General features: G+C 44.3%; 1 protein-coding gene across 1 annotated transcript; it reads left to right on the forward strand.

Annotated features, from left to right (window-relative positions):
* Positions 1 to 42,145: 42,145 nt before the first annotated feature.
* Positions 42,146 to 111,369, forward strand: PMIS2 (PMIS2 transmembrane protein). The gene is made up of 2 exons (XM_078651036.1): positions 42,146 to 42,505; positions 110,984 to 111,369. Exons 1-2 carry the CDS (start codon positions 42,188 to 42,190, stop codon positions 111,182 to 111,184), a joined length of 519 nt encoding a protein of 172 aa, XP_078507162.1. The 5' UTR covers positions 42,146 to 42,187; the 3' UTR covers positions 111,185 to 111,369.
* The last annotated feature ends 32,810 nt before the right edge of the window (positions 111,370 to 144,179 follow it).

The following is a 144,179-nucleotide window of genomic DNA, read 5'->3' on the forward strand; positions in this document are numbered from 1 at the left end:
ATTCCTCTGCCAGCCCTAGCTGAGTGTGAGGGTAGGGTGTGGCAATTGCTGCAGATTTACAGGAGGGAGGAGTGGTGGCTGGCTAAAGCAGGTTAAAGTGTGCATGTCAATTTGGCCGGCTGTAATGCGACGGACAGCCTGACATGCACAACTTAAACCTCTCAATCCCGAGCTGCCTTAGACAGCCAGGTGGAGAGAAGGCACAGGCACTCAGTGCCTGAAAGAGCCCACTCCAACCAATCCTTGTGCTTCTCTCATGCTGATTAACAGCATGAGAACAGTGCCTGGATTGGTTTGGGGAGTTGGCTCTAGGACCTCGGATGACTTGAGAAGAAGACCAGGAGTGGAGGACGTGCATGAAATGGGTAAGTAATTATTGCATTTGTTCTGACATATTTAAACAATATAAACTGTGACTAAATCACTGACATACATTACATTAACGTTTTAAAGCTAAACATTAAAACTTTAAAACGTTAATGTAATGCATGTTAGAGATTTAGGGCCATATGTAGGTAACTTGGAAATCCCGATTCCTAAATACCGAATTTTAATGATTCGGTATTAAGAATTCGGTATTGCCGATGTACGTAAAAAAATCGGTAATATTTACCGATTCGGTAAAAATCGGATTTTTTTTACAGAATCCTGAATACCGATCGGTATATCCGAATTGGTAAATACCGAATCGGTAAATATTACCGAATCTGTAAATATCGAATCGGAAATTCAAAACACCAGCAATTGAGGAATCAGCCAATCCTGTGCATCCACCACCCCTCCCAACCAGGAATTGGCCACACCCATGCAGGTGCACTCAATCAAACCTTCTGGAGAGGCTGGGAGTGCACAGGAGAACAACTGAAAGAGAAGGAGGTGAAAGGAAGAGGAAGCTTAAATTCAGCGCAAGGGAGCTGCAGGTGCTGGTTGAGGAGGTAGTAAAACAACATACCAAGTTGTTTGGGAAACAGTCCTTGCAAGTGGCTGAATCAGAAAAAAAGAAGATCTGGCTGTGAATTCAGGCACAGGTGAAAGCCATAGGAGTGACCCCCCGGGATATTGAAGTGCTTTAGAAAAGGTGGTATGACATCAGGAGCATCACCAAAAAGAAGATGGCGGAGAACAAAAAACAAGCCAGCCAGACAGGAGGAGGAAGGAACAGGGCACCTGCCCTGACTGAACTTGAGCAGCTTGTGGAGTCCACCATAGAGCCAGAAAGTGTCTGTGGAATTGGAGATGCAGACAGCTCAGCCAGAGCTGCTACTAAACAAGTTAAGAAGCATGCCCAGCATTGTGCACCCCCCCTTCCCTATCCCAAATACACAATTAGGCTGTGTGAATCACCATCCAGAACAGGTTTTTGTAAAGACCAGCAATGCATTATTGGAGATGTAGTCAGTGAAACACCTATCATGACAGTAATCACACTGAACAACAAGGCATGTGACACACATCAGTGATAAGCAAGCAGAGGACATTGAGATAGTGTGCCAGAAATGTGAATGTATTATAGCTATGCAGGGCTGTCGGACTACTGAGCTAATGTACAATTTCTGTCCACAGGCGAGACATCGCGCAGGTCTGCTCAAGACAAGGCAGGAAGGGCACCCCGGAAGGAAAGAGCAGAGGAGGCCAGTGCAAGTGCAGGGTACACCACACCACCACCACCGGCATCAACACCACTGCCAGCCTCACCACCACTGCCAGCGTCACCACCACTGCCAGCGTCACCACTACTGCTAACCTCACTAGCAGCAACACCACCTGCAGTGTTAAGACCCAGGATGCATGCTGTTGCCACGCTCCAGGAGATGGAGTTATCCTCAGAAGACACAAGGGGGGGAACATGAACTGTGCCAGTGGATGACAGTAATGCTGGTTTGCAGTCCACCTCTGAGAGAGCACACACAGGTGCCAGGCGCTGCAGTGCCCGGGAAAGCAGTCCATCTTTACAGGGTGAGGATCATGGTGACTTCGCAGGGCTGGAGGCAAACATGGTGATGGTGCAGCGCCAGCAAGGCAAGGCAATTCAGTCTGTACAGCGGCAAATGAAGCACCTCAACAACAACATGGGGATCATTGAGAAGGGCATCAGCACTATGATCTCCACGCTGGCTGAGGGCATGAAGTAGATGGCTGAGGGCATGCGGGCATGCGGGACATGTCCCAGTCAGTGATGCTGCTGTGCAGCAAACGTGTTGAGGAAAAGGATAGCACGGCGCAGGGAGAGGCAGAGGATGGAACACCATACAAAGACAGTGAACCGCCTAGCAACTGCCACTTCTCTGCTCTGCAGACGCTCCTTGGCCATACAGGAGGGGCTGGCACACTGCAGCCGTGATGTCTCTAGGGGGCTGGTCAAGGTAACAACTGCACTTGAAGTGCTGCTGACAACTCAGTCTGCCAATACTGGTGCTATGGATGTGGAGGACAGTGAGGAGACAACCAGTCGCAGCAGCATTACCCCCCCCCCCCTCCCCGCAACTGACACCCAGAGGAGCAGCAGACGGCCTGGGGCTGGCACTGGATCCACAGCCAGTGAAGACAGTCAGCTGTTGGCATCCAGCAGTGTTGTGCGTGGCGGCAGATACTGATGCAGCCCGCACTTTGTGCACTTAATTGGGTGAAGTAACCCATGACATCCTCTTGGGGTTGTCACAATTTGAACTGGCTGGTTGAGCCCTTTGTGTAGTCGCGTAGTGCCCTATTATTAAAACTACGTCATTTACATATGACAACTGGCTGTGTCTCCTTACTTACTTAAAAATAGTTGCGTGTGATCTCTGCCCGTCTTTGTCTCCCATCTGGTGCTGGCACCACTCCTGCTGCGTTGGGCTCTGGCTGTGCAAATTCATCATCATCGTCCTAAGAGTCTGTTGATTCAACTTCTGTACCTTTCTTAGTGGCAAGGTTGTGAAGCATAGCACAAGTTGCAATGATTTTGCAGCAGATGATGGGTGTGTACTGACGGGTGCCTCCGCTTTTGTGGAGGCTGCGGAACCTGCTTTTCAATAGTCCAAATGTGCGCTCCACAACATTGCGTGTTGATTTGTGTGCCACATTGTATCGTCTCTCACTCAGGGTTGATGGGTTTAGGTAGGGAGTAAGGATAAATGACCGCACGGCATATGCGCTATCGCCTAGCTGAGAAAGAGAGTGCCATTAATTACATACACCAAAACACATTTATCTGCAGTATCTATCAGGGTGTGTCACAGTGATTTACCTAGCAGGTATCCTTCTCCAAATTCTCCTGCAGCCAGGCCTGTGTAGATCCCACTGTTCTGAAAGATGTATGAGTCTTGGATGCTCCCAGGAAATTTGGCCAGGATGTCGGTGATTATGTTGGCTGCATCGCAGATTACCTGCACATTTATGGAGTGGGTAGACTTTCTGTTCCTGTAGATATACTAAGTGGCTGCAGGTGGGCAGATTGGAATGTGTGTGCCATCAATACACTATATGACATGGGGGAACTGTGCCATTTGGTAAAAGTCTGTCTTGGTTTTCAGCAGTTCTGCCTGTGTGTTTGGGAAGCTAATGTAGTGATGTATTTTCTGCATCATGGCATCCAGGAACTTCTTAAAGAAACGGGAGAGGCAACTCTGTGACACCCTGCCTACCGCAGCTATCACCCCCTGGTAACTGTCAGATGCAAGTAGGTGTAGGCTACAGAGCACCTGCACATGTGGTGGTATGGCGTGCGCCCTTGGTGTTGGGTGCTCCAGGAGTGGGTACAGGTCCCTAATCAAGTCCCGGATGGTGTGGGGGTGTAGCCTGTACCTTTCATGGATCTCAGCCTCAGTCAGTTGGAAGAGTGTGATGCGCTGTCTGTCAACGTGCTCCTCCCATCTCCAGATCCTCACTCCTGCTGCCTGTAGCTGTAGCCGCCTTGCAATCACATAGAAAGCGTCCATAGTGATCACACTGTTGCATTTTGGGACTGCTTATATACAAAGCAGCTGATTACCACCTGCTTTCAGTCAGTGTTAATTACAGACTCCTAAATACCGAATTTCATGAAATTCGGTATTACCAATTTTACCTACATCTCTTTTATCGTTTTTACCGTTTCTTATTTACCGATCCGGTAAATTAGGAATCGGTAATTCAGATTCGGTAATTTAGAAATCGGTAATAAGGAATCCGTATTTTCCGATCCCTAATTACCGAATCCTTCCCTACATCGCGCATGCCTATTTATCGGTTGGTAACGGTGAAATTTACCGAATTTTACCGTTTCCGACCGGTATTTGGGCCACCTTCATATGGCCCTTAGTCACTGTTTGTCGCATGCTTTTTGTTTCATTTTGTTCGGGTGGCACCTGTTTGACCCACTGATACCACTGTGAAAAACTCACACTGCCTTCAGCTTCAACTGCAGAGCTCCCAGATGTAGCTGGTTATATCACTGATTGTACCCCCGCAGAATGCTATCCAATAAATGGTTGGCGTAATTTGATTGGTTTTGGGTTACTAACAGTCTATATGAAGGGATCAGGGGCACCATGGTAACAGAAATAAACCTAGTTCATTATTCAAAATATCACACACACACACACACACACTTTAAGTAAAAGCATTTATTCTGAAAGAAATAACCTGCGTTTCAGTACATCTAAAACAACTACACAGGATTTCATAAAACAGCAAGAAGGCACGTTGCAAGCAACGAGAATAAAATGAAAATTTCTATCTTGGTTAAAATTTGATCTAAGATCTAACACCCTAAAACCTATTTCTATGCACTACACTGAGAGCATGTAAAGCAGAGCGACTTGAAGTCAAGAGTTTCTGGAGGAGAAGCGACACACTGCATACCTTGTTGACAGCAAAAGCTGTTGTACTCAGCAGAGGCATGAAGACAGTATAAAGGGCACATGCACACGAAGTGCAACCATCCTCTCGCAAAATCTTGGGCCATAATCTGGATGAAAACCCTCTCAATTAAGTGGTCATATTGTGGTTCTTATATACAAAATCTTATGAGAGATATGAATTTCGGACATATGAAGAAATCAATCCTGACTACACTCTTTTGACTATATGTCTGGCCTTGTTCCTATTTGACTTAGACTTGGTGAAAGGAGAAACTTGACCAGGACTTATGTACTATTAGTTGCTATATCTATGTTCTTAGTTGAATGATCCAACACTTTCAGTTCTTAGAAAGATATGGTCAGATAACAACTGCATCAAGTGGCAGACATAACAATGATGCTGCCTAAAGGTAGAAAGATGGCGACCTCTGGGATCTAAGATGACGACGGGCCTACCTGAAACAAAGTCAGATGAGTCGGACTTTAGGAGCTTTAAGTCACTTCTATGATGCAGTGTATGTGGAGTGAAGCAAAGATGAGTAAGACATGTAATTGGCAATGCTCATAGATAAAATTGCTGTGTTTGTCCCTTGGAAGGAAGCATTTTGGTGGGGGGCCTGTTAAGATCTGGGACTACTTTGCAGTAGCGGTGTCAACTTTTATGGAATGGCCAGGTCTTTACTGTATCCCTGAAACGGGTTTGGATGTTTCTTATCTCTGCTGGGAGTGAGCTTTAAAGTTTTGCTTTGTGATGTGTATCTTTCTGAAGGAAATGACAGAGGGGTGGGATGCCAGTTTTGAGTCTGTGTGCATCACTATATTCTTAGATAACTCCTACGTTGTAGTCTTGCGCGTGCGCACTCGCAAGACATACAAGGTAGGGTTTATCAGTGAAGAAGGACGGCAAGGAGGAGGAAGAAGAGCGACCATGGTGAGGCGGGTGCAGCCACAGCAGGTAAGTGCCTTTTTAATTACTTTATAATTACTTTGGGAGGGTGCAGGGGCCGGCTAACTACGCTCCACCAGGGAGTCGTAGTTTTGCCTAAACTCTGAGTTCGCAACAGAACGCGGAGTAGGCAAAACTACGCTGGTGGAGCGTAGTTACCCGCCCGGCTTACAAATGTGTGTGAAAATGCTTTAGGAAAGTGTGCTGTTTGTTCAGATTTTACAGGCGGGAAACCTCCCCAAACCTCCCCTATGCAAGTTGGACTTGTTTGCTTGTGCCAGTACGGCTACAGTGGAGTAGGTATCAATACACATCTTTCATCCATGGCACTCCCATGGAGTCCACAAAGCACTTGAGAGCCTTGCCAGGGGTAGTAGGAGATATATAATTGCTACTACAATACAGTACAATACAATTCTCTCTGATTCTGATTTCCTATGCCACTGATCGGAAGAAAGCCACTTTAGCCATGTGTGGTTCTATATCACTCAACAATAGCCTCATCCGTCAGATCTGGAATCAGCGATTTTCTCCATAGAGCAGCATAACGTGCAGATAGGAAGATAGTGCTGCTGGAAAGTCACACAATTCCTGTTGCAATGACCTCAATGGTGTGGGTAGGTTTCTGGTCTAACTCGATGTTTAGAAAGCAATTTGACGCAACACCTTGACATAGTGAAAAAGCTTGTCCAGCACCACATGTTCCTTCACGCGTGCTACTACATGTCAATTGGGGTGTTGCTCGCCCTTTTCCATGGTCGAAAGCAATGCCCAGTATCCCCGAGTTCCTCAGGACCTGTAGAACTTGCATTGCATTACTTCTCAAAAAATACTATTAGCTGAAAATTCATCTTCATTTAGTGTAATAACTTATGTACATTCTGTCAGAGCTCAAAACCCTAAACCACCATCACAATGGCTTGGACCTGCAGTGGTGAGGTTCTGTGAATTCTGAACCCGTGGGTTCCATTTTGTGTATGGCAGCCATTTTGTGGTTGCCCTCATATAGGCCGATGATTGTGGCTGAACTAGTCATTTAAGGACATTTACACCTTAGCTCGCGCTCGTGCTGACTCCTGTTTGACCTGAGTGAACTGACCCTGTTGCCTGAAGCTGACCTTGTTAAACCAGTTCCTGCCCTTTAGCTGATCAAAATTAAGGATCAGAGCACAGGACATCATAAAGTTTTACTGCACACAAACATGCCTTATCCTACTTCTATCTGTTCCTGTTCCTTCTTTTATGGTCTGTTTATGATATGGGTTGAGGTCCTTTTATTATGGGTTTGTCCGGCTTGTGTAAGAAGGAATGTTAGGTATTTTGCATGCTTGAAAAAGCTAGGACTGCCCCTTACTTGTATGCTGAAGTTTGTAACCCTAAGCATATAAAAGGCCTCTGTTTTCTGTATTCTTCAGACTGCCTCATTCAGTTGCTACGGCTCCTGTGTGATGTAGCTTCACTTAATAAAGATGTCTTTCCATATTACAGCTTCTGTGCCAAGTTCTTCTTTCTATTAGTAAGTATTCCCTGAGAATGAAGATTTCATTTCTTCAAATGGCGCGGCCAACGTGGGCTTCATCAGAGAAGTGACTTTCGGTGGGAGTGATCTTGTCAGAAGACTGAAATCTACTGAGGAGGACAGGACGGGACTCTACTACTCTGTGCACAGGAATTCTGGAGATTCTCTGTTCCTGCAGCCCAGTATATTTCTGCTCTTCCTGATTTTGATCCTCCACATGATGTCACTCCTAACTGAGAACCTTTTTGGCGTGAGTATTCTAAAAAAGACCGTTAGGTCATGTAGAACTTGACAGTTAGAATTTGGATAACCTTTTGATTAGTAAGAATAAGAAGTACAAGTGGGTCGCTCCCACGACTTTGTTTGGTTTCTTGGTTTTGATTTGGTTATTGCAATTACCAAAGCCGAGGGGTTGGTTTCTTGGTTTTGATTTGGTTATTGCAATTACCAAAGCCGAGGGTCTCGTATATTTGCGAGTATATCGTTTTTGATAACCCCTTGAAGTTTGAAGCTAGATTAGTGAGCTATAAGATGCCTGGTCTTAGCAAATTTAGGACTGTAACTTTGGAACTTTGGAATTTGTGTTGGCCAACTTTTGGATTTGTATAGGTTTGTATATGCGAATTGCAATTTGTGTAGAACAGGTAATGAGGAGAATGTTCTCTATTTTGTTTAGTTGAACGGTGCACGTACGAAAAGTACATTAAGCACTACATTGATTATAATATTGTATATTTTGCAATATTTTTGGCATGCCTGTTTAAAAGCTCACATAAGAAGAATGTGTGGCTTTATTTGGAAGGGACCATAGTGTGATGTGAAGTAAATTAGCCGGCTTCCCTAGAGGGAATATCTAAATAGGTTTAGATTTACAAACATATTTCTTCCTTGGTGATTTTGTATCCCCAGGGAATTAAAATATGACATAATACATATAAGGATCCTTTGTTCTGCGCAATGTTATGAAGGAAGATAAGCAGAGAGATTTTTCGGTGTTCTGCTAGCCAAAGCTAGTGAATTGAGTGTATTTTTGCTTCTTGGACAAACATCAGTCTGTTGGGCTGTTTTTGAAGTCTTTTGGAACACTATTGAGAAGCGTTTCTTGTAAATATGACTTACAACTAGTATTTACAAATGGTTTGGTTTAAGTACAGTCTGTGGGCTGTCCTTTGTTTTTGTTCTGAGTATTGGTTTGTGGGTTAAATGTGTGTTTAAATGTCTATGGGGTTTTCCCATTAGTGCAATTTCTGTAAGTGAATAGCGTTGGCGCTATTTATGAAATGCATGGCTAAAGCGCACCATATTGTGTGTCCTGAGTGTTTCACCCCTTTCTGTTTATGTCTGAAATAAGGGATGCAGCTTGCTTTTATATGTGGTATTATCAAAATTGATTGGGTTTATAAAAAATAATTATTAAATTATGAAAAATAATTATTAAAAATAAGTGCTACAAAATTCGTTTTTTACTATTCATGAAGCTTAATGCTCATACTGTGACCTCCTAGCATTATAATTTAATTTGAGTTGTGTTGCACTGCATAATGAGGGCATTAGCATATGACATCTCACTTAGCGCAGGCGTACAAAACTCATTTTTCTAAGGATTTGCATGAGATATGTCTAATGTCTAATATCTGTAATGTGTAAAGAACATTCTGAGGATGATTAATATGCAATATACTTATAGGATATTTATTTTTAAGTGCCCCAAATATCAAAGTCGAATTTGGGTATTTTTGCCATTTATAACAGCTTTAAAGTGCTTTTAGGCTTCAGTGAATGCATACATTTAGGTATAATACAAATTTGCAGGCTGTCCTCATTTGGGGTTTGCTTTTAAATGGCCCAGTGAGATTCATTTAAGGTTGATGAAATAAGTACCATTGCAACAAGCACTTGTTCTAAAACGGGTATGTGTGTTATTAGGTTCTGTGAATTATTCACAGTAAATGTTGTTTAATAATCTGGAAACAGAGATAATTTTTTAGCGCCTACAAAGGAGACATTATTTTTCAAAATAGAGTGAATTATTGCAGGTTAGGAGGAATTTGGAAGGCCTTTTGCCTTTGTCAGCCTCAGAAGGAGCAGAGGGTGGGGGCTAGTAGAGCTGCAGAAGCTTGCCCAAGTCCCGCTGAGGTGTTATCTTTAGTTTCCCTGTAAACAATGGAAGGAGGCTGTCATGTTGACATTTGTGACCTTTTAAATTAGGGCCTTGTCTCTGTGAAATGCAGAATGACCTTGCTAAACAGGCCTCTAAAAGGAAGGGGTTCTGGTTTCTCCACAAAATTAAAGAACCTAATTCCAAAGGGAAAATATGAAAAAGGTTTCTTTGAAAGTCCCAACACATGCTAAATGCTCTGCAGAAATGATATATTTGTATCTCTGCCTCTAAAAAAATAATGTCTGCTAGTTGCTTTTATTTGACCGAAAGGAAGCATTGCATTAAGTCTTAGACAGAAAATAAGACGAAGCTTTTTATTGAAATTTTGAAGGGTACATGCCTAAGTGAGAACGATTTTCCAATTAAGAATTATTTTTTACAGTGGAAATTGTGGCCCAAAGATAACATGGAGTGTCAGTGAAAGAATTTTACTTTTGGAAAGTTAAAATGGCTTAATGTTGCAAGCTGACTGACAAGATGGTAACAGTTAAGTAATGTAAATTTATTTTTGTGTCTGTTCATGTGTATTATGTTTTGTCTTCTGATTAAAAGTTATAATTGATGTCTGTTTGTTATGAGAAATGTCTCTCTTTTGTGTGTTGTTTTTTTTTGTTTTGCTTCTGCCCACAGATCATTCATGGATTGTTCTGGGTGATTTTAAGGCTGACAAGACACGTGAGTTTGGTTGGTTAAAAAGGGTTGTGTTTTTGCGTAGCCTTTGTGAAGAAATGTTCATGTGTTTTTTTTTTTTTAATGTTTGTGTATTTGGTCCTATCATGAATTGTTCTTGCGGGTCCTGTGTGTCAGAAGAGACATAGTGGGTTGTATTTGACAGCCAAATGTCCACTAAATGGTGATTTGCTGTCAAAAGGAGGGTGAGGATTTTAAACCTGACAAATTAAGCAAGCCCAAATATTGAGTTTTGGGCTGCAGGTTCACAGTGCATAAAGTAAAGGACTTGAAGTGTGTGCGTCGCCGCTCATTTACACATGCTATTGTCTTGTCTATGTTTTTTTGTGCTTGATATACAGCAAGTATATCTGATGGCTTGACATGTGCGTTTTGCGTTTATGTTGTTGCTTTTGATACTATTACAAGTTTACCTGTGTTGTGAAGGGATATACATGACGATGTGTATCCTGCAAACAGTTGGGTAGATTTGCTTTGACACTCAATTTCACAGAAAGACAGACAACACTTCATCAGTGTATGTCAAAGTTGGCTTTAATGGTAATTGAAGGGAAATAAAAAAGAGATATACAGAATCAAAGTGTGTCACATGCTGTTAGTCACGTACTGCCCCTCCCCTTAAGGAACAGGCAGCCCTACATTTATGTATCCTGATTGGACGTAAGGATAAAATTATAGATCTGTGACTCTTGTACATGGTGACCTAATTTCTATATTACATTAGTCAGTTTTGTTCGGTTTCCTAAGTAGTGTATGGCTTCGTACCATAAAGGAAACAAGGTTTCATTTTTCCCTGAAGAAAGGAACTGGAACATTAGCTGAGATTACCGTATATGGTTTAGCGGCCAGCGGTAGAGCTAACATTTCTGAACTATTTTTGATTTTTTGTTTACTCAAGTAATTTCTTGTTCTTCCTATTGATTTTTCTTTTTCTCCCCTTACCGATGTCACATCGTGCCTAGCGTTTGGGGATTTTATCTGTGACCTAGTCCCATTTCTCTTTTCCATATTCCTTTCACTAGTCAGACTTTATTATTGTAGGTGTATTGTTCAGGTTCACACTTCCAGATTGCAGTAATGCACTAGGAACAGTATGTATAATTCCCTTTTATATGACCAGAGTGGTTTTTAAGAATTTTCTTTAGGCCTACCTCGATGTTTTCCAGTCTGACCGTCATGGTAATGATGGACTGCTTAACTGACTCAATGCTAATATAAGACAAGTTTCCACATTTTGATCATTAGCCTGTGTATTGCATAGTGCACTTGATGCACAGTTATTAAAAGGGAGGTATCTACATGTCCCTGATAATCTGTATTATGTGATTTCTCTTTTGAGATGTTCTAGATAAGGAATTTAGGAACACCTAGACTTAATCATTGAGCGAAAAAATGTGTTTACCCCATTAGACGATGTCACTATGTGTGAGGACATCCATTTAGATAAAATTCTCATATAGTTATCTACCCTTAGATGGTAGAGGATATGCTCTCACATGGAAACCCAACTGAAGAAATTAGAGGCACTGTTTTGCTTATTGCCTTTGTCTTTGTATTCTATGAGAATGACAGTGTGTTCTAGACCAGAATTGTCTCATGGCGTATGGCCACTCCCTCGCAGATTGCAGGCCACCTGCTTGCAATCCTCTTGTTAAAAACAAACTGTTTTTGTACTAAATTGAAGGAAAATAACAAATGTGTCCCATTTCCTACGTCACTAGGTTCTGCGGGATTAAGTCATAATAACCTGCGGACCTTTGATGAAAAGCTAATTCCCATCAGTGACAGTCTCAGCACCCAGAAAAGCAGCAAGGCTGGACAGTGATCGCCAGAGCGCCATCCATGGTATCTCCAAAGAATCGTACTTGCTCCATCAGACGGCATTGGACATCACAGAACCAGTTTCAGTGCAAAAGAGCGAAAGAGAAGGATTCCAGTTATTTTAAGGTTTTAGTTTTTCACCTGTCATGTGCTGGTAACCTCTGACAGTAGGCAGTCCATTGAGCCCCTTGGCCTGAGTTTTGGCCACACACCCTTTTTCTTTGCTCCAACGGAAAGGCAGTGCACCGGAGGATCCAAGACCGGCAAAAGGCACTACATTGTGGTACCTATGATTAAATGAAAGAGCAGCCCGAGCATCCTCTGACACTGAAAAGCGAGTGTTGGAGTCTGAAAGTGTTGCTGAGTATGAAAGCCTGTTGCTCTTTCCTGATTAATAGTACTTGGGTCTGCATGAGATGATCTGTGCCCATGATCAATGGAGAGCACACTATCTGTAGTGCCTGCCGCAGAGAAAAGATATTGGTGCACTGCCTTGAGACATTGAGACTTTCAAATAAGCTGCGAGTGTTTGCCAGGAGGGCACTTCAACGGATACTGAGAAGGACCATTTTCATGAAAGGCCTGAATGAAGAGGCCCATGCGGAAGAAAACAACAGAAGAGGATTTGATGAACAATAGAAGCCTGCCGGAGAGGCTTGGACGGACTCTGGGTATTTCCCGTGCGATTGCATAAAATGGGTGTTAGGAGACTGATTTTTGCTGTTTTGCTGGCATTGTTTTAAAGTAGTATTCTGTTTAGTAAAAGCAGAATAAAGTCCATTCCCTGTGGAAGAGTATCCCTTTTCACCTCAGAGCATTGATGAGGATCACCACTGTTTCACCTGAACATAAAATAAGTTACTGAAATGCATAGGAGCCATAAAAATGTTACTAGATAATTTTAGGATTTGCTTTCTGCTTAGAGTTGCGAAAAATGATAATTTTGTTTGTAATAGTGGTCATTACTTTCTCCTGTTGTCCATATGTTCTTAATAACATGTTTTCTAGTATTTTTAAGCATGACGTTGTTTTTTGTGGGTTGGATTGTTTTTGCTACCCAATTGACATCTGTACCCACCTCCCAACCTATGTCTCTTCCTACTACTACTTCTTCGCATTCTTTCCATATTTTACCTGAACATGAACTGGTTAGGAGGTCAGAGTTTACTATTAATTCCTTTGTACAGCTTTTGCATCAACACCAGTTAGTGGTAAACACCACTAATTGTTGGGTGTGTGGTCTTATGCCACATACTACAGATAGAGGTATTCCCTATTTGGTTCTGCCATTTAGTTACAATGGGTCTGTATGGGCATATCAGACGATGTTTTATGCCAACGAAGTCTATCCCTTGGGTTCCATGAAAGATAACTCGAGTAATAGTGCCTTAGTGAAGGGAATAACGGATAATATTAATATCGATTCAGACACAGACTGAGTGATTGCCTATGTAAGGCCAAAAGAAGGGTCTGAGGTTCTGTGAATTCTGAACCCGTGGGTTCCATTTTGTGTATGGCAGCCATTTTGTGGTTGCCCTCACATAGGCCGGTGATTGTGGCTGAACTAGTCTTTTAAGGACATTAACACCTTAGCTCGAGCTCGTGCTGACTCCTGTTTGACCCGAGTGAACTGACCCTGTTGCCTGAAGCTGACCTTGTTAAACCAGTTCCTGCCCTTTAGCTGATCAAGATTAAGGATCAGAGCACAGGACATCATAAAGTTTTACTGCACACAAACATGTCTTATCCTACTTCTATCTGTTCCTGTTCCTTCTTTTATGGTCTGTTTATGATATGGGTTGTGGTCCTTTTATTATGGGTTTGTCCGGCTTGTGTAAGAAGGAATGTTAGGTATTTTGCATGCTTGCAAAAGCTAGGACTCCCCCTTACTTGCATGCTGAAGTTTGTAACCCTAAGCATATAAAAGGCCTCTGTTTTCTGTATTCTTCAGACTCCCTCATTCAGTTGCTACGGCTCCTGTGTGACGTAGTTTCACTTAATAAAGATGTCTTTTCATATTGCAGCTTCTGTGCCAAGTTCTTCTTTCTATTAGTAAGTATTCCCTGAGAATGAAGATTTCATTTCTTCAGTCGTGTAGTCCCTAATGGACTTTGGTGCTCCTCGATGGACCCGTCTCTACTCAATTAAATCTCATGAGGCTGTAAACATTTTCAATAAGAGTGACAGACAAAGACTAAAATGTAGTCAAAGATTATACGTACAGAAATACTTAAGAGGGACAATCAAGCAATTAGGAATAGAAGCATCTAGATAGGAAAATACTAGAAGAGCTCACTAAAGTTCTACTGGAATACTAGCATAGATTTCCCTTCTAAGAAAGAGAAAAAAGTGAGCTTGTCAAATAGAAGAATTACGCCCTTTATTAGTACTTCTGACAAAGGATTTCATGCATTTATTACACAAATATATGGTTCAGAGGGTATGCACCAATGGGGCACAAGCAAGAAGAACCATTTTTATTACAGAATACATTTGAGGATCCTCTCACATTTCTACTACATTAGTCTTGGGCAGTCCAAGACCCTATTCGAATGACATGACTTCTTACATAGTATGTAATTTGGTCTGAGACAGTTAGGTTGTGGTTGGTTAGGTACATCACGTTCAGTGCGGCTGGGAACAGTTGAAATAATTACAGCGACAGTGATTGCGAGAGACACTATGATGTCACATTCAAGACAGAAGATAACCATAAAGTTGTCTTAAGTTAGTATAAGCTCAATCTTTCATATGTTGAACACTACAATGAAAAAAACAGATCCTGTTCCCCATAGCTACCAGTGAAAAAATGACAGCATCTAAGGCTCTAGAGCAGTGAGACGAGGTACCAGTGCCTGTGATTCTGCATTTGAACATGGTGAAATTGGCTGACAGTCCAGGTAAACAATTATTGCGCATTTTAAACGCTTCATGTCACCTAAATAATAGGCAACGTTTCTTTTGCTTTTTTTTACAGTATGCTTCCTAAAGCAGGTAGCCTTACTTAACTTATGGAAGTGCCAGGTGACACTGATATCCATCAAATATGATGGGGCTAAAAGTGAATGATCGCTTGTAAGGTCACAGAAACACAACAGCCTAGAGCCAAAGACACATCCCTCTGTTTTTGAAGGAGTTTTCCACCCTTAGCCAATAGGACTGAACTCAGTGACGTAGGAAGGGGGTTGTGGTGGGTGCGGGCCGCCCTGGGTGTCGTCACTGAGGGGAGTGACAAAATGGCAAAAATATGTGTTTTTAAAATAAAAGAAATTACACTAGTAACTGTAAGTATCTTATTTTTCCAACTTTCTTTAATAATTTCAATGTGGGGGGTGACAATAAATATTCCGCAGCGGGTACCACCAGACCTTGCTACGCCACTGACTGAACTCAGGGGTATATTAAGAAGGAACAGGAAAAATTAACGCTAAGGGTGCTTAGCAGTAAAAAAAATTAACGCCCGATATCGCTGGATAATATCGCCTGGTTATCGCGTTATTAACAACGCTAACCGCCTAGGCGATAAAAAAGTCCAGCAATAGCTGCATGTTGGGAGGTTATCGCTGGTAATGCAGCGATAAAACTACAAGGATAGGGATATCCTCGTTGATAGCCCATGGTGGATTTAGCCATGTAATCCACCTCCTATTGGATTACATGCCTAAATCGGAAAATTAGCAGATGTAAAAAAGCAGCTTTAACCGTGGTTAGCGCTGCTTTTTTGGTCTCTAACAGGGTTAGCGTGCAGCTTGATAATAAGAGAAAGGTCGCTTAGCGACATTTCTCCTATTATTTTGCTCTGGAACGCCCACTTTGCATCTCATTAGAGATGCAAAGGGAAGCGTAGTGGAAAAGGATGCTAATATGCGATTTTGCATGTTAGCACCCTGTTGTTGATAGGGCGATATTTTTATCTCCCCTTGTTTGGCTTTTAAAGCCAAAAAAGCGGAGAAAAGCCCTTGTTAATATGCCCCTCAGTCCGTTACATGTTCTTCGATGTAGTGAAGAAACTTAACACCTCAGTCACAAGACTCTCGCACAGGTAAGATGCCGAGTTTAATTACCTAACGCACTGGGAACAAGAAAGGCGCAGCATCCTGTGGAAATATTCTGTGAGTATGAAGGCAGTGTCTCTGATGTGTCTCACCTGCGTCAGTGTGGAGTGTGGCCCAAGTGCTTAGAGTACAAGGAAACTGGTCTCAGCAGCCAGCACCAGCGACTGCGTGTGAGTAACTTATCCCTGCCCCCTCCCCACCAGTCTGTGATATGTTTCCACTTTAAATTCTGGGGCTATTTGACTTATAGTAAACTTCCAGTCTCATCATTTCTGTGGGCAAGTGTTTGGTAAAATATTTAAACAAATTCAGTAGAATTGAGCTTCAGTTATCTTTTTGCGTGGGAAAGTCATAAATATTCAGTGCCTGGAATTTCTGATGTCTTTTTATTTTTGGGAACTATAAATAATCATAAGCACAAAATGTTTATAGTAACTGACGTACGTGACAAACAAAAATGGAGGTTAGCTGTGTTATCAGGTAAGGTGATCTTACCAGGATTTTTATTTCTGAGGGCCGAAAGTAAGAGAACAAATTCAACGCACGTTTTTAATTCAAAAGATTTTATTTAGAAAGAACTTTATATATACAGTACAAAGACTCCCTAGCTAAGAGTATGGAGCGACTCAGAGAGGCGTCAAATTAAAGTAAAACTGTAAGACAGTCGTTTCAGAACCCTGTGGCTCCGAAGCAGGAAGAAGTCATATTCTGCCCACAGCGCACTCCATGGAAACATTTGACTTCCTGGTGTATATTATTGCAACTTTCGGGAAGTTTTCTAGAAATAGAAATATACACAAAGGCGATAGAACTAAAGCACTGTGTGCAGCTTGAATGCAGTATAGAAGAGCAGCCTTTGAATGCCTGACACCAAACACTAGGCGTCGACCCTGGATGGCATTGTCTAACTGAAACAAGGTCACTGCCTACAAAGAGCTTCTTTTGAATATTTGAAGGGTCTGGGGGAGGGGAAGAGGGTGGGGTGGTAGATTGAGAAGGCTATCTCTTTTACAGCCATGCTCTTGTAAAGCGCTCCAATACCTTCGGGTCGAGTTCGCGCTAAATAAAACTGCAACAAAAAAAAAGTCTTCAGATACAGAGCTTGGAAAAAGCAACAAAGGATACAGGAATAGCCTAGTATCAGGGACGTTATGCATTCTTAGAAAGGTGTAGAAGTCAGGAGTTTTGGGTTTGAGAGTGACAATTCTGTCTAAGGGACTAATTTAGAGTTTAGTGGAGGGGGATTTCGTCACGAACGTGAGGGATACTCCCTCTGACTTGTTACAAGTGCTTTATGAAATAGAGCCCTGCCAAGTACCACGCACCAGTGGTTAGACCAACGCATTTCGATGCTGATGTCTGCATCACCGTACTTAAATGCATTAGTTCAGACATTTTACTGCTCATATCAGGGCCAATGGAATTATGCAATTCTGGAGCTGTGGTGTGTTCCGCATAATTATTGATTTGCTGCATTTGCCACATTATCAATCATTTGCTGCATAATCACCCGATTTTAACAAAAAAAATATCTCTTGCTCAAATGGATCAAATGTTACTAAAATGTCGTGACAGGTCCCCATGCATTGGAAAGCCCCTCACAGAGGTCGTCTGGTCGCTTTTCAATTGTATATTGTTGTATTTGTGTGTTAAACTGGTACTAATACAGTGAAATATTTGCCCAGTGTTATTTTGTGTAAAAACGACAAACTAAATACTATCGTAAAATGTTTGCCATTCCTTGCTGCTATAATTTAGTCAACCCAGTTCTCCCCTGTCACGTAATTCCAGTGGCCCTGCCTATTATAAGTGTTGCCTGCAAGATGGGGCATATTGTGTATTTTGATGCTGACCACTCAAAAAAATGCATTTTCTAATATTTTCAAGACCCTTTCTGGCATTAAATATCAAAAGATTGGGATAAGAAATGTTATCAGAGGGTTGAGGAATTTAGCACACCAAGGGCCTGAATACGAGTTTAGGTGTTACTTGGAAACGATACCACGGGTATGTTATAGGTCAAGTGTGAAAAAACCCATCTATGACGAGCTTGTGGGGGGATAAAATGCAGATTTTGGTTTTTTAACTCTCAAAATCATCATGAAATGGTAAATACCTTATGCTTTCCCCCTGTTAAATTTTGGCAGGTTTCACCTGCCGAAATCTAACGTAAGTTGAGTTATTTGACACATCCAATAATTATAGGATGTGTTAAATACATTAATACTCATAATTCCAACCCATGGGTAAACAGGGGTTTATGCACGGATTGGGATTAACCGACACGCTCGTAATCAGGTTCTGAGTATTTATTTACCAGGTGCAATCAGATCCACAATATCATGTGTATCAGTATTATAAGGGCCATTCATAATAAGTATGAAAGTAAAAAAACTTTACTCAAACAATGTGTATCAATTAACAAAAATATAATGGAACAAACAATTTAATAAGTCTCCCTCCTAATTTTTTTTTAAAACAACGTTAAAATAGCTGTCAGTTTTACGTATCTGTGAGATAGTAAATCAGCTCACAATATTTTACAAACACACCACTTTGCAGATATGACTCGCACCACCCTCCCTTTAATGGTTCCATTACGAATTTCCCAAAGGTAAATATGTCTCTCATTCCTTTTAGTAGTGAGTAAACACTGCAAGGTCGTGTGATGTTGGTTTTCTTTACCGCTGGCTCATGACAGGAAAGCCTCCGCCAATAACCTACCCCAGTGCACATGGTCTCAGGAACACCGGCCTGCTCAGGGCAGGGCCTTCGCATGCCATGGTTCCCATGTGTACCAGCATTTTTCTGCCCGGTTCTTCCATTTGCACCACGGACAAAAAAAGTACAAAAATCAGCAGTCAGTCTTGAGACAACGCATTCCAACTTGTTCCAGGTACTCTGTTTACGGTATAGGAAGTCCTTTAAACATAATAATGCATTGTGGGAATTGTAGTCATTGTTCTCTTCATTTGAGCTAATTGTGCCAATGCCTCACTTCTTAACAGTTTTGCAAAAACAAAGGACAGGGCAGGCATCATGGTGAGGTGGAATCATCCCATTAGCTGCGGGTGGGTGGTAAAACAAAGGTTGATTCTAAACTGTCTGTTCTCTTGAACCTGGCTTCAAAGGCCAGGAGGCGTGTTAAAGAGGTCGAAACGCTAGTCTGGGAGGTGCAGATGAGTTTCACATAAGCAAGAGAGTCTGAGATTAGAGGATACACTGGTGAGTGTCATTTAATGACAGTAAATTACATTGAGATGTGCTCGCCCCTACAAATCACACTCTGCGTCTTATATTTAATCCCGCACCGGTGCCCACCCCAGTGGTGCCTGTTGTCCCGGGGGGAAATGTAGAGTCGATGCCACCTGAATTGGTATCTCAGTTAACGGCCATGATGCCATGGCTCCAAAAAGGGGGAGCCTTCCCGAATTCTGCAGACCATGCAGCAGAGGCGGCTAGATTTGTGGAAAAAATCAGGTCAGCGACGGTCACCGACAGTGTTGCATTGCCAGTATCTTCTCCCCTTGCAGGTCCAAGTGTTCCCCAGCCGGACGGAGTTAAGGGGCAGCCGCCCTCGGTGCCCACACCTGGTAAGGAAGTGGCATTGCCGCTCTTGGGGGACGGTGTGATACCTTCCAGGAGCGAAAATCTAGCTCAGCATGTGTCATTAGCTGTTAAAGAAATGATTTGGGCTGATAAATACGTGTACATTTATTCTTTATTGTTAGATAATAGGGAAATGGAGCAAGCAAAGGCACTAAAAGAGTGGATGCTCCCAAGTGAATGGAGGGCGCAGTGTACTAGATTCAGGGTTAAGGAAAATCTCAATAATTGGATGCAAGCATGGGCTGTTTTCACTGCAATTAAGGCTGAGCGTCCTCCAGATCTACAGGCTGCATTGGCTTGCTACTCGAGCAGGATTGTGGGGTGGAGTCAACAGTATTCTGGGGAAGCATGGAAGGGTTATGATGTCAATTTTAGGAAGGCATTGGAATTCAATAGATCGTTGCCATGGGACTCGGTAGATTCCATGGCTTGGCACAAACAGTTCTCTGACACTGCACCTCCCCCTCAGTTCGGTGCGGTCAAGGTGTTCACTAGACCGCAGCAGCCCTTTCGGCCCCCCCAAACAAGTGAGGTACCTGGGAAATTTAGGGCAGGTGGGCCAGAGAAAAAAGGGGTGTGCTGGGATTTTAATAGGCGCACCTGCACAAGGGCCGCGTGTAAGTTTAGACATGCATGTTCCTCCTGTGGGCACCCCTCTCATCCAGAAACTACCTGTAGGTCCAAGCAAGGTAACACAGGACAGAGGGGTAGGGGAAAGCCACTATAAGTCAGACAGGTTACGCCCCCCCACTCCAGTGGATGTTGTGGCAATGATTCCATTGTTGAACAGATACCCTGACCACAAAGCGGCCACCCTACTCCAGGAAGGTTTTTCTAAAGGTTTTAGGATCCCGGCCGGGGGATACACAGGCAGTGCGCACTGTAGAAATCAATTATCAGTCAAACACAATCCGGCTGTTGTGGCCGCCAAAATTGACAAGGAGCTTTCATTAGGCAGGATAACTGGCCCTTTTCCTGCAGTGCCAGTACCCAATTTTGTGTGTTCCCCACTGGGAGTTGTCCCCAAGAAAGAGAAGGGGCAATTCAGATTGATTCATAACCTGTCAGCGCCAAAGGGGGCGTCACTGAATGATGCCATTGACGAAGGTATCTGTAGTGTTAAGTACGCCTCTTTTGATCAGGCTGTTACCTTATTGCAGGCCGCTGGACCCGGGGCGCTGATGGCGAAATCAGACATAGAATCCGCCTTCCGCCTCCTCCCAGTCCACCCGGCGGACCAGCATCTTTTAGGTTTCACCTTTAGGGATAGGTTCTACATGGACAAATGCATGCCTATGGGTTGTTCTATTTCTTGCGCCTACTTTGAGATGTTTAGTTCCTTTCTTGAATGGGCCATGAGACAAGTGACGGGCCATCAAAGAGTCATGCATTACTTAGATGATTTCCTCTTCCTCGGTACAGCGGGTTCTCAGGAGTGCGCACTGGCATTGCAGGAATTTTGCGTGCTCATGCGGGCTTTTGGGGTCCCGCTTGCGCCTGGGAAGACGGTGGGCCCGACCACCTGCTTGGAATTTCTGGGCATCGAGATTGACTCACTGGAGGGATGTTTTAGACTACCTAAGGACAAGGTGTGCAAATTCAAGACATCGCTACAGTTATGCCTCTGGAAGGAGAAGGTTACTTTGCAGCAATTACAGGAGGTGGTAGGGCAATTGAATTTCGCACTAAGAATCATCCCGATGGCTCGCCCCTTCTCTCGCTCCATCGCGCACGCGATGAGGGGGCTGAGGGAAAAGCACCACCGCACGCGCCTATCGTCTGAAATTCGCCAGGATATGCTTATTTGGATGGCATTCCTGGAGGATTTTAACGGTAGGGTGGTCTGGCCCGGCCCGCTCACGACATCGGCGGAGTTGGGACTATGGACTGATGCGGCCGGTAGTGTGGGCTTTGGTGCCATCCTAGGGAACAGGTGGGTCGCTCAACAATGGCCAGAGGAATGGAACACATGGGGTCTGCTCAGCAACATTGGCTTCCTGGAACTTTTCCCAATATGGGTGGCACTGATGGTTTGGCCCGAACACCTATGTAACCAATCAGTGGTGTTTTGGTCAGATAACATGACAGTGGTGGAATGTATCAATCAGCAGGGGGCGCGGTGTCCTTTCATACTTCGTCTGATCAAGGAAATTGTTCTGCGGTGCCTTAAACTGAATGCTAATTTTAGAGCCAAACATGTCCCTGGTGTTTTAAACAATGCGGCTGACTCCCTTTCTCGCTTCAAAATGCAGGTTTTCAGGGAACATCTCCCCACAGCAGACCCCTCGCCAGCACACTTCCCAGCAGTACTTTGGCAGATTGGTGCCCCAGATTACAGGACCTCGTGGTCGCTAGCCTAGCCCCCAGGACCAAGACGGCTTACGAAGGGGCGTTTCTGTCTTATTGTTCTTTCTTGGGGCCACAGTGGGAAGAGCTTTGGGCGAAGGAGGATGGGTTTGCAGCCTATTTAGAATGGATGCACAAAGAGGGGCGCTCAGTGGCAGCGGCGACCAGACATAGGGCAGCAGTGTCATTCTTCGCTCAAGCTAGGGGCTTCCGGGATCCCACTAATACCTTTATGATACGCAAGGCATTAAGGGGATGGCGCCGTATTCAGGGACACCAGAAGGATAAGAGGAAGCCCATGGGGTTGGCTCGGCTAACAGCCTTACTGGGCATGCTGGAGATTGTTTGTAACTCGGAGTGGGAAGTGCTTCTTTTTAAGGCGGCATTCTCCCTGGCATTTTATGGGGCGCTGAGAATTAGTGAACTCGTGGCAGGGTCCAAGTCTGACCTACTAGGTGGCTTGCAGAAGGCTGGGGTGACGATAAGGGGTGACACCATGTGGGTGATTATCCAGAAATCAAAGACCGATCAAGAAGCTAGGGGTCACACCATAGTTCTGCAACGGGCCCCCGCCAACCCGTGCTGCCCGGTGAGGCACGTAGAATCACTCATGGGACTATTGGTCGGTTCAGCAGGCAGGGCGTTGCTCTGTCACGCCGACGGGAGCCCCTTGACCAGGTATCAATTCAGGAGAGTGTTCGAAATAGGGGTTACAAAAGCGGGTCTTGATCCTAGAGATTTTGGATCTCATTCCTTCAGGATTGGGGCAGCAACTGAGGCGGTGGCGGGGGGCCTCCCGGTGGAAAGAGTGAAGACAATTGGGAGGTGGTCTTCGGACTGCTATAAACGTTATGTTCGGATTGACATGCTATGATTACTTGTCACTCACGCTTGGTCTCTTTTCGCTCTCTTACAGTTTCTCAGACCTGTTACGCAGGGGAGGAATTTGTCGTCGGGCACCGCCAATATTCATCGGCACGGAGCGGCGAACAGGAAACAACAAAGAACAATGTCTGGATTGTCGGTCATTCATATGTAAAGCGAGCGGAATGTGTCTTCCTGTCAGGTGACAAGAAAGAAAGGGCGGCACAACTGGGGTTGAATATCACGTTCTTTGGCAGAGGAGGGTTGTGTCTTCACGAGTTTAGGGGATTCTTCCAAGGGCTGTTAGCACGCCAGCAGTCTCCACCGTCAGTGGTGATACTTCACCTTGGGGAGAACGACTTGGCAGCACTGGGCAGGCGCATCTTGATTGAGGAGATTATCTCAACAGCGGGTTGGTTAGCTAGGACCTGCCCCGGGTGCACACTAGTATGGTCACAACTCATACCTCGACTTCAGTGGCGGGGGGGTCATTCAGTCAGGGCGTTGAATCACTCGGTAAAGAGGATCAACACACGGTTGGATAGGCTGTTTCGAACCCCCGTGTTACAGTCAATACCTCATGGGTGCATCTGGGGTCACAAGTATTACTTGAAGGACGGGGTTCATTTGACAGAAGAGGGTAATGTCCTATGGTCTGACAATATCTGGGCTTGGCTAGAGGGCTTTGAAAGAAGGAGTGTGTCCTTAGGCAGGGGCTAGAGGGGGAGGCCAGATCGTCGGTTAACAATACTGGCCTGTGGCGGTAAGGTCATTATCGGTGAGCACATATTTGAGGTCTGAGGGGGCGGGCATCATCCTATGGAGGTTCCCGCCCGGGGGGAGGGGCCTGCGGGCCACTCCCAGTACTCCAGGGGCAAGGTAATATGCAAAGGAGCGCGGGTAGGAGTAGTTCACGCTTTCCTTAGGCTGGTAGCCACCCCGCGCGCGTGGACTCATGACGCCACCGGCGCAGAGTAAGGGCCCTCCTTTAGTGGGTAAATGGAGTTTAGGGCGTAGACCGGGCAACTCCCGGGGTAACACTGCGCATGCGCACTTCTAGGGGGGAGGCGCAGCTTGTAGGACCTGACACCGGTAGTGACCCTGCCATATGGCCAGAAATGTACAAAAATCAAGTGTAGGATGTTTAGTTTAAGCTAGGAACAACTTGTATTAGAGTTTTGTTAAGGTCAGGCTCTCAAACTTGTTGATAACAATTGTATAACTGAATGTCCTGTTGATTTTTGTATTCATTGTTGATTATGCAATTAAAACCTTTTTTAATTTCATACTTTAATAAATACGGCCGGGCGACTAGCGCCCGCCTTCCAAAAAGTAAAACACGTCTCGTGTCCACGTTCCTGGGTGTTGGGTGCCGGATTGGGGGGGGAGGCGGCAGCTAGTCGCTGACCATGTGAAAAGGGGGGGCCCTCGGCCCCCCCGCACGCATGGCGGCGCGGCGACCGTCTCCCCTCCCTTTCCCCTCGTGTCCTTCGACGGTGGGGGCGTGCCCTGGGGGCGCGGCCCACCGCCGATTGGCCGGCGCCCCTCCTGACCCGGATTCAATGGAATGGTTCCGGGTCGGGGGGGCGGGCGATAGTAGGGGCCACCCGGCCCCTCGGGAATAAGAGGTAGGGAGCGCCCAGGAGACCCCCTTGTCCCTGGACGCTCCCTCGCTGAACGTTGTGCCCCGCGTTCGGGGCTTCTTTGTTTCCCACCCACCATCCCTTGGTACAAAGTTTAAGCAGCGTTTTGTCCGGTTTAATGATAAGTTTCAAAGGTATGGACCGCAGGAGAGAGTAGGCTGTTGTTGTATTTTGTGATCTGTTGTTAGGACTTTTTCCCCTTTGTAGAAAAGTGATGTGTGAAGTGAATTGTATTTGAAGATATGTGTCTTTAGGCCTTTTTTCCCTTTATAGCTATACGTTGATATTGTGATTTTGAGTAACATGTGTGAACCGAATTGTAATTGTATGCCATGTGTCGTTAGGCCTTTTTTCCCTTTTAGTTATGCGTGGATACTGTTATTTATTAGCCAGTGTAGTTGTCCTTTAGAATTTTTCCATAGGTCGTCGTATTTATTAGGTATGGGGCATGCGGTAAGGTCATTATCGGTGAGCACATATTTGAGGTCTGAGGGGGCGGGCATCATCCTATGGAGGTTCCCGCCCGGGGGGAGGGGCCTGCGGGCCACTCCCAGTACTCCAGGGGCAAGGTAATATGCAAAGGAGCGCGGGTAGGAGTAGTTCACGCTTTCCTTAGGCTGGTAGCCACCCCGCGCGCGTGGACTCATGACGCCACCGGCGCAGAGTAAGGGCCCTCCTTTAGTGGGTAAATGGAGTTTAGGGCGTAGACCGGGCAACTCCCGGGGTAACACTGCGCATGCGCACTTCTAGGGGGGAGGCGCAGCTTGTAGGACCTGACACCGGTAGTGACCCTGCCATATGGCCAGAAATGTACAAAAATCAAGTGTAGGATGTTTAGTTTAAGCTAGGAACAACTTGTATTAGAGTTTTGTTAAGGTCAGGCTCTCAAACTTGTTGATAACAATTGTATAACTGAATGTCCTGTTGATTTTTGTATTCATTGTTGATTATGCAATTAAAACCTTTTTTAATTTCATACTTTAATAAATACGGCCGGGCGACTAGCGCCCGCCTTCCAAAAAGTAAAACACGTCTCGTGTCCACGTTCCTGGGTGTTGGGTGCCGGATTGGGGGGGGAGGCGGCAGCTAGTCGCTGACCATGAGCTGCGGGTGGGTGGTAAAACAAAGGTTGATTCTAAACTGTCTGTTCTCTTGAACCTGGCTTCAAAGGCCAGGAGGCGTGTTAAAGAGGTCGAAACGCTAGTCTGGGAGGTGCAGATGAGTTTCACATAAGCAAGAGAGTCTGAGATTAGAGGATACACTGGTGAGTGTCATTTAATGACAGTAAATTACATTGAGATGTGCTCGCCCCTACAAATCACACTCTGCGTCTTATATTTAATCCAGAGACCAGCTGCCCTTGCAGTATGCTATACTTTTCCGTGGTCTGGAACAGTGCTTAAAATGGAAAAACAGTCAGGATACGCTAAGCCCTGGGTACATATGGTTGTGTATGTATGGCGATGTATATGGCGCTGTAATTGCTCACCACAAGCCGTGCCAGGGCCGCCTTCGCCGGAGAGTTGGCTACCACATGGGCCCCCTTTCTGGATAATGAACAGCCACCCCTGACTCACAACACATGTGCAATCCAAGCTTCATGGGGGTCACGCATTTGAGAATTACTCTGGGGGGATGGATATCCCCGTTGCCGTAATCGTTTTCAGCTAATCCCTATGCTGCTTTCATGTTTGTATTAGTGAACAGCCCGACAGCAGCACCTGGATTGGTTGGAGCAGGCAGACACTGCGCTCCTACACAGACCAGGAGGCTGTGTCTGTATTCCCCTGGCTCACTTGCACAACGCAGGTTGGGAAGAGCTGAAGTACACCTATCAGATTGGCCGTAGCAAACAAAACAGCCAGACTGACATGCTCACTTCATTTGACTGCTAGGGGCAGAGTTGCTGCCAATCTTCAAGCTTTGACCAGCCCACATCGACACCATCAGGCAACGTCAGAAAGTAAAGTACGGAGTATGATAAAGAATATTAATATGATGACTTGCATCTCACTGTTGGGTAGTTGGTTATTAGTAGGGGCAAAGGTATGTTTGTCCCTTGCAATAAAGCCGCTACAACAGTATAGTGCTCACTACAGGTCTTAGAAAATTATTCCCATGCTAAATCCTTGGTAGCTTGGCTGCGAGCAGGCAGGCTTAACTTCAAAGACAGATATGTACATCATTTAAAGACACCAAATCAGTAAATAATTAAGACTACACACACAATAAAAATCCAAAACCAACTTATAATAATAGGAAATATTTTTATCTTTAAAATGAAGCAAAATGAAAAAAAATCCAATGAAGGGAACAGGAGATATGATTTTTTATTTTATTTAGCACTATATAGCCATAGAAACCGATAGTGCCTTTTGGGACATCTGCTTATGGTTGACAGGGTCAAAGTCAAAGTTTCAGGCCAACTGCAATGGAGCCCTGCGTGGCTACCCCTTACTGTAGGTCATGGTCAAAGTTTTTACCTTCTGATTTAGGAACTTTTCTCTAGCTTTTTTTCCCGGGGTTTCTCGAAGCTCTAAGCCAGTGCACATTTGAGGAGGGTTTGTCGGCTTGCCTGGCGATTAGCTCCTGGTCAAACTTATGGAAGTCCGACCTCTGGAGCTTTCCAGCAGGACGAAGCAGGGATTTAGGCTGGCTTGCAGTTGAAGGTCTTGTAAACAACAAGGGTTCCCTGTGCGAACAAATGAAAATGAACCCCTAGGTCAGGGAATAACTCAGTGGAAAAAAATTACCTAGGCGGCAATTGTAAATTGCTTACACAATGGTAGCAGGACAAAGACTAAGAATGAACAGTTTCAAAGTAATCACTAGAGTTTATTACAATAACAAAAGAACAACATATATCATGAAGCAATAGTTAAAAATGTACGTTCCATAGGAGATGGACATACATAAGACATAAACAATAAAAATTCCTTGACATTTGAGGAATAAGTTGTGTGTCGACGCGTTTCGGCGACCAGCGCCTTTCTCAAGACAAAATACAACTTTCTGAAAATAAAAACATAGTTTAGTATATAGTATAATCTGTTCTTCTATTGTCAATAATTATACTATATGAAGAGCAATCAAATTACAGTTTTAGTCTCAATTTACATTCAATTTAAATTAAAACCTATATAGACAATATGTTCTTTATTAATAAGGAGAAACTGTACAAACATGCTAAGTCCTGAGTTAATAAGAGCAAAACTGATGATCTAGTAATGGAGACCATAAATAACGTAACCTCTGTTATAGCTCACGTGGTTCTTTCACATTGCTTCATGCCAAACATTTTGATGAAGTAAGACATGATTGATACATTATCTGAATTATTAACTGTTTTTCGATGAACAAGGAGTAACAATGAATTGTTTCTAGGTATGATTATAGAGAAGATAATAACACAATCTGAGAAGCAAAATTAATTATTTAATAATAAATAAACATTTCCAAATACATATCCGAGTAACTACAACAATTATTTGGGATTGGACAGAGCTATAGATCAGCTGTAAAAGGACAGATGAAGGGAAAAATTGAATAAATTGAGCGAGAACAATTCTTATCACAATTGCTATTTAGTTCTTTGAAGGTACTATTTTAAGTTTCTATTTAAATTAATAGTGAAATAGATCACTAAAAATTTATTTTCTATCTGTGAGGAAGATTATTATCCTTTCCCGTGAGTGTATTTATAGAAAAGGTCCTTGCGGTTCCCCTAGTTCTGTAACTCCCTAAAACAGTACTTTATTAGATGTAGATTTGAAATTATAAAAATTATCGATTTGACTTACCTAAAACTAAAAAGGACTAATCATAATGATAAAATATGTCGACGGTGAGGGGTTCCATGTGATTCTTGAAATGCGGATTTCACGTATCTGATTGAAAGTAGTTCTGCAAAGTTATTAATAAAAACAGAACACATTTACTACTGCAAATAAACAAGACTATCACTGAAAAGTTCGACTAAAAAGAAAAAACAAACCTAATGTGGTATGTCTTCAGTTATTTTGTTCGGATAATCTTTTTAGGTACTCCGATTTTTATCGCCAAGGTATGTGGCCTACATGAATAATAGTACAATATAATGTTAAAACAAGGGCTAAGGACATATTAACGAGTGTTCAGAGGTTTGACTTTTTATTTATAGACGGAATATGAGCTCTTAGGTGGAACAATAATTCTGAATGACGCCCCTTACCAATTATTGAGCGTTGGGTTACGTTGCCTCCACAATTTATATATTTTCTCGCTTGGTTACAGATCCCTAAGATATCGGCATCGTCTAAACTGAAAAGAATAAGGTGCAAGATATTCAGTATTCTATTTACAAACAGAAGCGATCAGATATCTATGTAAACCTAGTGCGATTCTTACCAGGCTTCTCGTGAACTTGTGAACACGTATATAAAAAGGTAATGCTTGCGTTGAACTCGATACAAGATTAATAGTCAAGCGCAATACCAGGCCTGAAGAAACAAAACAAAATAAAGGCCTGATTACTAATTAATTCAATATGAGCACAACGATAAGAATATCTGTCTGTATGTCCGGATAATATTTTAAAACACGTACCTAAATATTCGGCTCTTATAGTTTCCGCAGTATAGCGTGTTCAGATATGGACGTGTTTATCAAATTTGACCACTTAGATTAATGCCTGCAGAATGACAAATAACAGTGCAATATTTTAAGGGAATTAGTTTTCTGAGAGCAGGTCGTCTATTGTTGCAGTTGAAGGTCGGCAGCTTGGCTCCCGCGGTTGGTCCTGGTCACCTTTTCTACGTTCTGTCTTAGAAACTTCTACGGAGCTTTTTCTTCAGGGGTCCCTCGCTGCTGTTCACCAGGCCAGATTCGGTGAGGGTTTGCCAGCTTTGGTTTCCACCTACTCTTGCTCATACTCTGGAAGTCGGACCTCCAGAGCTTTTCAGACGGTTGAACTTGGATGGCAGGCCTGCTCGCGGTTGAGGGTCGCTGGTTTGGCTGGCCAGGTCAAGCCGGTCCACTTATGGAGCTTTTTTCCAAAGTTGCTCCAAACTTCTCCAAACTTCGGAAAATTCGACCTGAAATTCCTCAAAGGTTCCCAAAGTGTCCAAAACTCACTCCAATAGATGAGCTGCCCCTGCAAAAATGCCTCACACGCTCATGGTCATCCCTACTTTTACATTCAAATATTTGAATGTTGTATATTGTCAAAATATCATCCTGCACCAAAACTGAATGCAGAGTATTGACTGCCACTATGTCATCGAGGTAGTGTAAAGAGGTAAGTATAAACATATTCATATATATCGTGACACTGTATAGATGTGACATTGATAATAGTAAATGCATACCTACCTATTTGTAGTACAATTGCAATGTGGTGGAAGTCGATATCCTGCACTTGATATTTTTGTGGGTCAGTATTAAAACTCAATATTGTGGTCGACCACAGCGAAGGTGGGAACAACACCTACCATGCCCTTTGGTTGCCAGACACCAATACATTAATTACTTCCTTAATCTTTCCTCAAAAATAGTAGGTTTCAAATATAGCCTTAGAGCCCGACATAGCAGGCTCTACTGGCCATTAAAGGCCCGCTCCAGTGTTAAAGGCCCCTTTGGCTCGGGCCTTTAACAAGGGAACAGATCTTTAATGGCCAGTTGAGCCTACTATGAAGGGCTGCAAGGTTTTTAGAACATTCCGCTCCTAGAGAGCAGAATGTTCTAATTTGTAAAACAAAGGCCTCACGGATCCCAAGGGGGGTTGAAATCACCTCTGGCTCAGTGAGGCCTTTGTTCACAGCAACAGCTGTGAACAAACATTGGGATGTTGATGCTCCGGGCTTCTACCAGCCAATAGAAGCCCGGAGCATGCTATTGTCTTCAATTGAGCGATCAATATTCCAATGTTCTAATATTTCTTCCATACCTAAAATAAAAGCAAGATATGCATAAATCTCTTTGCCGCCTAACCTAAAGTTGGATTATGGTGACAGCCCTTTCAGAGCTGGATCAGGTGGCTCAGTGGATGAATGGATCCACTCCTGGGAACTCTGTATGACCTCAATGTCCCAGGTTCTAATCACAGCAGGTCTGCTCAGCCTATTATCCTTTTGATGTTGATAAAAAGTACCCTTGAGTTGTGTAACAATAAACATCTGTTGTCTGTGAACAGCTCAGGAGCCCTCCATGGGTGTGGCTATCCTCTACAAATGTACTTCTTACTTTGTATGTCCCAATAATGTGTTTGGTCACTACCTGCAAGGGCATGTGGCACCTGCTCTGCATTATTTGGCCTTAGCCACGAGCAGTAGATGCACCTTTATTTATGGAATTGACTTTTGTTTAGCACCTGTGTCTAGGGTGGAAAACCAACCCAAATTCTCTTAGTAATTTGTTATGAAGACCTGTTTTAACTTTCTTGTGGTGAGACTGAAAATTACTGCGCAAAAACATCTTGGCCAAATTGTGGAAATGACAGTAACTACTGCCCACTACCGAAAGGAAGGCAGCATCTGGCAACGTGCCCACCCCCTCCACCGATAGAGGGGTGATACCTTTTACCATTACAATGCCAGTCCCGGGGGAAGCACTGCTGTCCCTATTCTAAGTGATGTTTCTCGCTGGGATACCTCTAAGATGTTGGGGGCCACTGGTGCCAAGGAGTGTGTTTAGGAGACCTCCTCCCAGGGAGGAAACACCACATTGTTCCCCTCCTCTTGCCAGGGACCATTGCGCATGATGGTCCAGCCAATACACCCCATGCCAATACAACCTGGCAGGTGGAAAAATGGCCCACTAAGCCATTTTTACCACTCCCCAGATATTTAAATCTGCAAATCCTTCTTTGATAGGAATTGCCAGCAGGCAGGGACATTTGCAATGGATGGGCAGCAATTTGAACTTTTTTCTGCCCATTAGAGTTCTCCTGTGGGTTAGTATAAGCGGCATTATATTTTGTCAAATCTGTAAAAAAACTCAGTGGTCGTTTCACCTAAATAATAATGGCTTGCTATGTTTACATTTACGTTTTAACAACTTTCAGACCCTCTTGGGTGCCACATGGTACACAGGGCCTACTGGCCCTCAACCATGAAGTTGGGGCCATTTGTCTCTGATGTTCCGGGGTCTGCCCAACTATGGCTGTGCAAACTGGGCCAAGCACAGCCCCTTGAACACTTGACTCTTAGTGGAAGTGATTACGAGCAGTTATAGCCTTCTCATGGTAATAGTGTAAGGGTGCTTATGCAACGAACACAACAATTGCACAGCAGTGTACAACAAGATGGAGGGCAAAGGCTAATGCAATCCGCACCAAGCAAATGAATAGTGTCTCTTAGTTATAATTTGAGGTGCCCGAAACCAGGGAGTACTTCCCTCTTTATTCCCTAAATTATAGAACCTAGTTCCATACAATACATATAACACAAGGCGGTTACAGCACACTCATAACAAGTAAGTCAAACATTTTTGTATAGAAGCAAATTGTGCTCTCAATAAAAGATAGTACTATCTTTTCGTGGGATTGCTGGATGGACGCTTACCATGCCGGTTTAAAGAGCTTATGTGAAGTACCATCTTATGTACAAAACATTTACTGTGACTGTGAAGTATCGACCAGGACACATAGGCCACACCATAGATATGAAGCCCTGAAGAAGTCTCATAGAGAGACGAAACGCGTTGACTAAGTTTGTGATGGAAGAAGTTTTTTGTGAACAATAAAGAGAACCTCTTGTGGAACAAGAAACAAAAGGACTGAATTTCGATACTTTCTCTTCACCCTGTGTGCAAATAATTTGTAAAAAAAAACTTAATTGAGAGCACAATTTGCTTCTATACAATTTTTTTTGACTTACTTGTTATGAGTGTGCTGGAACCGCCTTGTGTTATAAGCAGTGCAATAACTGTTCAAGCCTCAGCACCTGCTCAACTTCCTGCGATTCTGGGCAAATCATTAATCTCCCCATGCCCCTGGACAGTCCCTGGATGCCCTCACGGGTGATAAGCTGCGCTATATAAATGTACAAATTAAAAAGAAAAAAGTATGTATCACATTCTTACTTACTGTCCATTATGCCAACTGACATGTAGTGCAACAATGAAAGAGCTCCAATTCTGTAACTCTTTGGCAAGTTAATGTAGAGGGCTTCAGCTGTGCTGCAGGGTCTTCCATTTCTGTTTACTTTTGCTGACCCACAGGATGTAGGTTGTAGCGCCTCATCTCACAGGTTACTCGAGCCAGCTTTCCTATCTCATACATAGTCTGTGCATTCCAGAATCTGACACTTGGCACTCAGAACTTCTGTCACCCTGTCAGTAGATTCCTTGCGGGCTTTGATAACTGTCAATCATGCATGTTTTATGCAGAGACTTTCTTCGTGCCCAGCAGATTCTGTGGTTCTTGCTGCTGTTTCCATAACAAATGTGTTTTATGGGACAAGGTTGTTTGTCTTGTGCCCTGTCCACAACCTCGAGGACCTGTGGACATGCTTCGTATAGTCTCTACCCTTTGTCCTATTCGGCATGGACCAATCTGGCAGGAGTCTAAGCTCATGCCTATATTTCTCTCCAGACCATGGACACTACTTTAATCTGGCGATTCTCTGAGTTGATTTTGTATATTTTGTTTTCACATAGCAAAACTATATACTGTACCACTTAACCTTAGGAACCCATTAATTTTTTACAGCATCTTGCATCAAATGTGTAAAAATGTGATAAAGTCTTTACAAAAATCAAAAAAGTGTATTTCATTAGCATTTCACCCTAGGACATCAGATTATATCAATGCCTTAAGAAGTATTTTTTAAAAGTCAAAGTTTTCAAAAATGTATGTAGAAACGTTCACGAGTCCTTCCACCCTGACTACAACGGCAATAGTGACGTGAGAGACAAGTCAGTTGTCATGCGGACCCCTCTGCATGACCTCGGTTGGACCCCTCTGGATCACCTCGGTTGTCATTATGCATTATGGTTATTATTTATTAAACCAAACACAGGAGAAGATTTTGTACAACACACATCCCAAACAATTCTATTTCATGGTGTTGTTATAAGCGATAAATTAGGAAAGAGAAGGCAAAGTGAAATAAAACAATTGCCTAGATTCCCACTGTTTAGTCTAGTGGGGAAGCTCTGATTTATCCAACGGTTTCAGATTTTACATTGGTCAAGTCTACTTAATTTCAATTCAATATTCAAGTTACTTCCTTTTTTACACTTGACTTTTCCAAGGAGTGATAGCTAAAAGAGAATGCTTACCCCAAGATGCAGTAAAGGTATAGCGATTCACACATAATATGGCACAGTATTGCCAAACCTATGACACTTGTAGAGACTAGGGGCTTCCTTTAGAGGACAGTATGGAATGAAACCCTCCAAATAATTCCATGACCCACTGCACTGTCCACACCATGTTCGTGCTTCCCTTCCCCTATGCCCACTTTACACCTCCCCACCCCAAAGATCCACTGCCACCCTGCTGGCATCAATGCGGCCCTTCGACACACCATAGACCGTTCATTTTGGCCCCTGGGAAAACGTTAGCGTGTACCCATGTTCTAGATGCTAGGCTTTTGCTCGTAGCTTGCTTTAGGGCTTTACGTCATGGTGTAGCTGCACAAGGTAGCCACACCAGACTATAGATCACAGCGCCACGGAATGATCCACATCACAATTCTTTAGGTCACAGTGGCATGGGATGATCTGAAGTTGCACATCTTTGGGTTCAGAGCTATACAGGATCAGCCAGATTCACAGTTCTTGGCATAGTGGCACTGAGGAGCCATGATTCCATTTCCACATTGAACCTCAGCATGGAGATTTCAATTCCTGCGAACAACTGTGGGACACATATTTGTCTCCTGTGTCCTCCTCCCACTCGCAGACCCCACAACAGTGCTTAATTTGAGCCGGTCCTTTCCGGTGCTGAGCACCGGCTCTTAATTGGTTTACGGTGCTCGGCACCGGCACCTAATTGTTAACACCACACTTAGGGCAGTCTGCTACAAGGTGGCGCTGCTCATGTAATTTAGAGATGAGCAGTATAACAGTTGTTTAGGAAAACAATATACGTCAAAAAAATTGCTAATACCTGCCTCCTCAGCCATTCCTTTAGCGTTGGGGACCTGGAATTATCTGAATTGTCGCATTTACATGCGAGAGAGATGGTTAGTAGTTGTTTTGGCAGCAATGATAAGGGCGATGGGTGGTGCAGGCTACAGTGGCCCCCTGGCCAGAGCCCGGGCACTTAAAATTTTACAAATTAAGCATTGCCCCACGATCAGTGAGATCTTGCTTCTTCTGGCTCTACCTAGACAGTCACACCTCCTCGAAGGTTACGTGGCTCCTTTCTTCTCTAACCAGGAAGGCTGACTTCCAGGTCAAATGAACAGATTCTTCTAGAAGGGCAATGCTTCACGTGATGTCTCTTCACCACTGGGAAGCTGGCTGTCAGGTGAACACCAGCCCTGGTGATATAGCTGTCCGATGAGTACTCTCCAAAGCACTCCCTGCCTTGATTGCACTGAACGTGGAAGTGGAACGACCTGTGAATTAGTGGCCCCGCATTTATACAGTAAAAGCATGCAAGAGTTGTGGAACCACTGCACTTTTAGAACCGGTTTGGGGCATTTATCTATTCAAGTGTCCTTCCTGGCTGCTCCTCAGGCAAAGCTTTTGTTTAGAGTGATGCTCTTTGCAGCAGGTTAGTCTGCACCTTTGAGAACTGACAATGGAAACCCGCAAAGGAGTGAGCTTTTCGCATCTGGCTTTCATCTTCCACACTGAAAAGTGATCAGGTTAAAGACCAAAAACTAGTTTCAGCTAAACGGTCCCTTTCACCTTGTACAACCGAGACTGCATCCTCACCCTTCACCCCCACATCTACAAAATGGCACTGCCAAAGGAAAACTAATCAGCAGTTCCTCTCACCAAAAGGTCTAATTGTAATTCTAAAGGAGCCTTGTCTCCTTTCTCCTCACTTCACTGAATTGGTCTCCTCTCTTGTCCATCAGAAATGTCACCAATACACATTTTTGGAAACCAACGGCACCTCCATCTTGTACACAAGGCCACATCAGGAGCACCCAAAATGTATCACAGAGACCTCCAAGACTCTGCGTCACTCATGCACACAATGCATGTGCCATAGAGGTGACACAGATGTATGACGTTTCAACGCATCCTTTTACCACGCATGCCTTTACAACACAGGTATTACAACGCAAGTCTTTACAACAACTTGCGTTTGGGAGTGCTGGATAGTGGAATAGTTTAATTTTCTATTCCAACTCCAGCCCACGTTGACAGTAGGGAAGGTCTTGGATAGAAAATGAAAATATTCCCTATCCAACAGCGCCCTCCAGCGAAAGTCGTTGTAACGACTTTCGTTGTAATTCCAGCGTTGTAATGGTAGTGCGTGGTAAAAGTTTTGTTGTAAACGATGTTCCCCGCCCACACTCACCAAATCACATAGAACACACATTTGGAATAATAGCATCGTGGTTAGCGCTTAGAAGCGGAACTTTGGATGAGTAGGTCAGTATGCTTCTGCTCTAGTGAGACAGATAAAAAGGCCTGGTCATAACTATGGGCTCACAAAATACGGTGTGCTGCCACCGCGTCTCTATGTGCTGAACCCAATACAGGGAATAATACTAAAGGTGAAGTGGGAGGTCGCACAGCTGAATATTACTTGAAAAGTTCGAATGAAAAAACGTTTCTTTTTTTAGTGAGGTATGCAGCCTGGGTGGCGTCTCCTGTCAACGACGTCAGGAAGTACAGTACAAAGAAAGTGCCTGCAATGGTCATTACAGGCCTCTCCTGGCGCTCCACTTTATGATCCAATTGCACAATTTTCAATAAATGATTCATCCAAAGTTTTATTCAAAATGAAAACTATTATTGTGTTTTCATAAGTTCAATTTCAAAACATCTCATGTTCAGTAATAAAGTTCATAAATTGATCAGTGGATATAACCCAATACATGTCCAATGCATTTCGGGCTGTCCGCCCTTCATACGGGACAAAAGCTAGAAGCAAGACCAAACAAAAATACATTCAATATCAAATAATCGTATGACAAATAAACAAAAAAGCATGGCTAGACATATAAGTATTTGTGACTCTCCCATCAATAAGCGTGAGAGAATCGAAGGAAGAGACAATAATCGATTTCTTTTGCAAAAAGAAAATCACTGGATTTATTTGTTAAACTCCAGCAAACCCAATGGTCTTAATGATCGAATTGAATTTCTTTGTTATATATAACAATTTGTATTTGTATGAATTGAAGACATTGTTCATTTATTGGAAGACTTATGTATGGCCGACCTGCACCCGTTTTTTAACTTTCATTTCAACATTTGCCCACATTCTTTTGTTTGTTTACAATAGCAGCACACACACTTGATCGCTATGACAACAGTATACTTGACACCAATTGGTTCATAACGCACCTAGTAACCGCGAGTAAGTTTCCCTTAATATCAGCACATATATTTGTTCACCACAACACCAGCATACTTGGCACTAGTTGGTTCACAATAAACCATGTGACCGCGTGTTCCACCTATCAGGTTTCGCCTTACATTAACCCCAACATTCACGAGTTCTTTAACTCACCATGTGAATGGTCAGATTGTTCAGACGATTACCCGCGTCACACGCGAGCAACAACACGGCATGGACATTTAGAAACTGCGCTTCATGCGCTAACTAAGTAAGTTTCCGACACTCCTTTAAACGCGTGTCTCGAAATTGCAACCGCTGGTTAGAGCGCACGCTTTTATTTTCTTTTACATGTCCGTTTATGTTTCAGTTTCAAACGTGCATCGATTACAGAAGAATAACACGTGAGAGCATTTACATGTATTTTTCCCTCTTGAGTGTTTCTGAGTTTTTGCATGCACTCACACTAGGGCACATCACACTTTATTGATGGGAGAGTCACAAATACTTATATGTCTAGCCATGCTTTTTTGTTTATTTGGCATACGATTATTTGACATTGAATGTATTTTTGTTTGGTCTTGCTTCTAGCTTTTGTCCCGGATGAAGGGCGGACAGCCCGAAATGCATTGGACATGTATTGGGTTATTTCCACTGATCAGTTTATGAACTTTATTAGTGAACATGAGATGTTTTGAAATTGAACTTATGAAAACACAATAATAGTTTTCATTTCGAATAAAACTTTGGATGAATCATTTATTGAAAATTGTGCAATTGGATCATAAAGTGGAGCGCCAGGGGATGCCTGTAATGACCATTGCAGGCACTTTCTTTGCCCAATACAGGGAAAGCAGTCCACTGTCAGTGAACGAGGACACTCCTGGTGCGCTCCTGGAGGTCCAGCACAGGTCCAGGACTCACTGATGTCAAGAGAAAGCCCCAGGCCTCTGCGCACACACCAGTTTAGTGTGGGGCTAGAGCCAAAGTAAAAAAACTGTATTTCAGATACATGCAGTCGGGCCCTCAGGGCAGGGTAACAGGTGTCATTCGCATCTCAACAACCGCCGTTAAAGAATATTAAAAATGTAATTATGCAATGCAAACCCAGGGAAGAAACCATAAAAACCTACAAAAGGCATTATTAATATTAATAAGCAATTAGTAGTTGGTTTGCCCAATCACAGAGTTTGTAAAGCAGTACAAAGTGACAGCAAACGGGAATAGAAGGTCACCAATTTTAAATGCAAATTTAGAAATGTGGGGGACATGCATGAAGACATTGTTTGTAAAAAAGAAAGAATCAGAAACTTGTAAAACGTCCCGACCCTTGTGAAGTATGTGAATGGAGGAAGTAATGCATGAGAAGTTTGAAGGCACAGGTTGACGACAGCTGTCCTTGTGAATGAAAAAAAATTCCTTTGGAAATTTATGGTTGGAATAAGTTAAGGCTGATTAGATTAGGTTTCTTTGACGTCACAAAAATAGTAAAATATGACCTTTTGTGAAAATGACTTAGCTTCTAAACCTCTTGAACAAAGTTGCTTCGATTTGACTTATTACGAGACAACAACTGGCTGCAAGAGAATACAGCATAGACTTTTAGGTCTGTCCAGCAGGACGTTTTATTATCATAATAAGTAAAATATTCATAATGATAAGAAGGGGCTTTTAGCTGCCTCTTCGCCTGTTGGGTTTTTTGACTATTCAGATTTTGCTTCTGCTCAGCACAGAGCCTGGGACAATATGTCAACTACCTTCAGTCATGGCTCCCTTGCACACCTAGTTAAGGCGTTTTACGTGATTTCATGCACACATCCGCCTAAAAAAGTTAACTTGCCAGTGGATTTTTTCTTTCTCTTCCTTTTTAAACTCGTATTCAGCTATCCATTTTGAATTATGGGCAAGATGTAGGAGGCCAATTACCGGCGCTAACGCTGAAATTCGCAGACTTTCAGCGTTTGAGATCGCTATTTGGCTGCGAGCAATGTAGGTGAGTTTAAAGCTACTCGCAAAACAAGGAATCACAAAATTGCGTTTATTGAAAATCCAATGTAAGTAGCACAAAAGAAAGTGCACTTTAGCCTTAAGGAATCGCTAATTACCACCAACTTCAAGTTTGTGGTAATTAGCAATTTCCTTTAAAAAACGCACTTTTTTTCTTTTTTTAAAGTGCCATGTCGCACACATGTATGCCCTTTGGGCATGTATGTGCGCCACATGTGCACACATGCACATTTCAGGGGTGCAACAGGGTGTCTTTTTGTCACTCCGGCACCCTTGAAATACAGCCCGCTATTTGCAATTCCCTAATAGCGAATCGCAAATAGTGAATACCTTCCCATTCATTCCTATGGGCCTCCTAGCCCATAGGAATGAGTGGGTAGGTATTCCTCATTAGCGAATCTCAATTTGCGATTCGCTATTAAGGAATATTAAGGATTCGCTAATATTTTATCGATTCCTACCTACATCAAATTTTGCAAGTCCTTAATAGCGAATCGGTAAAATTAGCTATTCTGGATTCGCAAATTTGATTTTACCTACATCTGGCTCTATGTGTCTTTATGTATACACTAGCAGCCCGTCCCAACGTTGTCCCGGTATACACACGCCAACAACGGAGTCCTGTGAACGCTTGTTTTGCAGGATTTCCACGCCCCCTTTTTGCCGAACGCCCGTTGAATGCCGCGCCGATTGCTATATGGCAACGCCCCCACATGCCCACAACGGAGCCCTGTAAACGCTTGTTTTACCTGATTTCCGCCCCCAGATTTCCGCCCCAGCACAATGCACACGCTTGCTTTACCTGATTTCCGCCCCCAGATTTCCACCCCCAGCACAACGTACACGGCCACAAGGAAGTACTAACACGTAGCGTTGGCCACGCCCCCACATGCCCACAACGGATCCCTGCAAACGCTTGTTTTACCTGATTTCCGCCCCCAGCTTTTACCTGATTTCCGCCCCCAGCACAACGCACACAGCCACAAGGAAGTACTAACACGTAGCGTTGGCCACGCCCCCACATGCCCGCAATGGATCCCTGCAAACGCTTGTTTTACCTGATTCCCGCCCCCAGCACAACGCACATGGCCACAAGAAAGTACTAACACGTAGCGAATGCCGGGCCCATCGCTGTATGGCCATGCCTCACCACAACGCACACGCCCCCAGCACAACGCCCCGAGCAGAACAGCCACGCCCACAAGGGACTACTTTGCCCCTAAGGTTCTTTTACCCTTCGAATGTATATGGTGGCCTGCTGTATAGCCTATGTCCATCTGCTGCAACTGTCCTTTCCAATGTTGCTTTGGATGTTGTGATTGGTGCTGTGGTTCCTGAGATTACCCGCCTCAAAGGTTTGGGCTCTCTCTTTATTATATTAGTATAGATAAACTAAAAAGGGTCTATATACCTGTTCTGAGGATACCCACTTTCTAGGAAGCTGCCATATTATTCTATTAAAATTAAATACAATAATATTTTACCTTGTTGTTGCACGCATACAATGGTCATACTTTCTTTGCTTTCTTCTTTTTATTTTTGAGGCATTTGCTTGCAATAAGAAATAAAAAATCTAAATGTAACCAATGCATTTACTTGCTAAGGCCAGACCTGTTGGCATTGCCACTTCTTATTTGAGATTTAGATGACATATGACCAAGATCCTTTCAGCACAGAGCCTGGGACAATATGTCAACTCCCTTCAGTCATGGCTCCTTTGCACACCTTGTGAAGGCGTTTTACGTGATTTCATGCACAAATCTGCTGAAAAAGTTACCTTACCAATGGATTTTTTCTTTCCCTTCCTTTTCCTTTTTAAACTCGTATTCAGCTATCCATTTTGAATTATGGGCCAGATGTAGGAGGCCAAATACGGAACGCTAATGCTGGAATTTGCAGAATTTCAGCGTTTGCGATCGCTATTTGGCTGCGAGCAATGTAGGTGAGTTTAAACCTACTAGCAAAATAAGGAATCACAAAATTGCGATTCCTTAAATGCAATGTAAGTAGCACAAAAGAAAGTGCACTTTAGCCTTAAGGAATCGCTAATTACTACCAACTTCAAGTTGGTGGTAATTAGCAATTTCCTTGAAAAAAGCACTTTTTTGCTTTTTTTAAAGTGCCATGTGGCACACATTTATGCCCTTTGGGCATGTTTGTGCGCCACATGTGCCCACATGCACATTTCAGGGGTGCAACTGGGTGTCCTTTTGACAATATGGCACCCTTGAAATACCGCCCGTTATTTGCAATTCCCTAATAGCGAATCGCAAATAGTGAATATCTTCCCATTCATTCCTATGGGCCTCCTAACCCATAGGAATGAGTGGGTAGGTATTCCTTATTAGCGAATCTCAATTTGCAATTCGCTATTAAGGAATATTAAGGATTCGCTAATATTTTATCGATTCCTACCTACATCAAATTTTGCGAGTCCTTGATAGCGAATCGGTAAAATTCGCTATTAAGGATTTGCAAATTTGACTATACCTACATCTGGCCCTATGTCTTTATGTATACTTAAACTAAAAAGGGTCTATATACCTGTTCTGAGGATACCGACTTGATAGGAAGCTGCCATATTATTCTATTAAAATTAAATACAATACTATTTTACCTAGTTATTACACGCATACAATGGCTATACTTTCTTTGCTTTCTTCTTTTTTATTTTTGAGGCATATGCTTGCAATAAGAAATAAAAAATCAAAATGTAAGCAATGCATTTACTTGCTAAGGCCAGACCTGTTGGCATTGCCACTTCTTATTTGAGATTTAGATGACATATGACCAAGATCCTTTCATATGCCCCCTGGGGTTAATAATTCCCCTCTGTGATCCAACCCGAACATCTGCCGCTCCTTCAACTGTATATTATGCTGCTGAAGAATTATACTTGCCTGTTTTGGGTTTTGTTTTTCAGTGTACAAGGTCTGTTTCCATGGTTCTGACTCAACAATATCCCACAAGCTCCCATCACTGGTAGATCCTTTGTCAATGCTGCTGCGGTTACAGTGCAGAGTGGATCCATTCAGCCCTCTGGGCGCGCCACACAGCGCGCGCCACACCTTCCATTGACAACCAGACAAAGGCCTATCGAAGAAAGTCTTCTTCCTCCAGGAACTGGATAGTCCCCAAAGCAGGCCAGAGTCATCGTGTATCTCACTACTTATTCCAGCTCTCAGGCACCCTGGACCCTGAGTCGACTCACGCAGGCGAATAGGACAATAGACGGGGAAGGATCTGCCATCTCTTACAATGTATGGCTATGACATGTCCAAGGACCCTCAGGAACCTTCTGCACCAAGCTTTCCTCCTCCAACATGCGGGCCAGGACCCATGCCTGGCTATGGTGCCCCACCACCCAACCTGCAACCCAATCCACAGAACCCTGGGATCTACCCACAGTACAACATCGGCTACGTCCATGGACAGAACGCGGTAGTGGTGACCCAGCCAACGGTGGTCGTTGCCCCATTGCCGGTCTACGAGAAGGACTACCTGGGCTACTCAATTTTCAACCTGCTCTGCTGCTGCCTGTGCCTCGGCATCGCCGCTCTGGTTTTCTCTATTAAGGTAGGTCCCTCTAAGAATGAGCTTTACAGCGAGAAGGGGCTCTAGACCAGCTCTTTGTGGGGTGCAATACTAAGGAAACGAGGGGCCACTGGCCAGGCCTCTAGAGTGGGCCTGAGCACTGAGGAGCAGGGGTGATGCTGGCCAGGAGTGAGATACACAAGGCAGATATAAGCAATGGACCACCGGGTGTGGCTGGCCAAGACTGCGGAACAATGTGTAGGTATAATCACAGGGGAGCCACAGTGAAGATTAAGGTGCGAGGTGTAGGTATGAGGAAGTAGTAAACGGTCTATCATAGACAAAATACTGATGCAAACAGTGTAGAATGAACTAAAGGGTGCACATCAGACTGAGGTACATATTGAGGGTGTGAGGAATTAAGTAAAGGGTGCTCCACAGACTGAGGTACATAGTGAGGGTGTGAGGAATGGAGAAAGAGTGCTCCACAGACTGAGGCACACAGTGTGGGTAGGATGAATGGAGTAATGGGTAATCCCACAGTCTGAGGTACATGGAGAGGGTGTGAAGAATGAAGTAGAGGGTGTGAGGAAGGAAGTAAAGGGTGCGCCACAGACTGAGGTACATAGTGAGGGTGTGAGGAATGGAGAAAAGAGTGCTCCACAGACTGAGGCACACAGTGTGGGTAGGAGGAATGCAGTAAAGGGTAATCCCACAGACTGAGGTACATAGTGAGGGTGTGTGGGATAAAGTAAAGTATACTCCACAGACTGAGGTACATAGTGTGTGAGGAATGAAGAAAAGGGTAATCCCACAGACTGAGGCACATAGTGTGGGTGTGAGGGATGGAGTAAAGTGTGCTCCACAGACTGAGGCACACAGTGTGGGTGTGAGGGATGGAGTAAAGGGTGCTCCACAGCCTGAGGTACATAGTGTGGGTGTGTGGGATAAAGTAAAGTGTGCTCCACAGACTGAGGTACATAGTGTGTGAGGAATGAAGAAAAGGGGAATCCCACAGACTGAGACAGACGGTGTGGGTGTGAGGGATGGAGTAAAGGGTGCTCCACAGAGTGAGGTACATAGTGTGGATGTAAGGATTGGAGTTTCGGGGGGTGCAACAGGCGGAGGTACATAGTGAGGGTGTGTGGGATGGAGTAAAGTGTGCTTCACAGACTGAGGTACATAGTGTGTGAGGAATGAAGAAAAGGGTAATCCCACAGACTGAGGTACATAGTGAGGGTGTGAGGAAAGAAGAAAAGGGTGCTCCACAGACTGAGGTGCATAATGAGGGTGTGAGGAATGGAGTAAAGCATGCTCCACAGACTGAGGTACATAGTGTGGGTGCAAGGAATAGAGTACAGGGTGTGCAACAGACTGAGGTACATAGTGTAGGCAGGAGGAATGGAGTAAAGAGTGTGCCACACACTTAGACACACAGTGTGGGCAGGAGTAAAGGGTAATTCCACAGACTGTAGTATATAGCGAGTGTGTGAAATTGAGTAAAGTGTGCTTCACAGACAGAGTACATAGTGAGGGTCTGAGGGATGGCGTAAAGGGTGCTACACAGACAGAGGTACATAGTGAGGGTGTGAGGGATGGAGTAAACGGCAATCCCACAGGCTGAAGTACATAGTGAGAGTGTGAGGAATGGAGTAAAGGGTGCTCCACAGACTGATGTGCATAGTGAGGGTGTGAGGAATGGAGTAAAGGGTGCTCCACAGACTGAGGTACATAGGGATGGTGTGAGGAATGGAGTAAAGAGTGCTCACAGACTGAGGTACATACTGAGGGTGTGAGGAATGGAGTACAGGGTGCTCCACAGATGATTGAGGCCCACAGTATGAGTGTTTGATCTCCGCACAGAAATAACAGACAGCGCCACTCAACTTAGAAGTTAAGTACATATACAGTGTGGGCCTTGGCACAGATGTAGCAAGAAGTGCTATGCATTAGTAGTGAGGTACATATAGTGTGAGGGCCTCAGCACAGAGGTAGCTTCAGTGCTGCATATTAGAAGTGAGGTACATATACTGTGTGGGTATTGGCACAGAAGTAGCAGGCGGTGCCACGTGTTAGTAGTGAGGTACATATACAGTGTGGGTCTCGGCACAGAATTAGCAGGCAGTGCCACGCATTAGTAGTGAGGTACATATACTGTGTGGGCCTTGGCACAGAAGCAGCAGGCAGGTAACACGCGTTAGTAGTGATGTAAATATACTGTGTGGGCCTCGCCACAGAAGTAGCAGGCGATGCCACGTGTTAGTAGTGAGGTACATATATTAGGAGGTCCTTAGCACAGAAGTAACAGGCGGTGGCACGCATTAGTAGTGAGTTACATATACAGTGTGGGTCTCGGCACAGAAGTAGCAGGCAATGCCACGCATTAGTAGTGAGGTACATATACTGTGTGGGCCTCGGCACAGAAGTAGCAGGCGGTGATACGCGTTAGAAATGGGGTACATATAGTGTGTGGGTCTCGGCACAGAAGTAGCAGGCTGTGCAACACGTTAGTATTGAGGTACATATACTGTGTGGGTCTCAGCACAGAAGTATCAGGCGGTGCCAGGCATTTTTAGTGAAGTACATATACTGTGTGGTCATCAGCACAGAAGTAGCAGGCGGTGCCACATGTTAGTAGTGCGGTACATATACTGTGTTGGCTACAGCACAAAAGTAGCAGGCGGTGCCACGCGTTAGTAGTGAGGTACATGTACTGTGTGGGCATCGGCACAGAAGTACTAGCCGGTGCCACGCGTTAAAAGTGCGGTACATATACGGTGTGGGCCTCAGCACAAAAGTAACAGGCTGTGCCATGCATTAGAAGTAAGGTAAATATACTGTGTGAGCCTCGGCACAGAAGTAGCATGCAGGTGCCACGCATTAGTAGTGAGGTGCATATACTGTGTGAGCCTCAGCACAGAAGTAGCAGGCGGTGCCATGCGTTAGAAGTGAGGTACGTATACTGTGTGGTACTCAGCAGTGGGACAGCACTGGTTTAAAAGCGAGACTGCAGGTCAGAACTGAGGTACATAATATGAGCAGTTTAATCAGTGGGGTAAGAACAGTTGCAAATAAAGTTAGCCCAGCACACTTTAAAGGTCAAGTAATAAGCAATAAACAGTTTTCAAGATGCAAATGTATTCCAATGAAGAGTGGATGTTATGTGGTTGTATTAAATTTCATCCTTTTTTTTTTTTAAACGTTTTGCAACCGCCAACTCGTTTTGTCCATACACGGACTTCTTCAGGGCTCGCAGTATGTATTTGTAGCGCTGTCATATGATTATTGTGTGCTGGGCTAACTTTGTTTGTTGTTGTTTTGGGAAAGCCGGTTGGGTGACGACTGGCTCCCCAATTATTGTAGGTATAGGGGATTGTGCCTCAAGCCCTTTTTGCACCTTTTGTATCTGACAATCAGGGATGTTAGGACTTGTGTGGGTATCTATGCTTTAATCCCCAAACACCCTTGTAACGGGTAAGAACAGTTGCTCTAGGTAAGGAGTCAGGACTAACATACCAGTGCTGTTGTGGACTGGGGTAGACATTGTGTGGGAGTGTCCGTGCTGAATCAGCAGGGTGGGGTGCTACACTTGGGGGGCATGTATTTTACATGCGGGTGCCCTCTGCCACAACAGACTCAAGGAGCCTTGTAACATTCTTAAAACAAAGTCTTAAAAGTACGCTCTAACACGTTTAAATAGTGCTATTGTGACACATAGACATAAAGTATCAAATACGTTGTATTTAGGAGAGCAGGGTTGACAGTGTTCTTAAACTATAAGATTCATGTTTGTCTCTGCGCTTGTTATGCCACAGCAGAACGCATTTCTTTTATCCATGAATGTAATTATTATAATTGCACTTATATAGCGCTTACTACCCCAACGAATCATTGAAGCGCTTTTCAGCGAGTAGCATGCTACTCTCAAACCCAAAAAGCATTATTGAAGAATTAGTATAGGGAAATATGAAATTAATTTGAGCGGGCACATGTAAGTGTGTTAGTTGGATTGAAAAGGATAGTGGAGTAATAGAAGAGGGAAGGGTCTAGAAAGTGTTTCTTTGGAGACCATAGCAGTGGAGGAGGTTTGGGATGAGTAACGGAGAGATGGAGGAGGGAAGAGTCTCTAGAAGTGCGTTAGGGAACAAGATGAGGTATCTGATGAGTCTTGGAGGGATACATGAGGGAAGGGTTTAGAAAGGCTTCTTTGGGAGATCTGAATAGTATAAGAGGATTGAGATGATGCAAGGAGCAGTAGAGGAGGGAAGAGTCTACAAAGGGTTATTTTGGGGATCATAGTTATAGAGTGGGGTTTGGGATGAGTCAGAGAGTGGAAGTAGCAGATATATTGCGAGAGGTATGGGATGAGAAATAGGGTAGTGCATTGTAGATAGTAATAGAATGAGGTTTGGGATGAGTCAAAGAGTGGAGGTAGAGAATATTTTCAGAGGGGTATAAGGTGAGATATAGGGTACTGCATTGGAGATGCTGAATTATGAGTAGAGTAATAAATATAACGATACATAAGTATATGTACATAAGTACATGGAAAGTATCATTTATAATGAAGGTAATATAACTAGTTTTAAGTTGTATTTAACCCCATGGATGCTCAGCATATTCCCCTGCTGTGCTGAGAAATCGGAAATCCCACACAACATGACGAGCTGGGCTCGTCATGAGCGTGCGAGGAGGCTACTTCATGACGAGCCCAGCTCGTCATGAGCGTGGAAGGGGTTAATAAACTCCGACTTTAAAGTATTGCTGAACTTTCATCAAATTTATTTGGTTTCATAATATATATGTATTTTAAAAAATTCAATTGTGAAGCAATTGTAGATAAATAGTTATAGAAATGTGCTTTTTTATGCAGTGACCTATATACAAGTTAAACATAGCCATAGGTAATATGTACATTGTTAAGCAGACCTAATATCTATATTTAGATATGTGTATTCATACAAAGGAATACACATATCTAGATACATACATATAACCCAAATAAATGCTTATATACACATGGATGTGCTGTACATTTATGCTTGAGTATGGTGGTTATGTGGGGAAGGGCTAACTCTTGAGTAGTCTTCTGAAAATAAGGTAGATATCCATGGATATTATGTTTGGAGTAAAGAGTTCCATAGTTTGGCTGCTTGAACAGAAAAGGATGTGCCACATATTTTTTTTAACTGTACGGTGGGATTTTGGGGTGAAGTGTCCATCTAGTGAGAAAGTACCTTTGATGAATGTATTTGGTGATTGTTTCCCTGATGAAGAGCGGCCCTGTTCAATGCATCGCTTTTTGGGTGATACATCGGTGTGGATCTTCTGACAACCGGTAACTAATGAAGGGCTTCAAGGCAGGTGAGATGTAGGCATATGACTTTACATATAGGAGTAGTCTGGTAGCAGAGTTCAGAATCATTTGTAGTCTTTTCATAGTTGTTAAAGATGATCCATGGTAGAGGCTATTGGCATTATCAAGTTTATTGTAAAATAAAAATTCCCTTGGAAACAATGTCACTAACAATCACCCTTCATGTCATCCATCCAATGTTTCATCCACACAGGTGCCAGAATAAGAGACCCCCATGGTTACCAATATAAACACACTGCGATTGCGGCTAACAATTTCTAACAAAGTATACACATTTATTTTTTAATAAAAGAGTGTTAAAAACATGACAATGAAAATCACATTCATGATCCTAAAATGTTTATAAATTCATAAAAACATATTACAGAAAAAGAGACAAAATTAGGTGAATCATTTCGAAAACATCCCCAAATATTAATTTGCTGGGATCTATTGACAAAATCAGGCTAATATCAAAAGTACTCATCAGAATAGTCCCTCGAATGTAATTAAAAACACTGGCGCCGATGCGTTTCGGTGGGCTGCCTGATATGCACCACCTTTCTGAAGACAAGGATAGTTTGTTGTCTCTCTTATTTCTCTTTTTTCTCCTCACAACATAAACATTTTTTTTAAATTATCTAAATAAGAAATATAAAAAATACAAATATACGTTAGTACATTGTCCTCACAAAACATCATTAAAACATTAAAGCATTGAGGTAGACTTAACAGCCAGTTCAACTGTTTTTTTAGGCACATTTTTCCTAATTTAGCCATGTTAGGCCTACTCAATACAATACTTAAAAACAACAACGATCTACCATGTTTATATTCACATTTACGCGACTTTGAGTTATTGACTTTGCAAATAACAAGGCCTTTTATTTTTGTTTTCGTTTTCAAAACATAAATAAAAGGCATTTTCATTTACAATGCCAATAGCTTAAACTTGCGTAAATGCGAGACCTATTGCATTGCAAATGCTTGTTTCAGAAGGGATATGTTCCCTGCTACAGCTGGGGCATATTATCCTTTGCACTCTGAGCACACAAGGCAGGTGACCCCACGCTAGTCCTTCCCCTTAGCGAGAAATAATTACCTATTTACCCATAGACCCTGAAAACCCTTCCAAAAATAATAAAAAACAAGGATACTGCAGGAGAGAGATCCCCGGCGATACAGAGGAAAAGGCGAGTGAATGCGTGTGTATGGCAAGAGGAAAGGAGATACCGCGTTAGCAGCCAGTGCTGTCATTTCGTCCTCCAAGGCATGTGGCCCTGTTTATTTATCAATTGCAACCCCCGTTGTATTTTAAGATGCCACGTCTTAATGCTTCAAAAACAGTCATGCAAGCCTCGCCACGCAGCAAAACACCCCTGCAAGCAGGACAAATGTATCGTATGCGCCTCAGCCTACTATCTGCAAGCACTCACACCTCCAGGCGGCCAGTGGTTTGTTTTCAGTAAAAAAAAAAAAATGGGATATTAAAATATATTTATATATATATATATATATATATATATATATATATATATAGACTCATAGTAAGCAAACATTAGTACAAGCATTTGCAATGCAATAGGTCTTGCATTTGCGAGAGTGTAAGCTATTAGCATTGTAGATGACATTGCCTTTTATTTATGTGTTTTGAAAACCTGCAAGCTTACAAGAAGCAACGTTGGCAGTAAAAGAGGTGCAGTTACTGTTAGCCTTGTTTCTCATAAGCAACCCCTAAGTACAAAGAAGATTGGATGCGGGATGTCTTACATAAAAGATGATGGTTGCGGTGTGCAAGTTTTAAAGACATTCTTCAAGCATGATGTGGGTTATGTTACTATGCACCTCAGCATAAAGTGTTGCAAAAAGTGTGAGACAAGATACTTTCAAGCACACCTACTTCTGACTTCTTAAGCTTGTAATTTTCATCTTGTGATTACGTGGCTGGAAGAGCCTGTTTGAGATGAAGGTAAGAACCTAATTTTCTTATAATTAAAAGAAACACCCTTTTATTTCATCTGCTTGATGTCAAATGTTGCGGAGTGCTCTTTTTATACGCTACTAACAACATTTACATATATCTTTTAAATTCTTTGCTGATTATTCACGTTAATATTCCTCCTTGATATATTTATGTCAAATCAAGAGTATACCATTCTTTTATGTTTTACATGTAGGCAATGTAGCACATTACCACTTTAAAGGACAGATTCTCTTCCTCTGTAATTGAAAGCAGATATGAACAGACATGCACAACCAACCTTTTCTACTACTGAAATATCCGGATGCTACATACTGGGTGTTATATATGGTGCAACCATTTTATAATTGGTGCCCCAAACAGGTCCAAGTTCTCAAGAGTGACAGCACCTCCACCCCTCCGTTGGCATTCGGCAAGAGCCAGACATCCCCTTAAAGGAAAGTGTTGTCTTGGTGTGCACACAAGTTGAGAGCAACTGCCAAGCACCCAAAAAGTATCACAGAACTATGGGGCATATTACCAACAACTAGCGCGAATATCTCCAAAAGTTGGTAATAGGAGATAGCGATGTTAGCGACTGTTTTCAGTCGCTAACATCTTGGCACGCCCACTTTGCATGTCATTAGTGATAAATTTCTCTGACATGCAAAGTGGGGTCCAAGATGATCGCTATCTCCTACTAGCTGTCGCTAACTGGTGTTAGCGACAGCTAGGTAATAGGGAGATAATTTTATCTCCGCTTTCTTGGCTTTTAAAGCCAAAAAAGTGGAGATAAATCCCTTGATAATATGCCCCTATATTTTCAACAATTTACTCAGTATCAAAGTAAGTTATATCCAATAAGCCGGTGTATTTGGTTGTGTGACTGGTTATCGCCACCAGTTTAGGTGGCATTACCACCAGTATACTCAATATGATCAAATACAGAGCATGTGATTTGTCAAAGTAACAGAGCAAGCCATGCGAGCTGCACAAGGAACCAGTGTTATGACATGACAGCACAGTGATCTTGCTACGTATGGGTGAGCAGAAAATATAGTGGAAAGCACTGAGAAAGAAGCAAAATACAGAAGACACCTTGTCACCAAAGTGAAGGTCTTACATTCTTTGCACGTTTTTTCCAGGCGAGGCCGGTAGCTAGGCACCGATCTATGGGTCCCACACCCCCAGACAAGCAGCACATTTAGAATATTTTATTGAATATAGTGATTCAAAGTAATGGGACGATGTAAAGTCTTTCAGATGTCCCCTTTAGAAGTTGAAGATGCATTCAATCCAACCACAGCAGAGTTGTTTCGAGCAGCTTTCCCAGTTTTAAATCCCCAAATCTGAGCTGCAAATTGTGCTGTAAACTTACAAGATGACTCATGTCACGAAGCACACCATATTACAGTCCTAAGAGCTCCCATAACAGGACGGTTCTGGGAGATGTAATCTTGATTCAAAGCGCTTCAGCATAATTCCAGTGGCCCTGCATATAGATAATCCTCAATAGTTTGTAAAAATACCTTACACAAATTCCTGAAATGAGCAAAAAGGTGTCCACCCTTTTGACAAGCTTACAATGATACTGTGATTTGAACCATATGTAATCCACTCATGCATTTTATATTCTACAACAATGTATCTCTTGGAATTTGCAGTGAACTTTAGCAAATAAATATCTTCACTTTTTAAAGAAATTTTCCATAGCTCTACATGACCACTCTTTCACATCAGCGTGTACGCAGACTTTCACAGAGGAATAATGTATTGTAAGAAGAAGCTTTAGTTTCACTCACACTGTTTTTAGTAGCAGGCCTTTGAATTATGGCACAACCTACTTGAACCTATTTAAAACATAAAACAGCAACTTCTACTAGTTATGCTAGTTACGCTCAGTCTCTAACTTGTTTTAATGAAGAATTGCTTGCTCTTAAAACTTCACTGGTAGCTAAAGTTTGCACTACATAACTTTTACAGTAGTGAATAAGACTATATGACTTGTCTCCAGTACACATGGGTTTTATTGGTGGCGCAGTAGCTTCGATGATGTAACCTCACACACACACACATACACGAGTTATAGTTAGCTAGCTAACTATGACAGCTGAATTTCTCTGGTTTAGTACGAGTGAAATGTCCTCTAACTTTGTTTTTTTCAGTGAATATATATATATATATCAAAGCTCCAAGGCTCCCACCTGTTGGAGACGCACTCTGACATCCACTGCAGCAACCTTCATGAGGTAAAAGCCGGATCGGCAAGTGGATCCAGTTTACTGCATGCCTTTCGATTTACGCCCGACGGGTTTCGTGCTCATTGCACTCTTCAGCGGCGCGATAGTCATTTTGGCATTGAGGCCACACCTCCCACTTAAAAATATGAGCCCTCCAATGGGCGACTGTGGTAAATAAATAATTAAATACCGGTGCTATTTTTGACAAGATATACTAATAACAGATAGCTCAATAAATAAGAGTCAAGATTCGAGGTAGCTAGAGTTTGCAGGTTTTAATACAGGCATAAAGGACAGCAACAGGACAACCTGCACGGGAATAGGATGGCAGGGCCCGGCAGCTGCCGGGGCAGGATCTGGGATGAGCGCGCTAACTTTTAATAACAGTACACAAGTATATATACTAAAACAATTGTATTGCAGTACATACAGTAGGCGTAGCAGTGGGTGGGGTTTGTAGCAGTCGCGAAAGATAAGGCGGAAAGTAGGTGTAACAAGAGGCGTGAACATAGACATGTGATGCAAACGTAACAGAAGTGTCATGAATGGGGCGGAAACATGGAGGGGGCTACCTAAGGAGCCGGGACCTTTGACCTAGAGGTGCACGTAAGCTGGCAATGACGTGTTACCAGGGAGAAGCTGGGGGCTATGACTTCTGCGCTAGAAGAGGAGACGAAAGTCTGGAGAGTCAGAGCGACATGTACCTAAACACTATCTAGTATCTGATGTTTAGAGAACATGTTGATAGAATCCAAAAGTTATCGGGGCAAAGGCTAACAGACACTAAGACTGGTGCATGCATTATTCTACATGTAGTGTGTGTTGAGGAATATTAAATGACCATTAATACAGTATTTCTCTTACATGGAGACGTAAAAGCTAGACGATGACTGAAACTATTGATGCGATTCAGTAGCTTAGGAATGCAGAGAAGGAGGGCTGGACTGATAACTTGAATCATAACATACTCTTGGCAGACTGGCAGGCAGAGCCAGGCCGAGCCGGGCACTGTGAGGCAGGAAGTAAGTGAAGGGTCAGGGATACAGGTGGGGGCTGTATCGCTCCTCAGCGAGGGTTCAGGAGACAGGAGCTGAATCTGGTGTCCGGGCCCTTTTGAGGCCTAGAAACGGGGACTTTTACTGAATTAACGTGCACACTGTGAAACGTGGCAACATAGTCTTTACATAGGCCTGATATTCGTTGTATTCACGAAGACTGGAAACTGGCATACTAGAGTTGGGCACAACTGTAATTGCGTCTTTAATCGATCATAAGGGAATACATATGCATATTAATCATGCACATATAACTTAAGATGGGGAACACGTAGGGACACAGAACATGGCAAAATTTACTTTTCCACATTCCCTCCTTGTCACTACGTTTCCATCAGGAAACATCAATATTCATGATACCATCTATCATTTCATACAGTATCATTTGCTCGTCTCGAATTGTCGTGGAACGGGACTTAGGACTAGGACTTAGACTAGGAATACAGGATGTAGCACAAATGCCGCAAATCGCAGGGCCACATTGTAAACAGAGGCAGCAACTGAATATGATCATTACTGCTATACCTAGGAATGACAATACTTTCCATCCCCAGGCAGAAATTATACTCCAGAGCCAACCGGACCATGTCCAGGTGCCTGGATTCTGGTGTAACTGATGGGCAATTTTATGAAGTCTGGTTATAGCTGAATAAACAGACGGCGCGTTATTAGGAATGAAAATGCAGCAACTAGATCCGATGACTCTACATGCCCCGCCCCTATCGGCCAGTATGACGTCAAGGACGAGACGATTTTGCAAAACTACAAATCTCACAGCAGATTGCTCTTCGGTTAAGTTACCTAGAGCAGAAGTAGTCTCATTCACTACTGCTTCAAGGGTTCTGGTTAACCTACGGATTAACTTACTATTCTGGACGGGGCCTAAGAAGAAGAAGAAACCTTTATTGAAGTCTGTATACTGTTCTAGAGCAGTTTCAGTTTGATCGACAATCGGGGACTCGATCTCCCTTCTATGTCTAATGTCTAGATGTGTGTTTCTATGATAGTCGGATGGGGCTAGGAAAACTGGTGGCAGTAGGAAGGCAATGTAACAGGTTCCATCCCAATCGAGGGGCAGACGAACATATGCGGTCTGACCACAAACAAAATATGAATGACGTGAGGCTTTGAAAATAGATTTCCCACTGTCACTATACTTGACAATAGTAGTACAATCACTATGTCCCACATGTGCGGAACCATTCTTTCGGACACATAATTCGCCTTTGACTGGTAATACTGAAATTGCAGGTAAATCTGGAGTGGTATCAGACTGAACATTCAGGACCATAAAATTCGAAGAATAGTTACCTAAATCATAAACTTCATTTTCTAGATCTAACCCGGTTCTATGGGAAAGACCTTGCTTGTCTGGAAAACATGTACTGTTCAGAAGGGACATATCTGTTGAGGATGACGTTAACGTGGACCATGCTCCACACGAACCATTATGTGAAGACGGATAAGGAAAGAGTGGCAGAACTCCCTTCGGTGTCTGAAAAGGGGGGAGTCGACCACACACCCAACAATTAGTGGCATTGCTGGTCTGGTGTGAATAGTGCAACATACTGATGAATGTATTGTTTCGCATAGCAAGACGATAGGATAGCTCATGAGGAGGCAGATCACTGAAGGTGTGCTCTACTGTAGCATTAGAAAACTTATTCACATGAGAATTTGGAAAACATAAATGCAATGCATAACTTGTGCAGGTAACCATCAAACTCAAAAATAGAAGAAAACATAGAATAACGATACATCTGATAGAGTTTTGACTAACTCTCTCACTATGGGGGTCTATCTTATACATGTCAGAAACCTGTCTAACCGTTTCACCTAGGGGAGGACTTAGACAATTAAACTGGCTGACTTATTTTACTAGACCGGAGCTTCAACTTATACTCCTGCTGCGGAGTTTTCTCTAACAGGGGAGGTTTGATATCAATGTCTTTAGCGGGACAGTCCTTGAGAATAGTATTTTGGCAGTCTTTAGGTAAAATGCAGTCCTTGGCAAAAGTTTTAGGTTTGACTCCATGGAACTTCTTGACGTGAGACAGATGGACCCACCCCTTACGGCCCTCCAACTTCACGGCCGTACGGGTGGTCAGAAGGACTAGCTTCGGTTCTTTCCAACGAGGCTCCAGCGGACTCGAACTATCAAAATTCCTCACAAGGACCAAACTTCCTGGAACGATTTCATGCGGTTTCACCTCGGTATTGTCTGGGAATGCGGCGGCAACCTGTGAACGACAAGAGTGTAGGGCAGACATCAAGGAAGCTAGGTAATCTGTCAGCATATTACTGGAAACATCTGTAATACTTCGGGGTCTAGGTGTACCCCACATATTCGGGGGGCGGCCGAATATGACCTCGTAAGGGGACAGACCTGATCTGGAATGTGCGACCATGCGCATATAAAATAGGGCGACTGGCAGAGCTACTAGCCAGTCCACACCTTTCTCTTTACAGACTTTTGCAATGCGGATTTTCAGGGTCTGATTATGTCTCTCTACGAGACCTGCTGCTTCAGGATGGCGTACACAATGAAACTTCCACTGGTACCCTAACAGAAGGGAAACGTGCTTCATGAGTTCAGATGAGAATGGCTGGCCGTTGTCAGAATACACGACCCTTGGGAGTCCATAACGAGGGAAAAATTCACGAACCAACTGCTTGGCAGTGGTCGCGGCTGTGTAATCTGGGACTGGATATGCCTCTGTCCACCTGGACAAAGCGCATACAACTACGAGGACATACTTGAAACCTCGACATCGCTCCATCTGAATATAATCCATTTGGAGGACCTCAAAAGGGTGGTCAGGAGGCTGGAATCCCCCTTGTTCCACCGGGACACTTTTACCTGGATTGAACTGACAACATATCATACAGGTACGGACTTTCTGCTTGGCTGCAGCTCGTAAATGCTTGTTGAACCAAATGTTCTGGATACTGTCTAACATGGCTTTTTCTCCTAAATGTGCAGGACTATGTGCGGTATTAATAATGACTTGAACCATTGAGTCGGGGAGAAACCATGTGGCTTTTCCCTTCGTCAACCATCCTTGATCTGTCTGGACCCCTCCTTGTTCGGACCATTTCTTGATTTCATCGGGAGTAGCATGTGACTGGATATCTATGACATCTTGAGTGGGGTCCTTAACTGTCATACATGTAGTCGGACCTGGAGTGTGTGTCTGTGTCATGTTAACTGGAATGTCTGGAGTCTGGGCTGTGAGCTTGGCTGTTTGATCTGCTAGATCGTTACCTTGGGAGATGATGTCAGTGACTTTCGTATGTGCTTTGCACTTCATGATAGCGATAGCTGTCGGTAAATGTATTGCATCTAACAGAGCTTGAATGAGGAGACCATGCTGAATCTTGGTTCCATGAGAAGTCATAAAACCTCTTTCTTGCCAGAGCACTCCAAAGTCGTGTACGACTCCGAATGCGTAACGTGAATCTGTGTAAATATTAACTTTCAGGTTCTTGGCACGTATGCAGGCTTGGGTCAGAGCGACTAGCTCTGCTGCTTGAGCGGACAGAGTGTCAATACGGTGTGTCTCTATAACTTCAGTTTCAGTAGTCACTGCATACCCGGCTACTAGTTCTCCTGTACTTGTTCTCATACATGAACCATCCACATAAAGTGTCAGGTCGGGATCTGGTAATGGAATATCTGTCAGGTCTTGTCTTGGCTTAGTCATGGTGTTAACTACTTCCACACAATCATGTGTGGCAGGATTTGAAGTAACTGACGGTAACAGTGTAGCAGGATTTAGAACGTTGCAGCGTCTGATTTCTATGTGTGGCTGGAACAGTGTCAATTCATAACCTGTTAAACGTGCAATTGTCAAGTGCTGAGTCTGTGTTCGGTTTAAAAGAACTTCCACGGAGTGTGGAACTTGTACTGTCAGGGAGTGTCCTAACACTATGGAATCACTTTGTCTGATAGCTAGTGCTGTGGCTGCAACTGACTTGAGGCACGCAGGCAGAGCCTGGGCTACTGGATCTAATGTGCTAGAAAAATAAGCACAGGGCTTGTATTGTCCGGCTTGATCTTGTGTGAGAACAGATAATGCTGTACCTTCACGTTCTGTGACAAAAAGTGTAAAAGACTTGCTGTAGTTCGGTGTAGCTAGAACAGGTGCTTGACATAAGGCTTTCTTTAATTCATTAAAAGCAAGTGTATGTTCAGATGTCCAAGGGAGGACAGTCGATACGGCTGCCTCCTGTGTCGTTAACTGTATCAGTGGCTTGGCTAGAAATGCATACTGAGGAATCCATTGTCTGCAATAAGAAGTGAGGCCGATAAAAGCTCGTACCTCTTTCTGGGTCTTGGGCTGAGGGAGACTCGCTATTAACTGGATACGGTCAGGTGTCAACTGCCTACCCCTCTTGGACAGTAAGTGGCCTAAATAGATCACTTGCTGGACACAGAATTGAAGCTTCGAAGGGGACACCTTGTGCCCCATCTCGGCTAGGAAATACAGAACTGTAAGTGACGCTCGCTCGCAGTCACGTTCAGAACGGGCTGTGATCAGTAGATCATCGACATACTGGAGCAGGGCAGTGTCAGTTGGCATGTGAACATTGTCTAGTTGTCTCTTAAGTGCTTGACTGTAAATACTAGGACTTTCTGTGAAACCTTGAGGAGCTCGTGTGAATTTATAGCTCCTTCCATTTAAACAGAATCCGAAAAGGAACTGGCTGTCTGGATGAATGGGGACACTGAAAAATGCATTTTTAAGGTCTATGACTGTGAAAAATGTAGCTTCAGAATCAATGGCTGTCAATAGGGAAGAAATATCTGGAACTACTGGGTACTGGGGAATGATAAATTTATTAAGTTCTCGAAGGTCAATCACTAATCGATATACTGGAGGTGCATTTGGATCAGTACGTTTCATGACTGGAATGATAGGAGAATTACATACATTGGAGTCAGTTTCTACAACCACTCCTTGAGCAATGAGCTCGTCAATAATTTTGGATAAGGCTGCTACAGCCTCAGGTGGCAGTCTGTACTGTCTGATTCGTGGTAACACTACACCTGGTTTAAGAGTCACACGATGGGGTGTGATTTGCATAAAACCAACATCAGTGGGGCTTGTGCCCATAGATGCTGCGGGACATTCAGTAATCTTGGATCAAAATCACGTAATACATAGTGACCCTTGAAGTCACGTAAAAACAAACGTATTCCTTCTGGGGAGCAACAAATAACTGCACCTAATTCTTTCAGTGTCTTAATACCTAACAGATTTTCTGGACATGACTTCGTAAGTAACAGGTCAGTAGTTCGGGACAATGGACCTACTTCTAGAGTAACTGGTTTGGAAATCTCGTTTACAATAGGCTTTCCTGAAAATCCAAGGGAAACATTTCTTGAGCCTGAGAGCGGAGCCCCTGGAACCTCGTCGTGACTTATAGTAGTCCTACTTGCCCCTGTATCAATCAGAAACTTTCTGTCTTTCCCTAACACTTGACTGTGAACATAGGGACCCTCTTGATCTACAGGTATCTCGATGAGAGGCAAGCCTACCTCCCTCTCTAGGCTGTTTCATGAATACTGCTGGTACTCTGGATACTCGGACTGTGCATACTGGTACATTTGCTGTGTAACATGCTGTGTTGCAGCAATAGGCTGCGGTACTGTAACTGTCTGTGGTGCATTCTGTGGTAACTGGGAAGTCTGTGAAACTTGTTCTTGTCTAGGCGGACGTGGTCTTTCTTTAGTCTTACCGGTAGCTATGTTGTGTTTCAGAACTGCACACTCGTTTATAAAATGACCTGGCTGTTTGCAATAATTGCAGGTCCCTTTAACAGGAACTGCAGGATGACTGGCTTGATTTGTACCCCTCTTCTGACTGTCTTGAGGAACAGATTGTGCAACTAATACTTTCATTTTTGTGTCTTTCATACGTTTCCTTTCATGATCTTGCTCTTCTCTGATTCTATTCTGGTGATACTGAAGCATCTGTAGCATTTGTGACGGAGTATTAGCTTGCCATGTACTTTCGACTTTCAAAACTCTATTTTTAACTTGAGGACTTGAATTCTCGACTAGTTTAGTAACAAAAAGATGAGGGTATGACTCACTACTCGTCTTGAGACCACTGTTAATGCTAAAACATTTCTCAAATCTAGAATAAAAATCACTAGTATCTTCGTCTGGTTTCTGTTTACAGGCTGAGATTGCATCCCAGTCTTCCTTTTTCGTGGCTAGTAATCTTGGCAAAACTTGTATTAATAGTTCGGGTAATTCCTTACATTTACCTCCTAGACCGGTACCTGGTACACGTGTATTTTCTTCAGCTTCTAGAGCTGCCCAATCTATCTTTTTCTCTCCCACCTCCCATTCTTTTTCCTTGAGTTTTTCATATGTGCCCGCAGGCAACAGAACCTTTAACATTTTAATTATATCTGGATACGTGTATTCTCCCATACGGAGCATGTCTTTTAATTCTCTATGGAACCCTGCTGGATCTTTATCATGACAAGGAATTAACTTCTTCATCTCTAAGAGTTCCATCTTTGTAATCGGGGTGTAAACAAATACTCGTTGCATTTCACCAGCTGGTGTCCTAACTGGGTGTACTTCTCGTAACGGATTCTGTCTGTCTATGTAGAATGGTTTACTTTCTGGAGGTGAGACATGAACAAAATGCGGATTCAGAAACGTTCTATATTTGTGGCGCTGTTCTAGAATGACACTAATTAAATCGGTACCTAGACCTTTCCATCTATACTGTAGTAACTCGTTCAGAACATCATGTAACGGACCTGGATCGGAATGTTGACCCTCATACAGAGTAATGAGGTGCTGGATCATATACATACCCACCAGTCGCTGCTCGGCTGGGGGCAGTTTCAGAAACATTTGTGCCACTATTTCGTCTGGAAAAGTGGTAGAATCAGTAGCCCATCGGACTGCTGATCGGGCTTGTTCTTGTTCATGCATGGTACTAAGTTCACTATAACCGATTCGTGATTTCAGAATGTGATCAGTAGCTTGAAATACTTGCTCTAGAGAACCTTGTTCTGGTGCTGGAAGAGAGAAAACTTTCTTATGTTCTAGACGTGAATGTCGGTCGGAAAGTCTAGTTCTACCTACATACGCTATTCTGGCGGTATTCTCGTCTTCTGCTTCCTCAGTATCAGAGTTACTTTCTTTCTCGCTGACTTGTGCTTCTTTGCGTTGTTCGTGTAACCTTATTATTTCTTTACGGATTTTCTTGTACATACTCTCTATACTACTGATGGTTCTGTGTTTACCCTCAGCTATATTATCACTCCACCTTGTCAGAACTTTCATTTCGGTCTGATCTTTAGTCGGATAATCTTGTTCTCTTATTAAACAATTAATTAGAAACTTTAATAGTATGAGCTGGGTCTCAGCTTTCCTTAGAGAGAAAACTTCGCCAACACTTTCTGGATCTGTTCCTGTACGAATGAAACGATATATTCTGTCTAGATCTTCTTTCATATTCGGTAGGGTGTCCAAATACTCGGTCACCCGTCTTACACGCAATGAATATATAACCATACTATCATCACCTGGGACTGGATCATAACGGCATTCGGTAAGAGCTCGCCTGATATCTGCAACGGACTGATGTTTGGGCGTACGCTGTAACGCACGTTCATGTAACTCGGCTAATATTACACGCTTGTGTGGCGGCGGGGTTCCCGGGGGACCTCCTCCCGCGGCCCCTAGACTGGAATCGTCGACTGATACTCTTCGTGCTGGCAGAGTGACCGATGTAGTGGGTACTTGTACTGTAGGCTGGACCGGGGGTACCGTAACGGGTGCCCCGGTGGCTGGAGGAGCAGAAATTACATTATTTACAGGAGCTGGCGGAACAGGATTTGCATATTCTGGGACTGTGTCGTCCAAATAGGACGAGAGAAAAATATCAGCTGCGGTCGGTTTGTGACGTAGCTTGGTCGGAACTAATGGTGGCGGAAAATTACTGGATGCCTCCGGGGTTGCTTTTGGCAAGCCCTCGGCAAGAAGAGGGTACATACCCTTAATAAGGGCATTCCTCTGTCTGTCTGACTGTTCGGTTTTAACTCGTTCACCTATTTCGATCAATTCCCTTTCTTGGGCTCTTTCTGAGGATTCCCTACTTAATTCTGACTTTCTGATTTCTTTTTCAGTTCTTTTATGAGATTCTTTGCGCCATAACTCGATGGCATCTTTCTGTGACTGTCTGGCTTTCTTTTTCCATAATACTTCTTCTACTCGCATGATGCACTCGGCATCCCATGTGCCTGATGCAGGCCATCTATATTTCTCTTCGAGATGTCTGGTATAATCAGACCATAAATCTAGATATAATATCGCACTTATGCCATGCTTTTGATACATAAAATGACCTGGACTGTCCCTAGGCGGGACAGGAACTGCTTCCTCGAGCAGCCCTTTTCTAGTTTTTAACTGACGTAACTTGGAGAACAGAGGCATGGCTGAACTAGAGTCGAGACACAATACAATACACAATGAACACGATAATTACTGGAAAACAACACATTCATACCACGACATTGAAAACACATTGAAATGACATTTAAAATAACAGTTCGGACAGAAACATTACCTGGAATACTTGAGAACAGAAATACATGAATTTCTCGAGAACAGAACTTACTAGAATTACTAGATGCACTGCTGAAACAGTACGAAACTTACCGGTCTCATAAAGAGACACGTCAGGAACCGCACCCACCTAAGTGGACACTTCGTGTTGGATCTGTGTACCCAAACCCACGGACCAGAGACAATTAGATTGACCCTGTCTAGATACTACCCCAGCAACGGTACTCACCGGGCAGCAAGAACGGAAGGCCTCGGACTGGACTGGACTGCTACGACGACGGACTACGAACTTCGGACTTCAGTTACGGGTGGGCCTCCGGATACCTCGGACCTTGGACTCTCGGCTTGGGCTCTGGTCGGGACTCGCCGCGTTCCTCCACCGCCTCGTCTGGATGCTGGACCGCAACCTCCGTCTCCTCCGTGGGCCTGAGGGATACTTGAAGCAGAAATATCTGCACGTGCACGGTATGGTTCCGTCACGGCTGCAGAGGGTCAGGGGGCTGGCGTAGCTTCTCCGGCGCGTGGGGAAAGGGCAAGTCCCTATTCGGGCGCCATTATGTGGTAAATAAATAATTAAATACCGGTGCTATTTTTGACAAGATATACTAATAACAGATAGCTCAATAAATAAGAGTCAAGATTCGAGGTAGCTAGAGTTTGCAGGTTTTAATACAGGCATAAAGGACAGCAACAGGACAACCTGCACGGGAATAGGATGGCAGGGCCCGGCAGCTGCCGGGGCAGGATCTGGGATGAGCGCGCTAACTTTTAATAACAGTACACAAGTATATATACTAAAACAATTGTATTGCAGTACATACAGTAGGCGTAGCAGTGGGTGGGGTTTGTAGCAGTCGCAAAAGATAAGGCGGAAAGTAGGTGTAACAAGAGGCGTGAACATAGACATGTGATGCAAACGTAACAGAAGTGTCATGAATGGGGCGGAAACATGGAGGGGGCTACCTAAGGAGCCGGGACCTTTGACCTAGAGGTGCACGTAAGCTGGCAATGACGTGTTACCAGGGAGAAGCTGGGGGCTATGACTTCTGCGCTAGAAGAGGAGACGAAAGTCTGGAGAGTCAGAGCGACATGTACCTAAACACTATCTAGTATCTGATGTTTAGAGAACATGTTGATAGAATCCAAAAGTTATCGGGGCAAAGGCTAACAGACACTAAGACTGGTGCATGCATTATTCTACATGTAGTGTGTGTTGAGGAATATTAAATGACCATTAATACAGTATTTCTCTTACATGGAGACGTAAAAGCTAGACGATGACTGAAACTATTGATGCGATTCAGTAGCTTAGGAATGCAGAGAAGGAGGGCTGGACTGATAACTTGAATCATAACATACTCTTGGCAGACTGGCAGGCAGAGCCAGGCCGAGCCGGGCACTGTGAGGCAGGAAGTAAGTGAAGGGTCAGGGATACAGGTGGGGGCTGTATCGCTCCTCAGCGAGGGTTCAGGAGACAGGAGCTGAATCTGGTGTCCGGGCCCTTTTGAGGCCTAGAAACGGGGACTTTTACTGAATTAACGTGCACACTGTGAAACGTGGCAACATAGTCTTTACATAGGCCTGATATTCGTTGTATTCACGAAGACTGGAAACTGGCATACTAGAGTTGGGCACAACTGTAATTGCGTCTTTAATCGATCATAAGGGAATACATATGCATATTAATCATGCACATATAACTTAAGATGGGGAACACGTAGGGACACAGAACATGGCAAAATTTACTTTTCCACACGACTCAAATGAGTCTGCGTTGGTTTGTGGGTCTTGTAGTGTGTGCTTCAGTTATGTGCCGCTGACTGAGCTGTTTCAAGCCCACCAATGGGCCTCCACTTGCACATCCGGCTTGTCAATCCTCCATGGATGCCTCCACATTGAGACTCCGTGAATCGGAGCTCCGTGGCCCCAAATTTCCGGGTGGTGCATCTCCCGCGGCTGGGAGGCCGCGTATAAATCAAAGCTCCAAGGTTTCCACCTGTTGGAGACGCACTCTGACATCCACTGCAGCAACCTTCATGAGGTTAAAGCTGGACCGGGGAGCGGATTCAGTTTACAGCATGCCTGTCGATTCACGCCCAGCGCGTTTCGTGCTCATTGCACTCTTCAGCGGCGCAAGAGTCATTTTGGCATCGAGGCCACACCTCCCACTTAAAAATATGAGCCCTCCAATGGGCGACTCAAATGAGTCTGCGTTGTTTTGTGGGTCTTGTAGTGTGTGCTTCAGTTATGTGCAGCTGTCTGAGCTGTTTCAAGCCCACCAATGGGCCTCCATTCGCACATCCGGCTTGTCAATCCTCCATGGATGCCTCCACATTGAGACTCCGGCGAGGCTTATGAACAATTTAAAAGCTACTTGCATACTGCCCCTCACCAACCAGCCATCCCTGTGAGCAAGGGCCGATGGAAGCCAGAAACATGTAGGGGAATTAATGGCAGAATCCAGCTATGTCCACGAGTTTGTATGCGGCACTGCCTGGCGAAAATAAAGAATTGAAGACACGCTGTGTGTGGGTCTCCAAATTTGGGTGCTCTACAGGTGGAATATATGGCGGCCCATCCAGGTCGCGGACAACCCCCACCGCTGATGTGCGGTTCCAGCGCCATTACTGGAACAGCGCGAATGAAACAACGTGTGGTTTTCGTCAGTAAAAATACAGTGCAGCAGCAAGTCTCATGCCACATAGCAACCCACTGTGGAATTTTAAAAACTTTTGAGGAGAACTGGCAGCTGTATCGACGCAAGGATACTTATATCCTGACACTACTAGTACCAGCAAGCATTGCACTGATATGCCCAGGAGGCGAGGCTTTGGAACAATTTAAAAGCTACTTGCATGCTGCCCCTCCCAACCAGCAATCCCTGTGAGCAAGGGCTGATGGAAGCCAGAAACATGTAGGGGAATTAATGGCAGAATCCAGCTATGTCCACAAGTTTGTATGCGGCACTGCCTGGTGAAAATAAAGAATTGAAGACACGCTGTGTGTGGGTCTCCAAATTTGGGTGCTCTACAGGTGGAATATATATATAATTGTGTGTATAAATAGATATATATATCTATAATGAAATTAAATTAAATTAAATCTAAATTTGTAACACGTGCTAATGCCTGAGGGTGTCTAGGCGCGGCGGTTCTACAGAATTGGCTAACCAGTCCTGTGCCCATGACCACCAGGGAAACAAGGAACAGACGCAACAAAAAAAGACGAGAAAGGCGAAAATGCAGGAAATCCAAACAGGAACAACAGGAAAGGCAACAGCTGGCGGAAGAAACAGATATACGCGCAAACACTGTAATCAACCTCAGTGACATCAATCTCAGTAAAGCGGACTCTCAACTGCTATTGTTTGGACTCACCTACTGTCCTGAAAACAGCTTTAACTAAAGTAGAACCTGGATGGATATCTTTCAATTTATCTGCAAACTAAAATTGATCAAGTATATTAAACTCAAACACAGCAACATTCCCATCACCACGCCGAACATTGCACCACACATCACAGGCACTTTCTACGCAGCAAATTTTGACTGACAAAGGCATTACGGGAACCATGTCTTTCAAAAGCTTGTTCAAACCCCAATCCACCTTCACTCCAACAAAGCCAAGGGATTCCATTGACACTTTCAACAATGTTATCATTGATGAACTCAAGGAGCTGCATCACAGAACGAGTAGGAAGCAACGTAAGTCCAAAGATCGCAACCAGCAATACGTTTCCCTCATAAAAAAATACAGAACAACAATCAAGTGATCATCAACAAATCAGACAAAGGGTGCAACATTGTTTTATGGACCAGAAACCTGTACCTTGAGGAAGCACATAGGCACCTTAAGGATGCCACATGCCGCAGAAAGTCGAACACACAAGAAATTGCAAACATAAGAAAGGATTTGAGATCTCAGTTGAATTACTTCAAACATGAGGGACTCTTGACCAAAGAAGAATTTCTCTTCCTCAACAATAACAATCCAGTGATGCCAGTGCTCTACTTTATCCCAAAGGTCCAAAAGGGAGTGTCTCCTATACCTGGGCACCCCATCATATCGGCACGGAAGAGTCTGTGTGACAATATATCCAAATATGTTGATTTCTTTCTCCAAGACTTTATGAAGCAGTTACCATATTATCTAAGGGGCACTGGGGACTTCCTTCTCAAGATCAGAGACATTGAATGGTCTAAGGAACTCATCATGATGTCCATGGACATCACATCTTTATATACTAACATCAACCCTGTAGACGGCCTCAGAGCCTGTGAACACTTCCTCATGGGCCGCCCAATTCAATGTCACATACACAATGAGTTCATTCTGTTTTTGATAAAATGGTGCCTGAATAACAACTTTTTTTGGTTTGCCAATATTTACCAACAATTGAGGGGTGTCGCAATGAGTGCTTGCTTCTCACCCAGCTATACCTGTTTACATGTAGGCTGGTGTGAGGAACGGGTCTTCAGGGCGACGCACCACAAAGCTTTCAACACCAATGTAATTACCTGGCTTCAATACATTGACGATGTATTCGTAATATGGAGGGGCACTGAGGAAAGTGCCTTGAGGTTTGTGTCTGAGATCAATGACAATGGTCTCAACCTAGAATGCAATGCCATCATCAGTGCCACTACCATATAAGTCCTTGATGTAACTGTGTACATTGCCAACAACTCTCTGCAAACCAAATTGCACTGCAAAACCACAGCAGGCAACTCGACATTTCACGCATCGAGCTTCCACCCTAAACATCTAGTTGCTAACATTCCATATGGTGAAATGCTTCGCCTGCATAGAATCTGCAGTAATGATGAGGATTTAGCTAGAAGTCAACATGAGGCCCTTAGGAGATTTAAAGCACGGAGTTACTCTAATCAGACCATCACTAGAGCCATTGAGAGAGCTAATGCTACACCCAGAGAACAACTTCTGAGGGGCCACATTGAAGATGTCCAGTCTCAAGTAGTCGTGACTGCAACACCTGAGACCCAATCTGGTGGGACTGTTGACACCTGCCTCATTATCACACGCAGTAGAGAGGAGAGAGCTATCAGATCCATTATCAATAGACAGTGGTGGATCATCCAAACGGACCCCACCCTTGGTCTGTTAGTTCCCAAACGACCCAACATCACCTACCGGCATGCTTACTCCATTAGGGATGCTCTAGTCAGAAGTAGCCCTGAAATCATAGCCACATCCAACTAATTAATGTGAAGGGCTTCTTCAAATGTAATGTTCGTAGAGCTTGTCAGTTTGGGTTCTACACCACCCAGGTCACTGCAATCTTTAGATTTGAGCCCATTGTCATCAATCATAAATACACCTGCAAAACTAAATATGCAGTGTATGTTTTCCAATGATCCTGTAACTTGAGATATGTTGGCAGCATCAAACTGTCTTGACCTCAGTGAGGATTTATATAATTTCCTATTGTGTCTCACAATGGGGTTTCCCTCAGCTCATTTGTTTCTCGCTTGTTTCTGACATTTGATTTTGTTTTCATTTGGCTTGATGTTACACTATACTACACCAACCTTAGTTCAAAGCTCTGTCAGAACATTCACAAGTGTTCCTTTGCTGTCCGTGTTCTTGCTTTTGCTTTTGTTTTTGTTTTTGTCTCTATATATATCATTTCTATTGTCTACTCTCTCTCTGTCTACTTTCCCTTTCCCTACTTACTGAACTTAGTTCCAATTTAGCTATACCATTTGCCACCCTCAGATACCCACACTTGTGGTTAATATGACATTTTCACATATGGTTATAGCGCTTGATCCATGCATTATGCATACCCATTGTTTACCATGGTATGAAGTGTACGTTTTGTACTAACACCAGCGACAATCACCCAATTCTGTTGTTACGCATTCCAGTGCATTTACACAATGACATATGTACTCTGTGGCTAATACCGTTACCCACACTTCGTCATTTTGACTTTCGATACACTAATAGAGCATTGTTCCGCACTCACACCTCGCACTGTATATATTCATGTACTCAGCACCGTGTAACCCTTCTTCACTCATTAGCCCCCTTTTGTTGTCACACTAATGCCACTTTGTGCACAAATACTTTGTTGTATATATAGCACTAGCTCAGCAACTCTGCTCAGCGCACATTTTGCACGTCGAGCACCCGTATATTTCCCTAGGCTGCTATCTACATCGCATTGTAATATGCCACCAACCTGAACTATATTTACACATTACATTGCTGTGCACCCCGCGGTTAATACCTCTACATTTATTGCTCTGATACACAGACATTCACCTCACGCATGCACTTGCCACGTCAAGAATGACAATGCCGTTACACATAATTTCTATGTCCTTCATTTATATGTGATATTTTGCAGTCTGTCTATACTGTCCATGACCTACGTGGTCACCAACATGTACATGCTTTTTTTCAACTTGGGGGCGGGAAAAGGTTTCCTTCTCACCTGTGCTCATTTTATATGTCAATCACGGTCATGTTACAGTATTGCCCCGGTTACTTACCGGTAATCTTCATTACTCCGAGTCCTTGTCTTCCTCGCCACAGTATAAACACATGAGCCTGCGGCTCCCACAGAAACTCCAAGCATAACTTTTCTCGCTCTAGTCTCCCTCTCCCTCCTCCAAGATGGCCCTCAGTGGCTACAGCCAATCCCATAAAGGGATACAGAAAGCACCAAAACGACCTGTTCTTTGTTTTCTGCACTGCTCCGAGTGCTATCTCCCTGGTGTACAGGTCAGTGGGGCTGGGGTCTTGCTTGAGCGGCCCCTTATGTCCTTGGGTATTTGACAGGGGGGAAGTTAGTTCTCGTGTGTTCTTCGATGTCTTCGTTTATTATTAATTGCTTTTGTTCCCCCCTTCTATTGCCGGGCACCTTGTCCTGCTCTAGCGGACTTTCTGGTGCTTTTCTTATGCGGGTTCGCTCTGTGTACTCGCTTCAGGTGGGGGCCGCACCTGCACATCCTGCTGAGCGGGAGGTTGAATCGTTGTGTGTGCCCCTTGCCGACCGCTCGTCCTGCTTCATGGACATAGCACGGTCGGGTGCTTTCATTGCCGGTTTGCTCGAGCGCTTACCTGGTGGCCGTTAAGGGTTGTAGACGGCTGCGAGAAGCACGCTGGTATCGCGCTGATGGGTTCTTGCTGTTGGAAGTCTGGGGCCTCATTAGGAGGTGTGCGCATGACTTCCTCGGTTTTTATGGATCCTTTGTGGGCGTGTAATGGGAGGTAATGTATCCTATATAAAGCTCTCATTTGTAAGTAGCGCGTTATGTGTTCAAGACTGCAGGTCTGCGACCAGAACGCGTCATGTGGACCATGTCTGTTGAATAAACTTGAAGATTTTCACCCAGTCTGGGGTCGGTGCCCGAGCCGTGATTCTTCAATCGCCTGACTGCGGGAAGGATTTTGATGTGTATATATATTTCCCGAAAATGTCATCCGACATGTTGCGAGAGAGGGAGGTGGCGGCTACGGAGATGTTCTCCGATACCCCTCATGTGACACAGAACGTAAGGGAACAAGAACCTGCAAACAATACCAATACTGACTCGTTGCAATTCAAAATGAAACTACTAGAGACAAAAATAAAAAAAGAAACAAGTAAGTGGTGGGAGTCTCGTTCTCTTCAATGGTATATTGAAGTGGGGCGCATTCCACGCGGTTTAAGAATACTGACAGCCCCCACATACGAAGACCCCAACCCTGAATTAATGCGTGAATGGGCCGACTGCAATTTGGACTCTTCGCGCAAGTTGACGTTGTTATTAATAAAATATGCCGACATAGACAGGGCACGCCTCTTAACTGAGATTGATGCAATCAATGAGGAGCTAGAACAGATGGGACCGGCTGAGGAAATAGCAAAACTCCGTAAAGACATGCAGGCACGTATCAAAAAGGAGGAAGAGAAAATAAAAGAATGCATCTGGCTCTCATCCTTTCTGAGGGACCGGACCCAGGCAGTCCATCTTGGGGAGTTTTCAGCTACCCCCTGCCAGGTCCAGTGCGGTGTTCCCCAGGGTTCCTCTCTCTCTCCTTTACTTTTTAACCTTTACATTGCTCCGCTTATCTTTTCTCTACAGCACCTGGAGGTCTCGGTATTTAATTATGCCGACGACCTCCAGCTCATCTTTAATCTCTCTTCTACACCTGACTCTATCTCCAATTTCCAATCTACTCTATCTTTTATCAGGGACTGGATGAACCTCAACCACCTGAAACTCAATCCCGATAAAACGGAACTTGTGGTGACGGGTGGTTGTTCCAGTCCCTGGAATTCACTTTTCTGGCCCCCCTCGTTTGGTTCTTCTCCTACTCCGGTTTCCTCTGTCAAGACTCTTGGTATTAAGCTCAATAATCAACTCACTATGCACTCCCAGATTGGTTCCGTGGTTTCTTCCTGCTTTCTTACTCTCCGCACCATTCGTTCTATCTCTCGTTTCTTCTCCTTTCCGGCACTCAAGTTAATCATGTCCGCACTGGTCCTGTCTCGCCTGGACTACGGGAACATTCTGTATAATGGCATCCCTCTGTACAGCCTCCGCAAATTGCAATTAGTGCAAAACCAGGCTGCTCGTCTTGCCTTTGGTCTCCCTAAATTCCATCATTCCTCCCCCCTCCTAAAAACTCTTCACTGGCTCCCGGTGCGGGAACGTGCCTTGTTTAAACTAGGCTGCATGGTGTTCCAGGCCAGGACTGGTCTGGCCCCCCTGTTCATATCATCGGCCATCAAGGCTTATGTCCCTGGCAGAGACCTCCGTTCCTCAGCCCAACTTCTCCTAGCGGTGCCCCGCTACCGGAGAAAGAAACAGGGTGGCTCTAAATTTCCCACTCTTGCCCCCTTGTTTTGGAACTCCCTCCCTTTTTACCTTAGGTCCCTTACTGACTATTCCGCCTTCCGTAAAGCTTTGAAGACCTTTTTATTTCCTCAGGCTCTTCCCTAGGTTATTATTTAGCTTCCAGCCGCTGCTTCAGTGACTGTTCCCGCTCAGTGGGCTGTTCTCCTACCTTAGCGCCAAGAAACCGTCTAGGTGTATGCTGCGCTCAACAAATATTTTAAACTTAAACTTAAACTTAAAGCTCAGAAATTTCAACGAGATAAATCCGATTATGAGCTGGGACAAATCTTCACTTTTGCTAAAAAGTACGATGCTATGCGATTGCCAACCGGGATTAAACACAACCCGTACCCACAAAAGAAATGAGGGAAACAGTGATACATCCTCAATTAGCCAATGCTCCTCAAACAGTGGATCTGAAACCGAAATGAGAGATCTCAGGGCTGATGCTAATAAGGTTAAACCGTCTCCCAGCGAAGGAATGAATTTTTTATGTGCACAAAGGTTGGCAACCCTGAGACCAAGAGTTCCACGGAACGCAACCGCAAGTGGGCAAATTACAAGCGGAGCCAGAGACGCAAAGCCAGCAGAGCAAAACGCAAACAGTTACAAAAAGAAAACAAGGGGCTATTGGAGGAAAAAATAAACCAAACTGTAGTGAATTTATCTTCAGTAAAGTTTTCTACTGATGAAATAAGAACTTTAAGTCTGGGCCTTTCATATTGTCCACCTCACAACTTTGACTACGCAAATGCTCGGATGGATATATACAAGGGGGTTCAAAAATTAAAATTGAAAAGAAAACAAGAAAATGAAAACAATCCGACACAACAAATACCTTCCAGTCAATTGAGTGAAACGCTATCTGACTCCAATACATTTATGGAATTAGAGGAACTATGGAATGAAGCCACTGACCTAAATATGAGTCAGCTACCACCACCGACGATACCAGTAGACAGCGGAGCCACCAAAATTGCTGGCTTAACAAAACTGAAACCTAAATCCACATTTACGCCTATTGCAATACACGATTCAATTGACACATTTCTTGATGTGGTTACGAACAGAATAAAAAAACTCAACAAGAAGGTAAATATGACCACCAAACATCATCGTAACCAAGACCTCAAATACCATCAACTCATGAGTAAATTGAAAAACAACAAAGAAATAGTCATAAGAAACAGTGACAAGGGTGGTAATATTGTATTGTGGTCACAGCAGGAATATAAAACAGAGGCTTCAACCAACTAAATGATAGGAACTGCTATACACGAACTGACATAAAAACTGTGAAAGCAACATATCAGACCTACTTTACAAAACTATCGACGTGGCGCAAGAAGGACCTGATAAGTGATGAGGAATTCAAATATTTGAGGAATGATAATCCCATTATTCCAACAATCTATTTTATTCCAAAGATTCACAAGGATAGCAAAAAACCTCCAGGTCACCCCATTATCAGTGCCTGTGGTAGCTTACTTGAAAATACTTCTGTTTATGTTGACTTTTTTCTTCAAGGTTTTGTAAAAGCATTGCCGTCATATGTGCGAGATACAATTGACTTTATTAACAAAATCAAAGACATTACATGGAGTCCAAATCTTTTAATTATCGCACTTGACGTATCAGCACTGTATACAAGTATTCTACATCAGGATGGCATTATAGCAACACAGTATTATTTGGCACAGCGATCTCATATTTATCAAGAACATAGTGAACTGTTAATTCCTATGATCAAACCTTGTTTACACAATAACATGTTTATGTTTAATAACTTGCTATTCCAACAGATTCAGGGAGTAGCAATGGGGGCCAGCTTCTCCCCCAGTTATGCCTGCCTGCATATGGGCAGATGGGAGGAGCTGGTCCTTAAGACACAATTCGCAGAGATTATGGAGAACAAGGTGAAAGCATGGCTTCGCTTCATCGATGATTTATTTATAGTGTGGCAAGGCACAAAAGATGAAGCAGAACAATTCATAACTCAGATTAATCAAAACTCCCTGAATCTTAAATTTACAGCCAATATTAGCGAAACCAGTGTGAACTTCCTTGATACTCAGGTCTTTGTGAGAATAGCATGTTAGAGACTAGGTTTTACCGTAAAGAAACGGCGGGTAACTCGGTATTACATGCCACGAGTGCCCACCCGCACCATTTGATAGACAGCATTTCTTATGGCGAAATGCTTAGTCTTAAGCGCATCTGCAGTACCAACAGTGAATTAGTAGCAGCTCAAGAACAGAGTAAGCAGCGCTTTCTAAGCAGAGGTTACTCGCGCAAAACAGTGGAACAAGCAATCGTAAAAACAAATTCACTAGACCGCAATGTATTGCTAGGAGCCAACGCATGTCATGAACACTCAGTATGCAGTGACTCTAAAGGTAAGAAATTGACTACTCCAGAATTTCGCCTAATCATGGGTTATAGCAGTCAGCACAAAGAAATTAACAAAATACTGCAAACAAGCTGGCCTCTAGTTCTTAATGACCCCGTAATAGGACCCCTGCTTCTGCGGAGGGTGTCCATTACGCATAGTAGGGCTCCTTCGACGAGGGATTGTTTGGTAGAATCAAATCCTGAAATTATGGCCAATACCTCCTGGCTCCAAACACACAAGGGATTTATCCGCTGCAAAACATGTAAGGCATGTACTCACAGAATTAACACCACTGCATATACAACTCCCTTTAGCCATAGAACCTATAAAATATCGAAATTGTTAACCTGCAAGACAGAATACACAGTATATGTTTTATCCTTCAGGCCCATGTTAGAATTCTCCAACACCTCCGAGCCATCAACAATGTTGATAACACATTTCCACCTAATAGAAGGGGCGGCGACCGAGAAGGCAAACTCAGGAAGCTGGAAACAAGGTATATATTACAATTGGATACTAAACACCCGAATGGATTAAACATTACGGAGGACATGCACACATGTCTTTAAGATCTAAATATTTAGATATCCACCTTGTCTGTTTTACTGTTTTACTATTTCCTAATTTGGCATAACCCCATTAGTACAGATAAAAATTACCAGGCTTTTTGTTAGAAATCCTATATCCCTACACATAAATAGTGGTCTTAGTGAATACATTTGCACATACCAGGAAGGGATAGAATCCTGCTATTTTAGCTTGGTTTTAAATAGGTTTTTTATATAATCATATTATTATATAGTCTATGTTTATTACAACTTAGTATTTAACATTTGATATTCAATACTCAATATTTAACATTTAATATTTGTAAATTGTATATTTATGTGTATATTTTCTCTTACAAACCTTGGTGTAGGATGCATCTAATTAAAAAATGGCATTTGGAGCATTACTTTCTCATCAAGGCAATATTTGGATTGTACCTGCCTGCTATCAAATAACACTAGGGGTTCATGAATTTGAGCTGAATGTTTGTACATACCACGTGTCATCATGAGTAGGATCTAATGCATTTTAATCTGTGTAAATAAGCGGGGATCCACTGCCACAGTCAAGAACCTGATTAATTGAAATACAAGAAATTCAATAAAAATGCAAAAAAGTTTCTCTTTTTATAGATTTATTTATATATTTACTAATTGATCTATATTTAGGTTGTTTGTCTCTAGTTAGGAACAATGTATTATTGATGAGTTGCTTGAATTGCATGAGACAAGTTTTGATGTTAGCATATATCAATCAAATGATAAAAATAAGTTCCTTGTTTCATTTCACTTTGCACTTTAGCACATTTTCACACTATATTCACATAATAGGTCTTTAGTTCAGGTGATCTGTACTGTAGTATTTTATCACGACATAACAAAAACAGTTTGGGTTTGAATACATACAAAATGAAAATGTTAACCAATGAAATTGAAAAATGTTCATTACTGAAGCATACTATTTTAGTGTGATTGAATCGCAAATGGTGGTAGTTTTTGATGTATTTAAATATGTATTGTACAGATATTTACTCAAACTACCTTAGAGTGTCAGCAATATGTTTTCTATTTCTATGGTAGACTAGATCACGTGTAAAGATTGTGTGCACTGTCACTTTAAAAGCACTACCCTGAGCAACCATAATTTGTCGAGTGAGCAAGCGGCTGTGTGCTGTGAAACACGTCTTGGCATCGGGAAAATCATCTTGAGCACTTACTTTGGGTCTGTGTCCAGTGTTGCTGCGAGTGGCGCTCGATATAGCGTGAATCAGCAATTTGGATTCTCTGTATATATATATATATATATATATATATATATTTATATATATATATATATATATATATATATATATATATACTATTCCGTTTGTCTCTTTACAGAGACGCTTTTCCTCGTGCACTCCCGTGTGATTAGCAATAATACCACACTCGTATTTAGTCGATATTCTGTTTATTCTTCCATAAACCAGCAACACCTTACGCATTTCGGTCTCCACAGAGACCTTGCTCACAGGTTCCTAGGTTCCTAGGTTCTGTGAGCAAGGTCTCCGCTGAGACCGAAACGCGTAAGGTGCTGCTGGCTGGCTGTCAATAAACCTTACATTTTGACAAATAAATAGTTTTGTGTAATTAAATAAGGACGAGAGTGCACGAAGAAAACACTCCCCGAACAGGGGAAAACGGAGTTAATATATATATATATATCCACGAGAAACTCCTCTCGTAACCGAAAACGAAAACGCAGGAGACAGACCACAGGACCAGATGTCAGGTTTCTTTTTTTATTTGCTCAAGTTCGTGAGAGAGTGCATAACGCGTTTCGGGCTACTAGAGCCCTTGTTCACATGCAACCATTGTTTGTACATTTTTTATTTTTATAGTGCACATTTCTCCCAATCACCTCCGCCCCCTCCATACATCACGTGATCATAGAAATGAAAGACATATTCAAAAATAGAAGTGCCTATATGTCCGTATAAATACATAGGTACATAAAAATAAAGTCACATGTGTATACAAGTTTAAATCAGAAGTCTCCGGATAAATCCATCAAATACTTGTATCTAGAGGGGGGCAAGAAAAAAAGGGGGGTGAGTTATAAAAAATCCTTCTTTAAATAGTTAGAATATTTATATATTGATCAGCAAGACCAGAATAATAAATGGGTAAGATCTTATAGTGCTATTTTTAAAGTACAAACAGTGCATGTCCATAAAGTGCAAAAGACCAATTGTGACCAATGTTTTGTCCAGAGGAAGAAAAAGTGCCAATGTGCATGAAAAACCAGCTTGTAAACATTTTGCCTTATCATAATATTTTCAACAATTGGGTTAAGAACCACATTTTGCTTAAATTAAAAACCATGATAAAAGCATTTGATAATCCAAGCAAGCATAATCATAAATAGATAAAGATTATAAAAACACCCTGTGTATGAAAATTGTCTAAAAATACAGAATAAATATAGGTAATAAATTACATGTATTTACAGATAGGGAATAAACCAAGAGAATTTCATAATTTCCGACTAACAGGGAACCTGACTAGACGGAATGAAGATGTAATGGAAAAACTGTTTTTATACATCAAAAAAGCTAAAGTAACCTCCAGGCAACAGGGAGCCTGACTACCTGGGAGCATAAATCAGTGACTAACAATCAGACCAAAAAGAGAGAATCATTATATAAGTACATAGGGATTTTAAAGGAAAGTGTGCAGATCCTCTGTATTATTAAGGCCATTCGGACTTTTACTGTTGAATTCCAATATCATATTTGATTCCAACTGCCTTAATTTTAAATCCCTGTTACTACCTCTTCGTAATTTTGGTATTGCCCCCACAACATAATAAGATAAACAATTTACATCCCTATTATGTGTAGACTCGAAGTGGCGTGCCGCTGGATAACTAGAGTCACTATGTAAAATTGCCCGTAAATGTTGCAGGATCCTGACGTGCACTTGTTTGCTGGTACTGCCGATGTAATTGAGGCCACAAGTGCACGTCAGGACATATACCGCAAATTCAGTTTTGCACGTATATTGACCTACAATCGGGATTGCGGTCTCACTGAATGGGGTAAAGTAGTGGGTCTTATTAGTACCAAATGTACAGGCCCTGCAAGTGGAGCATTTGCGTAATCCACCTGCTGTCGGCATCCAATTCGCTTTTTGCATAAGTTCTGGACTTGGCTGGTCCAGAACGGCTCCCATATTGCGTGCCCTACGGAAGGTTATCGTGGGTTTAGAGGGTAGCAATGCACCTAAAACCGAATCTGTCATTATAATGGGCCAATTTTTGGTAATGATCTTCCTGATTGTACTTTCCTGGTCACTAAATGCTGTAATGAACCTGGGGCATGTCTCATTGTTAGTGTCTCCTTTAGAAGAAGAATCTTCTATGACATGATCGACCGGGAGTAGGCTAGTTCTCAAATTTGCTTTTTTCAAAGCCTGGTCAAAGATCTTCTTAGAGTAGCCTCGTTCCCTTAATCGAGTTTCTAGGTCCCTCACACAGTTTGTAAAATCTTCATTGGTACTACAGATCCTTTTCAATCGAAGGATCTCTCCATAAGGGATGCTGTGGATGGTGGGCTTGGGATGAAGACTAGACGCGTGTAGGGTGGTGTTACCTGCGGTTGGTTTACTAAATAGTGTTGTTTGAATTTTGTTGTCATTATCAATATACACTTTAACATCTAGGAACTCAACCTCCTTCTTACTGATGTGGGATGTAAATTTAAGGTTCAAATGATTGACATTGATGTCATTGACAAAGGCGATAGCCTCCTCTATTTCACCCTGCCACACAATGAATACATCATCAATGTATCTGAGGAATTTGATTATTTTTTCATTCACCCATGTTTTGTGTATCCTGCTCCTCCCACCAGCCCACGTGTAAACACGCGTAGCTGGGTGAGAAGCAGGCCCCCATTGCTACACCTCTCACCTGACGCCAAACATCCTTTTCAAAGGCAAAAAAGTTATTACACAGACACCACTCTATTAGGCTTAATATAGCCTTATTGTGTTCATAGAATTGTGCAGGCCTAAGGCTCAGAAAGTGTTTAACAGCATTGAGACCGTCAGTATGGGCTATGCTGGTGTATAATGATTCGACATCAAGCGTCATTAACACCATATCTTCCTGCCATTCTACTGTTTCAAGGTTTTTCAAAAAGTCAGTGGTATCTCTCACATAACTCGGTAGTTGTTTCACAGGTTCTTGCAAGAAGAAGTCTATATATTGGCCCACTTTCTCACCCATGCTGTTTATTGCTGAGATGATTGATCTCCCAGATAAGGGCGAGATACCTTTATGTACTTTAGGGATAAGGTAGAAAACTGGCTGTGTGGGGAATTCATTGTACAAGAATTTGAAGGAGATTAAACCTTCTCTTCTCCATTTATTTAACAACTTATATAGGTTATCCTTGGCCTGACCATACTCTTTATTGCTAGACTTGATATAGCACTCGCCATCATACAGCTGTCTGTGCGCTTCGGTAATGTAGTCAGATTTTGGCCAAAGGACCAAGTTGCCACCCTTATCCGCTCTTTTAATCACAATGTTCGGATTGGTACCTAGCTTCTTCATCAAAGCAAAATAATTTGCCCGTTGCTGACTGAACTCTTGTCTCTTGTTTCTGTTAACTTTCTTATAGAGTGTTTTTACCTCTGAAATAACACAGTCATGAAAAGTATCTATCGCATCTTTTGTCATTAATGGTACAAAATCAGACTTGCCTTTGTATGGAGTTAATCCCGCACCTTTCTGTACCATGTTGATTTTACTCAATCGTCTTTGGGTTGAGATTTCTTCATCTTGAGTTGTCGATTGCAAGTCCAATGTTGCATTTAAGTCATGCATATCCAAAAATAAGGGGACATCAGCTGCCACTATTTCAGGAGCCCCTGAGACTGTAGCAGCAATACGAGTGTTTGTGCCGGTTTTCAATTTTTGCAGAGCAAAGAACTTTTTTAGTTTAAGTTTTCGTATATAGCAGAACACGTCAACACGAGTTGGTGCATATTTGAATGATTGTGCTGGGCAGTAATTTAGGCCCAGGGCCAGCAGTTGTTCCTCTGCTTTTGTCAGAACAACATCCGAAAGGTTAATGACGGAGCTATTTATTGGTGTTTCTTTTTCCGCCAACCTTGTGGCTTCTTTTGCTGCACTTTTTTGCTTTTGCTTCCGTCGTCTCTCGCGTCTTCTTGTTTTCCGGCGTTTCCGGCTAAGTTCTTTTGCCGCGGTCGGAGTGTTGAAAGTCTTTCCGAAACTAAAAAATCAAGCTCCTGCTCTATATTGAATATTGCCTCCGGTTGTTGTTGAGTAAGTAGGTCCACACTTGAGACACTAGATGCACTTGAAAGGGTATTAGATTCTACTGACGTTATACTTAATGTGTCATCATTATTTCCACCGCTTGCACATGTGCTTACATTTGTTCCCACAGCTGTTGCGGTCTGCTGTTTATTACCCTTTCCCATGTACTGTTGTCGTTTTGTATTGTTGTACTTTCGTGCAAAAGTGAATATCTGGCCATTGGCATAGTCTGCTTGGTCTCGTGCAAACTTAATTATTTTCCTCATTTTAATTTTGTCCCCATGTTTTTTCAGTCTTTCCAGCATTGCATCCTTTAGCTTTTTTGAGTTTTCAGTTTCCGTAATTTTAACAATATCCTCTTGGATTTTTTCGATGGTTAACAAAATCTCTGCTCGGTCTATCGCCGCATATTTTATTAAAATCCGAACCGAGTTCATAGACGCAGCCAGATTATTTTCTCCCCATTCTTTAAGCATCAGTGGGTTTGGTTTCTCGAAACTGGGTGCAAGTAGTATTCGTAATCCTCTTGGCACCCGCCCGGCAGCAACATATTTTGATAAAGAGTAATGCTCCCACCACTTTGTGATTTCCAGGCGCCTCTGCTTTTCCAACTCTTTATACAGCGCTCCGATATTTGTTTCTTCCCGTATGGATGCATTGGCTGTGGGTTGCTTATTGCCAGTATGTCCCGGCGCAGAGATTTGTTCAAAAAGCCCCTCTGCTTCCTCCTCCCTTGCACGGAACTCCTCGGCGGACATGCCTCTCCCACAGATTACTTGAACTCCTTTTGTTTGTTGTATTACACACTCACGAACACGCCTACTACTTGGGCTTTTCTCAGTCCTCTTGAGGCGTTCGTGAAGATTGGTCCACACAAAAGTGCTACTTTCCCACCTCTGCGATGCCACAATTTACTCACCACGTCGGTATTTTCTCCAAACGACAGACGGAGTCCTCCGACTCCGCTACCAATGGCGGATCCACACCGTACGTTGTAAAAGGCTGCTTGGCTGCTGAGGGGGCGTCTGAAAATATCCAACACAAATGTTTTGGAGCATCGGCTTGAAAGCAGGACGCCACTTCAGGGAAAGGGGTCTATTGACAAAGGCAAGCCAACCTCCGTAATTATCCACGAGAAACTCCTCTCGTAACCGAAAACGAAAACGCAGGAGACAGACCACAGGACCAGATGTCAGGTTTCTTTTTTTATTTGCTCAAGTTCGTGAGAGAGTGCATAACGCGTTTCGGGCTACTAGAGCCCTTGTTCACATGCAACCATTGTTTGTACATTTTTTATTTTTATAGTGCACATTTCTCCCAATCACCTCCGCCCCCTCCATACATCACGTGATCATAGAAATGAAAGACATATTCAAAAATAGAAGTGCCTATATGTCCATATAAATACATAATATATATATATATATATATATATATATATATATATATATATATATATATATATATATATATATATATATATATATATATATATATCAAAACAAAACCCTTTCAGGCATAGAGTGACGCATAAATTATGCAAAAAAGAAGGAGAGAACTCTGGGTAGGTCTCAGTTTAGGTGGAAAGCAGCTCCAGTTAGAGCACTCTCAACACCAGCGACACTCTAGATCTGCTCACCTCAAATGTCTGTTTTTCTATCAAAGTTCTACCAAAGTTTTTCCGCGTAATAAATATCAGCGTGTTTGACATATCTGCTCTCCGAGTGCTGTTTTGTCCTTTTGCAGAAGATTGAGAGGAATTGGAGCGTTATATATATATATATATATATATATATATAATGAAATTAAATAAAATTAAATCTACATTCGTATCGCGTGCTAATACCCGAGGGTGTCTAGGTGCAGCGGCTCTACAGAATCGGCTAACCAGAATGGGGTGCTAGATTGGTGTGATCGGGCTAGTTGTTAAAAAGGGAACTTTTTAAAAGTTTGCAAAATGTTGTTTTCTGCCTTAAGTGCCAGTGGGAGTGAGTTCCACAATCTGGCTGAGCTTGCAACGAAGCTTTTCCCCCCATGAGGCAGTTTTGGCCCTGGGAATTACCAGATTTTAGGAGGCCACTGAGCGGAGCTGCCTCGCTAGGATGTACCACTTGATATGTATATATATATGTATATACACTTCATGGTCATCTGGCCATGAAGTGCTCCGCCGTGATGTTGACGGACCCTGGTTTGCTCATTTTGGCAAACTAATTGTGGATCAGCAGGGCAAAATGGACTGAGAAAGTTTTTATGGTGGAAGTTTCGCCGGCAGAAGTAAGATCTGGCACACATGTTTAAGGCAAACCCACTTGGGGAATAACGAACTACCGATCCCATAAAGCTGTTATTCACCTTATGAAAATTATGTCTGTTACTAAGAAGGAGAAGTCGGCAGGGAAAGTTTTCTGCGTGCTGCTTGTGTTGCCTTTGAAAAAGGAATGTGAATTCTAAAACACTCCAGGCATGAGAAACTCGCTGTCATGTATTTGCAACTCACCAAATGCAGCTCGTTGGAAATAAAAGCCTGTGGAAGTGAGTGCTTCGCCTGGGGACACTTTTTTCTTCTCATATATTTATATATATATATGAGATCAAGGGTCTACGGACCTGAAACGCGTATATATATATATATATATATATATATATATATATATATATATATATATATATATATATATATATATATATATATATATATATATTCCCAGAAAAAAACAAAGGTTAGAAGGACGTTATAGTTTTTTTTGCAACTTGTTTTTATTGTTGCATTAGCAAGCATAAGGTTGGAGGAATCATCTGCTGGCGCGGCGTCAACATTCAGCCGCGGTCAGCCAATCACGCAACTTTTCTGCATATAAAACTAGGCAATGTGGCATTTCTTCCATTGAATAACGCAGGCTCCTCAAACTGGTGAGTAAGCAGGGATGCAGGCAGGAAACCCCACCTGGGGGGACAAAGAGGAACAGTAGTCGTGGAAGTCCCTGCTGTGGAGGTCGTTGGAATTGGGCCCGTGCAGGTCGTATAGTGGTGGTGTCGTGCAACTGGGGGGACAAAACTGTGGGGGGGGAGCATGGTGGCAATAGCAGGAGCGTCGCTAGAAGGGACGGGAGTCGGGCGATGGGCCACGAGAGGGTTTCACAATATCCATGCACGTCGTGGCTGTGCAGTCAGTAGGTGAGGTCGTCCCATGCGTGGGGCAGCCGGGCAGTTGGCGTGGGGGGGTTCGCAATGTCTCTAATATGGCGCGTGGCATCGGGATCTGGCACAGGCAGTACGGGAATCAGCTAGGAGTCGTGGGTGCGCCCGGACGGGCGGGCGGGGGGGGGGAATGGGGGGTAGGCGTGGGTGAGGTACTAGCGCGCAGGGATTGCCGGAAGCTGTGGAGGAGCATGGCCCATTCCAACGAAATGGGATGCTTACGTGCGCCCTTAGCTTCTTCCTCTCGGAGGGCATCCTCCTCGGCTGCCGCCCACTTACAAACCGCCCCCGACCAAGCCGCTATGGGGGGCCCTCCGGGGATCGCCAATGCATAGCTATGCAGCGGTTCGCCAGTAGTAGTGCCAGGGACACAAAGCGCCTGTGTGCTGGGGCCCGTTTGGTAATGTGAAGGATGCCTAGCGCACTAGCTTCCCATGAGGTCAGGGTAGAAGGACGTTATAGTTAGTCTGACATTTCACTCATACAAAACCAAATAAATTCAGCTGTTATAGTTAGCTGAGCTAACTATAACTCGTGCCCCTGCAATACACTGCTTAGGACCTCAAATATTTCGTCAGTCATGACATGGTCAGTGACATCACTGATGACATCTCAAATGGAATCACTGATATCACTGATGACATCAGTAATGACATCTACCACTGCTTCTCTGACGCACCCACTCACACCACTGTAGAATCTTTTATACACCCACTGCTGCTCCCACACAACGATTCACAAACCATTTAAAGAGCCATACCAGTACTTACACACCCACTCACTGATTTATTGATCAATACACTCATCCACTCACTCACCCATATTGCCACTCATAGACCCACTCATTCACTAATTCAGCTGACATATCCACTCATACAGACATACAGGCAATGACACACTGAGTGAGTCACCCATAAAACTACTCACACACCTAAAAACTCACCTATATAGTCAATAATACAGCCACGTACTCACCCAACCAGTTACACACCCACCCACTTTCTTACTCATACAAATAGGAACACATATTCACTGACAGAAGCATGCACTCATCTATATCGCCACTCTAACATTCACTCACTCACGCATACAGCAACTCATATCCCCCATCACTCATGTATACTCTCTTTCACATACTCAGTTACTCACCCGTACTGACACATGCACACATTCACTGACACAGCCATACAGACACTCACTCACTCATACAACTTTTCACACAAGCAACAGAACTCCATAGAGCCACTGACTTACCCACTCACTGATCCATACAGGCAGTCATACACCTCCTCGACCACAAACACAGACACCCAGACAGCCATAGACGTAATCAGACAACCAATCAATCACCCATATAGCCATTTACATAACCATTAACACACTCATACACCCATGTAGACATTGAATGACAGACAGATACACACATTCATACAACCAGTCACTCACCCATACATTCACTGAGACACCAAATCACTCACTTATACAGTCAGTCACGCACTCACTGAGTCTTCCATACTGTGACTCATAAACCCAGTGATTCACCAATACACCTTGGTATATATATTTAACACTAATAAACTTTTAAAAGCACTCATAATCACTGGATGTTGTCATCACTGATGTCATCAGTGATGTCATTTGATATGTCATCAGTGATGTCATCAGTGATGTCACTGACCATGTCATGAGTGATGTAACATGTGAGGTCATACGCAGTGCATTGTGGTGGCACGAGTTATAGTTAGCTCAGCTAAATATAATGGCTGAATTTCTCTGGTTTTGTACAAGTGAAATGTCAGACTAACTATAACGTCCCTCTAACCTTTGTTTTTTCCGTGAATTTCTAAGGCTTTTAAAATGCTAATTTCTCAATAGAACGTCCGCTAAACCAATGTTTTCTTCAGTGAATTTCTAAGGTTTTTAAAATGCTAATTTCTAACTATAACGTCCCTTAATAACTGTTTTTTTTCAGTGAATTTCTATGTTTTTTTTAACTAGCAGTCACGTTTGCAGAGTGGTGGAGAAAGGTGGCTGGGCTCCAACCAGCGCTCAGGAATTCCGCTGCGAAGGACTTACAGGAGGTACAAGGAGGGCTTCTTGACCCCCAAGGTCCCTCAGGAGTAAAGCAGACTTCATTCCCCAACCAGAAGTGAACCAGGAGGCGAGTAGTGGAGAAAGGGGGCGTGGCTCTGAAAACCTGTTAGCAATCCCCCAGTGTGTACTTACTGGAGGTAACAGGAGGGGTAGTTGGCCCCCAAGGACGTCCTTGGGGGCCAACTACCCCTCCTATTACCGCCAATAAGTCCCACACATCAGGTTTGCTGCGTTCTGATACCAGGCCACGCTCCCTATAATTTCAAGTAAGCATTTAAATTGAACTGCATTTACCAGGATGCAAAGGGGCGAACTGTGCTGGGACGTGAAGCAGTGTGCTCCCATCGCCCTTCTGTTTAAAAAGGCTCCCTTGAGCCACTGGGCTGACGAGCTCTTGGAGATCTACCTGTGCGCCAGGGAAAGGTACAGAGACCTGAGAGTATTGTGGCAGCTTTCTCAGCAAACCCCAGAAGAATTTTTTTTTTATCTCTACTCATGAAGGATATGATCCAGAAACATATCTGTATAGAGATTCACAGCACTAACCTGCACCAACGTTGGTGAAATACTCTGCAATATTTCAAGTAAGCATTTAAATTGAACTGCATTTACCAGGATGCCAAGGGGAGAACCGTGCTGGGAGGTGAAGCAGTGTGCTCCCATCCCCCTCACGCCCCCTATGTCCACCACTCTGCAAACATGCCTCTTGCGCGCTCTTGGTTAGGGGATGAAGTCCCCTTCACTGCTGGGGGTACTTAGGGGCCAACTAGCCTACCTGTTACCTACAGGTGCCCCGGCACTCATTTTGTTTTGAAATGTCCCAGGGAGGTGACAGTCCCCGGGCCTATCTATTTTGATGATTGCCCGCATGACCTGGCCCACCCGGGGGCTTAAACAAAGCATGGGAGGCAGTGCTTTTTTTCCTTCTTTTTTTTCCGGTGGGATTAGCAGACCCAATGCGAATCCTGCCGGAAAAAAAATGCTTTTTCTGGCCCTGGGGTTCTGGGTGTTTATACCCCTGACCCCTTTTCTTGTTTATGATTGTTTTTAGGACGAGCCTACTGTTGCAGCGGCAAGGCATGCAGTAGTCGATTATGCTGTGGAAGCCTCGCCTTCTCTCCGCCCATATTTTTGATTGACTAGTGTCATTGTCCTTGATAAATGCTGCCTTCCGATTGATTATGAGGTTTGTTAGTCCCTCTTTGTTACTGCCCTATCGCCGTTTGTTACCTCCCATGAGGACTGGATCGGACTGGATCTTTCACTTGTGGCATTACACGGTCTCCATCATAAGTCGGTAAACACTTTTTTCTTCAATGAACTTCTCTATTCCACCCTAATCGCTGTGTGATTCAGCTTTGTTCTCTCATGGGCAGCCAAACACAAACGCAGCAGGAAACAGTCCTTTGGATTGTCGGACTATGCTCCCCGCACGCCTCTGGGATCTTTGCTCCCCGCCGCGTTAAGCCTGGAACTTTGCTCCAGGCACTGCCTCACCTGGTCCGCAGCTACTCGGTTGCAGCGGACATCCCGGTGTGTGACAATCAGTACAATATTTAGGCCTTTGTAATGTTTATTTTACCAGTGAAACAACAGGCAACGGCAAAGTTTTATTGTGTGTCAAGTTTTCATTTTATTTGCGGCAGGTATTTGGGTCTTCTCACTTTGTGCTCGGTTGGGCTTATTGAATTCCTTCTCATATCCCCTTATTCATATTTGAAATTCCTCTGGCTTTGCGGCACACGGGATGCCAGCGGCAGCACTTAAACACCTTATATTTTGCCACCCGCATCCCCCAAACCATTTATAAATTAGAGCACAAACTCACTAGACCACCAAGAACTGAAATGAGACAGCAGAAGCCACAGCTGCAAAGCAGTCGGTGTATGGTGTGGAGATCAAACAAGTGCTCGTAAACACCAATGCCATTAGGGCCAGCAAAAACCTTAAGGACGTAGATATTCTTCTCCTTTAATAAACGTAATGTAAGTGGATTTTTTTTATTACCTTTTCTTCATTGCTCGTGAGAGGCCAGGGGTGGGTGATATTGCTGGACCTTGCCAGCGTCACCTAAATTCATTCAGTCTTGTGTTGGTGCCATGAGGTGTTTGGGAGAAGGGCGAAAAATGGATAGGGCATTTCAATAACGACAACAGCATTTATATATTTTTGTGGCACATTGCTCTGTCTGCAAGGTGAAATAAAAAATCCTTTTCCAAATACAGCTCTCAGGTACGGTGGGATGTCACGCACACTATTAGAATTCTCAGTTCAGTATTAACATGACCGCATATTATCGTATAACAGGAAGCTCTGGCATGCCCTTGGGTAGCCATGCGCTATACAAGTGCATATTCATTCATTCATTCATTACTCAAAGCTCGCTATATCTGCCAACAATTTTGCATCCAATCCAATTCATGCTTTTGTGATGTAATTTCAATGACTAAAAGATATACACTTGGCAGTTTATGCTCAAAATCTCTGACATAACCTTTGATTGTGTTTTTTTGTAATTTTTTTTAAAAAAAATGTCATCTTACAGTTGTCCTTGCCTCCCGCCCGGGTGCCTATACCTACCAAACAGCTGGTGTTGTACCACTTTGGGGGCAACGCAAGGAGCATACTCCTGGCTGTCCCAAGTGACTCCCTACCAGTCCAGTATTACTCTCTACCAGCGTACCTTTCCTTTTTGCTGTTTTAGTGTACCTTTTCTGTATTACTCACCACCTGCAGTGCATTACTCGCCTAGTGGATGGTACCTAAAGCTGTGCCACACTGCTGGGTCTGCAGAGCTCTACTATACTATAATGGCTCTATTGAGAAACCTCAAAGTGCATCAAATTCCCCCCCTCCTTACACACCCTTTTCACAATGCAGGTCACAGGGTGAGGACCACGTATTATTGTCCAAATCAACGCCACATAAATCCACTCCACACAATTATTCAACACACCTTGCCACATAAATCCACACAACCTCACACAATTCAGCCCCACACAATTCACCACAAAACATAATAACATTGCACATAACATCACTTAACACCACATAAATCAACCCCACATAATTACACTCTGCTCCATACCTCATAAATAGATTCCACATAAATCCAGTCTACGGCCCATAGCAAACTCTTCACATAAGCACATTCCACTCCATGCCACATAATACCACTCAAAATAATTTTCACTCAGCGCCACACAAGTCACCTCTACATATTTCCATTCCACACCATATAATTCAACAAAACACATATTTCAACTCAACAATGCTCACCACAAAAGTAAACTCCACTACATAGCACTCCACAACACAAAATACCATTCCAAATAATCACACTCCATTACACACAGTACCACTCGACATATTTCAGTACACTCAATATCACATAATTCCTATCCACATAATTCCACTGCACATCGTGCTACATTATTCCACTACACAAATCCACTCCACACAACACAATTCCACACACAATTCTACAACTCACAACTCCAAACCAACCCACATAATACCACTGCGCACCACATACATCAACTCCTCTCCAAACACAAAACTCTTAGGCAAAACACATTGTCATATACGACGTCAATAGCTTCAACTCTCAAAAATGCGAGACCTATTGCATTGCAAATGCTTGTTTCACCTTTTTTCTTGTGACTCGGTTCAACCGAGTCACAAGATGGCTGCCAACACAGTGTTGGCAGGCAATCAGATCTCAGGCATGGGGTCAGGAGGGTTCAAGCAACCACCGCTGCCACACTTGTATATCTGAGAAATCTTTAAATTTCTCGGGAACTATTTCATGGATTTACACCATTTAACAAAAAGAGTGCTTCTGAACCAAAAGCTACCTTTTTGCCGAATTTAGTGTAATTCCATTCAGCAATTCGAGATGTAGCTGTGTCTAAAATTTCCTATGGAAATTAACATGGAGAAACCATAAATCAAAACAATATTATTGGGTATTGTTTTGACTTATACTGGGTGCTCCCTTGTGTCTATACACAGCTATACCTCTCTGAAGAGCTCTAATGAGAGCGAATCACTGTGTCAGGGGTTGCTTTTACTCATTTCAGGTTGGCTTGGTTGGTATTTTACCAGTTCAAAGCTGTATTACTGTGCCTGCAGTAGTAAATGGTTTTTGTAATTTTACAGCTCGGCATGGACAGCACTGTGCTAGTCCTATGCTTAAAGTCTTTGCTGTAGAAATGGCAAAAGATTTTGTCCCTTTCTATCTCGGCATGGATGGCACTGTGCTAAGCCTATGCAGAATTTGATAGAAAAACAGACATTTGAGGTAGGTAGATCTAGAGTGTCGCTGGTGTTGAGGGTGCTCTTTACAGGAGCTACTTTCCACCGGAACTTGAGAACGACCCATAGTTCTCTGCTTCTTCTTTGCATAATTTATGTGTCACTCTATGCCTGAATGGGTATTGTTTTGACTTATACTGGGTGTTCCCTTGTGTCTGGACAAAGCTATACCTCTCCGAAGAGCTCTAATGAGAACGACACACTGTGTCAGAGGTTGCTTTTACTCATTTCAGGCTGGCTTGGTTGGTATTTTACCAATTCAAAGCTGTAATACTATGCCTGGAGTGGTAAATGGCTTTTGTCATTTTACAGCTCAGCATAGACAGCACAGTGCTAGTCCTATGCTTAAAGACTTTGCTGTAGAAATGGCAAAATACTTTGTCCCTTTCCATCTCTGCTAGCCACACTATAGTTAGGTGTGATGAGATTTGTTTGAAAAACACACAAAAAAACTTAGAAATTCAGTGAAAAAAAGCAAAGGTTAAAGTGATTGTTAGAAATTGGTATGCACCCTGTCCAAACAGGAACCACAATTTCAGTCAGGATAAGTCAGATACACACTATAAATTAGCCTGTGCTCGCCCTCTGGTACCTTGGCACAGAGCAGGCAGGCTTAGTTAAGAGTCATTGTCTAAAGCTTTTCGAGCTGGACTATTCCCATAAGGAACAGGGTCAAGACTAATTTGCATATGACTGGATCTGAACTGGGATGACAAAGTGAGCTCAATTTCACTGATGTATCAACCCAGATCTGTGACTGGGGGTGATTGTCTGAAAAGTATCAGTGCTCTGTCCATCATCTCCTTGTGTTTGCTTTAAAGTATTTATGCAACACTTCAAACAATAACACATTGCAAATATCACAAAAAGACACCACTCAGTTTAGAAAAATAGTTTATGAGTTTCAAAATAAAACAAAACCAAAATGACACGATTCCAATAAGCTGAAGGCCCACAGGGCTAAGAGCAGAAACATGCAATCTTTCTAAAAGTAAAAAGAACAATTGATGGACAGAATGCAGAACAATGTCATACATTCACCCCAGCACAAAGATCTGGGCCTAAATCCATTGTTTTTTTGCTCACCATGCCATTCCAGTTTGGACCCAGCCTTATGCAAATCAGTCTTGACTCTTGACCCTGTACCGAATGGGAACAGTCCAGCCCGAACTGCCAGGTCAGGTCATCCCTGGACTGTAAACAAGCATCCTAGGACCGGTTTCAGGCTTTCAGGCTTTCAGGCTTTCAGGCTTTCAGTCCTCATCAGTCAGGATAGATTGACTCCAGTGGCATGGAGAGCACGGGACCCACTCATTTGACAAATGCAAAAAGAATTGATGGGCAGAATTCAGAATAATGTCATACATTCACCCCAGTACAGAGATCTGGGCCTAAATCCATCGTTTTTTTAATCACCATGCCATTCCAGTTTGGACCCAGCCATATGCAAATCAGTCTTGACCCTGCGGCCAATGGGAACAGTCCAGCCTGAACTGCCAGGCCAGGTCCTCCCTGGACTGGAAACAAGCATCCTAGGACCGGTTTCGGGCTTTCAGCCCTCATTAGCCAGGATAGCTTGACTCCAGTGGCATAGAGAGCACGGGACCCATGTCTAGGCATACCCGTCTCACTCAGGGGGACAAATGCAATAAGAACGATTGATGGACGGACGCAGAATAATGTCATACATTCACCCCAGTACAGAGATTTGAGCCTAAATCCATCGTTTTTTTCCTCACCATGCCATTCCAGTTTAGACTCAGCCATATGCAAATCAGTCTTGACCCTGCGCCCAATGGCGACAGTCCAGCCCGAACTGCCAAGTCAGGTCCTCCCTTGACTTGAGATTATCTGGTAAAACAATGGCAAGCTGGAATCTCACACGCTGCCACCAATGTGGGAAGTTGCCCTGGCATATGCTGTCCACTATTCTAGTGGGTACCTTGCACCTGTCCAAACAACCCTTATTGATGGTAGGTTTAAAGACAACCTATATAGAAAGCTATCCTAGTGCTAGCTGTGGAGAGCAGCCTTCAATCATAGCATTCATAGAGCACGCTACATACATGTGAGGGTCTCAAGGCACTAGGGGGGAGGGCGGGAGCTAATACTGTTCGAAGAGCCAGGTCTTGAGGAGTCTCCTGAAGGTTAGAAGGTCTTCGGTCTGCCACAGGTGGATGGGGAAGGTGTTCCATGTCTTGGCGGCAAGGTGGGAAAAAGGTCTGCCGCCGGCGGTCACTTTGCGGATTTGGGGGATGGTGGCTAGGGTGCGGTCTGTGGAGCAGAGTTAGCGGGTGGGGTGTAGAGGCTGAGTCGGCTGTTGAGGTATGTTGGTCCAGTGTTGTGGAGTGCTTTGTGTGCGTGGATGAGGAGTTTGAAGGTTACCCTGTTGTTGACGGGAGCCAGTGCAGGTCTCTCAGGTGGGTTGTGATGTGCCTGTGGCGACGGATGTCGAGGATCAGGAGTACGTTTGCGTTCGGGAAGCGTTGGAGCCGTCTCAGGAGTTTGGCCGGGGCTCCTCCATACAGTGCGTTTCCGTAGTCCAGTCTGGTGCTGACGAGTACCTGGGTGACCGTTCTTCTAGTTCCAGTGGGGATCCACTTGAAGATCCTGCGAAGCATGCAGAGGGTGTTGGAACAGGAGGAGGAGACGGCGTTGACCTGCTTCGTCATGGAAAGGGTGGAGTCGAGGATGATCCCTAGTTTGCGGGCGTGGTCGGTGGGTGTAGGGGTGCTCCTAGTGCCGTCGGCCACCAGGAGTCGTCCTAGGCCTAGGGGGTGGGTCCGAGGATGAGGACCTCCGTCTTGTCCGAGTTCAGCTTCAGTCGGCTATTTCTCATCCAGTCGGCGACGTCCTTCATTCCTTCGTGGAGGTTGGTTTGGGCTGTTTGGGGGTCTTTGGTGAGGTAGAGGATCAGCTTCGGCATAGGAGATGATGTTGAGGTTGTGCCATCGTGCGATGTGGGCGAGCGATGCCATGTACACGCTGAACAGTGTTGGGCTAAGGGATGAGCCCTGGGGTACGCCGCAGATGATCTCGGTGGCATTGGAGCGGAAGGGGTTTTGGCTTTGGAGCAGAAGGGGCCTTGGGTTTTTTGAGTAGGGCGTTGATCTCTGCTTGCTTCTAGCTCTCTGGGAAGGTTGCTGTCTCGAATGAGATGTTGATGGTTTTCCGAAGATGGGGTGCAATGGTGCTGCTGGCCTTGTTAAAGATGTGGTGTGGGCAGGGGTCTTCCGGGGATCTGGAGTGGATGGTGTTCATGATCTTGATGGTGTCGTCGTCGGTGATGTTGGTACAGGTGAGCAGGCGGTTGGAGCAGGTCGTGGTCATGGGAGCTGGGGTTTCAGTGGTAGCCGGTGTGGTGACGGCGTTGAAGCTGTCGTGGATGTCTGCGATCTTGCGATGGAATAAGGTGGCCAGCGAGTTGCACAGGTCTTGTGACGGTGGGACGCCGTTGGAGTTGGAGCTGGGGTTGGAGAGTTCCTTCACGATGTTGAAGAGCTCTTTGCTGTTGTGTGCGTTGTTGTCTAGGCGGTCTTTGAAGGAGGTGCTTTTGGCAGATCTAAGAAGGTTGTGGTGTCTGTGGGTGGCGTTCTTGTGAGCTGTGTAGCTTTTTGGTGTTCGTTCATGAGCCCAGATTTTTTTGAGTTTTTGTCAGGTTTGCTTGGAGGTCTGAAGGTCTTCGGTGAACCAGCTGGCTCTCTTGCTGGTGTGGGTGTTGGAGGGCTTCTTGATTGGGGCGAGGGTGTTAGCGCAGTCGTTGATCCACTGTCTGAGGCTACGGGCTGCGGCGTCGGGGTCGGTCGGGTCTGCGGGTGGCTCTGGGCGAGGGCGGTGGTTAGCTGGTCCTCTGTGATTTTGCTCCAGCAGCGGCGGGGAATCTGCTGGGTGCGGTGGTGAGTGGTGGGTTTCCGGAAGGTGAAGTGGATGCAGCGGTGGTCAGTCCAGTGGAGTTCGGTGGTCCAGTTGAAGAAGATGTGGGAGCTTGCTGTGAAGATGGGGTCAAGCGTGTGGCCAGTGGAGTGGGTGGGTGTTGTGACGAGTTACCTGAGTCCGAGGTTGGCAAGGTTGTCAATCAGGGTGTAAGAGTTGGAGTCGTTTTTGATCTCGAGGTGGAAGTTGAGGTCCCCGAGAAGGATGTAGTCCGTGGAGGCGAGGGCATATGTGCTGATGAAGTCGGCGATGGAGTCGCTGAACTGCGGTCGGGGTCCGGGGGGGTCTGTAGATGAGGGTCCCTCTGAGGGTGGTGTTGGGGTCAGTGTGGATCTGGAAGTGCAGGCTGGATGCTGGTGGAGCTGCAGTTCGGGCAGGAGAAGGGTCCTTGGGTGCACTTCGGGGCAGCCAGACAGCAGGTGCGTGATCGTCCGGTGTTGAGTGCGTGGAGGGTGCTGGAGGCAGGTGCTGTGGAGTTCGTGGGATCCAGGGGTCCTGGCGCAGGGTGCGGTCCAGGCACGAACGGGCGCAGACGGGCTTGCCTTCAGCGCACCAGCGGCACGCCCGTTGCACGCGTCCGCTGCGCAGCCTCCATATGAGGGGAGGTGGGAAGGAGGAGCACCTGGGAGGCGGGAGCGGGGCAGCGAATGGCCAGCAGGTGGAAGATCGGCGGTAAGGAGCGGGTGAGAGCGGCGAACAACAGGAAGCAGAGATCGGGGCACAGTGGAACAAGAATTAACAAGGGGGAGGAAGAATGTTAATGGGAAAAACACAGCACAGCAGACAAGTACGATTCACAGATTACAATCAATAAGACACAATGCAGCGGCAGAGAACGGGCAGATACTGACAAGGGCAGCGCAGTAGCGTGGGGAGCGACCTGCATGGGCAGCAGGGTCAAGGGTCGCCTTCTGGCTAAGTCTTGAAGGAATGTAAAGCAGCTTGTTTTACCAGTCTATAATTTCATGAATGACCGAATGAAAGGAGAACCACACCAGGTATATATATATATATAAAATATATGTATTTCTTCTAAATACATCCCTCTAGTCTCTTTATGAGGCTAGAGGCAAAAGTACATTCAGTAAACATATTGAGCACACAGTAAATAAGCACAATACATGATTATCCCTAGGGTTAAGTGGTATAAGAACCACGACTGACATAGATACAAGGCCTAAAGCCTGTAGAACCACTGTGGCCACCAAGAACCACCCAAGGTAGTGACACAGGGGACTCACGGAGACGCGTGCAGTGTCTAAACACAGCCGCAAATCACCATTAACTTCTACGGGGAAAGTCGCTGTTGGAAAATTACAGATAAAGGACACTTTGAAGAGGACTTGGAGCAAACCCTTTAGATCTAGGCAGTTCTAGAGTCAATACCCACGGGAGCATCGGAGTACTCGAGTTACCTCACCCAGGAAAGCCGGGTGCATAGGTGTCTTTTGGTGTCGGGTTTCGTCGACTTTTTCAATGGGGATCTGCTGCAAAGTGCTGCTGGCAACCAAGTCGAAAGTGTCCGGGTGGTTCCAAGGGTGGATCAAAGATCTGAAGAGCCTAAAAGCAGAGGGTACAGAGTCTGGTTCACTAGCCAGTGACCAGGAAGGCGATGAGAAGATGCCAACCGATGTCAGGTGATTTCAGGTGAGGAAGGTAAAGCTTGACTCTTCAGCCACGAGGACCAGGAGGTGTCGAGGATGACCAGGAGCTGGATTTGAGCTGCCCACGAAGGATGTCAAGTGCTGCGGTGTCGGATTCCGGATGGGACCCAACAAACCTTGGCAACAGCAACCCACGCAGAAAGCAAAGATTGGCTTTGGTGCAGACCAGCAAGGTCTGAGGGACTCACCCTTTGGAGGGGAGTCAGGGCACATCTGGAGCAACCAGAAAAGCCCAAGGAACAGAAGAGTTACCTTCGTGGGGACCCACCAGTCGATGGACCAGAGATCATGACGGTGCCTTGAGCAGAAATGCTAGCAGTGATCCCACGGAACACTCGTGAAGTGCAGGCCCACAATCATCTGTGCAAATGGTGCTCAGGGATTGGACTACAAGTAGCCCAATGAACAAATTCGGGAAAGCTCGGGAAGTCAATGCACTTGCAAATGTGCACGTTGTTCAGGAGTTCCGGTCCCACGTCACTCGTGAGGGCAGCGGGTCTCAGCTTTGCTGGGATCTTTTGTCGGCCTCTAAAAAGTCTGAAAGTCCATGTCCTGAGTCACAAATCCGTTGGAGTCCGGCGGGAGCCTTGGAAATACAGATCAGCAAGATGCTTCTTTTGTGCCTGTTTGAACAGGGGAGTCACTCCTTGACCCCAAAGGAGATCCTTCCATCTTCTAGTCGAATTAGAATGTAGAAGTTCCAGGATATATGTTGCAGAGTTTCATCCAGGGTAATCTAAAGTCCGAAGGACTAGGTTCCTATACTTATACTAAGATAAGGGGTTGGACTTACTCTAGGAATCCACCTATGGGTGGATCCAGGGAGGGGGGTGGTTACACCCCTTTCCCTTTGTCCAGTTTTGCGCCAGAGCATGGGCTGAGTGCCCCTGCAACCGGTTTGAACTGGGATATGCAAAGGGAGACCAAGTGTGCCCCCAGCACTGTCTGAAAAGCATTCTCTGAATGCACCCACCCAGCCCCAATACACTAAAGCCTGTCTGGGAGGTGGTTACACCTCCCTGTGACCGGAAACCTATTGTCCAGGCCTCCCCTGCCAGAGTTCCGTCCAGTAGCAGGAGGTAAAACTTGTGTCTGTGGCTACAGCATCCATTTTGTGATGCTGGGGCTCTTTTAAACTATTACCGGTTATGTAAGTGTGTACATGTCTTCTCCCTCTAGAAGGGTGGAATTCTACCCCTGCCGCCAGGACTGGTTGGGTGTGGGGCGGGGGGGATAGGATTCTAAAGTGTTTGACACCAAACACAACATGTTTCCATGCAGCCATTCAAAAGTTAGCATTAACCGCAAGGTTATAATGCACTTAAGAGTATATGATCTGGCTGCATCACAGAACAGCTACAGAGAATAGATTCCGAAAGCTGCAGAGGGGTCCTGCTCATACATGGGCACCCTCTCACACAAAACCAAGCACTCTGCCTTCAGGATTGATAAGGCCTGCCATAGGATTGACTTATAGGTTTCTATGTGTCAGTGATTTAAAGGTAGATATAGGTAACCTATATCTTAGTAAGGGGTGCCATTTTGGAAGGCTTCCCAGGGGTGGCACAATACATGCTTTTGCCCCTGGTAGGCTTCTGGGGTACCTATGGCCTTAGTACCTAAGGTACCATATACTAGGGACTCAAAAGGGTAACCCAGTAACCAATCTGGAGTGTACCTAATGTACATGCTATCAAATTTGAGAGGAAGCAGCTAGGCTGGAGTCCTGGTTAGCAGGGCCCCAGCCAGACTAAAGTCGAAAAACAGTGAAACACCAGCAAAAAGTGGGGGTAACCATAGTAAGCAGATCCTACTCTCCGATACTCACCATGCCATTTCAGTTTGGACCCAGCCATATGCAAATTAGTCTTGATAGTGGGCCCACTGGGAACAGTCCAGCCCGAACTGCCAGGCCAGGTCCTCCCTGGACTGGAAGCAAGCATCCTAAGACTGGTTTGGGCTTTCAGCCCTCATCAGCCAGGATAGCTTGACTCCAGGGTCAAGACTGATTTGCATATGGCTGGGTCCAAACAGGGGTGGCGTAGATGGCAAAAGAACGGTGGATTTCACCCAGATATTTTGACTGGGTGAGAATGTTTGCATTGTCAGCATTCCGTCCATCATTTGTTTGCAGTAACACTTTTCGCCCTAAGTGGGATGGGTATGCCCAGACGTGGGTCCCTTGCTCTCTGTGCTACTGGATTCAAGCTAGCCTGGCTGAAGAAGGGTGACATACCCTGAAACCGGTCCCAGGATGCTTGTTTCTGGTCCAGGGAGGACTTGGCCTGGTAGTTCGGCCTGGACTGTTCCCACGGGGCACAGGGTCAAGACTGATTTGCATATGGCTGGGTGCAAACTGGGGTGGCGTAGTGAGCAAACAAATGATGGATTTAACCCAGATCTTTTGATTGGGAGAGAATGTTTGCATTGCCAGCATTCCGTCCATCATTTGTTTGCAGTAACACTTTTCGCCCTAAGTGGGATGGGTATGCCCAGACAGGGGGTTCATTGCTCACTGTGCCGCTGGATTCAAGCTCGCCTGGCTGAAGAAGGGTGACATACCCTGAAACCGGTCCCAGGATGCTTGTTTCTGGTCCAGGGAGGACTTGGCCTGGCAGTTCGGTCTGGACTGTTCCCATGGATCACAGGTGGTTCAAAACTGGTTTGCATATGGCTGGGTCCAAACTGGGGTGGGTAGTGGGCTAAAGAGTGATGGATTCAACCCAGATCTTTTGACTGGGGGAGAATGTTTGCATTGTCAGCATTCCGTCTATCATTTGTTTGCTGTAACACTTTTCACCCTAAGTGGGATGGGTATGCCCAGAAGTGGGTCCTATGCTCACTGTGCCTCTGGATTCAAGCTAGACTGGCTGAAGAAGAGTGTCATACCCTGAAGCTGGTCCCAGGATGCTTGTTTCCGGTCCAGGGAGGACTTGGCCTGGCAGTTTGGTCTGGACTGTCCCCATGGAGCACATGGTCAAGACTGATTTGCATATTTATTTATTTAGTTATTTATTTATTTATTTATAACATTTGTAGAGCGCACTGTTACCAAACGGTGTCCTGGCGCTATAGTGATAGCTCCCCTGGCCTAAACCTCCTGACTAATTAGTGAACAGCCACATTTTCAAACTTTTCCGGAAGGCCAGCAGGTCCGTGATTTGTCTCAGTGCCGTTGGTAAAGAATTCCAGGCGGTGGCTGCCCATAGGACAAAACTTCTGCCACCCCAGCATACTTTCCTAATGCGTGGGGTCCTAATCAACCCCAGACTGACCGACCTGAGGTGCCTCCCCGGCCTGTACCACTGGAAGTGCTGTTGTAGGAACGACGGGCCAAATCCGTGGACCGCCTTAAAGACAATACACAAGGATTTAAAAGGTATCCGTTCCCGCACTGGAAGCCAGTGTAGCTTCGACAGTTCCCGGGAGATGGAGGCAAACTTTGGTAGGCCTGTAATAAGGCAGGCTGCAGTGTTCTGCAGAACCTGCAGTTTGTTAAGCAGCCCCTGTTGTGCCTGCAAGAATAAACTAGTACAGTAGTCGAGGCGGGATAGCACGAGGGCCATCACCACCGTTTTCTTGCACTCCTCCGGTAAGAAAGGGAGGATCTTTTGGATGATTTTCAGAGACCAGTGAATGGATGAGGTCAGTGCATTTACTTGGGGTTTGAAGGAGAACTTATGAAATGAAATGAAATGAAATGAAAATGAGATTTGTAAAGCGCTACAGTTGCCCTGAGGCGTCCAGGCGCTAAAACTAAAACAGAGGATACCCTCAGAAGGTTACTACTTGTTGAACAGGAAAGTTTTGAGCTGTTTCCGGAAACTAGTTAGATTGGAGTTATCTCGCATCTGCAGAGGGAGGGTGTTCCACAGTTTAGACACATTATACGAGAATGAGCGTCCTCCTGCTCTGGCTCTAAAGATTCTGGGGATTTTGGCTAGTGATGCGGTTGAGGAACGAAGTGCCTTGTTGGGCAGATATGGAGAGATCAGGGCGCAGTTGATTTCTGGGCCCATTTTCCAGAAGGCCTGGTGGGCAATACATAGAGCTTTAAACTTCACTCTGTCCCTAACAGGTAACCAGTGTAGAGTTCTTAGGCCAGTTTTTATTGAGGTCCTCCGTGGGACTCCCAATAGCGCACGGGCAGCACAATTTTGAGTGCGCTGAAGTTTCTGTAGGGTGTAGTCTGGTGCTCCAAGATAGAGGGCATTATTAAAATCCAGACGGGATTGGACAAGGCCCTGTATGATTATTTGTCTGGCCTCAAATGGGAGAAGGGGAAGAATTTTTTTAATCACCCTAAGGAGGCCGAAACAGGTGGCCGACACCTTGGTGGCCTGTGTGTTAAGGCTCAATGATTTATCAAGGCATACTCACAGACTTTTGATATTATCTCTCGGGGGTGGGGCCGCACCCATGCTTGTGGGCCATATCAGCTCCAAAGCAGAGGGGACCGCTGGGCCCAGGAGCATGAGCTCGGTTTTATCGTTGTTGAGCTTCAGACATGAGCTCATCATCCAGCTCTTTACATCCTCCAGGCATGCCGCTAGATTGGGCGGTGATTGGAGGCTGCTCTTCTGTGCAAGGGAGACCACCAGCTGGGTGTCGTCCGCATAGGAGATGATATTGACACCATGCGGACGAACAATCCCAGCCAGCGGCCTCATATATGCGTTGAAGAGCATGGGGCTCAAGGATGAACCCTGCGGGACTCCACACCCTAAAGGCCTACTTGATGATACGGATGTGCCGTCGAAGACCTGGAAGGTTCTGTCCGATAGAAAAGACTCGAACCAGACAAGGGCTTCTCCGGACACTCCTAGGTCGGCGAGACGGTTCAACAGAATTTTATGATGTACCGTGTCAAACGCGGCACACAGATCGAGGAGGATCACTGCCACTGACCCCCCCCCCCCGATCCAAGATCCGTCTCGCCTCCTCAGTTACGGCCAGTAGAGCGGTCTCTGTCCCATGTTTTGGGCGAAAGCCCGTCTGAGAGGCATCGAGGAGATGGTTTTCCTCGAAAAATTTCGTCAGAGTGGTATTGACCTGCTTCTCCAGGATTTTAGATGCCCATGGGAGCAGAGAAATCGGGCGGTAGTTGCCTGGGTTAGCTGGGTCAAGGGAAGGTTTTTTTAGAAGGGCCCGCACCATTGCGTGTTTCCAGGTTTCTGGTACCGTCCCACTTAATATGGAAGAGTTCAGTAATTCCAGGAGGGCAGGGAGAATAGTTTTGCTGGCCAGCCCCAGTGAACCCGGTGGAGCAGGGTCACACGGAGAGCCGGTTTTTATTTGTTGAGCTAGACTCTCCAAAGTTTCCAGTTTCAGCAGAGGAAAGGACTCCAACCTATTGTCCCTGTCCAGAACTGAATCCAGGTGTTGAGAAGGTGAGTCAGTGGGAGGGTTTAGAAAGGAAAGGTAGATTTTGTTCACTTTCTGAAAAAAGAAGTCCACCAACTCGTTGCAATTGGACGATGAACTACTATTGTCTGTGATAGGCAGGGCGGGTTTTATCAGGGAGTTTGCTATGCGATATATTTCTTTCGGCTTAGATTTAGCCGTTGTTATTTTGTCATTATAGTAAGCTGCTTGCGAAGTTTTTATGGCCAGTTTGTAGTTCCTAATAATATCCCTGTAGATGACTTTTTCAACAGGGTTATAGGTCATGCGCCATTTCCTCTCTTGTCTCTTACAGAGACGCTTTTGATTTCTGAGGTCTTCTGTATACCACGGGGCTGATTTGCTTTGCCTCTTTGACTTGGATGGATATAAAGGGAGAACCGAGTCAAGAGAGGTGGTTATCCACTCGTCATATTTAATATTATTTGCCATTGGGTCATGGGAAAGTGTGGGTCTGGTAGTGCTGAGAGCCTTCGTCCAGTTGTCGATCGGAGGTTTGGACCAATTTCGATTTTTCCGAGATGTGAAAGAAGATGGGGGGTATGGCCGTGGTCCAAGAGAAGGCTATCAGGAAATGGTCCGACCATGGGAGGCTACTAATGGTGCCCACCTTCAGCTGGTCATTGTTACTAAAGATCGGGTCTAACAGATGCCCCTTTTCATGTGTGGCAGAGGGGACTAATTGCTCCAATTGAATGGCAGCCAGGCTTGACATCATCTCTAGTGCCGTGGAGTCCAACCGGTCGTCAAAATGGATGTTAAAATCTCCCAGTATGGTAAAGTTGGAGGGAGAGACGACCAGTTGGGAAGCCAGCGATAGAAGAGAGGTGTTGAATTGTCCGATAGAACCAGGGGGCGGTAAATGAGAATCCCAGTGAAGGTGGTAGTAGGGGAAAACTCGACTGCAAGGGAAAGATTTTCGCAGTCCTCAATCTCCTCCGCTAGACAGCGGCAGACATAGCTCTCTTTGTAAATAATTGCAAGGCCGACGCCTCTGCCCAGCGGTCGATCAGTCCCGCTATCTGATATCCTGGAATAATGGGCAGTGCCAGGTCCGGTTGAGAGTCTTGATTTAACCATGTCTCGGTCAAAAAGATTACATCCGGTGAGTGTTCATCTAGTATCAGGGAGATTTCTAAGCAATGTTTTACTAGAGACCTACAATTAAGCAGAAACATAGAGTATTCCTTTACCTCAGATCTGACAGTGGTGGTTTTAGTAATTAGCTCCGATTTACAATGCGTACAGCAGCGAGGGATCTCCAGGGGACGTCTAGGAAAGCCGCAGCTAGGTGTAGCCGGTGGACGCAGCTGATGTAGGAGGCTAGAGCTGTATGCAAGTCTGTCACTCCTAGAAGTGCCGGGGGACATGGCCCCTGGGCCCGGCCGGGCGCGGACGAGCGCAGACAAGCTTGCCTTGAGCGCGCCTTCGGCGCGCAATCGTCACGCCCGCTGCGCTCGTCTGCTGCGTGTTCGGTGATTGAGCATATTTTATGGAGTAGATTTGGGTGAGAACAAGGGGCGTGGCCGGCACGAGTGGGCGTGTCCGCTGGGCCAGGGATGGCGTCAGGAATGGAAGCAACACTCGTCCGGGGCAGCTTTCAATCAGCTGTGCGGGGTGTCGGCTGGTAGGAATGAGGAGTGCCCAGGGCGGTAAGTGAAATTAAAAACACACAATTCAGTGACAATAAATTTTAAAACGGCTATGTGGCTCCCGGCTTTTCGCCTCAGGAGGGGTTCTGTTAGTGCAGCGCTCTCGGTCAGCGTGCGCTTTTATGAGCAAGAAGGGGGCGTGGCCGGCACGAGTGGGCGTGTCCGCTGGGCCAGGGATGGCGTCAGGAATGAAAGCAACACTCGTCAGCGGCAGCTTTCAATCAGCTGTGCGGGGTGTCGGCTGGTAGGAATGAGGAGTGCCCAGGGGGGTAAGTGAAATTAAAAACACACAATTCAGTGACAATACATTTTAAAACGGCTATGTGGCTCCCGGCTTTTCGCCTCAGGAGGGGTTCTGTTAGTGCAGCGCTCTCGGTCAGCGCGCGCTTTTATGAGCAAGAAGGGGGCGTGACCGGCACGAGTGGGCGTGTCCGCTGGGCCAGGGATGGCGTCAGGAATGAAAGCAACACTCGTCCGCGGCAGCTTTCAATCAGCTGTGCAGGGTGTCGGCTGGTAGGAATGAGGAGTGCCCAGGAAGGTAAGTGAAATTAAAAACACACAATTCAGTGACAATAAATTTTAAAACGGCTATGTGGCTTCCGGCTTTTCGCCTCAGGAGGGGTTCTGTTATTCTTTTTATCGATCAAGACTCCCAGGTTCTTTACATTCATAACAGGAGTGGGGAGAGTCCCCATCTCTTCAGCCACCACTTTGGGCTCCAGAAATTGACATCAGAGCCAAAGAGAAGAACCTCAATTTTGGACGAGTTCAGTTTTAGGCAGTTTCCGGCCATCCAGATGCCGACTGCTGCCATACATGCCTGGAATTTGGAGGCCACGCCATCCTCTCTCCCTGGAAGCAGTGATACCACAATCTGTGTATCATCTGCGTAGGATGTTAATTCAAACCCGTATGCGCGGATAACCGGGGCGAGAAAGGAGACAAATATATTAAAAAGGGTGGGGCTTAAAGAGGATCCCTGGCTGGGTCCAAACTGGGGTGGCGTAGTGGGCAAAAGAACAATGGATTTAACCCAGATCTTTTGACTTGGGGATAATGTTTGCATTGTCAGCATTCCATTCATCATTTGTTTGCTGTAACATATTTCTAAAAGTGACATTTTTAAAAGGGTAATGATAAATGTAACTTTACCAATAAAGAGGATTTATCATCACCATGATAGATTCACTCCTTCTCAATCAGGAATTACAGCTTATAATTGTAATAAGGAATTCCCAATGTTAACCTAAGAGCGAGGGAGACTTCGCAGTAGTGAAAAACAAATTTGGGTGTTTTTCACTTTCAGGACATGGAAAACCTAACCGTACATGTCCTACTTTTAGATTACTCGGCACCCTGCCCTATGGGAATACTGTTGTATGGTGTTTTAGATTCCAAATTAATTTTAAGGTATGGAGCTGATTAGAACGTAGAGAAACCTTTGGCAATTCTTGGCAGAACTAAAACTTATGCTAAGCAACACCTACTTCTTCCCTGGTACTAGACATAGGTTAGGTACATTGGGGTAGACGTATTTTAGAAGCACCAGTTGAGTATTTTAGCCTATGTTATTTATGTATGTATTTTTACATGTCATAGCAACAGACAATGCTATTATATAATTATTTTATAATACTATTCTAACTGCACGCATTATACTTTGCATTATGTCCAACGATTGTAGCAGTTTAATGTACTCGATAGAAACATACTGACCTATGTCCTATGTCAAATCTATAGTGTATATTATTCCAATGCGCAGAGCCTATTGGGATAGGAACTACACTACAATACATAGGGCCTACCTTAGAGGTGCCAGATATTTAATAAAAGGGGAGATTAAGGTTTGGCAAGGAGTTTTTAATGCCATGGCGACATGGCAGTGTAAACTGCACACACAGGCTCTGCAGTGGCAGGCCTGAGACATATTTAACAGGCTACTTGAGCGGGTGGCCCAATCAGTGCTGCAGGCCCACTAGTCGCATTTAATTTATAGGCCCTGCGCTCACATAGTGCCCTTTACTAGGGACATATAAGTAAAGTAAATGTGCCAATTGTGGATAAGCAAATGTTACAACGTTTCAGGGAGAGAGCACATGCACTTTAGTACTGGTTAGCTGTGGTGAAGTGCCCAAAGCCATAAAACCAATAAAATGAGATCAGAAAAAGAGGAGGAGGAAGGCCAAAAGTTTGGGTGACCCTTGAGAGGGCCATTTTCCAACAGTGACGTTATAGTTAGGTGAAAATTTCAGTGCCAATGTAATGTTTTGAACTCAAACCCCACAGAAATTCACCGGTTATTGCAATGCCCCACTGTGCACGGCTTACAACCACATATATTACATTACTCATCCCATCGTCTCTGACATCATTTATGACATCTCTGATGACAGATCACATATGCTAAAATTACATAATGGAGCGAAAGGCCCCTCTTCCCGAGCCCAAATAGGCCTCCAGGACCCCATTCCTTGGCCAAATTCTCATTTTAGGGGAGCCTTAGGAGGCACCGGGGATCCCATCAACCAGGGCTAAACATATTTCCCCTGTCTAGAGGCTGTTGCTAAGTGGATGCAATCTTCCCACCTTAGGCTCAATGGGGAAAAAACCGAGATCATGCTATTGGGCAATTCTCCTCTGACCAACTTAATTTCCATCTGGCCCCCATGTCTCGGTGTCCCCCCCCCCTAAGCCCCTGATAAAAAGCTTGGGAATTTGGCTCGACAAAGCACTGGACTTTTCAGCTCAAGCCAGTAAAACTGCCTCCACCTGCGTCGGGCTGATGAAAATGCTCCGCAAAGTGCTCCCTTTGCTCCCAATCCAGGCGAGGAGGGTCATGGTGCAGGCCCTTGTACTCTCCCGCTTGGACTATGGAAATGTGTTATATCTGGGAGCCCCTGCGGCAGTGGTCAACAGGCTCCAGGTCACCCAAAACTGTGCCGCACGATTGCTGTTCAACATCCCTCGCTGGCAATCTGCCAGGAAGGCGCTAAAAGACCTCCACTGGCTCCCGGTGGCTGCTCGAGCACAGTTTAAAGCCATGTGCATTCTGCACAAATCTCTCCATCGAACAGGCCCGGCTATTCTGCATCCTCTAGTGTCACCCTACACCCCTTCCAGAGCCCTTCGCTCTGGAACACTGCATCTGGCAACTTCGTCCAGAGTTAAGAGGGCCAGGTGGGGCGGCCGCTCTTTCAGCCATACAGCGGCAAGGCTCTGGAACTCTCTGCCTTTGACCTTGAGAGAGGACAGTAATCTACAGTCCTTCAGGAAGGCCTTAAAGACCCACCTGTTTGCAAAAGCGTACTAACTACCCGTAGGCCCGACACAGTAATCAGTCTAAAGCGCTGCGAGGCCTCCGGGTAGTTATGCGCTATAGAAATGTAATTTTTCTTTTCATTTCATTTCATTTCATTTCATTTCATTTATATTAGGGGAGGGGGTTGCGTGGCTCCTGTGCCTGGGCAAAAATGGACGCCAGGGCCCCCATGGTCATACATTGATTATAAGTGAGGGGGGCACCTGGCCCCCTCCCTGACCCTTAAGAGGACCTAACCCCTGGGGCCAAAAACAATTATTGTAGAGGAGCGGGCAAATGGCTCCCTCTCGCCGATCCTAAATGGCCCCAGGGACCACTTCCTCCAGGGCCAAAGAATGATAATTATAGGGAAGGGGCATATGTAGCCCCCCTCACCAAGACTTAAGAGGCTGTGGGGACTCCACCCTGGGGCCAAAACTAGCTACTTTTGAGGAGGGGCACATGACCCCCCCTTTTCTGAGCCCAAATGGGGCCTGGGGACTCCATCCCCGGGGCTAACAATTAAGAATAGCCCACGCCCCCCTCCCATTTTGTTGAAAAGAAGATGGCCTCAGGGAGGTAGTGGACCCAAGGTCCGGGGAGGTCCGAGAGGTCTCCGTTTCAAAATAAATAAGCCTCGGGGAGATTGCGGTCCCCATGGCATTAATAAGCCCCAGGAGCGGGGGCCGTACCCCCTCCTTTATTATCAAAATGCACCCAGGAACTGGCCTACCCGCTCTGTTCTTTTAAAACAATTTCAGCGGAAGCCGCCAATCCAGCGTGACTTCTGCCTAATAGGTTGTTTTTTTAATGCTTTTTGCCCCTGTGGGACTCCCCCAAGAGGCCAAGGGGGTCAGGGTATTTCTGCCCTGCCCCCTTTTCTTTTGTTTTAAACTTTTTTTCTGGGACTCGGTTCAAGCTGAGTGCCAACATGGCTGCTAAGTGTTGCCAGCCAATCAGATTTGTGCACAGGGACTTCCAAATCCTCGGAGGATCTGTATCCCTATATATACAAATTGGGATTTCTTCTTAATATTTCCAAAACTACTGAACGGATTTACTCCAATTTACAGAAGGGCGGTTTTCGGTACCAATAACTACCTTTTGGCCAAATTTTGTGTCAATCCGTTCAGCAGTTTGGAGTGTAGCCGTGTTCCTATGGAAATTTACATGGGAAACACATGTTTTTTGACCCTCCCCCTTTTTCCTTAATCTGCTGCTAAATTTCACATACATCCCTACACCATGCCACTGTACTGTACGCTATTCCACTCTATGCAACTCCCGTGTACTCTCCTCCACTCTATATAACTCTACTCGACAAAACTCTCCTACATTCTATACCACTCAATCCGAGTAAAACCCCACTGTCCAAATATGTACTTGACTCTATGCCCGCATACTCTATTGTACTGCACTGAACTCCACTGTATGCCATGACACTCTACAACACTCTGCTACACTCTATGTCACTTTACGATACTCTACTCGATGACACTCCACTCCATCACACTCCATTTCACGACACTATACCGTACAACACTCAACTCTACTTTTTGACATACCACTAAACTGTACAACACACCCTTATACTCAAAGACACACAATGCCACTACACTGTACAAAAACGTTACTCCACTGTACGGTACGTCACTCCACTCTACTTGACTTCACTCTAGTCCACTAGACAATACTCCACTCTCCACACTCTTCCTTACTGTACTGTACTTCACTCCACTTTACAACACTCCTATGAATGACGCTCCACACTGAGATTTGAACCATATTTTTTATTATAAAAAAAACCAATTAACATTCAATGAAAAAAACAAAAGTTAAAGATAATATATTGTTAGAAATACCTTTTGTATTCTTTTGATACAAACCCAACTTAAAATACAGAAATATTACAAATTATAAAGTTCTAATTATAGCTACAATTTATAATTTATACACCATCTTCAAATTGCAATGTCATACACCTGCAAAAACTGTCTTCTCACCTCACTCTCCACACTACATTATCAATAACTCATGCCTTTTCCATGCACTGGTTATACCCTTGCACACAACATAACTTATTGCATATAAAATCATAGCATTTATAACACTCATAACTTCTCAAATGGCATCATTTGCCACAACTCAGTGCATGGCAGAGTGGAGAGATTTAGTTAGTGTTGTTTGGTTAGCGAGCTGAAAAGAGTGTGTAATGAGGTGCATTATTTATAATAACTTAAAGGTTGCGGATACATTGTAAATTAAAGTTATAACTATAATTTTAGAATTTTTATAGTTTGTGTCGTTTATACTTGGTTTGTATAGGGAAAAAAACGTTTTCGTAACTATAACTAATATTTATACTTTGTTTTTTTCAATGAATATATGAGAGTGAGCGGTGTTACACCAAGGGGTGAGGTACAGAGAAAGAAGCAGTGCAAAGAGAGGTATGTTAGTGAGAAGAAGAGGCAGAGAAAGAGTTAGAGGAAGACAGGTAACATGTTGAGGTAGTGAGAGGACAATGAAGTACAGTAAGGTAGAGAAAGTGGTTAGGTAGAAAGAGGGGCAACATTAGAAGTTATCTAGAGAGAGAGATATGAAAGAAAGAGGGGAGGTAATGGTTAAAATAAATGTTGAGAAAGATGAGTAAGGTAGTGAGGCAGGTAGTAGAGAGAACAGATATAGAAATACAGAGAGGTGAGGCATCAATGGTTATGTAAATTGAGAGATATAGTAGTGAGAGAGAGAGATGGGGTAGACAGTAATGATGTAGTGAGGGAGATTTGAGGTAGTAAGGGAATTGGTATTGAGAGATAGATGAGGTAACAAGTGGTGAGACAGACAGATTGGTGGTAGAGCGGTAGAGGGGGATTTAGAAAGATGGCAAGAGAGAGAGGTAGATACAGAAGTGAGGTAAATTTGAGGACTGGGATTTGGTGATTGGTGAGCTAAAGTGATATGAGATACAAGACAGAGAGGTAGAGATAGAGAAATGAAGTAGAGAAAAGGGAGATAGAAAAATAGGGAAGACGTAGAGGAGATCTTTAGAGAGAGAGACGCCTATAAAAAGAAAGGTAAGAATAAGTTAGAGGGGGAAGATACATAATTACAGAGCAAGGTAACAAGGGATGAACAACGTAGGGACAGAGATGAAATAGCAAGAAATATGTGCAGTAGAAAGAGTAGATAACAAGCACTGGCGTTGCCAATAGGTCTCGCATTAGGAAAGTTTGAGCTATTGGTATTGTAAATGACAATTTTTTTTTGTGTTGGTTTTGAAAATAGCGAAATTAATAGCTTTGTCATTTACACTGCCAATAGTTATAACTTTTGCAAATGTGATACCTATAGCATTTGTAATGCAATATGTGTTGTATGTACGTGACTTACATGTATTGATATTACAAATAACAATGTTTTTTAATTTTTTTAAATAAAAGTTATTGTAATTTATAATGGCAATAGCTTAAATTTTGTAAATAACTTTTGTGAAGATTATGTTTAGGGTATTTTATTGTGACAAAAATCCAAGAACAGAAGTGAAATATTAACATCTTTTTGTGACATTTGTAATAAAGCTTGAAAAATTGACAGAACATATTTGAACCAGTTGTTGTTGATTGGTTGCACAGATTGATGCTGTGGTGGCGCCGAGTGATGTTGTGGTGGCGCCGAGTGATGTTGTGGTTGTGCCGAGTGATGTTGTGGTGGCGAACGAGTGATGCTGTGGCGTTCAGTGATGCTGTGGTAGCCCATAGTGATGTTGTGGTGCCCTTGAGTGATGCTGTGGTGGTGCTGAGTGATGCTGTATGCTATGCTATGTTTTGTTTTGCTATCCTATGTTTTGTTTTGTTATGATATGCTAAGTTTTATTATGCTATGATATGTTTTGTTTAGTTTTACTATGCTATGTTTTGTTGTGTTTTGTTAAGCTATGCTATGTTTTGTAGTGTTTTGCTATGTTTTGATATGCTATGTGTTGTTGTGTTTTGTTATGCTATGTTTTGTTATGTTATGCTATGTTTTGTTATGCTATGCTGTTTTGTTTTGCTATCCTATGCTTTGTTTTGCTATCCTATGCTTTGTTTTGTTATGCTATGCTATGTTTAGTTTTGCTATCCTATGCTTTGTTTTGTTATGCTATGCTATGTTTTGTTGTGTTTTGTTATGCTATGCTTTGTATGCTATGCTATGCTTTGTTGTGTTTTGCTGTGCTATTCTTTGTGATGCTATGTTTTGTTATGCTATGCTATGTTTTGTTGTGTTTTATTATGCTATGCTTTGTTTTGCTATGCTATGTGTTGTTGTGCTATGTTTTGTTGTGCTATGTTTTGTTATGCTATGCTATGCTTTGTTATGCTATGTTTTGTTATGCTATGCTATGCTTTGTTATGCTATGTTTTGTTATGCTATGCTAAGCTTTGTTTTGTTATGCTATGCTATGTTTTGTGATGCTATGATGTTTTTTGTTATGCTATGCTTTGTTATGCTATGTTTTGTTATGCTATGCTATGTTTTGTTGTGCTATGCTATGTTTTGTTGTGTTTTGTTATGCTATGTTGTTTGAGTTTTGTTATGCTATGTTGTTTGTGCTTTGTTATGCTATACTATGTTTTGTTATGCTATGCTATGTTTTGTTATGCTATGCTATGTTTTGCTATTGGTTGTGTGGTTGTGTGTGGTTGTGTGGTTGTGTGTGTGTGTGGGTGTGTGTGTGGGGTTGTGTGTGTGGGGGTTGTGTGTGTGTGTGTGTGGGTTTGTGTGTGTGTGTGTGTGTGGTTGTGTGTGTGTGGGTTTGTGTGCCTGTACCAAGTGCCTTATGGCATGGTGAAGCACCATGCAAGAACAAACGGAATTCAGTCTGCTAATTATATAAATCCTTTTTTGTGAAGCTGATTGTCTTTGATTTCTAACCAAACGTGCAAGAGAAACGAAGACATTAGGAATGAAAGAATTGGCAAGGACTTAAAAATCTTGAAATCGCTGGTTTGAAGCACCTGCCGTACCTCTGCGGTGATCAGGGACGTACAGAAAACTAATCGTGCACTGAGTGTGCTGTGTAGCTCACAGCATTGCGGCTGTGAGTCCTTACGGAGTCTGATAACAAACAGTAAATTGAGGAGGGGCGCTGTGCGCCCTGATGGCAGATAAGTGTGAAGGGTAGAAAGAAACGCGAGAGCGCACGAGCAGGCTTCTGCTGCAAACACGCTGAATTGTTTGGGTCTGGTGTATATAAGGGGCTGCGGACCCAGATTGGTGGGGGGCGGTAACCCCGCAGAACGCTCGGCCTGTTTGTTGGGGGTCTCTCTCTGTGTTATGAGCCCAATGGAGGAGAGAAGCAGATACAGAGAGAGAGAGCGAGAAAGTCAGACAGGAAAGAAGGAGTCAGACAAAGAAACACACCAGAGCGCGGAGAGTCAGAGAAAGAGAGAGGAAGGCAGGAAAGAGAGCGAGATAGTCAGAAGGCAGGAAAGAGAGCGAGATAGTCGGTGATGGGCAGAGGTGGGGTGGAGCAAGCGAGAGTGGTGGCGATCAGGGAGTGAGACAGTGCAAACACGTGGGTGTTTTGGTGAGCAATAGAGACGCCCGAGAAGGGAATAGAAAAAGATGCGTGGAGGGAAGCCGGATGGGGGCGGGAGAGCCTGGTGGGCGGGCGGGAATGCGAGCGAGGGGAGGAGAAGTGTGGCAGGACTTCTCTTCTCATTAAGTGTTTTCAGTTAAGGTCATCCAGCTGGGCTGTAAGCCGACACTTACCCATAGATAGTGGAAAAGATGGTGAGAAGATGTAACAAACCCTTCAATGTACGGTTGTGGTATGGTAAGACAAAGCTTGGAAAGGTCGGTAAAAGGAGTTTGGCAAGGATGTCTTCTTGGGTTATAAACAGAGAAATAAATAAAGCAGGCAAGAATAACAAGAATAACAAGAGCGTAAAGGGAAACTGAAAGTACGGCCGGCCACCAGCCAGCCATGAATAGTTAGGGGAGGAGAAGCTGCACAGCACACGCTGGGAGAAGCCCTTTGATGTGCTGTGCGGGCGTGAAAAAATGCAATTAGGAGGGAGGGAGGGAGGCTGATGCGCGTGCTTGTTTGGTCACGTGATTCACGTGAACTCAAAGAAAACCGCAGCAAAAAGCCCTTGGTTTGACGAGCTTTTTGAGCACTTGAATTCTCGCTCCGCTCAATGCGCTTGCGCGCATTGATAGGTCGCGAGACCTAAAAAGGTAGAGTGGTGATGAAGGTTCAGTAAAGAGAGAGAGAGTCAGAGGTATGACAGAGGGGGAGATAGGTTGAGAGAGAGAGAGAGAGAGAGAGAGAGAGAGAGAGAGAGAGAGAGAGAGCAGTCTGACAGTCCTAATCACTTTACCTTGGAAGGGGTCATAGAAAGTGGGGTCCAACGCTTATGGCTTAAAACAGCTCTGTTAGTGCAGCTGATGGTCTCTGTGGGCCTTTCAGGGGCTTCTGCACTACTGCCATTACACCAAATGCTGCAGGCTCACACTAGCCCTAAAATCTTCCATACATGACAGCAAACTTATCATCCAGGACCGCATGTATAGAAGAGTCAATAATTTGTGAAATGTAACAAGCACTCAAAAGTCTCTTTCTTTATTTGAATTTTGCAGACACGAGACGCCAATCAGCGTGGAGACATCAATGAGGCCCGGGCCAATTCTGCTACTGCCCGGAACCTGAACCATGTGAGCCTGGGTATTGGCATTGCCATTACCATTGCTTGGGTTGCTTACGTCATTTTCTTCATTGTAACAGTGCAGAAATACTACCAGAGCGCCTGGGACTCCTACGATTCCTACTACTCGGGCTGAGGATGGAACTACTGGGAACTACTGACTGACCACTTCCTGAACCCTGAGACAACAGAAACCACTTTCTACAACAAGTCCCAGATCTGATGCATTCACAGACGCTAATTGGATCTACTGTTTGAACAAAGAGACAGTGTGTGCATAAAAGCAACTATTTTCATTGTGCCTGATTCACAAAGGCAATGTGAGACAAAAGTCTAACTTTACGACTTTTGGTAATGAAAGAAGACATTTACGAGTCATATCTTTACGTCCGCAGTCGGGCCGGAATCACCGCAGCTGGGCTGTACTCTCCGCACCTGGGCCGTACTCTGCGGCTCAACCCGTACTCTCCGGCTCAGGCCGTACTCACTGGCTCGGGCTGTACTCTCCGGTTTGGGCCAGATGAACTGTAATCAATGGGCCAGAATGCAATTATTTACAAAAAGGAACATTAGGAATGTGTGATAAATGGTAGAGGAGGTCATGAAAATCAGTTTGGGAAGGGTAAAGGGAGTGGAGAAAAGTTTGCTCCTTTGCATCATGGTGTATGCAGTCTGCAATTTTCACTCCCCTCAGTGTTAACTGACAGTAGTCAACACTGAGGCGAGTGCAAATTGTGATGTTCCTTTTGGTAAAAATTGTATGCCGGCCCATTGATTACATTCCTCATCGGGCCCGAGCCAGAGAGTACAGCTTGAGCCGGAGAGTACGGCCTGGTTGCAGAGGGAATGGCCTGGGTGCAGAGATTCCGGCCCGATGCATAGTTGCGACTCGTAAATGACCTCTGTGAATACCAAAAGTTGTACAGTAAGACTTTTGTCTCAGATTGCCTTTGTGAATCGGGCCAAGTGTGTTTACACTTGATATTGCGAATGGACGATAATTTTTTTTAGGACACAGGACACATCCAATTTTCTGTAAATTGAAAAGACTGGCCTCCATTTTGAGAGCTATAACCTCAAACCATGAAACCGGAAGTGACATTCAAGAAGGACTGGGAAGGCTTGCAACAGGAGCATTTATAGTAGCAGAGGTTAGTGGTTGCATACATACCAACATTTCAAAAGAGAAAAGAGGGAGATAGCGAAACAAAGATCTGGAAATTTATTTTCATTATTGACTTACAGTGAAGCAAAAGCAATTTCTGGGTTTAAAAACGGTACTCTCCCACCTGATTCAGGTCTGCTGGAATGTACGTGACTGGAGTTTCCTTTTGTCAAAGGTGTAAGAGAGCAAGAAACATTTGACTTTGCACGTTTACTGTTGTAAAGTATCTAAACCCTGAGCGCCATATTTATCAAACTTGCACGCAGCGCAATGCATCGAGACACGATCCTGGGATGGCAGGAATGTGCAATATATATCAATTTGTCGCATTCCTGTCCTTCATCTACACTGGTGCACAATTAGCAGCCTAGTGCCAACGCAGGCACTCTTGTGTCATGGTGCAAGCATGCCTGTGTTGTAGACTGGATTGTTTCTGTTTAGGAAGGGAAATCTTCCTGCACAAAAACAAAAATCAGAGGCATTATTCTATTTCTACGCGTGCTGCAGCATGCAGCACACATAGAAAGAGGAAAAGACGAAGAGAAATAAAGATAGTTCTCCTCGTTGGGTCTACCACTCATGTTAAATCAGAGAATGCTCCAAATCCATGGGTGGATGTGTGGGAACACCCACGTTAGCCCCATGGAATGCCTTCCCAGGGCAGAGTAACGCAACACAGCGATTTGTGCTGCCTTGCTTTTCTCCAATTTCATCAAGCCATTCAGGGCCATGAAGGTGGCCTTGCGTGGCTTGATAAATCTTACTTAGGTTTTGCTTTGCTCTTGTGCCCCCTTGCGTGGTGCGAAGGCGACACCAAACCTTGATACATCTGGCCCTAAGCTTCCTTTCCTACTCTGCTCTGATGTCACTTCCTGTGTTAGAGATTGAAGGCGATGGGCACATTGCAGAAAAGGCTATATTAGAATATTCATTACTAGAAGTGAAACATAAGCTCGATGAAAGAGCAGCAAATATGTATATATATATATATATATATATATATATATATATATATATATATATATATATATATATATATATCAATATCTGTTGAAAATATATATAATCACACTCACACACTGATACATATACATACATACATATGTATACACATTGTAAAGTGTGAACTTTATCAATACATTGTTGGGTTTTCTGTTTACTGTATCATATATAAATTTTGCTCGCATGCTCATCCTCCGAAACCTACAAATTCTAACCACTATCTTCTTCTCATCTTGTTGTACCAAAGTCACTTGTATTTCATTTCCATTTATATTCATTTTATACTTTCCATGCTTTTTATTTTCAAAAAGTAGTGATCCACTTTATAAAGTGATGAACTTTAAAATGCACACTTGCTTTTTTCACTTTCTGAAGCAACTGACCGAAAATTATAGTTTTATATTGTGGGGAAGATAGAACTCTCTGTATAAAAGGAAGGCACATTCTGACGCCAGAATGCACCTGAAATATGAAACAGTGGGCCTGATGCACAAAGATATGTTCACAAACCCAAAGGGGCAAATTGCACATTAGCTGGTTTGCGAACATGGCTGCCTCTGACAATGCCTCTTTGCAGGATGTTGAAAATATTAAGAGGCAGCTGCTTGCACATGGATGGAGGATTGAGGCCTACAAGGCAAAGCAAACCCCATCCCTGTATTTGCATTTCCTAATATTTGTTTCCGGGTCAGCGCCTGGATACCCTCACGGATGATTAATTATCTGCGCTATAGAAGTCCTGCTTGATGTTGATGAAGCAGGGAAGGCATCAGGCGGAGCATGCATTGGTTCCCTGGAGCACTGTCTGCTTCTCTGCTCCCTCGATGGGACCCACAACATGTCTCAAAAGAAGAGTTGTTCCACAAAGATAGATTCCCCTTTTCAAATCAGTCAGCCTGGGGTTAGTAGCTTACCTTTATTAGTATTGATTTATATCTTTGTGACTCACAAATAGTGAGGGAATGTCTGTTTTACAGCTCTGTCCACTTGAGATTCATGAAGGATTGCAAAAGCCATTTCACTCGTGAGTTGGAAAGACTTTTCTGCTCGCACAATGTTATTTTTCGGTTGTAAAGCCTCCGGTTTTGATAATGACAGGCTTTGCGACTTCAAAATCCTTTTGCATTTCTGATCCCCTAGTCACTGCTCGCTTGCAATAATAAAATACAAGGGAGCAGTAAGGTCCCAGTGCCAGCCTACAGGTCAGCGTGTTGAGCTCGCACCAGGAAGCAGACTCAAAGGTGTAGCCAGAGAAGTAAAATACTCCCTACTTCGAACCATAGCTCTTTTGGTACCAAGAAAACGAAGCAAGTCATCAGGACCCTCCTCAGAAGAGCGCTCATGTCTTTTAAATCCAAACATCTATCCTTTCATCCATCCATCCTCCTGCTTATATCCAGAATTTGACCTTTATATTCTGTCATCCATTCATTCTTTCATCCAATATTCGGTCTTTCATCATTCCCTCCACCCACCCATTCATATTCAAAACTATCTATCCTTCTTTATATCTATCTATCTATCTATCCATCCATCCACCCACCCACCCATTTATCCATCCACCCTTTAACTCATCCATCAGTCACCCTTGCCGCCCCTTCTGCCATCCATCCATCCATCCATCCACCCTTTCACCCCATCCATCTATCTATCCAATCTTTCACTCATCCATCCATACTCTCTTTCACTCATCCATCCACCCTTTCCCTCATCCTTCCACTGTTCCACTCATCAATCTATCCATTTAATATTTCACTGATCCGTCCACTCACTCATCCATCCTTTCACACTTTCACTCATCTGTCTAGCCCTTCTCCCTCCCTTTTACTCATCCATTGTCTCACTCATTCATACATCTACTCTTTCATCCATTTATTCATCCACCCCCACTTTCACTCATTCATCCCGTTTTTCACTAATTCATCCTTTCACTCATCCCTCCATCCTTTCATTTATCCATCTTCCCTTTTGCTCATCCATCAGTCACTCTTTCCATCCATCCATTCTTTCACTCATCCATCTGTCCAGCCTTCCTTTTAATTAATTAATTAATTGCGGGTTTATATAGCGCTAGGAATCGACTCCCGGAGGAGTATCTCCACGCTTCGACCGCTGGGGAACCCGTCCTGGCTCACCCTGAGAGATGGTCCCTGATGGGTATCTATAAGGTGCGACCAAGCATCCCCGGCGGTCTGGGGGGGCCGTTGTGAAGATGAGGCAAGCTGATGCCCAGAGTTGCCGAGTGTGGTTTCTGACTAGAGTAGGCACCGAGGCGAGAATTATCAAGTCCGCTGACCCTGGTCCACGACCCTGCCGCGTCGGGAATCGAACCCTGGTCCCGGGCCGTTCTCTGCTTACGGGTCTGCCGCCTCTAACCAGTGAGCCACACTTCTCCACCCATCCACTCATCCATCCATCCATCCATCCATCTCTTTCACTCAGCCATTCATCATTTCACTCACTCACTCATCCATCCATTCCTCCATCCTCTCATCATCCATCCACCCTCCCTTTCTCTCACTCATCCATCCATCCTTTCTCTCATCCTCCATTCACCCTTTCCACACATCCATCCTTATTTTCATCCATCTACCATCCCTTTTACTCATCCATCTAATCTTCCACTCATCATTCCTTACATCCACCTGTTCACCAATTCATCCATCCAGCCACTCATCCATCCATCCTTTAACCCACCCACCCATCCACCCTTTCACTCACATATCCACTCATCCATCCTTTCACTCACTCATTTACCTTTGTCTCGCAAGTTGCCGGCAGTATAGGCCCATCAAGAATTCCACCCTATTGTAGCTGCTAAAGTCGGGGGTTCACGACCCCCCAGCTCCATCCTTTCACTCATCCATTCATCCTTTCGCTCATTAATCTACCCACCGTTTCATTCCGTCCATCGATACACCCTTTCACTTCACCCATCCACCCTTACACTCATCCATCTATCATTTCTCATCATCCATCCACCCTTTCACTCATCCAATCCTCCCGTTCATCCATCCATCCTCCCTTTCATTAATTCAACTATTCTTTCTCCTATCCATCCCAACATCAATCTTTTTACGTATTCGTCCATCCATCCCTTCACTTATCCATCCACTCTTTCACTCACACACCCATCGACCCTTTCACTCTTTCAACTCTTACACGTTATTTATGAGTGTCCTTGTTAAGTAGCAGACAGGAGAGGCCCACTTGGAACTCCACCCCCACTGCAGCTGCTAAGGCGGGTCTGGGGACGTGGGGGTGGTTGACGACATCCCTTAGCAGACTTCACTAGTTTCTCTGCCCACTTGCCGAGACGTCCCAGCATCACAGGTGGGCAGGACCCGTGTGAAGCAGAAAGAATTCTGTGCGCCTCATTTTTTACAGCCTTGCACCATTTTAGAGCAGGAAAAGCAGGGACATGATGCTGAGTGTGGCGTTGAGGGGAATATTCCTGCACTGGTCCAGTTATATGCCTCATCTATGAGCCTGTCAGCACCACACCTCTTTTAGCTTGGTACAGATGAGCTGCTGAACAAGACTACATAGCAAAAACGTCAAGGAAGCTATGATGGAAAAGAGCTTGTTCTAGTGATGGACACCGGTATTCAATTCTGGCCATTAGTCAAACTCCCCGTAGCATTATTCGACTTGCAGGCTTTATTTGGGCATGTCAGGAGCTTACTTGCCCCGGCATGCTATTCTATTTCCAAAGCCCAGTGCTGACTAAGGGCTAGATGTACGACTATTGAATTTAGCGCCTCGCAGTTTGCGACAAATTGCGAGGCGCTAAATCCAATGTACAACAGTGTCAGAGACACTGTTATCGATTCACAATGGGGTCGCAAAATGCGAGGCTCATCAATATTCATGAGCCACTTGCAATTTGCGACCCCATAGGGAATGGCCAGGCTCACAGGGATGGTGGCCTGCTCGGGTCAGCAGACCACCATGTCTGTGACTGATTTTCAATAAAGCAGTTTTTCTTTAAATGCAGCCCGTTTTCCTTAAAGGAAATCCGGCTGCATTTAAACAAGAAAAAAGGAAACGTTTTCGTTTCAGTTTTTTAAAGGCAGGTAGTGGTACCTGGGACCACTGCCTGCTCGTAATCAATCAGGGCATTGTTAGCGTGCTACTCACCCGTGAGGGTCTAAAGGCGCTGGGGGGAAGGGGTGCTCCGCAGATCTGCTAGCCGAAGAGCCAGGTCTTGAGTGTCTTCCTGAAGGTGTTCAGTGAGGGGGCGTGTTGTCTGATGTCTGCCGTTAGCTCGTTCCAGGGGATGTATGACATTACAACGCATGCTTTTACATCGCATGCCTTTACAACGCTGTTTTTACAATGCATGCCTTTACAACGCATAGTGCTTTGGGGCACTGGATAGTGAATAGTTTAATTTACTATTCCAACTCCAGTCCCCCTGGATAGTAGGGAAGGTGTTGGATAGTAAATTAAACCTATTCCCTATCCTAGAGCGCCCCCAGCGCAATGAGTTGTAATGGTTTGCGTTGTAAAAGTTGCGTCGTAAAGGCACTGCGTGGTAAAAGTTGCGTTGTAAAGGATGTTTCCCCGTTCCAGGTCTTGGCTGCGATTTGAGGAAGGATCTTCCGCCTGGGTCCGGGTCTGTGGATCCGCAGGGTTTCGACCAGTGCGAGGTTGGAAGATTGAAGGTTGGGTACGTGGAAGTTTATTCCGTTGTTGAGGTATTTGGGTTTGTTTTTGTGTAGGCATTTGCAGGAGTGGGTGAGGATTTTGAAGGTGATTCTTTTTCCACGGGGAGCCAGTAGAGTCTTCGAAGGTGTTGGCTGATGTGTTCGTGCTGGGTGATGCTGAGGACGAGTCTGGCAGCGGTGTTCTGTATTGTCTGGAGTTTGCGGAGTATGGACTTGTTGATGCCGACTTAGAGTGTGTTTCCATAGTCCAGTCTGCTGGTTATGAGTGCGTGGGTGACTGTCTTCCTTGGCTCTGGGGGGATTCATTTGAAAGCCTTGTGAAGGATGCAGAGGGTGTTGAAGCAGCTGGAGGTGACAGCGTTGACCTGTCGGTTTATGGTGATTGATGAGTCGAGTACAATTCTGAGGATTTTGGAGTGGTCTGGGGGGGTAGGTGGGCTCTGAGGGCGGTCGACCACCAAGTGTTGTCCATGCTGAGGAGGTAGTTCCAAGGATGAGGACTCCCGTCTTCTCGGCGTTGAGCTTCAGGCAGCTGTTGGTCATCCAGACTGCGACGTCCTGCATTCCTTTCTGGAAGTTGAGTTTGGCGGTGGTGGGGTTTCTGGTGAGGGAGAGGATGAGCTGAGTGTTGTTGGCATAGGATACGATGTTGAGGCCGTGTTGTTGGACGATGGCTGTGAGGGAGGCCATGTAGATGGTGAAGAGTGTTGGGATTAGTGATGAGCCCCGTGGGACACCGCAGGTGGATTTCGTGGGATTGGAGAGGAAGGGTGGTAGTCTGATTCGTTGGCTTCTTCCAGTGAGGAACGATCAGATACAGTCCAGGGCTGTTCCTTGTATGCCGGCGTCGTGCAGTCTGGCGGCTAGTGTGCGATGAGAGACGTGTCGAAGGCTGCTGACAGGTCGAGTAGGATGAGGGCTGCAGAGTGCCCTTGGTCCGGGAGGGTGCGGATGTCGTCTGTGGCAGCGAGTAGGGCGGTCTCTGTGCTGTGGTTGCTTTGGAATCCGGATTGGGATGTGTCGAGGACGGCGTTTTCTTCAATGAACTGTTTCAGTTCCCTGTTGACTGCAATATTGGCCGCGAAGGGGAGGAGCAAGATGGGCCGGTAGTTCTTAAGGTCGGTGGGGTCGGCTATGGGCTTCTTGAGCAGGGGCCTGCCTTCTGCCCACTTCCAGTCTTCTGGGAAGGTGCCTGTTTTGAAGGTGATGTTGATGGTGCGTTGCAGTTTGGGTGCGATGGCGGTCGCAGCTCTTTGGTAGATTTGAGGCGGGCAGGGGTCGGTGGGGGCCCCCGAGTGGATGCCTTTCATGGTTGAGGCGTTGTCTTCCGTCGTGATCAGTGTCCAGTTGGAGATGGTGGGCTGTCTGGCGTCTTTGGGCGGCGGCTGTGTAGTCTGTTGGATGGTCGACAAAGTTGTCTTTGAGGGTTTTGATCTTGAGCAGGAAATAGGTTCCAAGCTTGTTGCAGAGGTCTTGGTATGGGGTGATGTCTGTGGCTTCGCTGCCTGCGTTGGTGAATTCCTGCCCTTAAAAAATATTTTCCCCTGCATTCCCAAAGGGGAAGGGGTCCCCTGGGGACGCCTTCTCGTTTGTGAGTGGTTTACCACCCTTCTGAGAAGGGTTGTAAACTGCGACTGTTTTGCGTCCGCAATTGCTATTAGGAAGGGACACCCTCAGAACGCCCATTCCTAATAACGACACGCTATTCCTATTTTACGAGTTGCTAATAATTTGCGACTCGCAAAATAGGAATAGTACATGGCCAACTTGTTATTTTGCAGTCGCAAAGGGGTCTGAAACCCCTCTGCGACCGCAAAAAATGGTCATATATCTGGCCCTGAAGCTGTTACAAAAACATATGGCTAATAAGTAGAAATAAGTACCCTTATCATACTCTGTCCTTGAGGTACTAAATACCCCCAAGGTACTTTGATTTTGCAAGGTTCATCAGAGAACTGTGGCCACCTAAGGGCAATCGGCCTCAAACCTCTGTATGATGACAGTACTCTGCTCAACCTATTGAAGTCTGCCTTCAAGGTCGGATTGGAAGGCCAGACCGAATTATCGAGTCTCCCATGTGGGGGGTCGAAACAGTAAATATTTACAGCAAACCACACGTTGTGAGACTGTCACACTGTAGGGAATGCCAGCAAGCATACCACAGCAGTTTTCATTATTTAAAAGAAGATAACTACCGTTTGCCAGCAGAGTGAAAGATGGTGTAATACTTGGCACTGGAATACCTTTCAGAACACACACGAAATTCAGGGCCGTTAAGTTACAGGCTCCGTGTAGTTGTATATTTCTGCAAACCAGCAAATGACCTATGGTCGAATCGCATGATGCCCCAGTTAAATAAACTTCCTTATCATTCCACAAGCATCTGTAAGCGAATGGTAACAACCACACCTCATGAAGGAAAGCATTGCCTAAGGGTTCATAGTGGCCTAGGGGGTAATGCGTCATGCAGGAGCTAAATTTAAACAAAGGAAATGGTAAGTTTATTACCCCAGGAATGAGCCAGACAGCAGCTTCAGTTTCAGCCACAGAAAAAGGCAAAGGTTTTAATTTTTCAATATGTAAAAGAGTGTATGTGGCATCTTTCATGGACACAAACCACTGTTTGTCTGTTAAATTAAAAGACAAAAATAAAGATGTCGCATTCAAATAATCCTAAGGAACTTTCCCCATTTTTAAAGTTTTTAACGTCCAATCAAACTGCATTACTGAACGCAATTGATTCTCTCCATGATACAAAACAGATACATCATCTTGCACAATATCAATAACCGATGAAACAATACTGTCCAATGAGTAAATGCGGAAACAAACTGTGTTAATACTATTATCCACAACAGCAAGGACTCTTTCCAAATTAGCCTGGTCTATCGTCCTTAAACAGGAAGCAGCCTCAATTTGGGACAGCTTCCATATTTCATTGTAGATTGCGTAAATACATTATTTTGATCTAGCAGCCGCAGGCCCCTTTATAAAATCTGTCAAATCAATGTCACCCGATAATAACGACACATATTGTTTTACTGACTACAGTGTTTAGTGTTTTAACCAGTTTTGACATAATTTTCCAACAGAGTAAGTGGTTACGGAATGGGAGTTAGAAAAACCGTGGATCAGGCCTATCCTGTATATAGCCAGAATCTTTGTCATGGAAACTGAGTTGGCAAGCATCTGAACTTTTCTGCCAAACCAACCAACCCTGGGGGTCTAATGCAGGAATATTAAAAGTTACATTTTGAATCAGGGATTGTAAGTCATCAATGGAATAATCAGTATGATTGGTCCAGTTCAAATATTCAGCCGGAGTAGCAATGGCAGGGGCATTAATTTGTTTCGAAGTAGCCAATCCAAAACACGTAGCCTGATAGACTGAATCATTTAAAAATAAACTTTGAGTCAGGATGAGGCATGTGCAATGTAAAGCTTCAGTGCCCTGCACCTGCCAAGATCTAGAACCCCTAACTGATTTAAGATCTACTGTGGCCTTCAACAGATCATAGCCACCCACTGACAATTCATTAATAAACGATTGAGAATACACTAATTTAGTGTGGGTGAGCATCACTTTAGGAACAAAACATTTAATCTAAAATAAAATTATTCCAGTTTGGATTCATCAAAATCTGTAAAATCTGTAAAATATCTACATTTTTTCAAAAATGTTTTTGAGCTACCTTCTAATGGAGGCGGGCAATGTTCCCACTGTGTTCCCACTGTGTGTAATTAAAAACATTTCTAAATGTATTAGCTTTATGCGGGTAATGATGGTCCTAATTCGGGTAGCAAAACAAATCAGCATAAATCAGCATAATCTGCAGTATTCAAATACAAATCTTCAGCATCAAATCTTCAGCATCAAATGCAGCATAATATTTCAAATCTGAATCTGAAAACAAAGATTGTATGGCATGTATATCCTACTCATCAGACCGTATATTGTGTTTCACTACATCACCCATGGTAACACGAAGTACATTTGGCACATTAATTATCTCTGTAGGGCCATGAATTTGGAACTCTACTGCATTTCAAACTATGCCATCCGCAACTGGCCAGGCGGAGATGTTGACAAAAGTCACAAAAGTCACAAATGCAAATTTTCAAGGATTGCATGCTTGCAGTCAATTCATGGATGAACTCTGAGGGCCCGATTCACAGAACTAACTTATGACAAAGTCCTAAATTTACTTCCATTTTGGTATTCACAGAAGGCACTTACTCATTTTGGTATTCACAGAAGTTAGGAGTCCTAACTTTAGGACTCCTAAATGCCTTCTGTGAATACCGAAAGTCTTAAAGTTAGGATTTTTCCTCCCTCATTGTCTGAAGTTAAACTCAGACAAAACAGAAGTCATCACATTTGGCAATTTCCTACCTAACTGGTCACAGAACTTGTGGTCAGATGAACTGGGATCGGCTCTGATCCCAGCCACCAAAGCTAAGAACCATGGCGTGATTATCCATACTAATATAATAAAGAGAGAGCCCAAACCTTTGAGGCGGCTAATCTCAGGAACCACAGCACCAATCACAACACCCAATACAGCGTTGGAAAGGGCAGTTGCAGCAGAAGGACATAGGCTATGCAGACGCCCACCATATACATTTAAAAGGTAAAAGAACCGTGCCAGCAACGTAGTCCCTTATGGGCGTGTCTGCGTTGTGCTGTGGGCGTGTGCTGGGGGCGTGACAAACGCTGAGGGCGTGTGGTACGTTCCGCCCTTCATGCCATGTCTTATATTTTGTGCTAATCCCACCCTGCTCCCTTTAAATACCCCTGCACCCCATAATCCTAACCCACCCTTGCTCCTTAAAATACCCCAACACCCTTAAACACTAACTCATCGTAACCCTATAAATATACCCTGTACCTCAAAACCCAAACCTATCCCTAAACCCTAAAAATACCCCTGTACCCCAAAACCCAAACCTAGCCCTGAACCCTATAAATACCCCTGTACCTCAAAGCCCAAACCTACCCCTGAACCCTAAAAATACCCCTGTACCCCAAAAGCCAAACCTAGCCCTGAACCCTAAAAATACCACTGTACCCCAAAACCCAAACCTACCCCTGAACCCTAAAATACCCCTGTACCCCAAAACCCAAACCTAGCCCTGAACCCTTAAAATACCCCTGTGACCCAAAACCCAAACCTACCCCTGAACCCTAAAAATACCCCTGTACCCCAAAACACAAACCTAGCCCTGAACCCTAAAAATAACCCTGTACCCCAAAAACCCAACCCTAACCCAGAACCCTAAAAAATCCCCCAAACCCAAAACCCAAACCTAGCCCTGAACCCTACAAATACCCCTGTACCCCAAACCCCAAACCTAGCCCGAACCCTTAAAATACCCCTGTACCCCAAAACCCAAACCTACCCCTGAACCCTAAAAATACCCCTGTACCCCAAAACCCAAACCTAGACCTGAACCCTAAAAATACCCCAGTACCCCAAAACCCATACCTATCCCTAAACCCTAAAACTACCCCTGTACACCCCATAACCCAAAACTATATCTGAACCCTTAAAATACCCAAACACCCCAAAACATATACCTCAGTACCCCTAAACATATACCCCTATACCCATGCTTACCTTATCCAAACATTAAAAAAAACATGCATTTACCATTCATGCATTTACAACGAATTTCATTGTAAATGTATGCGTGGTAAAAGCATATAAAATGTAATGCCATGCGTTATAATGGCATTGCGGAGTCATGGTACTTTTGTAATGAAAGTATGCGGAGTGATAGTATGCGGAAGGAAAGTTGCGGAATAATGGGTGTTTACCCTCCCCCGGTAAGTACATTGGTGGCAAGGCGGCCCACATCTCCAGCAACATACTCATATTTTTTCACCACCCATTTGAAAAATGCACAGGTCTCTCTCATTGATGGCCAGCACTGACATACACTTTTAGACACACCTCCCGCCACAAGTTCTAGAATTGCGAACATTAGAGCTGGGGAGCTACGTTCGAATCTCGGCATCAGCTAAACATCCTGTGATTCCAGGTAAATCGCTTTGTCTCCCCGTGCCTACCACAAATGAATGCGTTCTTCTGTAATGTAAATTGTGCTCATGCCATATTGTCGAGTTCGCGCTATATATTATTGCAAGGACAAATAAAGTAGGGAAACTTGAGTTCACACACTACTGAACGCGCACTCTTAAGTGCATCAGCAGTGCACTGTGAATCGGAGCGTTTCACAGGCCTGTCACAGATAAAAAATGCTATCTAAACGGAATCCTACAAAACAATATACTACTGGCCGGCAGCAATTCATACCCGGACAACGTTGGGACGGGCTGCTAGTTGATGATAAACTAAATTTTAAATACCATGTTTCTTGTTAAAAACCATCAAGAAAGTTCTCCCATTTATCCCCATGGACAGCAGAAAAACAGTGATCTCTTCTTTGATCCTGGCCAAGTTAGACTACTGCAATAGTCTTTACATCAGCCTACCTGGGAAACAATTAAATACATTACAGATGACTCAAAATGCAGTGACTTCTGTTGGGTTTTCCTAAGCATTCATCTGTCAGAAATCATCTGCATAAACTGCATTGGCTCCCAGTTAGAAACTGCATTATTTTTAAATCTCTCTGCATTACCTACAGAGCACTCCAGAATACTGGCCCCATTTTTTTGAGGCGCCTGTTCAACTGGTACATTCCAAAAAGGCACCTACGCTCCGAAGGAGCTAACCTGCTAGCAACTCCGAGAGTCTTTAAGGCAACATGGGGTGGCAGTAGCTTTAGGGCAGCTGCCCCCAAACTCTGGAATGAACTCCCTTTTGCCATTAGATCCCTTCCAACTTTACTTGCATTAAGGAAGTCCTTGAAAACATGGCTAGGCATCTTCATCTTTACAGAAACCTGCAAAGTCCACGAGCCAGCACCAAGACACCCCCCAGGTAATTGTGTGCTTAACAAATGTATTAACAGTACATAACATACCATAACATTGACCAGTTTCACAGCAGAGCGTTCAGGTATGTAGTGACCATTAATGAGAAGGAAAAAGAATGTCACAAATCCAATCAACATAAAAAGAGAAATGGCAAAAAGGACCATCCAGATGTATGTCCAAGGTGGAATCAAATAAGTCAGTTTAAACCAGGCCACACAATTAGAGAATTTGGTGGGGGTCAATGATAACATAGAGTTTGAGTCAAAAGAGAAACGTGACTGGAGAAGGGTATCCGGTTGCAAACCAGGCAACGACTCAGTTGCGGGATAAGTATACTCTGTTTCTTCATCAAGACTGGAAGTAGATAGGTTTAGCAAAGGGTTAATGACAGTGTTCATCTCTATGGCAGTATCAGGCTGCGTGGTGTCAAAAGCGCCCAGCACTGGATTCCTGGAAATCGCCGTACATGAAGACGCTTGTGTAATACTATTAAGGATCGCCCAGATATTGTATCTTGACATTGTTTACAGAGACGTATCTGTTGTCTCTTCGACCAAGAAGCGGCAGTAAAATGACTGTACGAGTTCCCTTCACGCCAAGCACTGGGACAGGTGCACGATAAGAGGGGCCAAACTCTTTTTTGTTCTCCACCTTCTCTTGGACCAGGTCTCTCACTTTGGGTATCTGTAATAAAGCAGAATGATTATCTATGTCAAAGGCTGAGGCAGTTGCCGCTATGTATAGACTATCAAGGTCTAGCACAAACATTTGCATGCACAAGAGCATTTTGTATTGGGTCCTCCCACCCAGAGATCCTCTAGGGAGATTATTTAGTGCACGTTGTACGCTATAGAAATGGGCAAACCAGTTTCAATCAGTACCTAGGACCCTAGCTGTCAAGGATTGCTTTAATTTGTGGTTCATTGGCTCCACAACTGAATTACCCTCAGGTCTGTATGGAGACGAAAATTTGACCTGCACTCCCAAAGACCCCAAAGCCTCCTTGTACGCCTTAGAGGGAAACGCAGGACCCTGGTCTGAATGGAAAGTGCCACAGGCAAAAATTCTCACAAAGACACGCAAATCCCTAATGACAGTACGAGCGTCAGCACTGCGTTGTGGCCACACCCAAATAAAACATGTGCACGAATCAACTGCAACTAAGATGAATTTATAGCAGTATCTGAAGAAAATTGACTGCAATGATCTAAACACATCCAAAAGGTCTATAAGAAATACACAGCGGTGTTTGTGGTGGACGTGCTACCGTGGACGGCTTAATCTGTTGGCAAATGTCACATGAAAGCACATAATTACGGGTTTGTTTATATAAACCACGCCACCAGTAACCCTCCTGTAAGATTGAAACAGTCACAGACACTCCAGCAGGGGCCGAAGCTAAGCCTCCGGGTGCGACTGATATCAGTGAAAGTCTGTGGTCCGCGTTGGGAATTAACCTGTCACCAACGTCATTATTCCTCACATATTGAACTTTATCGGGACTTAAGTGATGAGTATCTTGAAGGGAAACCCTGTGGGTAATTACCGCCCTTCTCTGTAGCATCAATAGTTGCCAAGATTTCATTATCAATATTATTCATGGATCTTGTAAACGTTGCAACGGAAAATGTGGCTACTGCTGATTTAGCTGCTTCACCAGCGAAACTATTGTCAACCCCGTGTACTCCTACATGCTGATGGCCAAGAGAATGAATTACATGTGTGAGAGGCAGATGTTCTTCAAGATCTGCGACTCAAACCCAAAGCATTTTATGCTTGATTGCGCTGCCTTTAGAATAACAATAGTCATTTTGAGACCAAAAGTGAAAGTTGTCATAGAAAGACGGAACTCAGTAATAAGAATCACTTACAATGAGAGTAGTCACATTCAGATCTGCAAATTCAAGGGCTAGCACCAGAGCGCACAGCTCAGCTAATTGGGCAGTACAGTCTCCTAGTGCCTGAGTGTGTGCAACACTTGACGTGAACTTTCCGTTCACTATGGCACCTTCCACAATTGCGCATGATGCTGAAAAAGAATGCTTTGACTCCGTCGCCGGTTGCGCTGAACCGTCAGTGTAAATGACACAATGGTACTCCTCCAACGGACGCATAGACATAGGAGCAGGATGAACAAATTCATACTGTAACAACTCCTGTGTTTGCAGGGAGGAGTCGAAGATAAAGGTGACATCCAAAGATGTCAATGAAGTAGCCCATTGTATCCAACGTGGCTGCAAAGCTTTTGAGTTTGGTACACTTGCCTTCGTCACTGCTTCTAGGGCAGGATATGGTGTGACAACCAAAATGCGCTTCCCCTGTGTCAGGGCGCGTTGCTTCTGGATCGCCATCTAGACAGCTGTCAAGATTATTTCAACAGAGGAAAACCGCAGTTCAGCTGAAGTGTACAAATGTGACTTGTAAGCAATAGGCACTGTGTTGCCTTCATTAAATGTTAAGTATGTGAAACCCACCACGCCTGGCACAATAAGTATTACCAGGTTAGTGTGGTTATCATCTGTCAACAAGTATTTAGATTCAAGAAGTTCAGACTGCAAAGATTGCAGGATAGATGAATGTTCCGGAAGCCAGCAGGCTTTTGAAAAAGTAGGTTGTTTCAAACCATACAATGGTTTGATACGCTCAGCATACATTCGACCGAAGGTTAAAAATCCCAGCAAAGACTGTAGTTTTTTCAGAGTTGTAGGAGGTCACAAATGTGCGCATTTCTCCAAGAAGTGAGGCGCCAAGCCTCTACCTTCATTATTGAGCTTGTAGCCCAAGAACAACACTGTGTACCTGGTTGTTTTTTGTAGCCCATTGCCAAACGCCGAAATTGTTTTTATTTTGCGCCTGGGGTAAAGGCGGTCCATTGATTGCTTTCAGGTGACAGGTTTTGACTGAAAAAGCCTTTGGAAATATCAAGGGTAGTTTTATATTTTTTACGAACTAAACTGTCCACTAGAGCAGGACTATGGGTATTCTGAACCACACAGGTGCGACAATATAAATTCAATTTCCGATAATCCAAAACTAGGCGGTATGACCCATCGGAATTGGTTACTGTAAACAGAGGGTTATTCATTGGTGACACACATGTCTCAATTTCTCCTTGATACTCTAATTGATTTAGGGGCATATTATCAAGAACGGCGTTAAAAATTATCACCGGTATAGCGGCAGAAGACTGCTGCTAAAGCGGCGATAATGGGCTTGATATTATGCCCTTGAGAATTCCAATAGAAGTACATATTCTGGTGTGAACATGGGTTTCTATTGGAATTCTCCAGGGCATATTATCAGGCCCATTATTGCCGCTTTAGCTGCAGTTTTCTGCCGCTAAACCAGCGATAATTTTAACGCCGCTCTTGATAATATGCCCCTTAGAATCTCAGAGATGGGAGCTTTTGCCTTTCGCCGAATGGGATACTGTGGTTGTGGCTGTGACATAGACCGTAATGTTATCTCATGCGGGGGGAATCTTTAACCCAGCCCACCTGAGTACAATACAGCGCCAGTGCACGCACCAAAGCCCACTCCTCTGTAAAAGCCTCTGCGTGCTCCTTGGAGACGTTACGTGAAAAACTCGGGAGTATTACTTCCTCCCCTCTCGGAGCAGCAAGAACAAAATGTGGGGGCCAAGCTGCCTCTGCCAACAATATGTCATAAGATGAAGTCAGATTTTCCGCAAAAATCCCTTTAATTACCCGCTGTATGTCATCTTCAATCATAAGGACTATGTCATATAATCTGTTAGGGGGAGCCACTGCAGTATCGGCCGTTTCAACTGTGATGAACATTTCAGTTGCTGTTACATCCAGAAATGGACGCACTGCTTGCCGCACTTTGGTAACCTCCACTGCGCTGTCTAGCAGCGTTACTGCCCATGCTAGGTTCCGGAGCCATCTCCTCACCGTCTGTGGCATATCTCACTGTTAAAGCAGCAACTTTCTTTTTCTGAAACTGTAGCGGCTGATGAGGAAAATCGTCCTGTTTCCCCTTTCTGTCAGTTTGACGATGTTGCTCACATCCTTGCTGGGCACCTTGACCTCTTCTGCGCTCCTGGCGTTCTCTGCCACCAACCTGTGAGCCTGTGTCCTGTAAAGAACGAGGAGAACGCTAATCAGGAACCTGAAATCTGTCAGAGACCTAATTCTCGCACGGTTGCGCAAATCATAAGTGCGCTCAGAAGACTCAGGTGCTGGTGATGCTGCACGTGACCCTTGTTTCTGTTGTTGCTTCCCCTGCTTTTTATTTTTCCAATTCATTTTAGGAAATATTGGACGGTCGTCTTTTGCAGACTGTGCCGTCTGTGTGTGCTGTTGTGCTGGTACTTTAGCAAAATGTTTAACACCCAAACTATTGCGGCCAATTGTCTTATAGGGATCTGCAATGAGTTTTGGTAATTTGCGGGATTTCTCATCTTCCGGGACAAGGCGCAAGGCATTAGACACTTGAATCTTAACCTCATCTCCCTTGACATTAGAAAGAATCAGATCAGCAACTACGTCGAACATCCAATCAACCTCATCCCCAAATCCACAGCCGCCTCCGGCCCGTGCTCATCTTGAACACGCTTAATCACGGAGGGGAGCACTGTCATGGAAGGTGTGCCAAAACATTTTGCATACACTGCCCTGAACGGTGTACAACCTTTACAACGCAACTTTTACCACACAGTGCCTTTACGACACAACTTTTACAACGCAAACCATTACAACGTATTGCGCTGGGGGGCGCTCTAGGATAGGGAATGTATTTAATTTACTATCCAACACCTTCCTTACTATCCACGGGGACTGGAGTTGGAATAGTAAATTAAATAAATCACTATCCAGTGCCTAAAAGCACTATGTGTTGTAATGGTAGTCGTTGTAAATACCGCGTTGTAAAGGCATGCGATGTAAAAGTATGCGTTGTAACGTCATACATCTCCCTGAACACTTTAGCACAATTTTCACAATAGGTTACTTCGGGAATTACATTTTTCTGCAAACTAATAGTTAAAATCCTGTGTTTTTCCACAGGGGTGGTATTAGGAAATACCGCCTCCAGCTGGTCAAATTTCTCTGCAAGCAATTAAGGTAAATCATCCTTATTCTGTGGACGCTTGCCCATAACCAAATTAACCATGACCGGACAAAGGGTAAGTCCGCAAGGTCCAGCTGGTTGCGCAGCAACCCCAGGTGCTCCTACCTGGAGATTTCGTGAGACGTATTGCACTAGAGCTCTGTGCACCTCTATTAAGGAGCGGTGCAATACATGAAGTTCCGCTACTGTTACCGCCAAATAATGTGGCTGTGGTGTGTACCTAGTGGCCCCAGGAATTGATAAAGGGCCTAAAATTATAGGGAATAGGGCGCCATTAAGCCAAATACAGTCTTGCCATGCTGAAATTGGACCTTCAAGAGTTCAATAAGGCCAATATGCATTAGGTGTTGCAATGTGAGTGTATACATGGAACAAGTTATCATCTCCATTCACTGCCTGGAAAGTTACCCAAGATTAAAACACCTCAAAGTGGAAAGCTGGATCAGCTCCAACCACAAAAATAAGATCGATACCCGTGTCCGACACACCCTATGCTTGCAAATGTGGGTCGAGCGGTGCGCGGCTATGTGCTGCACTATTGACATCAGCCATAAGGACTAGGAACTAAGAACAACTTAATACGTAGCAGCGCAATATAGGGTAGCAAATCAAAAGATTTTTTTTAAAGTATATCAAGCTTGAAAAGACCTATAAAAACATCAATATAGGTAGGTTATGCCGTCACAACTGTTTACCGCAAAACAGAAGCGAGGGTATTTTGGACAAGCACCAGTACTACTCGAGGGCTTCTTAACTAAGAACCAGACCAAATGTTAGGTGCGCCATGTTTCAGGGATTCTGCACATACACAGAAATAGGCACAGGAAACCAGGACCTCGGTGTGTAGTGGTGTACCAGAAAACACACCTCGGTGCCCAGAACCCCAATCCGACTAGCTATAGTGTCTCATTCGTTCTCCGTACTACAGCTAAGCTACCAATGATTAGACATCCTAGAACATGTCACTATGTCCCTCTCAGGAATCGCGTGAAGAAGAACACTCTTTTGTTCAAACACTCAGACTTGTCCACAACGTGAGTAAACAGAGACACAATATAGTTTAAAATGTTTATTTTAACTAACGTGCTCTTTAATGCAGTACACAAGCCAATACTAGCAGCAAAATGCATAATAATAATATAATCAGCATGGTTACAATTCCATAAAGCACAAAAGGGGAAATCATATGATAATGACAGTGGAAACAGGACTACAGCACCTTACCACCCTCCCCATGCTATAAGCTAATTTATTATAAGTATAGAAGACCTCTAAGCTTTGTTAGGGGGACCCTATACCTCCAAGTTTAGATGCAAGGAATTACATCTCAGGACAAGCACAGCTCTTGTTCGTTGAAATGAATCTCTCCAAGTGCCTTTTCATGCATGTAATGCCATATTATAAGCACTCGACTTTCAGTAGTGTAGCTGTGTTCGATGTTGTGTCTATGGGCGTGGGACTGATGAAAGTGAATCAACAGCATACATTGTTTCTTGGCCTTGAACACACTGTGCAGACGAAGAGCACAGTGTACAGCTAAATGTGTGCAAAGAAGACAGTTCTTATGTGAGAATGCACCAGCAGCTTTTCCACAAGAATAAAGCCATGTAGTTACGTGAGCAAAAGCGGCAAGGTGGCTGCCAAGCATAAACTAACTAATGCTAACTTAGCAATGTCTGCAGTTAATGCTATGACCTCACTACACCCTACACTGGTCAGTCCATTGGACAGACATTTAAGCGAAACACAGAGTTCAAGAAGTCTGACTCAGATGTTAGAGCATTGATTTTTAAGTGTTTTTTGTAATCCGGGAATGGTGGTTGATTGCAAAATCAGTTTTTAAAATTTCGGCAGGAAAGGAAAAATATATATTTTGTCCTTCAACAAGGTTGACATATATGAAAATGCCAACAAAAAAAGAAAGTTAAAAAAAATAATCCTGCAGATGGTCGGGACCAGCCAGGCCAATCCATCAAAGTGGACGAGCAGTAAGTTGCAACAGCCTCCAAGAGGAAGTCATTGTTATCGTCAGAGAAAAGAGACGCCTTCCAGTCAAGCAAACTGAAAGAACAGACATGTTCCTTAACAAGGGGTGCCTCCAGCACCATGAAAAGACAACTTGCGTGATACTCAATGTAACTTTGTTGTAGGAAATCCTGCTGCACAGATATCCCACTGTGCCGAAACTCCTAGCGCAGCCACACAGGCCATAATCCCAACACCGGAACACTCTTGCTCATGAGACACTAGGAGACTCATCTGCAGATCAAAAACCGGTGCAGGAGACACCGTGTTGGAGAGGCAAATGTCCAAGGCCCATTCAAATGAACATTCCAGGCAGGTAAAAACGGGTTGTACGCATGTGTAGTATGCAAAACGAAAGGACAATCAATAAGCCACGCTGAGAGTACCATAGCATTCAAGCATACAGCTACGAAGCATCTGCAGCCGGTCTTGGCTGTGTAGGGCCACAGGAAAAGCAGCCATTGCGCAGTAGGCAGATAAGCAGCAGTACTCCAGTAGCTAAGGCAAGTAATAGTGGCAACCCACCAAAGACGCTGGAAAACATAGAATGAATAAATGCTGGTATGACACCAAAACTAGTTTGTAAAGAAGATACAAGGCCAGAGCCCACAACTATAAAAAATGTGCCAGGCCGATAGTATGGGAGGCATTGAAAATAGTATGAATGAAAGCACCAACATGCAGTGGGAGGACAGTATTAAGAAGGGCCTGCACCCATGATCGGGTATTGGCCACATGAAGGACGAATGTTTCACGTGCAGATGTGAGAGAAACTTCTTTATGGGATAACAATGCTCTAATTCTGCTCAACCTATCGAAGTGTTGTGCAGAGTGTGCTTGGTGAATGTGTGCGCTGGTTGTAGATGTGCCTGCATGGCACAATACACAAAGGCTACAGTACTAAGCAGTGCGCACAGAGTCAATGTGTCTTCTGAGTCTATGTTTGCCTGTGGTGGTATAATATATAGAGGTAACAGTGAACCCATAAGGGCGGCAGTGGTAAGGCCTGCCGAGCAGTAAGGGCCAAAGTCTTGTGTGGCAGTGGTATGGCAACCTCGTATGCCAGGAGGGGCTGCCACGAATAATTGTGCCATATGGATTGGGCAGGAGATCTTGAACTGTGAGCAGCAGTGACCCATAGATCACCAGGGACAATAAGAACTGCAACTGACCCGACCCTGTGGACTGAGTGAGGATGCTGTGGGAGCATCACTACCTCCGGGATCGAGATCAGGAGCATCATCATAACCCTCCCCTCTTTGGGTGAATGGAAACATATCCTGCAGGAGAAAGGCAGAAACACCTCTGATCACTACCGGATCACAACCATGTAGGCAAAGGAGAGAACTTGTGCTTGCCAAGTGCTGACACTAAGTCCAATGCAGCCAACTCAGCGGAGCAGGATCAGAATTGTTGAGAGTGTCTGCAGACGGGATACCATCTGATCGCTGCATCCTTCCTCCCTGTCGGAGCTGGTAAGACCTGTTATGGGCCTACAGGACCCCGGGGGACTCTCTGTTGAAAGCGCTGTTGCACTAAGACAATATTATTGTCTGTGTTCAAAGAGTGGACTCTGGAGATTAGACCTGCTAGTGAGCATTCCCTGAATGTCACCACCAGTGAATGGGGAATAATCTCGATCACATTGTGAAGAGCGGTTGGGACAGGGACATGCTGACAAATCACCAGATCCTTGACCTCAAGGGGGAATGTGTTTCTGTGGGTGAATGCGGTAACCTTCTTTTGCATGAGCAGAGTTAGAAATAAAATACTTCTTTTATTTATATAAGTGGTATTTGGTGGACATTGATTTATTAATACTGCTACACACTTTTTGAGTTATGATCAGTGTACACTAAATTGTATGCACATCTCTTCCCCAAGGATCCTTGGAAAAGCTTGTTCACATCTATTACTGGGAGTCAAGTGCAAAAGCGGGTACTTGGCCCAGTTGTTCAGGATCTATAGTAGTTCAGGCCCCGGAATATTAAGAGTAAATGGCCTCAACCCCACAGTTGGGCACTCAGTAACCTCTGCGTGCCCTATGGCCCTCTGAAAAAAATTCTGACAATTCTCACTTACCTCCTCCCTGTGAACCTTGCACTGCTTGACCTGCACTACCACTGAGAGTCAAGTGCTGAAGGGGTACTTGGCCCAGTTGCTCAGAGGTAATAGTAAGTTGCGCCCTAAGACATCAGGAGTGAAAGGTTGTAAAAGGTGCTTAAGCCAATATATAATAATGATTTGCATTTCATATTTATTGCTGCTTCATGATGCCAGACTCATTCAACCTGGCTAGTAGGAACATTACCATTAATATTGCACTAACCACAAAAATGGGCTTGCAGTATATCAGCCACCAACATTAGCGGAGGATGACAGACTAGCAAGAAATTGGGACTACTCCAGCCAGTCATGAACATTGCTGATTGAGTGCACCAGTGTTGGCGTTGTGTTTCTCTTTTAGTAATTTGTCCTGGAAGAATTTGCTTATGCTAGTAACCTCCAGAGCCTTATGCTTGCTGTGGGTGATGGTAGTGTATTGGCATCACGTTTGAGAGCAGAGAACACAGCTCACACATGTTTTTTAAACATGTCTAATCAGGCTTTGCAAGCAGTGGACTTTTGTTATTTTTGTTTTTCTATTATTAATATGTTTTCTTTGCTTTCCTTCGGGCTTTGAGGTCAGCCTTACCTTTGAGAAGATTGGAATATGCACACATGTTTACTAGCTCCTTTGCTTGTTATTTATGGGTGTCAAGTTCATTTCAGTCGAAGGATTAATCACCATATTGCATGCAATATACTACATGTAAGGAAATGCCTTTTTTGTGTGGTCACCCCCAGGTTTGTCGACTGGTGCTGCTGGTTTTTCGACTCTGGGAGCACACTAAGGCCTGCTAATCAGACCTCAGTGGCAGTTCCCTGACCCCCAAAACGTGCATATCACATTTGCTATACCCAATTGTTATAGCCTAATTTACCTGTATGTCCCTAGTCTGTGGTACCCTGAATACCGAGGGCTTATAAATTAGGAAGTCTCTTCATGGATTGCAGCACTGGTTGTGCCACCCAGGGGGTGCAAGAGTAACATGAGTCTTTCAGTCCACCATGAAAGACTGTAAGGGCAGTTTGAAACTTTTATCTTGACTTTGGTACTTAAAGGTAATTTCAAAGTCCAATGTCCCCCTGAAATCTGTGTAAGTCATCCCTTTGGCAGGCTTACTGAGCACTACAGCAGGATGCATATTTCATGGGCAGAACATGTATTTTATATGTGCTGACAGTAAAAACACAAAACTGTTGTTTGTACTGTGGAAAGACTTGTTCACCCTGTAGGTGAGTGCAGGGTTAAACGCTGATGCCTCAGCTGTGTTAACTCCTGAACAGTACGACCAAAGTTGATATGCCAAGGTATCAAACAACTTGTCGCATTAAGCCCGACCTGGTTTTCCAGTCAAAAATAATTTAATAAGTTACAGTGTGCAACTTATTCAAAGTTGCCACTTTCTTGACCTTCAATCTCCTGTGCCCTTAACAGTTGCACAAGGAGCTTGAACCCGAGACAGGGGTCTGCCCTCCTGGGGAGACAGGCTAACGACTCACAGCAAAGGAGAAAATAAAGGCCAGTACTGGAAAGAGTCATTACCTTCATCCTGCAGGAAGTCACATGGGTTTTGGACTAAAAAGTGAGCTTCAAAGCTGAACAATTTGGAGAGGGGCTGCCCCATTGTTTAGGTAGACTACCTGGAACCTGGGTCGGAGAGAGAAAACCTGTTGTCAAAACAGGTTTTCCATGGGCGCGTAGCCCCTTGGTAGCCACACCTCTGGGTTGGACTTGGGAGCTCTGGATGCCAAAAGAGGCGTTCTGCCATCTTGAGAGTAGGCAGACTGGTGCATCCTGGGATAGCCAGATGCCACGCTTCCCAAGGACTGGGCATCAGGAGGGTGGGAACCTGGCAAACCATTGACAATCAACCGTATCCTAACCCAAAGAAAGAGGGTCCCTGAAGTAATTTATGCAAGGAACCAGTGGTAAATACAATGAAACAATCAATCAAAAAAGGAACCACTCTGCCACTGATGACTAGAAGCTCAATATCTTGCTATTGTCTGTTACAAATGTTCCCAATATGGCCAAGCAACAAATATAAAAATAATATAAATGATAAACAAACTAGTGCAAGAATTTATGAATATTTAATACAGAATTATCCAAATACCTTCGAATTTCCTATATAGACCCTTTCAATAAATACAAAATAACCATACCTAATGGGAAACATCACTTACAACGCAACTTTTACCACGCAATGCTTTTACATCGCAACTTTTACAACGCAAACCATTACAACGCATTGCGCTGGGGGGCGCTCTAGGATAGGGAAAATATATTTAATTTACTGTCCAACACCTTCCCTACTATCCACGGGCACTGGAGTTGGAATAGTAAATTAAATAATTCACTATCCAGCGCCCCAAAGCGCTATGCGTTGTAATGGTATGCGTTGTAAAACTCGCGTTGTAAAAGCATGCGATGTAAAAGCATGCGTTGTAATGTCGTACATCCATAACTAATACTCAATTGATAACGTACAAATCAAATTTTCGTTCCCCTTTCGAACTAATTTCAAACTCCTCATCCATACTTACTCACATATCACGTTACTCAAAGCATTCACCGACTACTATAACCTGCCTCACAATATACTAGATCTTCTTTGGTATCCACAATACACATACTGGGAAAGATTTACAAAAACAGGAGCAAGAGACAAGACATCAGGATACTGAGGAGAAGTTTAATGCTTCATATGTTTTTCAATATTAGTTGGGCACATTATTATTAAATCTAGTCTTATAGAACTAATCAAAATAATTTAAGTGCCTTGATCAATCAATGCATAATCCAATATTGTGTCAATTAACATTGTAAGTGGCCTGTCGTAAAGTGGAGTACGGTAGAACGTCATAGAGTGGAGTGGCATAGAATGGAGTGTTGTACAATGTCACAGTGTTGTGGGGTAAAGTGGAGTGGCATAGAGTGGTGTGGCATTGAGTGGAGTGGCGTGGTGTTAAATGGAGTGGAGTGGCATTGAGTGGGGTGACGTTGAGCGGAGTGGCGTATACTGAGGTTCCGTGACAATTTTAGGTGATGTTTTCGACTCATATGGTCGAGTCTGGTATCTAAGAACCGTAATTTACGAGTTTAGTAAGTGTGCGCAGTTTCGCTGTGCTAACTTAAACTGTTCGTTAGTTATGTGGGTTATTCACCTGTACCTACGGGTTCCATCTTAGATACGGCATCCATTTTGTCTCTTGCCCTCAAGTAGCCAGCGAACGGACACTGTCCGCTTCGTGACCCTGGGACTCCCACGATATTTGCGGAAGACGCATGTTCTTTGTAAGTTTCTTTATGATGAGGGGGATGATACTGTAAAGCAGATGGCCCCGCTCGAGGCTCATCTTGCCGTGCCAGTTTATTGTCTCAGCCGTGCATCTCATTAGGCACGTCCCTTTGATGCCTGTATCTCGTGTTTCCCGATACCTCCCCTTTTACACCCTTTTCGACTCGCCCACTGTTTCCATCTTCCTCTCCACCTGTTTTAGTTCCTATTTCGATCTGTTTTACTGCCGGTTGGAATTTGCTAATGTTGGGAAGATGGGTTTTTACAGTTGGGAACCACCAAATATTTCCGCGCTCATGTTCCGGACCTTATGTGCTTCAAAGTGACCAAAGCGACCCCTCTGAGGAATAATTATGGGAACCGGTTGTAAACTTTGTGTATCATGATGTCCTATGGGGAAAATCTGTATAAAAGGAGCGATCCACAGAACCAATTTGAAGCAGTCTCCCCAAGTTGCACGTGTTGTACTTGTCGTGACTTCTGTGTTCCCTGCAGTAATAAACCTTGAATCTTTGACGTCGAAGGAAGTGTCTCGTGTCTCTGTAGTTTGTGCGCCGAAACAGGTATCCCATGAAGGTTATAGGTGTTGTTCCCTGGCACCGCTGGTACTGTTAAAAGTCCAGTCCTTCAGTTGGCGCCCAACGTGGGGCGACTTCAGCGGTACCGGTCCGGTCCAAAGCCTGATGTTCGTGAGGAACTTCGTGTGAAATCTCCGAGGGAAGGTGCACCCCGCTTCATCGATCCTGTTGTCGAAATAAGTGGCCCGAAGTTTTTCCCTGCGAAGATTCCCGCCTCCTGACGGCTGCAACGGACCGATGCCCTGACTGTCGACCTGTCTTCGACGCCCGGCGTAGATCTTTGTACAAAGCGAGACGATAGACGGGCCTTCCTGGTGACGCCATTGAAGTTTTGAGTTAAGTATTTGTGGGTCGCTCCCAGTCCTTAGTGATTGTTTTTAGCTTTTTGAAAGCTTTGGTGTTAACCTTTAAGGTTTTTGTTGTAATAGCTCTCCGAGCTTTGTAATAGCCTTACGGCTTTGTTGTATTGCATGGTTCCATTGCATTTGTGGTTCTTAGTATTGGTTCTTAGTATTATTTGACAGTTGCAATTGCCAAAAACCGAGGGTTTTGACTTACACGAGGTGTTATTGCTTCGGTAATCCTTGAAGTTTGATACTAGGTTAGTGAGCACGATGCCTAGCCATAGTGGTTTGTTTCGTATTTTCAAATGTTGCGCAATGGACTCCCGGTTGGAGGACTCATGTCCGATACCTCCAGTTGGAACTCCGATACATGATCTATATAGTCGACACGGTGTGGGTCCCATAATCTATAATGATTACTGGATCCGCTACACGAAGAAGGACGGTGACCTTAGATGGCCACCACACGGAACTTTTGAACTTTTGATTTTAGATAATCTTGAGGCTAAATTATTTTTAAAGAAAGCTAGGCCAGCTATGTTTGATTCCTTTCGAATATGGCGTAAAGAGGCCAAACAGAAAGAAATCAAACAACTTAAAAAGGATAAAAAGCAGGAATTTGTTCCGATAATGCAAGCTATAAAAGAATGTAGACAAGACAAAGAAGAAAAAGACCTGGAAATAGCTACTAGATTGCATCATATGAAAATAGATAAATGTTACCCAGCTTTACCGAATAAATCAGAAAAGAAAGAAGAAGATTTGAAGGAGGATTCCTTGCTATCATACTTGATGAAATCACCACCTCCTTATGTACAGGGTGCTACTGCTCCTGTAGTTCCTCCTGTAGTACCCCCTGTTGTTCCCCTTGTTGCTCCAGCGGCTGCGGGCCAGCCCGCTGTTAATCCTACGTTTGTACCTCCATCTGTTATCGTTCCTACTGCTCCTGTACCTGTACCTTCTCAGACTGTTGTTTCTGCTTCTCCGACTACCTTGTCCGTTCCTACTATGTCTTCTTTTACCTCTAATGTTGTTGCTCCTGTTTTTCTTTCTCCTTCTGTTCGTAAGCGTGTTCCTAATTCTGTTGCTACCCTTTATTCACCTCTTTCTGGTCCGCTATTTTTGTCTGATACATCTGAAACTCCTCAGAGACGGAGTCAGATCCCTAGTGGTAGGGAGAAAGAAACGTTAGTAACCATGGCACGTAAATGGATAAGACATCCTGCTAATTACACTCCACGTATAGTCTTTGAGACATTTTCTCAGTTTAATGAGCCTACGCAGAGATTCGTATTTGAGGAAATGTGTAACTTTTTGAGGGAGGAATGGTACGATGATGAAGTAGAGAATGTACCGTCCGACATAATTGAACTCCAGAGTAACTTTTCGAATGGTATGATTGTAGGTGACGATGTACGACGTGCCGTGGAACGTTTATTAGCATTTAGACCCGCAGCACGTTCTCGAGTGTCATTAGATGATACCACTGAGAATTGGAAAGCGGTTCCTGGTCAGTATCCCATGAGAGAAGTCCCGCCACTGTGGGTGCCTGGAGATCCGCAAGCTAACCCTCCGGTTCTGCCGCATTTTCAAAGGGTATGGATACATCTTCCATGGAAACGATCGGAAGTTTTGCAGGTGAAGCAATCCTTACCCGATCCGCGTAAAAATCCGGCTGGTTATTATAAGGAGTTATCACAACTGGTGGAAGCTTCTATTATGAATATTGCCGACATCGACATGTTGTTTGGCAACGTTGTACCGCAACCAGTTTGGGCTAAAATTCGTCAAGCCAATCACGCTGTTGAATTAGGGGGTGATTGGGCTGCACTGCTAACAGCTGATGCATTACAAGTTGGTGGAGCTAAACCTGAACAATTGATCTTGGATTTGCCTCAGAGAGTCATTACGCTCATGAAAACTCTCATGCCAGCGATGAAGGTGAACTGGGATAAGTTGTCAGCTTGTAAGCAAAAGAAAGACGAAAGCGTCTCGGATTTCTTTACGAGGTTTGAGGAAGCGTTTATCGACCACAGCGGCCAGGACATGGGCGCTGAGGGAGGTCAGCGGTTATTCGTTGACAAATTTGTGTCAAATTTGCTGCCTGAGCTATGCAACAAATTAAAGAATTCAGAAAGTGCGTGGGCAGTCTCAACCCCTGCGCAAATATTGGCAACGGCTCAGTATTATGAGAATAGGGAAAAGGAAGAAAGTGATCGTGTAGAAAAGAAAACGAAAGAACTCAAAACGAAGGTCTTGTTGCAACAAGCATACCCTCCGCGATCGAACCAAAATGATGCGCAACAGCAGTATCGACCCCGTGCACAGCCTGATAGGATGCAGCAGCGTCCTGACAACTTTGATCCCAGATCTACACTAGGATATAATCAATGCGCATATTGTAGGAAAGAGGGACATCTGAAATATGAGTGTCTTGCTTTAAAAGACCGTTTAAATGGTGTGTCAGCTCGAGGAAATCGTGGCAGTGGTCCTCAGCAGGCACCACGTGGTAGAGGTCGTGGTTCATCCCACAATCAGATTGATCGTCATCAGAATCAATCGGATGCAAATAATTATTTTGACCAGCGAAATGCGGGATCAGTTCGGTCTGCACAATATAATGTTGATGATTATTATATAGACCACGAGACTGTTGTAAATGACCACTACTAGGACAGCCTAAGACAAAGAGAGGGAGTAGTGTCAGTTCCGGTCGATCAGAGTGGGCCTTACGTTGCAGTGACTACATCGGGTGTAGTTGAGCCTTTTCTGTTAGACACTGGTGCGACGAAAAGTTCCATCATGCATTCAAAACTCCCTGGCGCACCTTTGTCTGGCTTAACGAATGTTTCCGTTGGATTCTCTGGCGCCCCTGTTAGTAACCCAGTCTCTAACCCTTTGCCTCTTATGATTGGACCACGTGAGCTAACGGCTCCACTGATTCTATCTACAGGCTGTGGTGAGAATCTTTTGGGCTTGGATTTGTTGAAACGATTATATGCAACATTGTATTGTTCCCCTGAAGGAGTGGAACTTACATTGGGGAGGAGAGTGATCTCTCCCATGTATTTATCGGTTGATAAATTCCCACCGGAATTGAATTCCCTCCCAGCGTCCTTATGGGCCACAGGTCCCAATGATGTGGGTCTGTTAGACATTCCACCCTATGTGATCCAATTAAAACCAAATGCGCGACTACCGCGGTTACCTCAATATCGTATTTCTCTTGAAGGCGAACGAGCACTGTTAGGAATCATTCATGATCTCATTGGAAAGGGTGTTGTTGAAGAAACTCGTGGAAACGTGTGCAATAGCCCTGTATTGCCAATTTTGAAACGAACTGACCCAACTAAACCTCCTGTGTATCGTTTTGTTATAGATTTGAGAGAGGTAAACAAAATAGTGGTTCCGCAATTTCCTGTGGTTCCCGACATTACGGCTTTACTAACAATGATTCCGGCATCTGCCTCCTGGTTCACAGTGATCGATTTAAAGAATGCTTTCTTTAGTATTCCGATCGCAGAAGAAAGCAGAGACCTGTTCGGATTCTCATTAGGAGGTCGCAGTTTTAGGCTAAAACGCGCTCCACAGGGTTACTGTGAGAAGGTTGACCCCAGAGAGAATTGCAGTGATTTCCCGAATGACTGTGCCGAAAACCCAGAGAGATGTTCGTGCCTTTTTAGGTATTACGTCTTACTGCAGACAATGGATTCCAAATTTTTCATTGTTGGCAAAACCATTGATAGCCCTTACGTGCAAGGATGTTTCATCTCCAGTACCTTGGTCTGAAGAATGTCAGAAAAGTTTTTCTGAATTGCGTGATGCGTTGTGTTCGGCTCCTGTGTTGGGTACTCCTGATTACAGTAAGCCGTTTACACTATACGTTCACGAGAGGGATGGTTGCGCGTTGAGTGTTTTGACACAATCTTTTGGTGGTAAGCAACGCCCATGTGCATACTTTTCTTCGACTTTAGACCCAGTAGCAAGAGCCTTGCCAAGTTGCTTAAGGGCAACAGCGGCAGCTGCGGCGTCCATTCGACAGTCTGCAGGTCTAGTCATGGGTAATATGCTCACGGTAATGGTTCCACATGCAGTCGACACTCTATTAAACCGAACGAAAACTCAACATCTGACGAGCACAAGATTGTCTGGGTATGAGTTGACGTTGTTGGCCAGTCATATACGGATAAAACGATGTAATGTGTTGAGTCCAGCAACATTGCTGCCGATCGACACAGAATCAAGCAGTGAAGCAGTACATGACTGCTACCTCAGAACTGAGGAAGAAACCAAGGGTCGCATTGACCTAAAAGATACTCCATTGATAGATCCTGATGGTACTCTGTATGTGGATGGTTCTTGTTTTAAATTACCGAATGGTGATGTGACAACTGCGTACGCTATAGTTACATTAAAAACAATTGTGGAGAGCGCAAGGTTGAGTCAAAATTCAGCTCAGGCTGCTGAGCTCATTGCCTTGACGAGAGCATGTGTATTGTCTAAAGATAAACGAGTGAATGTGTTTACGGATAGCCAGTATGCATTTGGTGTGGCACATAGTTTTGGACGACTGTGGAGAGAGAGAGGATTCCTTACGTCACATGGTACGAAGATTCAGCATGGCCAGCTTGTGAATGATCTTCTGGATACACTTACGTTGCCTAAGCAAGTGGCGATTGTTAAGTGTAGTGCGCATTGTAAAGTGACGGATGATGTTGGTCGTGGTAACGCGTTTGCGGATGAGACTGCTAAGGAGACTGCTCGGAACCTTAGCACTCGAATGTATGTGACGAGTTCGGTAAGGTGGCCTACAGAATCAAGTATGTGTGAAAACACTATTGAGAGTGTGAAATCCATTCAGAATGAGGCTACCGAGACTGAAAAGACGAAGTGGAAAGAAAGTACGGGAAAGTTGGATGCGAATGATTGTTGGATTGACTTGTCGGAACAGAAAAGATGGATGTTGCCTGATGCGTATGTGCTGGCTGTTGTGACTATGGCACACGGGTTAGCACATATTAGCGCGAAAGGTATCTGTAAATTGCTGTTTCCTGTGTGGAAGAATGATGGTATTACGAAATGTGCTGAACGTTTGGTTAAGAATTGCATGGTATGTTTGATGCATAATCCTGGTAAGGGCACTCCCACTCCACCTGGCCATTTTGCTCCTCCTGCATACCCTTTCGAAGTTATCCAGTTGGACTTTATTCACATGGAAAGATGTAATAACTTGAAGTATGTATTGGTTGTGGTGTGCGCATTCTCCCGATGGATTGAGGCCTACCCCCTTAAGGATAATACGGCTTTGTCCACGGCAAAAATTTTACTCAAAGAATATTTTTCCCGTTACGGAATGCCTCGGGTTGTGTGGTCAGACAACGGAAGTGAGTTTGTTGGGAGCGTGATGAAGAGTGTGTGTCGCGGATTAGGGATTGTTCAAAAATTTCATAGTGCAAACCATCCACAATCAGCAGGATTGGTGGAAGGGTACAATGGCACCCTTAAACTAAAACTAGCAAAGATTCAGGCTACGACAGGTCTTTCGTGGCCTGACGCTTTACCCTTAGCATTACTGTCAACAAGGGCAACTGTACACTCCCGAGTAGGGCTCAGTCCCTATGAAATAGTGTTCGGTCGTCCTGCCAATGTTTGGGGGGTCCCTAGACCAGGTGTTTTTTGTGAACTTGAGTATCCAATGTTGATTGATTATCTTCATGACTTGACTGCTAAACTGAGGTTAATTCACCAACAGGTTCACAAAGCATTGCCAACACAGACGGAGGGTCCAGGCCACCAACTCCAGCCCGGAGATTGGGTGGTAACGCGCAACTTTTCACGCAAGAACAATTTGGACCCTAGATTCACTGGACCCTACCAAGTCCTCCTTGCCACGAGAACTGCAGTT

The sequence above is a fragment of the Lissotriton helveticus genome, chromosome 7, assembly GCF_964261635.1.
Source record: "Lissotriton helveticus chromosome 7, aLisHel1.1, whole genome shotgun sequence".
NCBI classification, from domain to species: Eukaryota; Metazoa; Chordata; class Amphibia; order Caudata; family Salamandridae; genus Lissotriton; species Lissotriton helveticus.

What these genes read in the sequence shown, in the direction of transcription:
- PMIS2 (XM_078651036.1), top strand. Translation starts at nt 42,188, where the DNA reads ATGTATGGCTATGACATGTCCAAGGACCCTCAGGAACCTTCTGCACCA. An exon ending in CTCTGGTTTTCTCTATTAAG is followed by an intron (nt 42,506 to 110,983) that starts GTAGGTCCCTCT and finishes TGAATTTTGCAG; the next exon opens with ACACGAGACGCCAATCAGCG.